The 110,407-nt window shown below is 43.3% G+C and overlaps 2 protein-coding genes and 1 pseudogene across 3 annotated transcripts; 2 read left to right on the top strand and 1 right to left on the bottom strand.

Annotated features, from left to right (window-relative positions):
* The first annotated feature begins 7,007 nt into the window (after window positions 1-7,007).
* Window positions 7,008-62,359, top strand: LOC148512614 (protein 4.2-like). Of its 2 annotated transcripts, XM_088481888.1 has the most exons (17): window positions 7,008-7,105; window positions 13,987-14,172; window positions 14,263-14,496; window positions 14,952-15,070; window positions 16,377-16,505; window positions 16,602-16,764; window positions 18,131-18,269; window positions 20,065-20,168; window positions 24,837-25,082; window positions 29,990-30,280; window positions 34,344-34,510; window positions 37,009-37,142; window positions 38,087-38,247; window positions 38,962-39,237; window positions 54,031-54,179; window positions 54,496-54,629; window positions 60,917-62,359. In XM_088481888.1, exons 1-17 carry the CDS (start codon window positions 7,096-7,098, stop codon window positions 61,167-61,169), a joined length of 2,895 nt encoding a protein of 964 aa, XP_088338014.1. In that variant the 5' UTR covers window positions 7,008-7,095; the 3' UTR covers window positions 61,170-62,359. The 2 variants fall into 2 exon arrangements, with proteins under 2 accessions (XP_088338014.1, XP_088338015.1); XM_088481889.1 differs by lacking the exons at window positions 54,031-54,179; window positions 54,496-54,629; window positions 60,917-62,359 and adding an exon at window positions 41,623-41,703.
* Window positions 62,360-63,166: 807 nt separating this feature from the next.
* CCNDBP1 (cyclin D1 binding protein 1) lies at window positions 63,167-83,587 on the bottom strand. Its single transcript, XM_088481890.1, has 11 exons — window positions 83,458-83,587; window positions 79,884-79,940; window positions 76,595-76,674; window positions 76,002-76,083; window positions 70,190-70,286; window positions 70,028-70,101; window positions 69,174-69,250; window positions 68,571-68,824; window positions 66,303-66,363; window positions 64,705-64,751; window positions 63,167-63,703 (listed from the first exon to the last, which is right to left on the bottom strand). The coding sequence occupies exons 1-11, from the start codon at window positions 83,513-83,515 to the stop codon at window positions 63,595-63,597; spliced, it is 996 nt and encodes a 331-aa protein (XP_088338016.1). The 5' UTR covers window positions 83,516-83,587; the 3' UTR covers window positions 63,167-63,594.
* An 8,161-nt stretch (window positions 83,588-91,748) lies between these two features.
* Window positions 91,749-91,867, top strand: LOC148512616 (5S ribosomal RNA; annotated as a pseudogene).
* The last annotated feature ends 18,540 nt before the right edge of the window (window positions 91,868-110,407 follow it).

A 110,407-nucleotide genomic window follows, 5' to 3' on the forward strand; every position in this document is an offset into this window, starting at 1 on the left:
CAATTCAAGAATGGGGGTTTGGCTACGCAGGGGGCCGAGAGGGGGGGCGGGTACTAATTATTACCTGAGTCCAGGCTTGATGGAGGGGCCCGGCGGAGGCCAGATCCACCATCCACTCCTCTCCTTACGAGCAGCCTGTGTCTCCCCAGCCCAGCACATGCTGCAGTGTGCTGGGCTGTAGTGGGGTCAGGTAGACCTCTGGCTGTGTGTGTGGCAAAACACAGAATTGCCCCAAATTGATTGCTGATGTATGGGCCCCATAAGTATCTGTTGCCCATCACCTGTTAGAAATGACCCATCACTTGGGCACAATCGTGGCACAGCCATTTTGTAAAATGAATATATAATTGATTAATACAGAGCACCATTGTGTCCACAATATCCAGACATAATGGGGTCTATTTACTAAGCAGTGTTAGGAGACAGAGTGAAAAGTGATAAGGTGCCAGCCAATCAGCTCCCAACTGCCATCTCACAGGCTGAGTTTGAAAAATGACAGTTGGGAGCTGATTGGCTGGTACCTTATCACTTTTCACTCTGTCTCCTAACACTGCTTAGTAAATAGACCCCACAGTTTCTCAGATAATTGTTGATGCCTGGCACAATGGAAGTAAACGGGCTTGTCCACAAAGAATTGATTGTGGTGTGTCACTGTTTTTTGTTTTGTTTTTTAATTACAGACTATATTAACCACTAAGCCAACTAATCATCAAGAAGAAATGCTGCTGTTAGAATGTACATAGACTATTTAGCTGTATATGTTTGAGGTCCATTATTATGCAATGTTTCAGGAGGAGGTGAACAAGATTTCCAGCATAGCATGGTGTGTGTGCTTGAGCTCTACAAACGTTACTGCATGTCCCTCCTCTGTCATTTGTATCTTATCTGTAGTGCTCACATTTCAAATCCATGAGTCAAAATGTTATCAACAGGGAGTTTATTATACTACTCATCTTCTCCGGTCAATGTTTTTTCTCATCTATTTTGTGCACCAAATTTTGTTGCACAATATTTTCACTTATAAGACTATTGTTTCCCTTTTCTACATTGTAAGCACATGGTATATAAACTGACAAAGTAGAATTATATGTATAGTTACTAAAATAACTTGAATTTGTACAATGTAGGTTTAGAAAAAAAAGTGCCTATTTCTTTTTAAATGAATTACCAATAACAGAGATGTAAACAAGTATAAATATAGTAATAAAATATAAAAAGTGTAATAATTAGTCTTAGACTTTGGTTCACAGGGCCGGATTAAGGGGGGGGGGATGACCATGCTGAGAACAGGTGTCCAGCAGCACCTGTTCCCGGATGGGAGCGCAGCTGCCGCGGCTCTGACTTCTTCTAATGTATGCAGCAGCACAGCCAGGGCTACTGCATACAGCCCAGAGCGGCTCCCGAGTCCCATCATCAGCGTCACTTGACACATCGCATCTGGACCGTGACACTGATGAGGGGACTAGGGAGCAGCTCTGCCAGCAGCCGGAATCATGAGGTAAGTAATCAGGGGCAGGTTGGAGTTAGTTGGGCTCTGTGTGGTTGGGGGAGAGGGCGGGGTTAGGCTCTGCATGGCTTGGGGAGGGGGGGTAGGCTCTGCATGCCTTGGGGGGAGGGGTTTTGATAGGCTCCATGAGACTGGATGGGGTAGTCTCAGTGTGGCTTGTAGGAGGCCCCCACAACCGTTGCTCCTGGGCCCTCACAAGCCTTAATCCGGCCCTGTTGGTTCAACTCCAGAAAACAAAACTATACTATTATATACTATAAAAATAGAGGAAATACAAAAAAGATTGCAAATGCAGACCACAAACAATAACTTTGCAGTCTGTAGATTAGTGTAAGACAGCTGATATACATGACCACAGAGATCTGGAGAGGACACATAAACGCAGAAATACAGTTTCTGGATAGACTGTCCCTTAAATTCCTAAACTCAATTTTTTATAATATATCCATCTATACAGAAAGTATACACACGGTACGATTAAACAGGATGATATGAACGATAACGATATTATTATCATTCATATCGTCCTGTTTCTGGCCCCCTCAAACGACCAAACGATGGTCGATGCGCGGGCACGAATGGTCGATATAGATATCGACCATCGCCCGTGCATGCAGGCCAACATGTCTGATCGATGTCTGATTGTTAAATCGCTCCCTATGTACGGAGCTGACTACACTGTCACTCCTGTAAAGTATAATATTTAGAGAGTAAGGATATCATTTGAGTAATAAGGCTCAAATTGAAAGTGCTCTGCCAGGTTCCATTGTGCAGTGTATAATTATTATATAATTCTCAACCGTCCTTATTTTGCCAGAACATTGCCGGTTTTTGGGCATTGTCCCACCATCCCAGCTGCAGGCCTCAGGGTCCTGCTGTGGGGGAAGGTTGGGAGGTCCCCTCTTACATGCAAATTTGCTTATATGGTGTCATTCATCCCCCGATTGTGGAAACATTTAAGAAAGTATGGAGCAATTTGTGCTCTACTCATTGAAACCGAAAAAGAACTTACTTATATGGGGTTACATTTGAGCAGCATGCCAAATTGGATGTGACAGGACATCGGTGGTTGGCTGCCTTTGCCATTTATGATTTTAGTTTAAAATACCAACCTGTAGTGAATAACTTTGATGTAGACAATCTCTAAAGAATCCCTAATAATTAGCCTGTATGAGTGGATGAGGAAGAATGAGTGAAAGTCCCAGCATCCTCAGTAAAAGGATTATGTTACTATATTCAGAGTAAAATCAGTCAACTACAGGAGGTTGTTAGTACTCTAGGTGCATCTGATAAAGTTTTGCCTCTAGCCTATTGTTGGGTCAGACTATTGGAACAAGGTGGCTTGCCTAAGATAACCCATGAGCACTTGAGATCGGAACAGAGATGGGATCCTAATATTGAACCCATTTTGGATATAATACAAGGATATCTTATTAATCCAGATCTAGCTGCCCTGTCAGAAGTATGTAGATCATCATTGTGGCAACATAAACATCTGATTATAAAGAAAGAATTGTTGTAGTAAATGAGGCTAAAGATCAATGGTAAGGGGTGGTTTCAGTTAATCCTACTACAGGTATTTAAATCACTTGTTCTGTCTGCCCTTGATGACAAGCACAGACATTTAACGTTGGACAAAATCCTAGGTTTGATATCTGATCGGTTCTTCTGGCCTTAAAAAGAGCAAGATGTGGACAGATATTTTAAGACTTGTGGCAACTGTCTTCTGAAAAAAACTCTAGTGCATCATTGGTAACATAATCAGCAATGGGACTATGCACTTAATATGTGTAGATTTCCTCTCCTTGGAAGGGCCTTTTGGGAATGATTGCAATTTAATGGGCATCACAGACCTTTTTACTAGATATGCTCAAGCATACAGTATCTAACCAAAGACCAAAAAGCTACTACTATGGCTAGAACCCTATGGGACAAATTATATGTCCATTATGGTTGCCTGCTCTATTGTATATGGACGAAGGAAGGGATTTTGTAAGTAGGCTGCTTTAGCAACTTTGTATCTGTTGTGGAATCACTAAGTCCCACACAGCACCGTATCATCTTCAAGGAGTACCGCATTCAGAGTGGTTTAATAGGACACTGATCAACATGTTAGACACTTTGGATCCCAAGTGGAATGGGTATTTAAGCCAATTGGTTAATCAACTGGGTACTCCCTACAGTATATTTATTTATTTATTACCAGCTATTTATATACATATAAACACATATTCCGCAGCGCTTTACAGAGAATATTTGGCCATTCACATGTCCCTGCCCCAGTGGAGCTTACAATGTATGGGCTCTATTCAGAGGCGGCCGCCTCGATGTTTTGCCAGAGCCGGCTCCCTCGTGCGCATGCGTGAGACCCGCTACGACCGACAGCGCTGGTCGTAGCGGGTCTCGATCCAAAGATTTTTTGGAATGTGGGAGGAAACCCACGCAAGCACAGGGAGAATATACAAACTCCACACAGGTAGGCCCGTAGTGGGTAGTGAACCCACGACCTCAGTGATGTGAGGCAGTAATGCTAACCATTACACCATCTGTGCTGCCCTAATATGTACTCATGTTCGGGGGAGAAGCCAGACTGCCTATTGACGTATGTATGGGGATTTCCATTCTCAACCTCTCTTTCAGACCACATACTAAGTGTGTAGATAAATTAAGAAGAGAGTTAAATGGGGTTTATAGGCTTAGCCAATACAACTTCTAAGAAGTTGTGGGAGAAGAATAAAGCCCGTTTTGACCACAAAGCTAGGAAGCATATTTTAAATCCTGGACACAGTGTGTTTTACAGCTTACCCAATAAAAATAAATTGGTCAGCAGACGGAGGGTAGATCCCTATTTGATCATAAAAAAGTTCCTGATCTTCCCGTGTATTTGCATAAATCCAAAAACATCTGAGGGCCATTATTGACCTAACATTATCAACATTTGTTACCTAATGGTCATGAGGTTTGATTCTCTGAATCAACTTAGTAAAATCCACCTCCTCTTGATGTGAGAGATGAGATGATTAGGAACACAAAAATAGATCAAGAGGTAAACTATTACAACTATCTGAACACCAAGAAAGTATCAATCTAAGTGAACATAGCGTTTATGAAGATACGAGTGGTTATTACTACAAAGAGATCTTGTCATCACCCCGAGTAGATGAAGTAAGGCTCGTGAAGAAGGTGTCACGTCCTGCTGGCCGGCAGGTATTACCTGTGAGGATGCTATGGCGAGGGGCGTCTGGTGGTGGCGCTGGTATCTGGCGGGGTGCATTGGCTGCACGTAGTCCTGTGCGGGCATACTGTCACTCTGGTCTGGTTAGGCCTGGTGGTGCTTCCGTTCCGCTCTGGCATGGGCGCCGCCATCTTGCCTCCGGTCATGTGACCTAATTGCCCTATCCTGGTGTGTCACATGCCCTCTCTGGCCAGTCACAGTCTGCCACTGGGGATTTAAGGGAGTGCAGAGCTTCTTTTCATTGCCAGTGCAACGTGTTTCTCAGCGAGAGCTGAGAGAGAAAGAGTTCCTGTGTTTTCACCTGTCTGTTGGGATCATTGCCTAGCCTGCTTCTCCCTGCCTGTTCCAGCCCCTGGATTCTCCTGCCTCCTCCATTGCCTCTCCCTTGCCTGAGTACCTGCGTCAGCTGTTACCCTGCACCCTGCCTCCACTTGCCTTCTCCCTGCAAATTCAATGCAGCTTGCAACTTCACTTCAGCCTGCAAATCATTTGTGCCTCACAAAACCTGGATTACTGGACTACTTTCTGTTATCACTACCTGGACTTTTTCCCATTGCTTCACTACAGTTCCCCAAGTGCACTTAGTGCTATACCCGGACTTTTTGTTTTGCCACTCATTAAAAACTCCACGTTTATTTTTAAATCAGCTTCAGTGTCTGCTCCTTTTACCACCCCGGGCCCACAACAAAACTAGAACCTCACAGAAGGATGATCAGATGGAGCAGGATACACCCAGTCCAGAATAGCTGGATAAAAATAAGGATGCAAAGGGTAATCTAAGCCCGGGGAGATTTTGGGGGAACCTCTATTGCATGCTTCACTTGAAGTAGCAGGAGTAGCTGATAGAAAAGAACCTATGACTCTTAAATGAACGCACTGTAGGGGAACATAAACCCCCATGATTCTTACATACGATAGGATAGGAGAGCCAAATAGACATATCATTTAGTCCATCGAAGTATTGTATTCTCATGACCCTATTTTGGGAGCTATTGCTAGATGAGGATTTATTACTAGTATTACATCAAACTGTATAATCACTTCATTACTTAACTTTATGGTTGTAAGCTTGACTCTCAGGTTCTAAATGAAGGGGTTACTTGATCTGCAAAAATGTTTAGGTAGGCGGTGCTTGTCAAAGTAACATCCACATGAATGCCAGAAGCCAAGGTTACCCAGCAGAACATAGCCCAGAGGATCACACCGTCTCCGCTGGCTTGTCTTCTTTCCATAGTGCATCCTGGTGCCATCTCTTCCCCAGGTAAATGACTCATGTGCACCCGTCCATCCAAATGCTGTAAAAGACAACATGATTATTCAGACCAGGCTGGTATCCAGATGACAGGTCAACAGTAAAAAGGTTGACAATAGGTCGACACCAAATAGTCGACATGCTATAGATTGACAAATGGTTTACAGGTTCAAATGGTTGACACACCGATGGCAACACAAAAATGGTCAACATGTTTTTTGGGGGTTTTTTTCAACATTTTTAAGATTAGGGGTTAGGCACTTAGCCGAGGGTTAGGATTAGGCTTAAAATGCAAGAAAAATGTGTTGACCATTTTTGTCTCAACCATATCTGTGTTGACCATTTGTCCCTGTTGACCTTTTGTACCTGTCGACCTTTTGTCTGTGGGATAGGACCAGACGAGCTAGTCATTGCTCCCACATGCATAAATGAGCCTTGGGCACCCATAACCCTGTGGCTGGTTCACCGGTTGTCCTTCATTGGACCACTTTGGTAGGTACTAACCACTGCATACCAGGAACACCCCCACAAGACCTGCCATTTTGGAGACACTATGAGTCATCCAGCCTTCACAATTTGGCTCTTGTCAAAGTTTTTTTTTTTTCTGCTTCCAACACATTAACTTCAAAACTGACCATTCACTTTGTATCACCCTTTGACAGGTGTCATTGTAATGGGAGGATCTATGTTATTCACTTCACCTGTCAGTGGGTTTAATTTCTATGTGTGTGTAGTTTGTTTTGTGTGTGTTTGTGTGTATTTCACTTCAAAGAGATGATTTTGTTGGCGCAGACTGCACATTGTCAAAAAGAATGGTGTCACATAAGTGACAAGAGGAAAAGGGCACCAAAAGACGTCAACTGTCGCTTAGAATTTTTATGAATTCTTCATTTGAAAAGAGGGAATTCCCAGTGTGCACAGTTCTAAACACACACTCCACCCATAGCTCCCTGCTACTGATGTCCTGTAGGAGGATGCTGCAGTGACAGATAACACAGTGTGGTGGACAGATAAGAACATTCAGAAACCTTCAGCAACTGTCAGAGCGCGGACAATCAGCTGCTGAATGACAGGTGGTGGTTCCTGACTTCCATAGGAAACATGAAGCAAGGTGAGGGTGCAGCTATGACTGAGATGGACACTGGTATGGTAATATAGTCTTGCTCACTGTGGACCTGATGCAGAGCTGAAGGTACATCGTTTTGCAGAGCATATACTGCGTGACTGCCCACTATGCATGCTCAGAAAATGGGCACACACACCATACGGGTGGTGCAGTGATGTAGCTGTTTTAATCTCATCTACAGTCATGACCTAAGAGACAGAACTTAGCTGTTGCGCGGCGCTCTCACATAGGCAAAGTTTATTGAGTACATATTCATGTAAATGTGGGCAAGACAGAACTGAACCTTTTTGAAGGTGTATCTTTTGCCTGCACCTAATATAGGGCAGGTGGAAGTATGCAGTGATGATGATGGCTATTAGCAAAGCAGGCGTATATTTTCCATACACAGTGGTGCGGTTGCATGTGGAGATGCTTACAACTACATATGTGCGAATATACGCATTATTTCTGCGCACGCTTCTTTCCAGCAATTTACCTCATTTACTTCCTTTGCACCAGGAACAATATATTCATGTGCTAGAGCTTTGGGCATAATACCATGATCTGTTTGTGGACCAATGAGCTGAGAAATAATGTAATGAGTTATTAATACTGCTAATGTATTTACTTCTGTCAATGTAGTTATTTGTACCTGAACTTTTTCATTCAGTTAAAATAAATGAAACTATTAAAATAAATATTTCTTTATCCCATGTGACCATTTTCCTACTTTAAAATGCATCAAATCCAGATTTATACTTTACTCGCTATTTGCTCCGGAATTGCTACTGTTTACTGTTGTCTCTGCTACATGAGGCAATGTATGCAAATGACAGGGAAGAGACTGTACTAACATGCAAGACAAGTATAGAGCAAATGAGCAGTAAAGTCCTGCCATAGATGGGGCTCCTCCTATTACTACTATGGTCAGGGCTGCCATTAGAAATTATGAGGCCTGGGACTGACAAAATAGACAGCCCCCCCCCCCATGTTTTTGCAACTCCAGCACTGCAGTGTATCTCTAGTTCCAGCCAGTCCCCTTCTGTCTCTCCCCTGTAAGCCCCCCTTCTGTGTCTCCCCTGCCAGCCCTTCTGTGTCTCCTGCCAAACCCCTTTCTGTGTCTCCCCTGCCAACCCCCTTTCTGTGTTTCCAGCCAGCTCCCCTTCTGTGTTTCCTGCCAGCTTCCCTTCTGTGTCTCCTGCCAACCCCCTTCTGTGTTTCCTGCCAGCTCCCCTTCTGTGTTTCCTGCCAGCTTCCCTTCTGTTTTTCCTGCCAGCTTCCCTTCTGTGTCTCCTGCCAACCCCCCTTCTGTTTCTCTTGCCAACCCCCTTCTGTGTTTCCTGCCAGCTCCCTTCTGTGTGATTTGTAAATTATTACAACTGTTCATGTAGTCATAAGCACGAACTGTATATTGCCCCCCTTCTGTGTCTCCTGCCCTGCATTGTCGGACCCTTGTCTCCAACCCCAGCCACAGCCAGCCCCCATGCTTGACTTACCTTCTTCTTGTTGCTCCTCAAGAGACAGCAACACGGCTCAATGTTAGTGACCTGTAGTACATACATTGTATCAATAATGTTAGAAACTCCCAGGGCATATATTTTTACAATAGTTGTAGTAAATCACACTATATATATTGTCTCAATCACAGAAGAGACCCTACCACATATTTTGTTACAAAGGTGGTAGTGATCTCCAGTACATACACTGTAAACAGGTTGGGTATGGGATGCCGGCAGTCGGGATCCTGGCTGTCAGAATCTCCACACCTGACATCCCGACAGGGCTAACTTGTTGGTCGGTTTGCTAATCCTGCCCCTCTCCCTACCCTAACCCTCTGTCTAACCCTAACCTCCCCTCCTAGTGTCTGAACCTAACATACCCCTCCCCACACCCTAAACGTAACCCTTTCCCCTTAGTGCCTAACCCTAACCCTCCAACCAACCACGCTACTTACTTTCGGTATCCCGGCAGTCGGGACGCTGGCGTCGGTATTGTGAGAGGGCCATCGGGATACTGGCCCCGGTAATATCAGCGCCGGCATCACGGCCACCGAGATATTGACTGTATCCCCTGTAAACATAATGGGATAAATCCCCAGCATATACAGTATACTGTTATAGTGTCCTTAGCTAACATATTGTCACCATAGTGGAAGAGACCCCAAGCCTATGCATAGTGACCCAGCATATAGATTTTCATTATATAATAGTAATCTCTATCACATATATTGTTACAATAGTGGTAGTGGTAGAGTTGTTATTAGCACAGGTGATGGCAATCATAAATTAAGTGGGAGGACTAGGAGCAGAGTATTTGTACCTGGTGGATGGGAACATGTTGGAGGTTGCAGCAAGGATTTGGATGTAGTGTGATTGACAATCAGGGAGCATTTGTGGGAGGTAACGGAGTTGCGGCTCAAACACGAGTAATGCAATAGTTTTGGGGGCGTGACGCAGATTCCTCCTTTCTTGATCCCTGGGACTTGATGTGTTAGGTGACAGGTGACACTGGACGAAGTTCATAATTATTTGGGTCCCAGAGAATCAGCATTTAAAAATGCAGTCAAACCTCTGAAAATGCAATTTTTGGAGCTGTCACTGCATTTCACATATGCACCAAGCACCGGACCTGATAGGCGGAATCGGTATGAAATACCGCCGGTTCAATTCCCGTCAGCATCAGCCCGACACTGGAACAGATCCTGGCAGCGGCAGCCCGACAGCACTGGAAATCCTGATCGTCGTAAGGTAAGTAATGACTAACCTAATCCTCCCTAACCCTAACCCTCCTTAGGGGTGCCTAACCCTAATCCCCCCTGGGGGGTGCCTAACCCTAACCCTCCCCCCCCCACAGCTGTCCACTCACGTCGCCTGGCATCCCTTCGATCGGGATGAAAATGAAATGAGCGACGTCTACATCTAGACGCCGGGCATTTCACCCTCGCCGGGATATGATAGTTGGGAAGCCGGCTGTCGGTATAATGTCAGCCGGTTTCCCGATTGCATCCCTGATAAGCAATGGCATATAAAGATGGTGTTACCTAATAGAAGCCTATGGGCTTTCTTTCTGAGTTTTCCCCGACAGGGATTCAATAGGATCCTTCCCAGGGTCCTCCGCAATTCACGCATGTACTGGCCGACGGTTGCACATGCGCAGAGAGACTCATAAAGCCGGAAGTCCCCACACCGTAAACTATGGCTCTTATCGGGAGACCTATCCAAAATCATCATGCATATGTCGTTACTTAACGCCGGAATGCATGCGATAGTTGATGGGTTACATCATATCCAATATGCGATGCTTGATGCATCCCGTTCTCTGGGTCCTACATTTTTCTGGGTCGCATTACAATTTACCTCTCCTCATGCCCTTTAAATGCCCCTCAGACCTACCCATGTGTCCCTTATGTGCCATTTAGACCCATCCACATACCCCTTATATGCAGACACCTACATGTGCCCCTTATGTTGAAACAGGAAAAAGGGGTACTGCACAGAACCATATTGTCTACTGAATTATTACATACCAACAATGTTACATCCTTTTAGTTATATTGCACCATAATTCATCGTTGGTGGTGCTCCCAAAGCCCAAAGAATAATGTATAACAAAGATAAAAGAAAAAGAAGGGCTTGTTGTTGGGGCACTCTTTAAATCAATATATACATAAAATATAACCTTTAATAATGACAATTAAAATGACACAGGCCCCCTTGCTACACAAGGTTATTTTTAAGAATAAAATAAAATTATAAAAATCTATATGAAATGTGGTGAAAATATTCAAATAAGGGTAATCAATCTCTTACAATAATGTAGTAGAAATGTGAATAACGTGTTAATAAGAAAATAATTATGTAGGAAGATGGTTACCCTAGTACCCTGATAGTGTAACAGAAACCAACATAATTGATTAACAAACCAATAGATGTGGAAACAATAACATACGAACACTTTGCTGTGTTACCCCTCTATCCAAATCCACTTCCTCTATATTCCAACCTACAGCACCTGATATACCCCTTATACGCAATCACACTCCTCCATGTGCCCCTTATGTGCCATCAAATCTCCCCACTTTCCACAAAAAATAGGAATATCTTTCACCAGATATGTGTAATCAAAATACAGCTTGAATTAAAAATATAGGGCCTGATTCAGAGCCGTTCGCTATTTGCGGTCGTTCGTTCAAAAACAAGGGGTGGCTATTCAAATGATCAGTTCGCAAATTGCAGTCTGTTCACACCTCTAAGTCTGAATGAGCGAGCAAAACATACGCTCGTTTATTTGTTAAAAACGCCCCCTGGCCGCACGCACCATACGTCATGTCCGCTATTTATTAGATTAATCGAGTACATCGACCAGCGTATGAACTGCTCGCTATTCTTGTGGTTGGTTTTTGCTACCACAATCTTGCGAACAGTTCTGGCTATAAAATAACCCAGTGACATGGTCAATGACGCTGCTGTATTAATTATGCACACCCATAAAACGCCCGTTTTGACCTTTAAGCACGCCTGCGTTCGGATCTCCACTCCCCATTTTCAAGCACCTTCCCCTGTTACCACCCACATACGCCTCATTCTGTCACTCAAAATAGCAGGCATTCGCTATATTGCGAGCACATGAATTTCGGCCGCACTGACTGGTTCGCGCATGCGTATAACGATCTGTACGCATGCGCAGATGTGCGAACATCGCTCGGAACGAGCGTACTGCCGCTAGCGAGTGGCTCTGAATGAGGGCCATAGTTCATCCAATATCAGGATGTACAACCCTTTAAAGGGCATTAATCCTAATATATGAGTCTTTAAATAAAGAACACCTAGTAAAATTCACAAAAACAACATGTTAGAAAGGAGAGCTAATTCAGTAATGGTAAGGGAAAAACCATTAGGTTTGACAAATAACTTTCTATACATGAGTCCTTGAAATTATTTACAAGGAGATTACTTATCTACATTTTGCTACATAAATGCTGTGTCGGCCATTGGTTTCCCCACTCATAGGCACCAGCACAACAGCGACATGACCGAGTAACTCAACTTCCTTTCTGCTGCTAGCCGGCATGTAGTACCAGGATGGAATCTACTACGTGCACACTGACAGCTCAGTATTTTTCATAATCGAGTCCCTCGTCTCCAATTCAGTGTAACAGATGGGCTACAGTCATAAGTATGAATGAGCTAGACAGTGTATTCATCCACCGGTATTAAGCTGTTAATGCACAGTTCAGTGCATTGATGTGAGTCCACCCAGGGAACTAGGAAGGGATGGTACTATCAGCAGCAGTGTTTGGATGGCCATTGGTATCCGAAGGTTTCCAACAATCACTGCTTTCAGCTCGATGGTGATGGTTTTCGCATTCACTTGCATGACGATGGTTGCCACCATTTTCCTTCTTCCAATGTGGATGAGGAGCAGATGAGAGCACTCCTCATCCAACATCACCTTCCCTCATGGCAGAAATGCCCCTATATCAGCCACAAGTTGACAGCTAAATGATTTTTGCTTTTATTTAGATGATCTATTACCGTTATATACTCCAAACATTTTAAATAATTTCCAGGGACACTTTGCGGCCAAACTGATGCATCTAAGAATATTAAGGACGATACTATCTAGAAGACATTCATGTACAATCTTCACCAAGATATTTTAGCGGTCATTGGTTAACATAGATTGTTTTGCCCTTTAGATATACTAACTTATAAAACCCCAAAAAGAATAACAAAAATACATCCAGTGTAAAGTAAAAAATGGAAGTATGTTGCTAACTTGGGACCAATTTAATGTTGAACACCCTAACTGCACCCACACTGTGAGCATGGAACTAGGCTTACTTTCATAGCCATCATCATTATCACCTATCCCTTGGTGCAAAAGATCTGTATGACAACAGGAGTAAATACTCTGCATACTCCCCCACAGGCCTTCAGTAAACTTTGCCTATGTGCGAATGGCCTCTTACTTCCTAGTTACACTTCAGCTGCAAGCAGAGATGTGACTTAGATGGGTATGACTTAGCATTGCCCACAGTTGTGTACACTCTTCTCCAGATGTGCAGTGAGAAAACAAGTACAATACCTCCAAAAATGGACCTGCGTTCAAATCAGCATCAGCCCCTTGGTCTCTTCTGAAACAGGGATATTTTCTGAATGATAAATACTGGTAATGTGGTTATAGATTTAATAAAATAAAATCACTGGCTGGTCATGTTCATGGTATGGAGGACTCCAATTTAAGCTTGCAGTTCAAAATTTGCATCTTATGGTTCACTATTTGGTGTACAGATTCACCATTCACATTTCAGTTTCACGTTGCGGTTCGAAATTTATATTTGTGTTTGCTTGTCACGTTTGTGTTTTTTAATAATTTGAAACACAATCAAAATAATAATTTTTATTAACATAAATAGACATTTATCGTCATTAACCACTTAACTGACGTGGTCACATCGGATGCGAAAGCAGCCAACTGTGTTTTTGATGAAGAAATCTCCTCTGACTTCCCGGACTCTTCTGCGGACCTGGCAATTTCTGACCGGTTTTGCTGGAAAAAAAACGACAGTTAAGTGGTTAAAGGTTCATGTTCACAAAGAAAAAAATATATATATATATTTTTAATTAGCTAGAATGTGTTTTTAGCTGGTTTGAATGTTACCTTTTTATCCATATAATCCTGATTTTAGGTCCATAGGAATCAATAAAAAAATATATATTCATTTTCTATTAGAGGCTTAACATTATAATTATTATTAGTATTATTATTATTTGAGGTTTAGAGTTTATTTGCCATGTGAGTATTTCTTTGTAATAAATACACCCTATCATTGCAGCTATAGTACACAGAATGATATTAATCGACATTGTTAATTTAATTATCAGGTCAGAATGTTGTAAAATATGATCTTCAAGTGTCAACAAACAACAAAGAACATCGGACCATTAACCTAAGTCGAGACGCTCGGCTCTTCCTGAGACGGGGACAGGAATTCACCATCACTCTGAAACTCCAGGACCAGACTCTAAGCCAAGAGGAGTTAAGCAAACTGACTCTTATTACTAGGACAGGTAAGGTAACAATATCACTTTGGTATTTGAAGGACTTTATTTGGAAATTGTATTTCTAAGTGAACTTACGTGCCTGGATTTTCTTATCAGGTCCCAATCCTTTAAAACAAAATGGAACAAAGAACAGTTTTCCAATATCCAGCCTTGGTGATAGGAAAACATGGAGTGCCAGGGTTGTTGACAACATCCAGGGCTTGTGGAAAGTATCAATCACTTCACCAGCCAATGCCATCATTGGATACTACTCACTATCAATCAAAATCCCCAATGCGATAGTAAAGGATTTGGGGGAATTCATGTTGCTTTTTAACCCTTGGTGTAAAGGTAGGTGCATTTTTTGTAACACAGAAACAAACCTGACACTACTACATGCTAAACAAAGGAGGAACTTGTATCTTTATGTGCTCAGTAGAGATTCCACATGCCCAGGATGCCAGGAATTTCAAATGTCAGGTTTCCAGTGGTAACTTGTGACGGTCCTATGAAATCGGGATACATGGAAACCCTAGTTGTGCCATTTCACCAAGTTTGGGTATAAATCAAGCTATCTGCCCGCATCCACACAAACTAGTCAGTTATTAGACAGTTATTTACTGTATGTTGGAATGTGAGAAGCTTAAAAAGTGGCATGATATGCTTATTACAGCAGTAGGAAAACCCTCAGCAGGGAAGGGGTAAATATCATAAACCCCATACTGTTAAACATATACAGTACTTTTATTATGCAAATATCTTATTAGCTATGGCTTTTTATAGTTTTTCATTTTCCTCTTTCTTAGATGATCCTGTATACATGTACAATGAGGCTCAAAGACATGAGTATGTTCTTAATGAGGAAGGTATCATCTACCTGGGCACTGAAAGCTGTGCTCAGCTCCAGCCCTGGCATTTTGGGCAAGTACGTTTTCACCTTCACCATGCAAGCTTTTCATATGTATTTCTTAGTTGTTATCAGTACTCGGCTACAGAGCCGTAACTAGACTTTTTGGTGCTCTGTGCCAGAAAGAGCATTGGCGCCACCCCTATTTTTCAAATGGGGACAAAACGCACCCAAAAAAGGGTCATGGCCTCATGGGAAAAGATGGGGAGGCCAGGAGATGTTGGGATAAAATAAGAAGAAGCTACAAGTGAGAATGGTTATATAATAAATCTTGGCATCAGGGTAATTGTATTAAAAGCCGCCAGGTAATCTTTAGGTCAGTAGAAACATAATGATCAATAAATCATACAATAACATAAATTAGTTGAATTTCTTACAATTAAAGCATAACTTAAAATCCAGTATTCCAAATAGACATCACATGTATTAACAAGTAACATATGTATAACAAAAAAAGATACAAAACGCAAACTAATTCAACAAACCCAGCCTTCAATACCTGTGTCAATTTGGAAACCTCTATAAAGCGGTATGTTATGCCAATTATTTGTCTAGTGTTCCACTGTACTTCATATTCTGCAGTTCCTCCCAGTAAACACTTTTAATGTACTCCTGAGGGGACACGTTCAATATCCCAGCGTAGGGGATGCCGGTGCTAAGAATACTGGCGCCAGAATCCCAACACCTGTCAGAATCCCGGCGCTGGCATCCCAACCCGCTGGCATCCCGAAAGTAAGTAGCGGAGTTGGTTGGGGGGAGGGTTAGGCACTAGGGGATTGGTTTAGGCACTAGGGGGGGTTGGTTAGGTTTAAGGTGTGGGGAGGGGGAGGTTAGGTTTAGGCACTAGGGGGGAGGTTAGGTTCAGGCACCGAGCAGGAAGTGAGGGTTAGGGTAGGGAGAGGGGAAGGGTTAGGATACCTATCGATATCCTAACCCTGTCGGGATGCTGCTGTCTGGATTTTGATCGCCGGGATTCTGAGCACCAGCATTCCGTACTCCTCCCCTCCTGAGCATGCTCTGTGGAGGTCTGCTGTACAGAAACAATGAGAAGCTTTATGTGTTTTGAGTTTTTGGGCTTTTATTCATGAAGCAGCAACTTTTGTAAGCCGCTGCTTCCCGTCGCATTGCAGGTCAAAATTTAAAGCTGCATTCTCAGTCAGTGTAAAGTACTCCAGGCCTTACACCGATGCAGGTGCCATTTTTAATTTTCACCTGCAACCCACCAGGAAGCAGCGGCTTACAACAGTTTTTGCTTCATAAATAAAGCTCTTTGCCTTTTGCTTGCCTTCAATGTTGAGATTAATTTGCCTGTTTCATTTCAAAGTTTGAACAGGAAATTCCTGATATATGTCTTAAGCTTCTGGATACGAATCCTCGTTATCAGGAGGAGCCAGAAAAGCATTATTTGAGGAGAAATGATCCTATCTACATCAGCCAGATGATCGGTGACATGGTAAGCAAGACTGATTCATGCAATCCTTTTACCTGTATAATCTATACATGTCTGATTATTATGTACAGATTTTACATGCCTGATTATTATGTACAGATTGGCAGAAGGGATGAGGAAGACAGAGTGGCTTTCATGTGTGAGAATGGAAGACTATCCTACACGTGGATAAGCAGTGTCCCTATACTGAACCTATGGTTCCAAGATAAAAATCAGCAGGTTTATGGACATCACTGGGTGTTTGCAGCCGTGCTGTGTACAGGTAGCGATCTCAGATAAGTTCCCATGTCAGTGTATCAGTAGAAATATCTATTTCATAACATGCATGTCAAGTCAGTTTAATAAAAGTGCCCAAAATATGTAAATTCATTAAACAGCCTCTTTGACAGTTGATCATTGCATGCTTCAAATGCCCATTCCACACTATTGCTGCCTAGAGTGCCAACAGCGCTGCCTAAAACATTAAATTGGTGTTTTTATTTTCCCTGCAGAGCAGAAAGAGGGTTTTGCTTAATTATTTAAATGTACTTTTTGAGCACCCACTGCCCTGTCCTCCCTTTCTTCTGCTGCTTCCTACTTTAAGAGGAGGGGGATATCAGTTGAGAGGCAGCTAGTAGCGTGTTGTGTGTGATCCCCACTGATGTCACCCTCATCTGCACGCTGCTCATGGTTAATTTAATTTTGTCCCAAGTGACAGCTCCTGCCTTGCTCTGATTGGCCCAGCAAATTGCCTCCTGATTGGTCCCTGTCATTATTAATGATTATTACAGCACAGATATATTACTCCCAGTGATGTGGGATCAGGTGAGGCAGAGCCTTTCTTGCCATACTTCAGTATACTCCAGAGTTTTGACTATAATAAGAAAAATTTTAAGAAAATGTATAAATATCTTCTTTGTATTACTCTAATCATTTTTATAGTCAAAACTCTGGAGTAAAAAGTGAGTGGCAGGTGAGGCTCTGCCTCCCCTGTCTACCTTTTACGCACATCCCTGATAAAAAAAAACACACCAAATTTTCAGCACTATATACTGCTGCACCTTTGTATAATGCCCACATTAACCCTCAGGATCATATTCATGTATGCATTTGTAAATCAGATGCTGTTACGAGCCAGTGCCTCCCCAGCCATTTACCTCATCGCATGTCACTGATTACTCTTACACAATTTACTTTTTTTTAGATTGGGGTGTTATGCAGGCTAGTGATGAGAAGGCTGGGGTAGTTTGGCCTAGAGTACCCACCCTAGCACTGGCTTTGCCATTCCCTAAAATAAAAGGGAAAAATTAGAATAAATAATTTAAAATATTTATGAAATATTTGCTATGTATCACAATAATGCAACCCCACCTGCTGGAACCTACTTCTTGCCTCATATCAACTAGCAACAGTGTCAGTAGAGGTGATAAGGAGTTGGAGGGGGGCGATACTTAGTATAAGTGGGAGCTTTAGTCCAAGATGAACAACCTCTAACTAAACTTTTCTTATTTGTTCTATATTAACTTGGATCTTAGAAGTGCTTCTATATGTGACAAATGTGGTTATGCATAGCTTGGATCTCTTTTATTACCTAGCCTGTTAGCGGTTATTGGTAACATTAGAGACTTTTTTCTTGAATTGTTTGACAGTGTTGCGCTGTCTGGGAATTCCCACCAGGATTGTCACCAATTACAACTCAGCCTATGACACGGACCAGACACTGCAGAAGGATATATATTACAATGAGAATGGGGCACGGATCCACAGATCAAGGAATGACAGCATCTGGTAATGACTGATAGAGCATGTTAGTCACAGTTACATACATACATCTCTACTTACTGTAACTGTTGCAAACCTTAAAAACAAATGGTTGGAAGGGACTGTTTACTGAGGACATACTGTATAGGTTTGACCATTATAGCAATTGCTGAAATGGCACTGTCCTAATAAATAAGTATAAATAGCAATAAAAATAGTTATCAAAAGTTAAAGACAAAGGCCCTCATCCAGAGCCGTACGCTCTGAGCAGAGCGCACGCTCTGAATGAGGGCCGGCCTCCATGAAAAAGGAGCGTCCTCCTGGACGCTCGTATAGCTGTGGGTGACCACCCACAGGCTATAGGAGCGTGCAGTTTGATGGCCGCGATGGTCTTGACCATCGCGACCATCGAAACTGCGAGCCGGAGCCTGCGGTTGAGGTTTTCAACCGCAAGCTCCGGAGTGATTTTGGCTCTATCAGAGCCAAAATCACTCCCACTGACATCACTAGTGATGTCAGTGGGCCGGCTTTTGATGGGAGGCGTTCCCGTGGGAACGCCCCCGTCAGGGAGGCACGCTCCTGGCACGCCTACCAAAGGGGGCGTGCTGTCAATCAACATTGACAGCACGCCCCCTTTGATCAGACACAACGAGCGAAGGACTTCGCTCGTCGCGTCTGGCGCATGCGCACGACGGAGCTCCCTCCGTCGTGCGCATGCTCAGTCCAGAACATCGACCCACTTGCGAGCGGACAGCCGCTCGCGAGTGGGTCTGAATCAGGCCCAATGTTTCCTATCCTAGAAGAATATTTGTTTTGAAATCGAAGCAGTTTATTCTCTGAGAATTGCTGCCAACTCTGCTAGACTCTCCTGACATCCCCCATCCGCCTTCACCCGGGCCATACAATTAGGAGAATATGTACTTTGATGAGAGGGAAACAATGTGTTTATGTGGTAGTTACTTTCCGGTTCCTGAGCTTCCTTCCCTGTTGGACAGCGTACTTTGGAATAAATTCCAGGTCATTTGCGAAGAACTGTTCCTGAAACAGCAGTTTATGATGTTCATCTGTTGCTTATTACCAAACAAATGAGCATCTGATGTCCCCTATGTTGGCACTACTTATGTAGAACCACAGTGATGTAGATTTCCCCTAATATGCTCAATTTCAATAGAAGTTGGGCTCCCCTGCGGTTTGGAGAAGTTAGTAATTGCCCAGGTTGCCCCAATTAAATCCTGGCCCAGCAGACTAGTGAGAGATTGGTTCAGCTGCCTTCAATACTGCATGGTGACTGTCTATAGAACCAAGTAGAAGTTTACTACTTGTTACTAAACAATATAAATTACTATAGATGTGCAGGCCCGCTTCGGTTCAGATTTTCCTGCAAGTTCGGATATATCCCGCCAAAAATAGGGTCTCAGAAAGATGCAAATGTCATATTTCATGGACAAACATCAACTTTCATGGACTTTTGTCCAAGAAGGATGATGTATGCCCATGAACAATGATGTTTTGCCTCTTTCTGAGACCAGATATTTGGCGGGAAAAATATAAACTTGGCGGGAAAATCAGAGCCTGCACATCTCTATAGACTACATATAATATATTTTTTGGGAGTCAATGGCCGTTATGGTTATACTGCTGGGAGGATACAAATTCCAGACCAACATGGCTACTTACCCTCGCATTTGTTCCCATACTGGCCAATACATTCTTTTTTACATGTCGGTGTATCATGGGGTTCTGACGTCTTGTCCAAAAGACCAACCTTTCCTACTTCAGTGGCCATCCTGCTTCTTGTGTATAATGCTATATCCTCCTACAGGCATTTTCATGTGTGGAATGAGTGCTGGATGGATAGAAAAGATCTCCATAAAGGATACAGTGGATGGCAGGTTCTTGATGCCACTGCACAACAGAAATATAATGGTAATAATATAAGTTATTCCAAAAACGAAATTATTAGAATTATTGCTAATACAGTATAATATCAATATATTGCACAAAGTTTCAAGAAAGGTGATTTACTATCTGCAAATATCAGTCACGTGGAACCGATAAATTAGCATATATGAGAATATTGCTGGGGCATTTTACTGAGTTTAACACTTTCTTATATTACATTTTAGTTGGTAGATTACACAATGTTATGCATAATGCTTGGGATATTGATGGCCATGTAGCTGCTTTTTACTTCCTTTTTTAACGGCAATGGGCTGTATATTATGTCAAAAGGCTCTTTTTTATTGGCATGGGGTTTTTCTGAAATAAAAGTGTAGATGTTCACTAAGTATATTGAATACATTTTGCTACATTGCTAATGCTGGACATACACTATACAATTAACTGTCAGATATCTGTCCAATCTGGCTGGTTGGAATGAAAACCTGGTAATGTATGGGAGCAAATAACAATAGAAATTTGCTCCCAAACACTAGAAAACGGACCAGATTTTCCTTCCCACCAGACAGATTTGACAGATATCTGACAGATAATTGTAGAGTATATGCCCAGCATAAGCAACAGAATATCTAGCATTAAAATAAGGTTCTTAGTGCACATGTGGAAAAGTGACCTGATCCAGGTGCGAACCTGCACTAACCAGGGCCGGATTTACCGCTATCCATTCTAGGCGGCCGCCTAGGGCCCGGCAGGACCCTTGGCTGGGCTCCCCTGAAATCCGGCCCTGGACAAGTACCTGCTGGCTGCGCTGTTTGTTTTGAGCGCACCATCTGGGGAGAGGAGGCACACACAGGCATTCTGTAAGCAGCAGCACTGGGGAGGAGGAGAGCAAAGGGCGGGGGAGGAGCAGGGTGGGCCGGCTCTATCATTAGGCAGGGTATAGATCGGCGGTGAGTCACGTGTTTCTACTGTCTGACCCCTCTCCCTGTGCCATCAGGAGGCACTGCTCCGTGATGCGATGTGATGTCATTACGTCACATCGCAATTTACACTGACTGGGAGGCAGAGGAAGAGCCATGGAGGTCAACGCCATTAATACAAATATCACCGACAGGTAAGTTTGGCAAGGGGGGGTGGGGGTAAGAGGTCTGAGCTGTGAGGGGAGGGGGATCAGTGCTGAGAAAGGAGGGGGGTCTCACCTCTCAGCACAGACCCCCCTACCCTCCCAGCACAGATCCCCCTCCCCTCTCAGCACAGACCCCCCTCCCCACAGAGCCCGCCTCCACTGACAACACAGACTCCTCTGCCCTCATAGCACAGACCCTTCTGCCCTCACAGCACAGACCCGTTAGCAGAGGGGTCTGTGCTGAGAGGTGAGGGGGGTCTGTGCTGAGAGGTGAGGGGGGTCTGTGCTGTGAAGGGAGAGGAGGTCTGTTCTGTGAGGAGAGCGGAGTTCTGTGCTGTGGGAGAAAAGGGTCGGTGCCGAGAGGGGAGGGGGTTTGTGCTGAGAGGGGAGGGGGTCTGTGCTGAGAGGAGAGGGGGTCTGTGCTGTGAGGGAAAAGGGTGTCTGCTGTGAGGGAAAAGGGTGTCTGCTGTGAGGAGAGAGGAGTACTGTGCAGAGAATGGGTCTGTGTTGTGAGGGGAGAAGGGTTCTGTGAGGGGAGGATGGTCTGTGTTGTGAGGGAAGAGTTGTCTGTGCTGTGAGGGGAGAGTGGTGCTGAGAGGGGTAAGGGGTTCTGTGATGTGAGACAGGCAGTGAAGGGGGCAGTAAGTGGTGCTGTGAGAGGGCAGTATATGGTGCTGTAGTAAGATGGGCAGTAACTGGGTCAGTGTGTGTGCTATGGGGGGCAATGAGTGAGCTGGGATGGATGTCAGTGTGCTGAGTGAGTGATTGCTGTGAGTGGGCAGTGGGTCACTGTGATCTGGAATGGACTGGCAGTGAGAGCTAATAAAGGGGGCAATCAACGGGGTCAAACTTGGAAAAGCTTAGCAATAGCTAGTGAAGATCAAGTGTATTGTAAATACATAGGGGTATATTTACTAATGTGAGAGTTTTTCAAAATGGAGATGTTGCCCATAGCAACCAATCAGATTCTAGCTATTATCTAATCTAGAAGGTGCTAGTTAAATGAAGTAGAATCTGATTGGTTGCTATATATAATATCTCCACTTCTAAAAACTCTACTTTAGTAAATATAACCCATAGCCGACATTTCAAGGCCGCGGTGGACCTATTCTTCAGGGTGCTGTACGGCGGCATGAATTAGGAATGAAAATATAGTACTATGGAAGGAGGGGGGCCCCAAAACCGGTATCTTGCCTAGGGCCCCATGAGGTCTAAATCCGGCTCTGGCGCTAACATTTAATTTCTGTATTAGGGAACTAAACTCTCTCATTTACCTGCATACTGAAATAGTATTGATAGGAACCTGGCAGTGTGCTGATCTAACTAACACACCTTTGTTACATGAGGGGGGTTCTGGGGAAAAATCCAGTCTCAGCCCTTAAAATCATATACAAAGGGCCTGATTCAGAGGTGGCTGCAGTGCCAATGTGGGCCGCAAGCGGCCAATGTTTTAAGTCTGCACATGCATCTAAATCACACTGTGCATGTGTTCCAATGGTTACCGCCAGGCAACGCAAAATAAATTTGGATGCAGAGAGAAGCAATTTCACTGGCCGTACCTGGGAGGCAATAGGGGGATGGCTAGAGGGTATGATGCGATCAGCGACTCAGTCTTTTTCCACAGTTGCACTGATTTCGGCGGCCATGTGTAGATTGATGTTCTGCACCTTCATAGGGCTGCTGCAATATCTGATGGTGCGGCTGATGGTGTATCTTTGTCCTCATAGCAGTGGATTAGCAAAGCAGCCACGTGGCGTCTCAGTAGGAAGCCAATCACATAATGTCAAAGCGGCATTGCTTAAAAAGACACAATCGTGGCTGCATTATTGTCCAAATCAGGCCCAGGACAATTTGATTTGCACACTCAAATTCTTCAAATGTATGTAAAGAGCATACGAGGAGAATAAAATATATATTTATTATAAACTCTGCCTAAACACACATAATGTAGTATAAGGTATAAAAAAATTAGGTTCATAAATTAAGTGCATATATTGATTAAATTGTCATTATAAACCCTGACAAAGTGATTACATTCAGATGAGTATCTATACTTATCTTTCCCTGCTGATGCCATCTTATGGCATTCTTCTTGAATTAAGGGCGTAAGCAGACCTTTGTGGGCCCCATAGCAACATTTTCAATGAGCCCCTACCAGGCATGGACTGGGGCTCCAGATCAGCCCTGGCAGTAATGTCTGTGCGTCTATGGCACGTGTTCTTGTGCAAAGGGGGCATGTCTCAACCCCACCATGGTCTCACCGCATGCCCCCCGACAGAGCTGCTTGTCCAGTTTTCAGTCTGGATCAGCCCTTCTGATATTTGCCAGTCTGACCCTGGCTCCCACCCTAATGCTTGTAGAGAGACACCTTTCTGCAGCAGTTGTTCATTTTATGCTTCATAGTAATGCCTTAGCTAATTTTTTGCCCCATAATATTATACTAGTTACTGTTATGCCCCTTAGTAATGACCTAGTTCATTTTATGTCCCTTAGTAGTGCCCTAGTTAATTGTATGCCCCATAGTAGTGCCCTAGTTCACAATTTGTCAGATTGTAATGCTGCCAGTACACATTATGCTCCCAATTCACATTAAGCCATACAGTGTCACCATTACATACTAAATTATGTCACATTGAAGTGTCCTCAGTTCATAATGGCACATTGTAGTGCCTCCAGTTCATATTATTCCATGTTGTAGTGGCCCCAGTTCATTTTATGCCACATTGTAGTGCCCCCATTTCATATTATGCCACGCTGTAGTGCCCACAGTTCATACAGTGCAACACTTCAGTGCCCCCAATTTATATTATGTCACCTCACAGAGCACCAGTTAATATTATGTCATGTTAGTGTCTCCTGTTCATGTCATACTACAGTGTATCCAGTTCATATTGTGCCACATTACAGTGCCCCTGTTTATATTACAGTATGTAACATTATAGTGCCATCCAGTTCATATTATATCACATTTCAGTGCCAAGGTAAGATTATGCTACTTTACAGAACCTCCTTATCATTATAACATAAACTACACACATTATTCACTGAAAATGGATTGTAACCATATTTTTGCTTGGCAACTGGTCAGACCCAATTGCATAATTGAAAATTTTGGGAACTTGATAGACAACTACATGACTTTTGTCCGGGCCTCCTAAGTCTTCGGGCCTCATAGCAATGGCACCACCTGCTCCCACTTTAGCTATGCCCATGGCTGTGCCCGTTAACTGGGGTACAGTTTCAGCCAGTGCTAGTTGCCTAGTTATAGTGACTTAATTTGAATTAAGGTGTAGTTTTCAACTGCCGCGTATATATTGCCTTGTACTATAATGTTTGCACAGTATTTTGTATGCATTCTGCATGGCACTGCAGACCTCTTGTGGTTCCCAATAAGTAAAGGATAATAATACTAATAATAATTTATTTCCATTTACTTGTGCAAGACAGCTTCAGTTAAACAATTAGGAGTTGATCTTCTGCAATGTTAATATTGTATACAGGAGTATTATCCAATTTCAATAGCTCCATTTAAAACATTGCCTGTATATCTGGTTGTCCTATAATTACAGGTGCTCTGTACTGTTGTGGTCCTGCCCCGGTAAGAGCTATCAAGGAAGGACGTGTGGACTTCAATTATGACACAAAGCTCATCTTCTCTAAGGTATTCACAGACCGTGTGATCTGGGTGCAGCACTCAAATGGATATTTTAGTAAGGCATTTAGCAATGTCAGACATGTTGGAGATGGAATCAGTACAAAGAGCATCGGAAGTGAAGTCCAAAATGATATTACCCATAACTACAAATACCCAAAAGGTGAGTATTATTTTTGTCAGACTACATTGTACAACACAGACTGTGATTGTTCTAAATCAAAGTAAATCTCTTATAGCAATCTTAAGTGTGTCACCAAGTACTTATTTGCATAGTTCCTACATGTCCCAAAGTTACAGGGCTAAGTTAGTATTAATTTAAGATAAGTATTTAAACACAGTGGGCATTAGTGGGCATTAGAGGGCATCGTTTCACTGGTGAAACTGGATGGTACAACCAGCGCACATTAAAGTAGTATGGGGAGAGCGATTCATAGAACAACTGGCTGCATCTGAGGATGGCGTAATCTGTACAGCAACATGAAAAGAGCAGGGACGTTCAATGCTTTCTTACTCTCTGCCCGGCAGCCGGCACTTGTTCCACCCTCTTTATACCAGCGTCTTTTGTAGCAGGTCTGAAGTGATCTGCTGGTCTCAGACACCGGCTAATGTAGAATGAGAAGATATATCGGACTCCCGATATGTCTGACTTCACACTACTTCCTCTGATCACAGAGGGGCCATTTACCAGATGATGTCGCTGGGCAGGTAAGTGTACATGAATGACTACAAAATGTTACTATTGATCACATCGATATGATGTGATATATAGTGATATTTTTCGGTAGTCAGTTCATGTTTTACTTGAATAAACCCCTTTATCACCTTTGTGAGAGCAGTCTCAGTGTAATTTTGGGGACGGTGCCTAATTGCGGAGAGGGGAGATATGAGAATAGAAAAAGTAGAGAGATCACATTTTGTACACAAGTCGCTGAAGTAGTTTTGTTCCCAAATAAGAAATAGGGCAGCCGCATTGGAAAGAGGCCTGGATGAAATACTTTTTTGGGTTGACAGTTTGTTTAAAAAACAATGGAAATGTACCAGTGGAGAGAGACAGGATGAAGATGAAGCTAGAGATGGGCATGCGGTGGGGGAGAGGGAGCAGTGAAATTGGACGAGAATAAAGGCCCCCATACATCAGCAATTGATTGCAGCAATCGTGCAATTTGCAATCAATTGTGTATAAAAAATCTTTCCCTTTTTCAATCGATTGCAGATTGCAAAATTGCCACAATCAATTGAAAAAGGGAAAGATTTTTATACACAATCGATTGCAAATTGCACGATTGCTGCAATCAATCTCTGATGTATGGGGGCCTGAAGGCAGGTTGTAAGATGGTCAGTGCATAGATTTCATCCTTGGTTACTGTGGAGAATGAAATGAGGATAGAGTGGGGAAAGTAGCAGAACGTTTGTGGGGTGTGCAGGATCTGTTATGAGGAAATGTTTTGCCAAATGGTAAATTTAGTTTTACTAGTAGGTGGTAAAATCATGGAAGTGAAATGAAGGTGACAAAGAGGCTGTCACGTCTGAGACTGGAGAAGAGGACGTGGTGGGTCTAAGTTGGGGAAAGAAGCGGAGACGAGGGGCCTGGATGTACGTTCTCCTCATCCACAGGTCTTGAGTGTTGGCGAGACCTGGGCAAAGGCGCGGAGTCTAACCCACAGGATGGTGTTCGCCAGTGACCCCCCCCAATTGGGATATGGGCTTAGCTGCACCCCGTGAGCAGGTCGCGGTCCTTTGACCAGGTACCCAAGCCCTGCAGGGATAGAGACACTACACCCGTGGCCCAGCGAGGATATGCCTGTTTAGGCACAAAACAGTCCCTTAAAATACTGTATAGAAAACACCTTGACACGAGGATCAAAACGTCAATAAGGATTTCAAGTGGGAAGCGACTCACGGTTACTTGAGACGTCACCAGAGATAGAAGGCACACGGGTAGAGGCGGTATACGTTGTAGCACGGATGTTCACTGGAGACGTAAGGCACACAGGTGGGGATGGTAACACTGCTGCACGGGTATTTCACCAGAGACGTATAGGCACACAGGTAAAGGTGGGTACACTGCTGCACGGGTATTCGCCAGAGACGTAAAGGCACACAGGTAAAGGTGGTAACACTGCTGCATGGGTATTCACCAGAGATGTTTAGGCACACAGGTAAAGGTGGTAACACTGCTGCACGGGTATTCACCAGAGATGTTTAGGCACACAGGTAAAGGTGGTAACACTGCTGCATGGGTATTCACCAGAGATGTTTAGGCACACAGGTAAAGGTGGTAACACTGCTGCTGTACGGATGAATAGGAACCTGGACCGGGAACTCACTAAAGCACGCTAGGAGACAACCGTTGTTCAGGCAAATTCCCATAACCTGTGGAACAGTTTTATACCCAGGGGAACCCTTAGACAGGTGCACAGCATCAGCTGAAAACGGGCGAAGGATCCAGGGGGAAGGATCCAGTCACATGGGCCGACTGTCATGGCGGCGCCCATGTCCGGATTTGCGATGCCGGACACCAGCCCTCCAGGAAGCCACAGCAAGCGGGGAGAATACTCAGCTTCTCCCCCGCCGTCACGCAGGCCAACCGACCACCCAGGATGAAAGGGGAAACCGGCGGTGCGGTAAGCGGGCGCCGATCCCCGGCTGAGCCCTGACAGAGGCATTGGGGGTTACAATACTGTCTGGTTATTAAAGAGGTGAATAAAGTTTTCTTGACAATGAAAGGACAGTGTCTTAAGATGAAAAAATGACTTTACAGTAGAGGATATGGGCTTTAGAGAAAGATTTTCTTCATTGGAGCTCAACAGTGCAGGACACTTTTGCAGGTGGTGGATCAGTTTCGTTTGCCATGGTTGTGATTGCAGCATGTGCTATTGTAGAAAAAGGTTACCAGATCAAGAAAGAGTAGTTGTATTAGTGAAGATGATAAGTAGATAGAGTCGAGAGTACTTAGGTATTGCTGTGGGAATGGAGGTGTTGGGCTCAGAAGGAGAAGCATGAGCTAAGGTAAAGCTGAAGGAATGGAGGTCTTGGTCAGAGAGTGGGAATACCAAGTTGGACTAGAGATGGGCAGAAGACAAGGTCAAAGAAAGAGTATATTACAGTGGGTAGGAGATCCACTAGGGTAGATTAGCTCTGGAAAGTGATAAATTAGAGCGTGATAAAGTACCAACCAATCAGCTGCTGACATTTTTTTATACACAGCCTGTATCATGACAGTTAGGAACTGAGTGGCTGGTAGTTTATTACTTTCTAGAGCTTGGCAAAAGGATGACGGAAGTGAAAAACTTTTCTGATTGCTGAGAGAGTCGGTTTGTGATGGGAATATTGAATCTCCCTACAATGAAAGTAGACAGGCCAAAGAAAAGGAATTAGCAATTAGGAAATACTACATGGTGGCAATAAATTACCACAACATAAACTAGGAGATAACAGATTGATAGCATGAATTTCAAAGGAATCAAGAAAAGGGAGGGTCCCAGGGGTATACCTCAAACCTTAGAGAGAGAGAAAGTGGAGAAGTTGCCCATACCAACCAATCATCTTCTGTCATTTATCTAGCACAGCATGTAAAATGATAGTTAGAAGTGTATTGGTTGGTATGGGCAAGTTCTCCACTTTATCTCTCTCAAAGTTTTGATACATCTCCCCCATAGGCTGCTGTGAGGTGGTTGCAGACTAGTGAGGAGGGAAGTAGCAAAGAGAAAATAATGATGAGAGAAGGAGGAATGGGATGTTAGAGAGGGGAGAGGAGCTTGGGGAAAAGTGTGTAGGAAAGAGGGAAGGTAACTTTAGTAGGCTCATGGTTGAGTCATATGAGGGAGGAGGATGAATGTAGATTAGGCAAGGTAGATATTATGAATTATGAAAGGGAGTTGAATTAGAGTTGAATTAGAGCCATCACTATTGCCCTCATTGGCCTTACCCTCATTTAAGGATTATCGTTTTACCCATGTAGGAATTGGATTTTAGCCTTATTGGAATTACATGCAAGGAACTATCTCAGCTGATTTAACTCGATTTAGGCTGGATTACACTGGTGGGTTCATGAACATTATTGTTTCATTGTAGTTTAATTGTTGCTTTTTTTACTCCCGGTAGTTATACATATTGCTTTTATTGTATCATTCATGTTTTTTATGCATTAAAGAGATTTTATCATCATCATCCCTTGCTGTGTGTTTCAGCGCCACCCACACTTTCCCTTTTATTACAACAGAAATGACTATTTGGCTCAGTGAGTACAGCAGCTTGAATAGAGATGGAAATCCGGCCTTGTTTTTGGTGTGATAACACTACTCAATGCTACTGTGTATTTTACCAACAGTGTCCAATATATACTTTATATTTGTGCGAATAGTATGATGTGGGTGGTAGGGCCTAGAGATGGTCTAATATACTTAACAGCTGTACACATGCCTCCAAAGACACTAGAAATTAGCTTAAAACATAACACGCAATTTGTTTACTGACAGAGAAGTATAATGGTTTGAAAAAGATTTGCAGCATAAAAAGGGCCCATACAACTGCGATGCATTGCCTCAATTCCCCTTTCTGCAGATAATGGGGTCAGGTAATCAGGGAAACTAATCATGTTGGACATTCTTGATTTACCAATTCTAACCCGAAAATGGTTGCAATTGGTGAGTCTGGAATTTGTAACATTTTAATTTCCTGATCGCCAATCATCAATATCCGCGGATCTGCAGATCAGCATCAGGGAATGTCCGCGGATCTGCAGATCAGCATCAGGGAATGTCCGCGGATCTGCAGATCAGCATCAGGGAATGTCCGCGGATCTGCAGATCAGCATCAGGGAATGTCTGCGGATCTGCAGATCAGCATCAGGGAATGTCCGCGGATCTGTCTCAGCATCAGGGAATTGAGGTGCTGATGTCTGGCCTGCATAAGATTAAAGCTATCATATATTTTCAGTCTCCCAGATTTATTTTCAACTCTGTAAAGCATTCTGATGTCTGAAGAATTTAGAGAATTAGAATTAACTGCAGCATATATGCATATGTATCATCCAGTTGTCTACCTTTATGCTGTGCCTCCCAATAGGTTCTACAGAAGAATATGAAGCTGTTCAAAAAGCCAAGCAACTTATATTGAATAATCAGCAGACGAGTGAGAACAACCCTATGTTCTTTAGCCCCATCTTTGTGTCCATCATATCCCAGAATGCTCAGCTGTTTGGAGCAGACATAAGTGTTACTGTGACAGTGAGCAATGTATGTGGAGAGGAGAAGGATCTGGAGCTTGTGCTCAGTGCTCAGACTGCACAAGATTACGGCATCACACGGGAACAGTTTTGGAGTGAGAAGTTTGACTTCCACCTTATGGCAGGAGAAGGTAAGTCAGACACACCTAAAATGTAACTGAACTTAAAAAGGATATTCCTGGCCATGTGTAACAGGATTCCTTACTTGCATTAAGTGGTTGCTATAGATCTAAAGGTATCTGGATGATCTTTGGATGTAGAAGAAAAGTGTGTGAAAATAAGAGTCACTTTGATGAAGATCATAATATTTGAATTGACTTTTAACATTGTAATCGGACTCAATGTTAGCTCAGGCATATAGGTCTCTCATAACTAGGAGATGGACAACAGATGAGCTTGTTATCAAGGGTGTAAAACTGTGCAAAACCTTAGACCAGTGGTTCTCAAACTCGGTCCTCAGGACCCCACACAGGTCACGTTTTCAAGGACACCCAGCAGGAGCACAGGTGTATTCATTACTCACTGACACATTTTAAAAGATCCACAGGTGCAGCTAATTATTTAATTTGTGATTCTGTGAGGAGACCTGCAAAACATGCACTGCTTGGGGTCCTGAGGACCAAGTTTGAGAACCTGTGCCTTAGACCAACAGAACTAGAGGAAGAGCACTACTGCAATCCTGAAATGGTGTGAATTCCCTCATAGCTCTCACTTTGAAGGTCCTGGACACACAAATCTCTATCTTACATTTGTGAACTGTACACCAACCACTGTCTCTTACCTACCCAGGATTTGCTGCAACAGATGTCACTCAAAACACAACCAGCCCTTGAAAGGCTTTGCATTTCCTCCCCTTTACAAGGTATAATATCTAGCCTTTATGGTATTTTGGGAGTGAGATCTTGGGCCACCCCCAGAGGAGGATTACTGGGGGAAAAAAATCATAGCTAAACTGCCTCTAGTTCTAATTCCACTGTGATCAAGGAAATTGCATATACATATACTTTAGGTGGTACTATACCCCTGCTAGGTTAGCAAAGATGTATGATTCTTCTTCTCCTACCTGCTGGAGGAACTGTGACCAGCTTGACACATTTTTCATATTTGGTCTTCCTGTCCAGTGATATCCACCTTTTAGGATGGGGTCCAGGATCTTTTATTCTCTCTGATTCCCTGTCCAGTAAGCAAAGACTATTGGAGCTTTCGACTATGCTACCCTATTGATGAATCCAATAAACACACAGCACAACTCTCACATCCTATCTGCAGCCAAATGTCTTGTTGCTAAATTCTGGAAACGTCCGGATCACCCCTGCATTTCTACTCTTATACCATCGAGTATGTCTGGTTCAATCAATCACATGGAGCAAATCACCTATCAACTTTATGATGACCATACCTCTTTTGATCGAGTCTGGTCCCCTTAGTTCCTCTCCCAGAGAAATCTCCTTCCCATGCTGATATCCTCTTTGGTCCCTTGCATAACCACCCTCCAATGGCCTCTGTTTCACTGGTTCGTCTTTCTATCCTGGACACACTATTTCAGGACTCTCTCAACCTAATCACTCCCCACTCCTTTAGTCTTTTTAGGTGACTTGTCCCTGTCCCTTTCACCCCTCTCCCCATTTTCCTTTCAACTCCCTGTTGTACATTTGGTGTTTGGGTTGGTTATGTAAAATAAAACATAAACATAACAAACTGCCACATGTGCATGGGCATAACTTCCATAGGTGCAAGGGGTGCAGCTGCTATGAGGCCCAGAGCTTAGGGGGGCCAACTTACTTGTCAAAGTTAAAATTTTCACCATTGGATGGTAGGGAATCAGTATGTTATACCGCCGAACTTCAGCCCGGCGGATGAAATACCAACGCCGGAAGGCCGGCAGATGGAGATCCCAACAGGGTAAGTATGAAGGCTATCCCTAACCCTCCCTTAGGGGTGCCTAACCCTAACTTCCCCCCTAGTGCCTAAACCTAACTCCCCCTCCCCGCACCCTAGACCTAATTCTTCCAGGGATGCCAAACCCTAACCCCCCCTTTTCCCTAGCCTATCCCTAACTCGCCCAGGGGGTGTCTAAGCCTAAGTCCCCCTGGGAAACCCTAAACCAAACCGCATCCCCCCAGGCTATTCGCTCCCGACTTACCTACGATCGGTATGCCGGGAGTCAGGATTTCGGCATGGGGCTAATGATAGGCGTCAATATTTAGACGCCTATCATTAGTCCCATGCCGAGATTTAACTGTTGGGAAGCCAGTGGTCGGCTTTTCGACCACCGGCTTCCTGATTACATATCGGATAGTAGATAGGGGCCCTTACAAACTTTTGCTATGGGGCCTTCAAATACCTAGTTATGCCCCTGCATACGTGGTCAAAATATTAACCCTTACGTACTATGGCAGGCTCAAATTCTCTAGAAAAAAAGGTCTGCAGACATAATATGAAACATATCCACCTAATACTGAGTTAATATTTATACTCTGTATCACAATTTACTAGTATAGCTCTTGACCAACTTACAACCAACCATCCAACTAGTTGATTGGTTGGAATGAAAACCTGGTAAGGGATGAAAGCAAATGACAATGAGCAATTTGCTCCCAAACGCCAGAAAAAAGACTTTAAAACTGTTGTTAGAACAAATTGTTTGACCAAACATTTAACAAACTTGTCTGATGACCATTTTCATCTGTTTTCTGGCTTTTAGGAGCAAATTGGTGATCATCAGTTACTCCCATACGCAGGGCCGTTTCTAGGGGGCAGGCAACCTGTGCAATTGCACGGGGCGCCCCGCCCTGACCAATGATCGCAAAATACGCGCTGTGCTACAGGCAGCGTGGGACTCAAACTTTAAAAATTACCGGGTCCTGCAACAGCGCTGTCAGCGTGTCCCTAACCAATCATCACGGCGGCAGTAACCTCGCATCCAATCGCCGCCTTCCCTAATCTCCTCCTGGGTGTCACATGACAGGAAGGGCCCTAGCTCTCCGCTCTATCCGCTTGGCACTCACATCCGGTGCACTGTCACTCCGGACACCGGCTGAGACCTCCGTCCTTCACTTTTGCCCTCTACACTTCACGGTTGCACTCCGGATGCCGCTCGAGATTAAGTTCTGTCCCCTCTGGTCTCACATAGTGGTAGGGGCCCCGGCTGTCCGCTCCCAACTGCTGCACTCCGGACTGGGCACTGGGCAAGGGACAAGCAGAGATGTGCTTCACCAGGTAACTGCAACTCTGCGGGGGGAAAGGGGTGGGGGGTGCAGCATGTGCTATGTCAGTTGGGGGGGTGAGGCATGTGCTATGTCAGTTGGGGGGTGCAGCATGTGCAATGTCAGTTGGGGGGTGCAGCATGTGCAATGTCAGTTGGGGGGTGCAGCATGTGCTGTCAGTTGGGGGGGTGAGGCATGTGCTATGTCTGTAGGGGAAGGTGAAGCATGTTATTACAGTTAGGGTGTGTGTATAGCATGCTGTATCAGGGGGGTATGGAGCATGCCATGCCAGGTGGGGGATGGAGCATGCTATGCAAGGGGGTGTGGAGTACACTATGACAGGTGGTGTGGAACATGTTATGCCAGGTGGGTATGGACAATGTTATGTCTGGGGAGTGTAAGGTTGTTTGTAGAGCATGTTATGACAGTAGGGGCAAAACAGAAATTTTTGTGAAAATATTATAACGGGGGGGGGCGCATTTTGAATGCTCGCACTGGGAGCCGGATTGGCTAGAAACTGCTATGCCCATACGTTACCAGATTTTCATTCCAACCAATCAACTAGTTGGCTGGTTGGATGAAAGTTGGTCTAGTGTGTGGCCAGCTTATGGAAACAAATTGTACATTGCAATAGACATCTCCACATGTTCAAACTGCCGATTTAGAGCAAATGTACTGTTTCAAGCACCAGGAGTTATTACAGAAAGTTGTGGTATCCAGCATAATGATTTTATTTAGACAAAATTATTTTATATTTCTCTGCAGTTAACTGTGATATAATTAATCATGGGTGAGAAGATTTCCGGTTCTTATATTGCTTGCATATAATGTTGTAACATAATGGCTCATTAGTACTTGATTTAAAATGCAATGAAAGAATAAAACATTTGGTTTTGAAATGTTTGCTATCAGTATGAACCATTCATGTTTAGGCTGTGAGGAAAGAAAAATGACGGAGAACACTTATAATCCTGGATTGATCTTGCAGAGAGAAGTGTATCTGGATGGATTAATCATTCACTGTACAAGATGAAGCTGTTGGACAATAACCTGTTGAGAGTCACAGCTCTGGTAAAAGAGCCCAAATGGCAAAATGGCAGCTTTGCCCTGGCTGAGCAGGATGTGACTGTCTGCAAACCAGTCCTGACGATTCAGGTAATACCAGAGTTTATAGCAGGTACAGTGCATATATAATAAATTGGAGTGAAAATTAGAATGTAATTGAAAACTAAGGCACATTAGACCACAGGTTCTGAAACTCGGTCCTCAGGACCCCAAACAGTGCATGTTTTTCAGGTCTCCTCACAGAATAATAAGTTAAAATTAGATCCACCTGTGGATCTTTTAAAATTTATCAGTGAGTAATGAATACACCTGTGCACCTGCTGGGTAACCTGGAAATCGTGAACTGTGTGGGGTCCTGAGGACAGAGTTTGAGAACCACTGCATTAGACGATGTGTACCCAACCCTGACCTCGGCAGCATCAGGACCCGGCGTCAGCAAAGTGCATACACACTTGCCAATACGGGCAGCGGTGGAGCAATGGTGGTGGACATGCTGCATTCGGCAGCATGGCCCTCGCTAATGACATCCTCCGTCGGTCCAGCATGTAGGAGTGACGGAGGATGTTGCCGACAAACCGCGGGAGTGCGGATAGTCAGCGACATAGCGGGTACACACTAGACGATGTGCCACAGATGTCGGTCCGATCCGGCGGATCGGACGACATATCGCCTAATGTGTACCGAGCATTACACTGCAAAGAAACTCCAGACACTACTAGAATTGATAGAAATAAAAATGTAGCTATCTTAGGGCCTGATTCACTACAGATCTCAAACTGCTAACTTCAACGCACGCTATGAGGCCTCAGGCTGCGTAGGGAATCGCAGTGGATAATTTATGCACGCCACTGCAACAGTGTTGAAACATACTGGCTCGCCTGCGTTTCGCCGACCACCCCCCATCACCACCCACAAACAGCACTTCCTGTCACTCTGCCATGGGTCTGCGTAGCCACTACAATCGCAGTGGCCGGTTTGCGCACATCGATGCATATGCGATCCTTGCTGACTCAGGTCCTTAGTGACAATGATTTACATTAATGTAACTCAAATATCATGTATTACTGTGATAAGCAATTTACCTGAAATATTAAAGAGTATGTACTTAAAGTAAACATTTTACAATACTAAAACGCTAATACATGTTAACCACTTAACATGCCTAACACTAATTCCCCCCGGGGGTGCCTAACCCTAACCTTGCTGGGGGGTGCCTAACCCTAAGTCCCCCCGGGAGCCCTAAACATAACCCTCCACCGGCGCGGCTGTCCGCAGCGGCGCCCGGCATCACTTCGATCGGGATGCCAGGTGCCGGTCTCCTGGCATCGATAAAATGACAGGCGTCTAAATTTAGATGCCTGTCATTTAACCCTCGCCAGGATAAAGCAGTCGGGAAGCCGGCTGTCGGCATTACGTCCGCCGGCTTCCCGACTGCATACCTTTAGAACATCCAGACCATCGATGTTTATTTCCCCAGAGGCTGCTCCACTGAGCAACTGCCAGGTACAAATTAGGGGGCTGAGGGGTGGTGAACTTACATTCTGTAGCCGCCAGGTGGGGGACCTGCCATGCTCAGTAATCAGCAGTTATCAGCAGCAAGGCAGATACTGGGGAAGGGTGCAGGGATGCAGGAGATCATGATCCAAAACATACCACCTCACCAATGGTTTACATCTTGTGGTGAACCCTCTATATTCACTCTTGTGAACTCTTCTCTTGATTGTTGACTTTGACATATATACACCTACCTCCTGGAGACTGTTCTTGATTTGGCCAACTGTTGTAAAGGGGTTTTTCTTCACCAGGGAAATAATTCTTCTGTCATCTACCACAGTTGTGTTCTGTGGTCTTCCGGGTCTTTTGGTGTTGCTGAGCTCTCCGGCGCGTTCTTTCTTCCAAACAGTTGATTTGGCCACACCTAATGTTTTTGCTATCTCTCTGATGGGTTTGTTTTGATTTTTCAGCCTAATGATGGCTTGCTTCACTGATAGTGACAGCTCTTTGGATCTCATATTGAGAGTCGACAGCACACTGATTCCAAATGCAAATGTCACACCTAGAATCAACTCCAGACCTTTTACCTGCTTAATTGATAGTGAAATAACGAGGGAATAGCCCACACCTGTCCATGAAATAGCTTTTGAGTTGATAGTCCCATTACTTCTGGCCCCTTAAAAAGTGGGAGGCACATATAGAAACCGTTGTAATTCCTACACTGTTCACCTGATTTGGATGTAATTACCCTCAAATTAAATGTGAAAGTCTGCAGTTAAATCACATCTTGTTTGTTTCATTTCAAAGCCATTGTGGTGGTGAATAGAGGCCAAAATATGAAAATTCTGTCAATGTCCCAATATTTATGCACCTGACTGTACATGAGTGAAGCCATTTTGTTAGATCAACAATTAACGTTGAAGACTTGCAAATTGCATTATCTTAGGTGATATGCTGTACGGACTGATAAAGAAACATCTCTAGAGCCCACTCATTTCTCTGTCCTATAAGCTACAAATGGGCCAGTCATGGAAGATCTACAGGACCTATATTACTTAAGTTCAGCTCAGGTTGCATTTATTTGCTTTTTTCAGATGCCAAAGGTCTCTGTGCAGTACCAGCCAATAACAGCAGTGGTGGCTTTACCGAACCCTCTGAAGGAGACTCTGAAGAAATGTGTAATAAGGGTAACAGGCAAAGGGCTGCTGCACAAAGAGAAGATCTACAGGTAAATATTTGGATAGGGGATTACAGAAAGACAGAGTGAAGGGGTGTGTGTGCAGCATGGAGTCTCCAGACTGGTATATACCTTATTTTTCTAACAGAGACTTTTCATGTAACCATCCCTCCCAACATTTAAAAGTGCAAAGTCAATACAGGTTGAGTCTCCCATATCCAAAATGCTTGGATATCAGAATAATCTGTATTTTGGAATGTTTTCAAACCATAATAAAATATCTTAGGAATGGGACCCACATCTAAACACAGAATGCATTATGTTTCATATACAACTCATACACACAGTCTACGGGTAATTTTATACAATATTTTCAATAATTTTGTGCCTTAAATAAAGTTTGTGTACTTTGAACTATCAAAAAGCAAAGGTTTCACTATCTCAGTCGTGGCAAAAAAAATCTGTATTTCTGAATATTTCGATGTGGGAGACTCAACCTGTACAAAATAAACTCTGCCTCTGATTAAAGAAAACCCCAAACCATACTTGCCGAAATTTCACTCCCTCCTTCTGGGAGGGAGCTGTCGGGCTTTCTCGGCAGGGGGGTGTCGCGATAAAAAAGGGGGCATGGCCCGGGATATGACATGTATTTTAGGGCGGAGCATGAGCGTGACAGCGCAATTGCGTCATCTTGGCTCCTCCCCCTCTTCACAATGCTGTTATTAATGGCATTGTGAAGCAGGGGGCGAATCGCGTCACCAGCCCCTCCGCAACCGGGAATTATACTGTAAGTGCGAGGGGACAGGATGGGTTGCCGGGGCCCGGGAGGCTTGCCTGCCTTTCTGGGAGGCTGGGAGCGGCACCCGAAATTCGTGAGGCTCCCGGTCGAATGGGGAGGGTAGGCAAGTATGCCCCATACCATCATTTGATCAGCATCTCCTGTACCAGGACTATTACAATGTATGGATATAATTTGCTGTGAATTTTATTTTCAGGTACAGAGATGTGCTGTCAGAAGGCAATTTACTCTACCAAGTTACCTTCACTCCAACACTAGTGGGTAACAGAAGGCTGTTTGTACAGCTGCAGAGTGACAAGCTTGGTATCATCACTGGTTTCCAGGCCATAGAAGTTTTACCCAGTGATGTTGACAAATGTAAGTAACTTAACACACATTACCTGTCAGAGCTGCGAGCAAAATTACGCATTTTAACGCCGTTGGAATGGCAACTCACACCCTTCGCGGCTAATTGGATCGACCCCAATGTTCCCTTAATTATAAACCTTTAGAGATTGGTTTAACAAACACAAAATAGTGTATTCCTTTATGTCAGGAACATGCAGTCAGGGTAGGTAGGGGAGGCAGAGCCTCCCCTGCCATATTCCGTCATGCTCCAGCGTTTTGATATAAAAACTGTGTTTTTATACATGTGCGCCTCCCCAGCCATTGACCTACACTTTACAAAAGGAGCAGTGCCACTAGGACAGGAACAATTATGTATGAAAAAGTATAAAACAAGAGTTTGTAAGTCTTGTAGAAATTCTGCTTCGCTTTTTTCCCTTCCATTCCTTTAGATAAATAATATTTAACATAATTTCCTTATAAAGTGGCAAGATCACAGCCTTTTGGGGAATTTCTCCTTTTAAATTCAACAGGTTCTTACCCTAATGATCTATAAAATCTGACTTCCAATGGTCTTTTAAGCATATCTTTAAACTGGACAATGAATGGCTAATGACTCCTAGCAGTCATGGTCTTTGAAGTGTTCTTTTGCTGTAAAGAATATCAGGCACCAATGTCTATTTTATAGAACATCTAAAACAAATATCTCTGTTAAGAATAAACCAAGCAAATTTTTGTTGTTGACAGGGAGCATTCACCATTGGGAGGAATTCCAGAAATCTGCAGCCAGCTGTAACTCCAGTGGTCAGTCAGAGCCAGATACCCCTGTGTCTCTCAGCATCCAGTCAGAAGATACAGTCTTTTATGGGCAAGACATCCCCATTGCAGTAAATGTCATCAACCGCAGCAAAACAGAGAAGAAAATGCATGGCTTTCTTTTTGCTCAGTACGTTGATGAAAATGGGAATGGTTGCCCACATTTCTGGAGAAAACAATTTGCTTTTACTCTACAGGCAAAAGAAGGTAATTAATTTAACGCCACTTGAGGTGATCCTCATATAACCCTGGGAGTGTTGAGACACTATACAAAAGATCCTTTACCGTTACAAAACCTTGACAATGGGAATGGTACAAACTGTCGCCATTCAGAATGTCAACATAAACCTTATGTCGACATTCAATTCATTCATTGTGAATGTCAACAGTCAGCTTGTCAACATAGCAGGATCAGTGGATTTGAACCTAACCCTATCATGGGCTGTCAAATTTATGGTGGTTGACCTTTACAATGTCGACATGTCCATGTTGACATTGTGAATGTCGACATTATGACTGAATACTCTTGATAACTGTGTTAATGTAGGCACATTTTCTATATAGCTAGAAGATATCGTAATTTATCTTAGTAAAGATAACCACACATTGGCATATATTTGGGCTGCGTGTTGGACAAAACAAATCTTAGATTATAGAAAAACAGAATTGATCAGTCAAGGAGGAAAACCTGGTCTGCAGATGATGGTGCGCAGTTACTGGCTGACAGTGAGCATTCCCCACCCACGATCTATTTTGCTAGTCAGTATATAAAAGCTGCGGCATATACTGGCACACTCTTTGCAGCGGCTATCGAAATCCAAAGCTGTTTTCCATGGCTTTCATTATGAATATGTATTACATTTTCAAGGCTATATATCAAAAATAAATAAATATTGGATGGGGAATACTGAAAAAAAAAAAAGGGAGGTGGGAAGAGGACTTCCATCTTCGAAGCAATAGCCACTATCGTGCCCACTGAAATGTGGCCCAGAATGTACCACCATGCTTTGGAACTGTAGGGAGAAAGAGGAGGACCAACCCTAGGTCAGTTTTCAGTCACACCGAGAACTGAAGAGGTATTTGAAAACAAAATGCCCAGACAATCCCCAGATATGTAGTATAATGTGCCAATGGCATCACAATCACGTCAACAAAATTTAAAGTATTGTGCTCAAATTTTATGCATTTGATCAAGAGTAAAATATAATTTCTGCAATAGTTTCACCTGCATTTCAGCTTGGTTCAGGCACTTTAACATAGTGTTGGCCGCCTGGTACATATTTTCCTATTGAGATATCAAAGGGGTCCTATCAACACCTGACTCCCATTGGAACTGGGACAAATACTTTATTTGGTCATATTGTAGGGTGATGGATAAGGGTACCAAAGAGATATGGGCATCCCTGAAATGCTCTTTATTTAATCTGGACCAAAGATGAGATGTAGGTGGCCAGAGAGTACAAAGTGTTTTAGTTACATGCATAAACACAGAGGACTAATGCACTGGATCATGGTAGTGAATTGATTTTATTGTATTTACCAACAATAATGTTATTCAATCAGGAGTTAATCCTGTTATCGTATTTTAGGGTTGGCGGTGCTCCCAGGAATAAAAATGAATTAGAAAAATGTGGATTCTGTAAAGGCAAAATAGAAAGTAATTCCTTTTTGGGGGACTCTTTTCAATAAAAAATTATGATTTTCAATTTTTAGTCTACATATTATAAAAAAAAGGTGAAAATATTGTCAGTGAGGAGAAATATATCATAAAAATAAATGTATTTGTATATCTCCTGTTAATGGTAATTACAACGCCGGTCAGATATGGTATTTACCAGTAGTTCTAGTCACCTCGATATAGCAAATGCCAAAGGATCAAATAGCAGAAACCAAACACTGGTATCTTACATGCATTGATATAGTTCATGCAAGTAACTCAGCACTGTAACATTAAGACAATGTGATCAATACAATTAGCCGCGAAGGGTGTGAGTTGCCATTGCAATGGCGTTAAAACGACGGCAGTGGACCAGCATCTCGCACCCTTTGCGGCCCGCTCTGAGCCCAAATTCGTGGAATTTTGCTCGCTGCCCTATGGTGCTGCAAACAAAATTCTGCGAATTTGGGCTGCCGCAAAGTGCACCCATTGCGAGATCATCGCAGCTAATTGGATCGACTCCAATGATTGAAAATCTGAAACAGTACCAATTTTGGTTCAGAGTATAACTTTAGTGACTATTTGTTTGTAAACACATTGGAATTCAAAGCGGATAAAAAATATTATGAATTCAATTCTATTATTTCGCTGTAGATATTCCAAAAATGTGTCTCTTGAGTTAAAGGATATTATTTCATATCAACATACAAACAAATAGACAAACTGTCTGTGTGTGTGAATATATATATTATACAGTTCTCCTGGTTCATAAAAGGAACATACCCCATTCAGTATGGATGTGCCCGTCTAATACCACATTTAAATCAGTAAATGTATATCACTGCAATGTATATTTATTGTTGTAGAAAACTCACCTGATGTATTTATAAGAATTATTAAATCCTTGTTACATTACATATATATGTCTCTTATAGGTATAGCTCAGAGTCTTGCATAGATCCAAGGGCAAACAGCATTTGAAAAAAATAAAAAACCACAAGGAGGTCCGGTGGGCGGGGCATCTGGAATGGCTGCCTTTTAGTTGTCTCCCAAGTAGTGGCGCATTAAATCCTATTTAATCCCTCATCATATGCCCTATTCTAGGGCTTTTGACTGCCCTATCGTATAGATTAAGAAGAGGGGATTATTTTGACATTCATATTGCCACTACTACATCAATTCCACCGGACTTTTGCTACGAATAGCACAGGCTCGCTAATAGACCGAGTGTTTGGCGCGAATCTCGGCATGGACGCAGTCATGGCTGCTTAAGCTGCCATTCCAATGACAGCCTGCTAACCGCACCACACTTAAAGAGACCTCTTCATCTGTGGCTATACCTCAGCCAAGTGTGTTGACTCCCTGCCCGTTCTATCTGCGGATAACCTACCTCGTGGCCATACCTGAACAGTCGGCTCCCTTGCCTGCCCGGATCCTGTTTCTGCGGGGGCCGCCGGTCTGACGGCGGGAGAGGACTCGTGTCTGCGCAGCCTGTATTGCTAACGGCCGGGAGATCCTGGGTGCCGCCGCACGTATCCACGATTGACACCGCTGCCGACGTCCTTGTCCTCTCCTCTGATCCTGCTGCAAGTGACTCTGCGCATATCCCTGGAGACCGGCTCCTTGTCTGCTGCTCTGAGGCGGGCACCATCAGTGTTGGCGCTGCATCACGCCAGGTGTCTCTCCTGGAGCTGTTCATTGTGCCAAGTCACCTAACTGGCTGCTGGTGGACCGGCTGCTCCCGCTTCATTGGTGGGTTCTAATGCAAATTCTTCACCATGTCACCTTACGCTGGATACCGCACTTACACTAGAGATCTGCTGCGGAACCGATGTGTTTTTGTGACAGTGCTATTCCTCCTGCCAATCTCTGTGATCCGTGGCTGCGACCTCTATCTAATCTTTGGGCACTTATCGCAGCGCGGGGTCCCCTCTCACGACAATGCGCCATTATCTGTGACTGACTGGACCACCCTGGAAGGTTGTTGCTTACCCACGGCCACACTCTAATACCTTCGTGGCGCTCTACAGGTAGCTGTAGTTAGCACATGGACCTCTGGCTCTGCAACTCTCCATACGCTACCCACCGACTAGGAGACTCCTATCCGCAGACCGGATCACATCAGTCTCCCTGCTGTGTCTTCTCAATTTCCTCGTGTTTGCACCGGGCCGTGCTGGCCACTGTTGGAAAGTATCATATACTTACCTAAACCTTTTCTGCCACCCTCAAACAGCTAGGCAGGGGGTTGAGACTGTACCTGGAACTGGCGCCTATTTTTCAGACACTGAATACCACTGGATACCAACACCCCTGCGTCTCTCCCTTGTGTCATTCCTATTTTTTCGGTACCCTACCTTTAGCTTTAACCCTTGTGTTTATCCTTTATCCCCCAGCCTTAGTCCTACTATTTCCTCAACAGTTATTCCCATATTTTTGTCTTTTTCTTTTTCAACAAGGTGCTCACTCTTTCACTTACAGACTGTGTACTTATAATAGTGGGTACGAATAAGAATGTCAGAAACAGAGACATTTTAGGATAAAGGAGATAATGCCAATATAGTCTGTATCTAGAGTCAGCAGAGTTGTGTTTTAGTCTTCCATTTAGTGTGATTCACTATTTAGATTGCATGCTGAGTTTGTATGCTTTACTAAGAGATTGCACTGTTAAAGTCTGCTGCAGCATAACATTGTCCTCCATTGGTGGTCCACCAATATTACTAAACAGTTTGGATTGAAGGTTTCTGGAACTGTGCACCATTTCCAGACATATTATTCAGAATTTCCTTATATGAAAATATCACCAAAGGTACTTTAACTAAACCATATGTAATAATGTATTCGGTTCACTCTTTGCCTGTTGTTGAGTTGGCAGAAGCCACTGCTCATATCCTTCTATCCCACATTGATAATTGTTTGGAGAAACTAGATTTTAAACTAAATGCCTCTCTCTCTAAAATGGAATCCTCAGCAAATTTTGTAACTATAATTGCTGATGGTTCGGGCAGTTTGGGAGTTCCGGCCACTCTCCCCCAGGAAGTTTGTGTTCAACTGGCTAAAATCCCTTCTTCCCTGATTAGCGAGGTTGATATTCCCCATTCTCAGCAAAATAAGACTACCTTTAACCTCATAGGGCCTATGGGATCTCCTGGTGTGAAGTTATCTTCTGCCCTAGATGTAGAGGCTGACAGTCAGTTTCCCCATTTTGATAATGGTTTTTGCCTGTGTCCTGATGGTCAGGGAGTTGCAGATAATCCCTTGCTTGTAACGGCACATTTCTTTGTTAATTGGGATAACACCAACTTTTCTATGATTCACTTTAAAACCAGCTCCTTCTCAGTGACCTCCCCTACTGGTCTTATCCCTGCATACCCTTTGATGCTTAGCCCTCCTGTTACCCCAAGCCTCCCATTGCATATTTCATCATTATTTCTGAGCACCATTGGCTTTGTGACATGAATACTGTGTAATTACTATATTCTATTGGCTTGCCTACTAGTAATCGATCTTAACACGGTTCCTCCAACGATCCTTTGATTTCAATGTATTGCTCTGTGCTCTACAAATTATCTCTATTGTACTTCATTTACATAAGTTGGTTTTGTCTGGCGCTTAAGTACCTACTGACTGCAGAGCATATATTCAATTATCCACTTTATTGTTTGTTTATATTATATTTGGCTCTCTCTGGTATCGTTTGGTTAGGAAAAGTAAGAAAACTGGTTGGAGCATAGACATGTTGACAGTGCAGTATTGACAATGTGACTTTGGTTATTACCTCGGTTATACTTATTTAAACTACTTTTTGTTTTCAGTGTTGTTTTTGTCTAGTATGGATACAACCCTATATATAATATATTATACTGTTGGTATTTTATATGCTTGCATTTTCAATTTTATATTCATGTCTGATATTTGATATGATTTGTCTATTATAACTGTGTCGATATGTTGTGCTTCAATAAAAAGATTATTTTAAAAAACAAAATTAAAAAACACAAATGTTAGTATACATATATTAGTCCAGAGGTGACTACTGCTAGTTATAAAAAATCTCAAAAGCAGGCAGGTCAGTTATGCAGCTGTAATAAGTTCAAGTGAGACACATAAGTATCCCCTACTTCTACTTTCATCTGTCTTGCAAACATTGGAGCATAGGACAGATTAAAGAGTAGAGTGACTAGTGTCAGGAGAAAATATAAAGCACAGTGGTGGAGTGTTAAGGATCCGTATTGGGTGTTAGATGGTTCCTGGTGTTTAAAACATTGCAGGGAACAAATACGCCCGGGGTGTTAGGTGGCCCATGGGGATGCAGTCAGGAAGCAGACGGTCGAAATGCCGACCGCAGGCTTCCCGACTGTCTAATCCCGGCAGGTGTCTAATGACCGGTGTCGAAATCCCGACGCCTGTCATTTAACCTACGCCGGGAGCCAGACATACCGATCGAAGGTAAGCCGGGCGTGGACAGCCGCGGTTGGGAGGGGGAGGGTTAGGCATCCCCCCAGAAGGGTTAGGTTTAGGCTGCAGGGAAGGGGGGGGTTAGGCACTTTGGGGGGCTGTTAGGGTTAGGCACTGTTACGGACCCCTGGTCGATCTCTCCAGATACGCCAATCTGAGAATCGGCACCCGTGACTTTTACAAGTTAACTCAACACGTGTGGTTAACTAAACCCGATAGCTGCCAGCAAAAGGAACTTCAATGCTTCAGCATAAGGTGAGCTATTGCTCTCACCTGCATATACACTTATCAACACTCAGAAAAATAGGTAACATGGGCCAAGTTAGGCCTTGGGTCATAAAAACACAGTTCCAGAACTAGAATTAATGTTTTAATTCAAGAATATCTTCAAAGTTTAGTTACAAAAAGTTACAAGATTATAATAATATTAAATGAAAGGTTGCACACAAATTACTCACAATTTCAGAAATAAAATAAAAGGGAAGAAACAAACCACACTGTTGTCTTAAGTGATTTGGGGGACGAGGCTGTCCCTAATGACGAACTCCGATTCAATCTGTACCTCACGATAGCCCCTCAGAAATAAACAAACACTGACCCAGAAGTCAGTTACAGTTTTCTGCCCGTTTCTCCAGGCACCCCCTCATCTCCCCCCATGGGCTGCTTTCAACCCTTGTCAACTCAGAGGGCATTGTCCCTCTAACTAGAGTTACAGATATTTGAGCAGGGGTTATTTCATTTAATCATTGCTTACTCCATCCTGTTTGGAGCTCAGAGATTAGGCCTGTGTCCACAGAACTGGACACTTCTTACAGCTGGCTAGGGGAAAGATTGGACACCTTGCTGGTTGGTCTGTCTCTCCTTGGCCCAGACCCCCTGTGGGGTTATAACCAGACTCCACTCTTTGATCCCTGCTTCAAGTGAGGAGACCACAGAAATTAACAACTTGTACCCTTAGCTAGGGCAAAAAGTAAAAACACTAGCCAGTCCATTACCTCTCAGCTATACAATTCGAAAAAAATTTCTCCTACAGAAACTAGATAGATTTCACATACATTGTAAACTGTACCATTGGACATTTATGGCTGGGCAGGAACACAGAACTTCCTTAACCTCTCTTTCAACCTATGTTCAAAGGGCTTGTCATTTTCTACACACAGATAACATTTCATACCAAGTTAAAGAGAAAAAAAAAAGGAACAACAAAAGTTACATGTTTATACCATGTGCATTCGGTGTAGTTATGCCCATGTGGATGCAAAATCAGTCTTTTCGCAACACCTCCCCTTTATTTCAGCACAGTGGCAGAGGCAACACATGTCTCAGTCACCCGTGCTGTGCCCTAACAGCTGTTAGCACCCTGCCTGGAATGGCTGAGCTAACAGTTCATCCATCCTGGGCAAGGGATAGGCATCAAACACTGTGGGCTTACTCAGACTCCTAAAGCCCACCCAGAACCTGGTGCCTTTGTCCCTCTGTCCTGTCTCCACAGAACTGGGGCTTACCATTTCCATATATAGCACCTGAGAACAAACATCGTCCAGGTCTTGTTCCCTGGGACCTATATCAGGATAGAGTGCACACCCAGACACCATATTTTTACAAATATGGTTATCATCCTCCTGGGTTGCTGGCTCAGGGGATGGGGTTTTCAGGAGTACAGGCTGAGACTCTGACAGACCCTTCTTAGCAATGTCAGCCAAGGCATTACCATCTATCATTACCTGCATGTCCTGATCTGGCAGCTCCAGGGGGCTGGACAAGTCTCCCCCCTCTGAAACCATCTTAGTACAAGGCAACAGACGGTGTAATGGTTAGCGTTACTGCCTCACAGCGCTGAGGTCATGGGTTCGATTCCCACCATGGCCCTAACTGTGTGGAGTTTGTATATTCTCCCTGTGCTTGCGTGGGTTTCCTCCGGGTGCTCCGGTTTCCTCCCACACTCCAAAAATATACTGATAGGTTAATTGGCTCCAAATATAAATTAACCCTAGTGTGTATGTGTGTATGCATGTGATAGGAACATAGATTGTAAGCTCCACTGGGGCAGGGACTGATGTGAATGGCCAAATATTCTCTGTAAAGTGCTGCGGAATATGTGTGCGCTATATAAATAACTGGTAATAAATAAATAAATAAATAATAATCTGCTGTTGCTGGTACTCCAGAAATCCTACATGTCCCAGCAGAAACATATGGGGAACATAACTTGTTCATTATAAATTTAGACATCATGTCTTGGGGACCAGACTCCTCTGTCCCTATTCTTAGACTAGCAATCTCTCTACCATCAAGAGTGGATTCTAGCACATGATTTGCCATATCAGGCCCCACGTTGCCTATGGTAACCTCCTGTTCACCCATAATCCTATCCTGTCCCTGGGCTGGGTTGGCACCAGCCCTTCTCTGGCACAAATAATCTTCCTCCCAGCACAGCTTGTCATAAACGACTGCACTGAGAGGCTAATCTGTTTGAATGCTTAGGAAGTGCAGGGGGGGTCAGCCTCCTGATCCATCTGAATAGCTAAGCTTGTCACAGAGGGCTCAAGGGGTGGGCGGAGATCTGCTTTTGTGTGAGTAGATGGCAAGAGGGGGGGTTAGGGGGGAGTCTGCAGAATCACGCAGGTCTCCCTCAGACTCGTGTAGGCTGTGTGACCTCAGTTGCCACACCCACCGCCCTCAGCATCACATCACCTGAGTCCTGGCTCACACTCTGCCTGTCTCTGACACACATTTCCCAGCAACAGTATTACCACAGATACCACAGATATTCAAAGTATTTGTTAGTTCAGAGTAAAGTTCAGTATGGCATAGGGGTTCCAACAGGCCATTTCTCAACAAAGACCCATTATCAGCCCCATTAGCATCTTTACCCATGCCCGGATGGTACCAAGGGTACCCTGAGGGGGAAGTGGCGTTAGCAGACTTCCTGACAACAGAACATTCCTCTGGGACCTTCAAATACCTTCCCAGATCTGTCCTCAGCAAACCAATAGTAGGCAAATGCCTCTATTCCCTAATGCCTTGCCCTGCTTCCCAATCCAGATATTCTTGAACCAGGGGAAAAACAGTTTTACCTTCCAACCCAGTAGCATGTGTGACAGTACTCTCCCTATACATATATCACTATTAGGGTTTCTTCATCATTCCACACTATGTCAGGTTCCTTGCCTAAGCCCACATAATTGTGGGAGTCCCCTCTGGCACCTATCCTTATTCCATTAAAAATATGCGCAATAGTCACGGGCATTTCAGGTGCTTTACACAGTCACATCCTGGCAAGATTTAAAACCATCACAACACCTGAGAAGAGTCACATGGTTCAATAGACTTAGAGATAGCAGGCACACAGTGTGACATCACTTGTCCAAAATCAGCCTTCTGCTCTGATTGAAAAGCTAAGTGTAATAATGTACTCATAGTGGGGGGGGGTGTTGTTCCTGTGTGTGAATGACTGTCACAGGGTCGATCAAGAGGGCGATATGCTGCAGCGTGTCTCTCCTCTCCCTCAGCCTGGGCTTTCTGCCAGTGTTTAGTGACCGCACACACGTATGGCATCATCCTCAGCAGACATATCATTAACCCATACAGCCTTCCCCTGGTCATTCCCACACATAGACACATCATCCCCAACAGTATCAGCATTAACCACATTAAACTGATCTAATGCATTTTCCTTGGGTACCTGTAAATTAACACAAGCATGTTCATCATTACATGGCATAATTGCCCCACTCTTACAAATAGACATTGGTGATTTATCGGGATCACTTGCCAACTAGGGGAGAAATTAGGTTAGTGGGAGAAACTGGCAACATTGCATTGGGTACATCACGTTCAGTCTTATAGATAGTTCTTAAACGATCTAGGTCAGTCCCAAATAACACATTTGTGGGAATCTTCTCCGACACTCCCACCTCTCTCACAGACAAAGTCTCCTTAGAATCGGCCTCCTTCAGTCGCCATTTCTGCGCAGTCTGCAGTGGTATGCTGCTCGCACCAACAGCCTGTCCCAGCAGGGCACATTGCACCTTGGGATGCGATATCTTGGTATCAAATTCCACAGTAGCTGGCGCTGGTGGGGGTCACCTTTTCCTCGTGGGGCACCCCGGTAGGCTGGGTTGTTGCTTCCTTAGCTGGTGAAAGAAGTTGTTGCAGGCAATACCTTTTAGCATCCACCCAGCGACATTGATCTTGCCAGAATGGGGTATCGAGATTTACCCAATCCTCTGCCTCTTCCAAAGTTGAAAACAACCCTCCAGGTGGTCCAGCAGTTCAGCAGATCTCATCTTACGAGCCAGATACAGAATCGCCCCGCGATACGGGCTGAAGGCATTGCATTCTTCATCTTGTGCCCACCTGAGCTGAGTGATCATCTCGCTGTGGGCATTGTTACTGCAGGAGAGACCTTGCAGCTGACATTCATCAGTTAGTTCCTCCGTACTCATCATGGTAAAATAGTCCTCAGTGTCTTGGAAAGAACACCCCAGCTGAACCCCTGGTGCTGCAATGGATTGGCTCTCTGCAGCCTCCCTAGCTGCCATACATCCTGCAGATTCCTGGAACTAACAGAGGGGTCAGATCTCTGTCTAGTGTCTGTTGTAATGTCCAGGGCCATCTGATTGCCCAAACCACAGTTAGCATTTGCTGGGCTTTCTCCATCAAATTCCCACAGGGGAAATGCTCTGGATGGAGCATGTTAGCATTCATGTCTCCGGTCATAGACTTGTGCTTGAGCTTGGCTAACTCCAACTGGAGCCTGCAATCAGCCTCCTCTTTACACTCTGCAGCCTCCCGGTCCATGGCTGCCTTACACTCTGCAGCCTCTGTAGTATGGAACTGGTGCACAAGCTGCAGTACCAAAGCCAGGTCGGGCTCTTTCACGTACTTAAGAGCAGAGTCTAGATATCGATCCAGCTTTGAGATTTATTCCATATCGCTCGCCCGTTCGCTAATAAGAGTCCACATCTGCGCCCGACGTTACTCTATTACTTTCCAGTAAGTAACAATCCAGTACAGGGTACATCCCAGACTACTGCAGTAGCCCCAGCCAATGCATCCTTTCCCTCAGCTTGGTGTTTTGCAGAGCTCCTCTCTGCCATGGAACTCTCTCTCTGCCAGGCACTCAGCTCTGGCCAGCTTCATGGTCGGATGGGTTAGATGTAAATTTGAGGCAGCTTCCATGGGCCTCACATTGATAACAGAGTTCACATCAGAGTCCAGATTTCTGCTATTACTTCCCGCAGTAAGTAAAACCCCAGTACAGGGTACATCCCAGCCTAATGTAGTAGCCCCCGCTGATGCACTCCTTTCCAGTATCAACTCGCTGACATCCAGGTATCCCCCTCATCTCCCCCATGGGCTGCTTTCAACCCTTGTCAACTCAGAGGGCATTGTCCCTCTAACTAGAGTTCCAGATATTTGAGCAGGGGTTATTTCATTTAATCATTGCACACTCCATCCTGTTTGGAGCTCAGAGATTAGGTCTGTGTCCACAGAACTGGACACTTCTTACAGCTGGCTAGGGGAAAGATTGGACACCTTGCTGGTCGGTCTGTCTCTCCTTGGCCTGTAAACCAGACCCCCTGTGGGGTTATAACCAGACTCCACTCTTTGATCCCTGCTTCAAGTGAGGAAACCACAGACATTAACAACTTGTACCCTGAGCCTTGGGCAATAGCCAGTACATTACCTCTCAGCTATACATTTCTCCTACAGAAACTAGATAGATTTCACATACATGTAAATAGTACCATTGGACATTTATGGCTGGGCAGGAACACAGAACTTCCTTAACCTCTCTTTCAACCTATGTTCAAAGGGCTTGTCATTTTCTACACACAACATTTCATACCAAGTTAGAGAGGAAAAAAAAAATAAAAAAAGGAAGAAGTTACATGTTTATACTATTTGCATTTGGCGCAGTTATGTCCACGCGGAAGCAAACTCCGTCTATTCGCGACACGCACCACTAAAGGAGGGTTTGGGGGGGCGGGTTAGGTTACTTAGTACTTACCAAAATTGCTGTCGGTATCTTCACTGGTGCCGGTCTTCCGGCGTCGGGATTAGAACATGCTTCCAGCGGTATCCCGATCCCAGCCCGTGATACCCTTCAGTATTGCAGGAGCCAGATGCGCCCGGATCAGTCAAACCACCAGAAGGAAGTGGTATTACCTTACAGGGAGACTTGCCTGTAGATACGTGATGTATCGGTGAGGTTGTTATTGTGCGGTCCTCAGTTCCCTGGTGAGTAACTCTTGTAGCGGAGTTCTGCGTGTGGCTTATGATAAGCCCACTGGGTTGCTTCAGCTAATGTGTAACTGGTATCAGAAATCACAATTCCACGTGGAGCCGGGAAAAAGTAGCAGTGATATACATTCACTGATTTAACTGTGGTATTAGACAGGCACATCCATACTGAATGGTATGTTCCTTTTATGAACCAAGAGAACTGTATTATATATTTGTCTATATGTTGATATGAAATAATATTGTTTAACACAAGATATATGTTTTTGGAATATCTACAGTCAAACAACAGAATTGAATTGATAATGTTTTTTATCCGCTTTGAATTCCAATGTGTTTACAAAACAAATACCGTATATACTCGAGTATAAGTCGACCCGAATATAAGCCGAGGTACCTACTTTTACCCCAAAAAACTGGGAAAACTTACTGACTCGAGTATAAGCCTAGTGTGGGAAATGGCAGCAGCTGGTAGTGCCCCCAGTAGTAATTCCCCCTGGTTGTGCCCCCAATAGTAATCCCTCCTGGTAGTGCCCCCAGTGGTAATCCCCCCTTTCAGTGCCTCCAGTAGTAATCCCTTTTAGTACCCCCTGTAGTAATCCCCCACTGGTAGTGCCCCCTGTAGTAATCCTCCCCTGGTAGTTCCCCCAGTGGTAATCCCCCCTTTTAGTGCCCCCTGTAGTAATCCCCCCCTGGTAGTGCCCCCTGTAGTAATCCCCCCCTTGTAGTTCCCCCAGTGGTAATCCCCCCTTTTAGTGCCCCCTGTAGTAATCGCCCCCTGGTAGTGCCCCCTGTAGTCATTGCCCCCTGTAGTCATCGCCCCCTGTAGTCCCCCCCCTAGTAGAGAGAGATGTGAAAAGAATAAAAAAAAATAAACACTTACCTTAAACTCCCGCTCCTGGTCCCTCCGCTGTCCGCTCCTCCGGCCGCTTTGCATGGGAGAGACGTCGTCTGACAGACTCTCAGCGGCTGCTGATTACACCAAACACACAGCTGCCGGCTCCGGCGGCTGTGTGTTTGGCAGTGTGTAGCGCTGACCGAACTCCGTCCGGTCAGCTCTACACTTGACTCGAGTATAAGCCGAGGGGGTACTTTTTCAGCACATTTTTTGTGCTGAAAAACTCGGCTTATACTCGAGTATATACGGTAGTCACTAAGCTTATACTCTGAACCAAAATTGATACGGTTTCAGATTTTCAATCATCGTCTTGAAACTAAATTTTGTTACAATACTGAGTTACTTGTATGAACTATATCAATGCATGCAAGATACCAGTGTTTGGTTTCTGCTAGTTGATCCTTTGGCATTTGCTATATCGAGGTGACTAGAACTACTAGTAAATGCCATATCGAACCGGAGTTATACATTAACAGGAGATATACAAATATATTTATTTCTATGGTATATTTCTCCACACTGACACTATTTTCACCTTTTTATTATAATATGTAGACTGGAATAATTGAAAATTATAATTTTACAAGGGCAATAAATAAAAGCTAAGTTTTAATACATTCATTACACAAAATATTTTTTTGTTGATGAGTCCCCCAAAAAGGAATTACTTTCTATTCTGCCTTTGCAGAATTCCCTTTTTTGTGTGTTTTAGTTACACTTAGTATCCATTACCCATAGCTTTAATTCATGTGCCACCTTCACCAGAGTCAACATTCAACTCTACCCTGAAATGATTCCTGCCACAATTAAGTGGAGAATCACTTTAAGTTTATTTCATTGGAATTCTTAGCAAGACTTACACACTATCCTGGACCCTCTCCCCACATTTTGGTGCTGTGCACTTTATTTTCTTTGTGCTTTGGTCTGTATGTACTAAAGCAACTGAACAACTCTGTATTAGCTTGTATAACAACCTCTACCTTTTAGCTGGTATGTGTGTTACAACAGTGATGTGAGGTGGGTAAGCATAATTCTTACCCAGATTCCCTTACACATTGCAATTGAATAGTCTTATTTAAGGGAAAACTCCCTCTAAGGAGGCAATTTAATTGTTTTTTATGTCGCTGTAATTAATGGGCGGCCAATGTTGCAATTCAATTGTTTAGTAAAGTCCAGGTTAGGGCACCCAAGACCAGGATTTATCGCACATTTCTGATCGCCTCCTTGGGAGGGGTGAGCAGAAGGCACCAGCGGCTATCCACACGCTAAAGAAGCAACAACTGAATTGCTCCTTTGGGTGCCCAGCAAAACCAGCCACCGACAAAAACATGTTAGCACTCATTGCAAGTTTCCTTCCCCAGAAGCAATCATTTACAAATGTGGAACTCCAATATCTACTGTTTGGAATAAGAAATGTAAATCTGGAAATACTAGCGCTTCTAGTTATAAAAAGATGATCATTCCATTACTTATATAATAATAATCACATATCATTGTGTTTCATTAGTTTTACTATTTAATTTGTATTAAAATAAGTAATTTTACCTTGCGCAAATGAAAAGCTTGATTGCTTATCTGAAGTAATGAGTAGGTGTTTACTTACAGTATGTATGTGAAAAAATGTTTTTTATACTAATACTTCCTTTTTTAGCTGTTACACTTTCACAAGTAGAACTATATTTATAAAACAAAGCTGAATTGCATTAGCTCCTAAGTTATAACTATATTTTCCCATTGACAGAAAAAAAAGCAGAGATTGTTCGCTTGCAATATGCAGCTTCCCCATGGGAGAGCAGTGTGGTTAGACTCACCGTTCTTGTGAAAGATGTCACCAGCACATACAGTACAAGTCTGAAGCTGGTTATACACAAACCTAAGATTCTGATCAAGGTAAGAGGAATAGGAAGTTAAAAATGCTGGACTGCGGAAAAATGCCAGTTTTCATGTACATCAAATGGATTGTAGTTATATTACCGCCTGTCGGAATGCCGACTTGGGACTAAAGGTCGAAATCTGACGCCTATCTTTAGCCTGACGACAAAATCCCAACGGCCGGCATAATGAGTGAAGGATAAACGGGGATTGTTAGCTCTTAGCCGCGGGGGAGGGTTAAGCACCACCGGGGGGGGAGATTAGGGTTAGGTGGCTATTCAGCAGTCGGTATGTCATACAGATTCCCAATAAATAAATTATCTATCATGTTTAGCTGCAAGAGGAGGCACTTCAATATCGACCCATTACAGCCATAATCAGGATCACAAACCCAATTGAAGAGGAACTAAACAGCTGCGTTTTGACAGTGTCAGGAGAAGGACTCATACACAAAGAGAGAGCATATGGGTAAGTTTAGCCTAACTTCTCTTGCATTTACTATAGTACACTGGATAAAGCGATGAAAGACATTTTAAGCAGCTTTTTGGAAGTAGAAAATAACAAAGGTATGTTATACCATAACTCTTAACTCTTTTTCTTCGAGGTCCATGGGGTCCACAGCCATTACATTGGGGTATGAATCCCGGTCACCAAACAGTTAATACAAACAAGCTCTCTGCTCCCAGGATACACCGGGTTTCCTCCTCAAATACCCCACCCCCTGCCTCAGGTAGCCAGTTCGTTACCAAGCTCAAGCAGGCAGAGACAAACAAAGGGTAAGAAAGAAAAGACCCATACTTAAGAGTCCAGACTCTCAAGAGAAGAAACTACGGAAAACCTCCCCCAGAACTACAGGTGCGTCTGGGTGGGTGTCCTGTGGACCCCATGGACCTCGAAGAAAAAGAGTTAACAAAGTTATGTTATACCAGAACTCTTTTCTTCTTCGGGGTCCATGGGGTCCACAGCCATTACGTTGGGGATATCCCAAAGCACTAACCCTATGGGCGGGGACGCTCCTGACTCTCGGAAGAGAGGAGAATCTTACGCCCGAAGGAGGCATCCTGAGAGGCATAAAATTTGACAAAGGTATGGATGGAAGACCATGTGGCTGCTTTACATAATTGCTCAGCAGAAGCACCCCAACGGGCCGCCCATGATGGACCTACTGACCTAGTAGAATGTGCAGTCACTGAATCCAGCACACGCATACCAGCCTGTGTATAAGCCAATGAAATTGCCATGCGAATCCACCTGGCCAATGTCTGTTTATTGGCTGGCCAGCCACGTTTATGACAACCATAAAGCACAAAAAGTGAATCGGACATCCTCCATTTGCTCGTGCGTTTAACAAATTCTCAACGTACGGACCACATCCAGGGAAGCCTCACCTTGCGAGAGACTTGTGCCCTGAAATGCTGGAACTACTATTTCTTCATTAATATGAAATTTAGACACCACTTTCGGAAGGTAACCCTCCCTAGTACGTAGTACTGCTCTACCTTGATGAAATATCAAGAACGGCTCCCGGAAGGAAAGCGCAGATAAATCAGACACTCTACGTGCAGATGCCATAGCAAGGAGGAATACAGTCTTTGCTGTTAGCCACTTGATGTCTATTGAATTTAAAGGCTGGAACGGAGGAGCCTGTAAAACCTTCAGAACTAAAGTCAGGTCCCACGGAACAACCGGGGAAACGAAGGGAGGTTGAATCCTCAACACCCCCTGAAAAAAGGTCTTTATATCCGGTCTCAGAACAATTTTATGTTGGAACCAGACTGGAAGAGCTGACACCTGTACCCTTAAAGAGGCCAGGCGTAGCCCTTTTTCCAGACCGCTTTGAAGAAAATCAAGCACTCTGGAAATCAGGAATTTATGAGGATCATACCCTTTCAGTTCACACCACTGAAAGAAAGTATGCCAAACCCTATAATATATACGGGCTGAGGATGGTTTCTGTGCCTTCAGCATCATCCGTATAACAGACTCGGAAAACCCCTTTTTTCTCAAGACGGAGGCCTCAAGAGCCATGCCGTCAAAGATAGCCGATGAAGATCCGGATACCAGCAGGGACCCTGTAGCAACAGATCCGTTCTCAATGAGAGAGGCCATGGAGTGTCTATGGAGAGAGACCGTAGATCTGTGAACCAGTGCCGTCTCTATTAATATGACGGTGCTGCCCTCTTGTTTGATCTTTCTGACAACTCTGGGCAAAAGAGCAAACGGGGGAAACAGATATACCAGCTTGTAACGCCACTTTACTGTCAGGCGTCTACAAACTCGGCTCTCGGATCTCTTGTCCAGGATCCGTACCTGGGAACCTTGTTGTTCCTTCTTGATGCTATCAGATCTATTTCTGGTAGACCCCACCTGTCCACAAGGTTCCGAAAAACCTGTGGATGTAGGGCCCATTCCCCTGCATTTATCTCTTGCCGACTGAGAAAATCGGCTTCCCAATTCAGAATTCCTGGAATGAACACGGCAGATATCGTGGGCAGATGAGTCTCTGTCCATACCAGGATTCTTGATAAATCTCCAAGGGGGCACGAGGAGTCGGGCCGCCTTGGCAGAGGTAAGTAGGCGACCGCGGTGCGATTGTCCGACTGTATCTGCACCGACCTGCCCTTTAAGAGTTCCTGAGCCTGCACTAAAGCTTTGAATATAGCTCTTAATTCCAGGATGTTTATCGGTAGCCGGCTTTCCGTCACTGACCACTTTCCTTGGAAAGTGTGTGACCCCGTCATCGCCCCACAACCTTGAAGACTGGCATCAGTTTTGACCAATGTCCAATCCAACACCCAAAAGGGGCGACCCTGCCTGAGATGCTTTGTCTGCAACCACCAGGTCAGGGACAACCGTACCTCTGGAGAGAGACGCAGCAGCTGAGACCTGATCGTGCGGTGATCCTTGTTCCAGTGAGACAGAACGAATTGCTACAGTGGTCTGGAGTGGAATTGAGCGTATTCCACCATCCTGAAGGTGGCCACCATCGACCCCATGTCCTGCATGGCTACTAGAACCTGCATATTCGTGATTGTAAGGCAGGGATCTTCTCCTCCGGTAGATATATTTTCTGCACCACGGAGTCCAATCTCGCTCCCAAATGGCACATTGTTGTACTAGACAGGGTGACGACTTTTGCCAGTTTATGATCCAGCCGTGACTATACAGGCATGATACTGTCAGCCTCAAATGATCCTGTAACTGCTGTGGGGACTGCCCCAGCAACAGGAGGTCGTCCAAGTAAGGCAAAATCCTGACGCCTTGGTGTCTGAGGCATGCCATCATCACTGCCATCACCTTGGTGAATACCCGAGGGGCTGTGGACAGGCCAAACGGCAGGGCTGGAACTGAAAATGTTCCTCCCCTACCGCAAAACGAAGAAATTTTTGATGAGCCTGTGTGATTGGGATATGAAGGTAGGCATCCTGTATATCTAAAGGACACCATCCATATAGTCCCCTTGCTCCATTGCCAACACAAATGACTGCAATGTTTCCATCCTGAACTCGGGGGCTCGAACGAATTTGTTGAGCTCTCTCAGATTCAGAATCGGCCGGTATGACCCATTCGGTTTCTGAACCAAGAACAGATTGGAGTAAAACCCCTCTCGGAACTGGTTCTCTGGCACCGGAATCACTACTTCTGATGCTAGTAAGGCAAGAATAGCCTTCTGAAGGGCCAAAGCTCTTTCTGAACCCACCCGCGGGTTTACACAAAAGAATCTTTGAGGAGGAGTCCTCCAAAACGTCAGGACGTACCCTCGGGAAACAACTCCCCGAACCCAGGCATCCTCAGTCATGAGGTGCCAGGGCTCTGAGAACCGAAGCAGTCGGCCCCCCACCCTGGGATCCCCCAGGGGGAGGCCCGTCCCATCAGGCCACTGATTTATCCTGGACCCTAGATCCTGGACATTTGTTCTGCCAGGGCTTCCTGGGTCCTGCCTTTCTTAGTGGAAATCTCGCTGAGGGCTGACCTTTGGCCTTGCCCTGCGGCCGAAACCCCTGAAAGGACGCCCTCCCCAATTTAGACGAAGTTGCTGATGGCAAACCTGCCGTCTTTGAGGCTGCCATGGAGGATACAATTTTGTCCAGTTCTGGACCAAAGAGAACACCTCCTGTGAATGGAAGGAATTCTAGGGCCTTTTTGGACCCGGCGTCTGCCCTCCAATCCTTCAACCAGAGGATCCTACGTGCCACCACGGACTCAGCTGAAACTTTAGAGGAAAGGATCCCTGCATCCAAGGCGGCATCACCCAAATAAGAGGCCCCTTCTCTAATAAAGGAGATCATATCCAGTTGCTCCTTAGAGGCATCTGGTAAAGACTCCGTTAGAGCAGTGGCCATAGCTGGGCGGGTGGCCGTTCCTGCCAGCGAAAAAATTGATTTGAGACAAGTCTCCAATCCGTGGTTTCCTTCAGCGAAACTGCTGGGATTAGCAAAGTGGTACGTTTAATCAGCTGTGCCACATGTGCATCAACTGATGGTGGATTCTCCCACTTGGCACAGTCCTCTGCTGGAAAAGGATATAGAAGCGCCATTCTTTTAGACGAATGGCTTATCTTATCCGGACGGACCCAGGCTTCCTCCTAAGTTCTGATAAATGTTCAGACTTTGGGAATTCTGCCTTAACCACTTTCTGGCGCTTGAACAGGGGAAGCGGAAGATCCCCTTCTTCGATATTTAACACCGATTTTACAGCCCTTATCAGAAAAGGGACATCGGCTACTGGGAAATGATCATCACCCCCCTCGGAGCTAGACTCCTGTGCTTGTTCCTCGGAGGAGGCACTAGAGTACTCACCCATGTAAGGCGGTACATGGCGCCTAGATTTAGGCTGCTTTGGCTTGACAGCCTGAGGCTGAAAAAACCCCGAGGATGAAGCCATAACCTTACCAGCACCAGGGTCCATCCAAGGCGGCCACATCATATACATAGGATGCATCTGCTGAGGCAAACCCCAAACCGGTGGTACCGGGGTAGCCAGCTGTTCCACCACCTGAGCCATAACCTGAGAAAATTATGCCCAAGGAGGCTCAGGGCCTGAAACAGGCAAATTTAATTGGTGTGGTGGCTGTCTGAAACAGTTCCCACAAAGCCCATTTTGTAGAAAGTCCTGTGGGGACAAACCTGCCTTGCAGGCTACACAGAATATCAGCAACGGGGCTCCCGCCACCTGACCCTCAAACTCCTTAGACATATAAATTATGCCACTGGTTCTGAGTGTATATGTGCTGCTTTCTACTCTCAACCCACACACCTGTAGCAAGGGAAGGGGAGTGACAGCATACAGGAATTACAGTTCTTTTACAGAAGAAACAGTATCCATAAACAACAATCACATGTCATGCATAAATACTCTGCGAGCCATATGCATATAAGCTCTCACTACCACAATCAGCCCAAGCTTAGGTAGGATAGAGCCCTGTAAAAACCTAGACCAGCAGTAGGCAAGGTATACAGGGAGACTGCCCAGTGTCCTCTTGTAGGAGCAGCGTTCAGAGAGCAACTGACATACACTCTGGCTGCCCTATATGGAGGCTGGGAGGAGCAATCCACAATCAACTGTGCCACTGAACTAGCGTGTGGATTGGGGGAGGGGCCGCCGGGGAAGCGTACCTCCCCTATTCTGCTTGGACCTGCCCGGTAAACTGACCTGGCCGCCGCCACAAGCCCCGGCTGGTCAGGAACATCAAATCCCGGCGGTCTAGGCTAGGAGAACGTATGCCTCCTGACTGCAGCGCACCTCCGGCCAGTCGCACCGCCGGAGGCCGGACTGCCACGTGGTCTCGGCATCAGCGGCCGCCGCAACCACCTGCTTACCTGCCATCCCCTTGATCCGGTTGCGGTCCAGGGCATGAGAGCCCCTGCCGAATCCAGAGCCATGGACCTGCCAAGGCTAGCAGTGCAGCGCCGGAGGAGGTAGTTGCAGCGCGTGGCCGGTGCGCCTCCAATCAGGCGCGAGGCTGCTTCCAGGACAGCTCAGACCACCTGCTGAGATAGAGAGTAAAACTCTCTCTTTTTTTTTTGTTACTCGTCTGCAGGACTGCTCCCGCAGTCCCACTGTCTATGTGGTGAACACACCAAACAGGAAGAACTGGCTACCTGAGGCAGGGGGTGGGGTATATGAGGAGGAAACCCGGTGCATCCTGGGAGCAGAGAGCTCGTTTGTGTTAACTGTTTGGTGACCGGGATTCATACCCCAACATAATGGCTGTGGACCCCATGGACCCCGAAGAAGAAAGTAATTTTCTGTTTAGCCTAGCTCTGACAATAAATGTTACGATCAATGAATAGGAGTTCTAGGTGATGAACTAAAAGCGGATTTTCATGCAAAATTTACAAATAATTTGTAACATTAATGTATTCCTCTCTATATGCCTTTTTGTATAAAACATTCCCCCCTCCCCTCATCCAGTTTTGTATGGTTCTGCAGTAAGATTTTATCAGGGTGGTATTATTTGTAATACAAGGCACATTTTTTAGTAATTATATATATATATATATATATATATATATATATATATATATAATCCTCCCAAGTACACCAGATCGGTAGAATTTAAAGGGGTTTGCTATTATATTTAAAGCTACTTTGTATTAACTATGGGGGACTAGTTCCTCCCATAAAGGAGATTAGATTGACTGATCTATAAATATCAGGAGGCATCAACATGAATCAATGATCATTGTCTGAGAATGCTGACCAGATGTTTAACAACCTAATTGCCTTTTTTCCTTTCTCTCTATTAATTACAGATGTGATAATATTGACCCAGGGAGTGTAGGTGAATACGGAATCACTTTTTCTCCAAGTCAAATCGGTGTGCTAAAATTGTATGTGCGATTTAACTGTAGACAGTTTTGCGATGTGATATGCAGCCATAGTGTGGAGGTTCTGCCATTGGAAATGACTGAACATGTGAAAGCGGGAAGCCATGTGCTCAGAAAACTACCAATTCTTGCCTATTCTTCAACCAATACAGAAGACATTTCGCAACAGCTTCGATAACCCTAGACCCAGCAGCTCTCATTGCATATGATTTATTAAAACATGATAAACAGAGAATGGATAGTTTGAACATGCTTAGAAACATAATCAAAGTACTTAGAACAAATGTATTAATGTGTCTGAAAATATAAAAATTACACATTGCGATATATAAAAACCTTTTCAACTGAAACACTGTCCCTGCCACTGTCTCCACAGTTTATACTTACACACAAAGAGCTATACAAGATAGGCAGATAATCTTAGAGATTAATTGATAGTCAGCTATGCTGGGTACACAATACTCAATATGTTGTTCAATTAGCCAATGAACAACATATCGCATAATGCATCTGTGTACATAAGAGGTTTGTGAATGAGGTCCTTCACAAACCTACTGCATGGGCCCTGCAGCACAGCCGATGCAGATATATATCTTGCAGGTATTTCGGCACATTTGGCTCTATGTACGTGCAACCCACCGACTGCCCGTACACTTGCTGCAGGGACCAGTCGACAGACATCTCAATTTAAATATTCACCCAGTTGTGATGTCAACTCAGAAATGCAGAGTGGCAGATCGGTAAGCCAATACACACTTATCAATCGGTCACTCCGTCTGCAGGTCCCTGGGTTAGGGGACAAGGCTCCCAGGTGAGTTCCCAGCCTTAGAAAGATGTACAATCAAAAATAACATTAACATTACAAACAGACTAAGGAATATATCAAATAAAGAGCATTCACTTAAAGCAAGTATTCTATCTTGCAGCAAAGTGGTCCCTAGATTTTAAACACAATTTCTGTTTCACACACTCAGAATTCATTACAGTACTATTTACAGATTAATGTAATAAAAGTAAAATTTTAATTTAATAAATTTACAGAAATATAGCACAGCATTCAAGGAAAGTTGCAGGTTTGTTTTCTTTTGTATTGCTTGAACTATAGAGAGCATATGCGGTTTCATCCCCTGAAAATGTATTACAGCTCCACTTATAAAGTCTGATGATAGATGATAATTAGGGATCAATACAAAATATAAAACTGACAATTTGCAAAGTAGTGATCTGTGTGAATGGACACCCCTCTTTAGTTCAAAAGACAACTATACAATAAGTAAGCACAAATTGTATTCTCATTTAAGGTCAGTATATGTTAGTGATGATGGATTCAGTAGGAAGAGACAAAGGCGATAGTGTCTACATTATGAAAACTCACATAATAAAGCTCTGTTTTATTATTTGCAATGTGTGTCTCTTACTGGGAGGATGGAGAATAAATCAAGCTGCAGGTAATAGTAGAGAGCAGGTAATAGTAGAGAGACAATCAAAGCTCTGCCTTAGTCTTCCCCTTAATAGCAGTGTTACAGAAGTCTCAGCACAGGTTCATCCTTTCATTTTGGAGAATATGAATAGCACCAATAGGTTATCACAAGGATTAAAGTAGCTCTAGGTATTAGGTCCTCTGTGATAACTGCCATCCCTGTGCACAGCTGGGCTTACAAAAAAAAATGCCCGACTCAACAATTAAAAGTTGTGGCCCAGGCCTCGTTAAGAAAGGTCGCCCCGTAGTCCCCACACAGGGTTGGGTGTGACCCAGGATGGAGGATGCCACAGCTGTTACACATGCACAGTAAATGCATACAGCACAGAGCAGCTCCAGAGTCCTCTCACGTCACGTGACACTGATGAGGGGACTTGGGAGCTGCTCTGCACTGTATGCACTCACTGTGCAGCAGAAGTTGAACACAGATGGATGGCGAGTACTCAGGGCAGGGTACTAGGGGGGTCACTATACTATATACTGTGGGGCATATTGGGGGGGGGACACTGTGTGGTGTAAGATGTACTTTTTATTGTAAGGGGCCCCCACAGCCTTAATCCAGCCCAGGTTGTGGCAGTGGTGGAAGGTGGGTGTAATAATTTTTTTTTTAATAAGTAGATAGTTCCTTACAAGATAAGTAACCAATTTATGGAAGTCCCAATGTACTGCAAAACAAAATGCAATATACACAAAACCATAATGTAAATAATTTAATTTTTACATAATGTGGAGGCGTAACTACTATCTGCATCACTGCATTCCAAGCACATTTATCATATGTGCCCAAGCAGCCTGCTGTATCCCATCTCCAGCAGCTGCGGCCAGAGCAGTCTGTTCAGCAGGAGATAAATGAGGCACCAATGAGAAGAGAAAACTAATCCTCTGAACTGGTGGAAAACATTTTTGATCAGCTGTCACATTTCTTCATGAGATAAGTCAGACTCAGTAAGCACAGACCCGTTTACCATCATATACCTGTCATATGTTCCATCCTGCAGCCACAAAGTGCTTGCAGACTTGACATGTCCTTATATATGAAGCTGGCCTTAAATAGAGGGCACACTGAAATGTGCTGCATTTGCCAGGACTAGCGGACAACGAAGATAAGCCTTGTGTTAAAGGATCAAAGCACATCCTGGGTCAAGTTTTTTACTTTGTCCATATTATGGTTAATGGCAGTATGAAGGAACTGGACCCAACTGGACTCGGCAACAGGGCATACATGGCTGGCACTGGAAGAAAAAGAGAAGTATTGCACACTCAAAAGAAATTATTAAATGCTGGGTGCACAGACATAAAAAGTTGCATAATGATAACCACAAGTGGGAGGACCAGCACACCAGATGAGATATCAAAAAGTCAATTTATATAGGGTGCATGTAAGAAATAAACATTGGTATCCAGGGATTGATTTTCAGTCACACATAATCGTGCATAACAGTATACTTATCCGGATCTGTATGAACAATACACTGGCACCAAGTGTAATGCAAGCTGTCTTAGTTAATGGACAGTCCAACGGCCGTTTCGGTGCTCAGAAGCACCTTCATCATGGGGCACCTCATCAACTGAGGAATATAGCCCACAAACAAACATTTATAAACCAGTCAGGCACACCCCCCATCAGATCTAAGGCAATGCCACCGCATTCACCTGTGACAAATAAAATAAATGCCGAACGGTGCCTGTACACACTGCTGGTTGCCGGGGAACTCACCCCCAAACCACCACGTGTGCGAAGGGGAGTGCACCGCTATCCAGTGGTTATCTATCTATAATTATATATATATTTATTTATTTTTATATTACACACACAGACATTACATACCCACTCCCTGCCTCCCTCTGTATTGCTTTGCCTCTTTAGCATTGTGTTTACCTCACTTCGAGTGACCATTGCTCCCTATGGTCTTCTTCCATCCTTTCTTCATCATCTATTACCTTATCTTACAGAACCACTTATTTATATAGTGGTTAAATTATTCACAATAAATATGAAATGGTTTGTAACAGGGGAATCTTATTAATATCTTATTTAAGATTGCTTGGTTTAGGCACAATTAAAAGGTAAACACTTGCTTACTTTTTGCTATTTCAGATCATTGTTGTAACAGTAACAGCCCCAAATTGTGTTAGCACAACAGTCAGGCATACTGAACAACTGATCCCTGGCTTGCACCTGAAGGGTGACCTATCTAATAAGGATGCTATATACTAGCAAGAAGCCACAAACCTTGTAATCTCAAGCACTTTTTTCAGTACAGAGGATAACTTTGCAGTCTGAAAAAAATATAAGAAGAATATATTCAAGTAATCAGATATATGAGATGTAAAGAAAAGAAAATGAATGGATGTTATCAGATATTTTTTTTACAGTGCATCTGTAAAGTATTCACAGCGCTTCACTTTTTGCACATTTTGTTATGTTACAGCCTTATTCCAAAATGGAATACATTCATTTTTGTCCTTAAAATTCTACACACAATACCCCATAATGACAATGTGTAAAACGTTTTTGGGAGATTTTTGCAAATTTAATAATAAAAAAAAACCCCTAAGAAATCACACGTACATAAGTATTCAGAGCCCTTGCTCAATACTTTGTTGCTGCACCTTTGGCAGCAAAGCCTCAAGTATTTTTGAATATTATGCCACAAGCTTGGCACACCTATCTTTGGGCAGTTTCACCCATTCCTCTTTGCAGCACCTCTCAAGCTCCATCAGGTTGGATGGGAAGAGTCGGTGCACAGCCATTTTCATCTCTCCAGAGATGTTCAATCGGATTCAAGTCTGGGCTTTAGCTGGGCCACTCAAGAACATTCACAAAGTTGTCCTGAAGCCACTCTTTGATATCTTGGCTGTGTGCTTAGGGTCGTTGTCCTGCTGAAAGATGAACAGTCGCCCCAGTCTGAGGTCAAGAGCGCTCTGTAGCAGGTTTTCATCCAGGATGTCTCTGTACATTGCTACATTCATCTTTCCCTACATCCCGACTAGTCTCCCAGTTCCTGCCGCTGAAAAACATCCCCACAGCATGATGCTGCCACCACCATGCTTCACTGTAGGGATGGTATTGGCCTGCTGATGAGCCTGGTGCCTGGTTTCCTCCAAACAGAAAGCCTGGCATTCACGCTAAAGAGTTCAATCTTTGTCTCGTCAGACTAGAGAATTATGTTTCTCATGATCTGAGAGTCCTTCAGGTGCATTTTGGCAAACTCCAGGCAGGATGCCATGTGCTTTTTACTAAGGAGTGGCTTCCGTCTGGCCACTCTACCATACAGGCCTGATTGGAGGATTGATGCAGAGATGGTTGTCCTTCTGGAAGGTTCTCTTCTCTCCACAGAGGAATGCTGTAGCTCTGACAGAGTGACCATCGCGTTCTTGGTCAGCTCCCTGACTAGGGCCCTTCTCCCCCGATCGCTTAGTTTAGACGGCCAGCCAATTCTAGGAAGAGTCCTGGAGGTTCCGAACTTCTTGTAGAATTTTGAGGACAAAAATGAATTTATTCCATTTTGGAATAAGGCTGTAACATAACAAAATGTGGAAAACGGGAAGCGCTGTGAATACTTTCCGGATGCACTGTATAGTAGTATAGTAAGGAAAAAAACATGAAGGGAACGAGGTACACAAAGTAGCAAAGGCAAAAAAAACTAAATAAAAGAAAAGAACCAGAGGCACAAGCGTGGGAGTGCAGGAATCAGAGGCGAAAGTGGGGGAAGGGAGTGCAGGAATCATAGGCGAGAGTGTTGGAGTCGAGTGCAGGAATTAGAAGCGAGAGTGGGAGGGAATAAAAAAAAAAAAAAAAAAAAGAAACTACAAAAAGAAGATACATACATTGAGGCGTACAGCTACATGATTCATCGGAGGATACATGCTCAGGGCCAGTTCATCCACACTAACAATAAAAAATACAAAGAATAACCTCTTTATAATGGGCAAAGGGAACAGCTGATTGGAATGCACTGGATTTATTACTACAGGTTGAGTATCCCATATCCAAAATGCTTGGGACCAGGGGTATTTTGGATAATACAATATTCTGTATTTTGGAATAATTGCATATCATAATGAAATATATTGGGAATGGGACCCCAGTATACACACAGAATACGTTTATGCGTTATATACACATTTTATACAATATTTTTAATAATTTGTGCCTTAGGCAAAGTTTGTGTACATTGAACCATAAAAAAAAAAAAAGTTTCATTATTTCAGTCATGCCAAAATTATTCCGTATTTCGGAATATTTGGATATGGGAGACTCAACCTGTACTGTATTATCAACTAAAGTGCATGATGCAGCACTGTATTTTGTATCCCTTTATAATGTACATCTAACATGATACAGTTTAGTAGACTAAGGGGTTATTTACATGTCCAACTGTCCTAAATGCCATAAAACTAAATTATTGTTCAGGGAGTTAGGCTGTAAATGTAAAGTGCTCTAGCATTATTGCGGTTTTCTGAAATACTACCAAGCACAACATCTTAAAGTGAGCAGTGATTAGGGAGGGTAATAAGTGGCAGAGAAGTTGGGCTGGGAATTAAAGTACCGTATTAGGAAAACTGGGCTGATTTAGCTCTAAACTACAGACTATAGTATGAGGGCTGCATTTCAATAGGGAAGGACCAGCTGTATTGGGGAGGAGATGGTTAGACCTGGGTGTAGATAGAAGAAATGTATGAAAAAAAATAAAAATACCGTCACAAAATTGAGTCTGCCAAACAAGTGGAAGCAAATTATTACATAAGAGTATAATGGGACTTGACTGACTCAGATATGACTGGGCAGTGTAGAAGGATACAAAATGTGTAGAAAAAATAGATTGGGAGCGGTTTGTGTACATGTAACAACTTCATTAAGTTGTGTCTAAGCAGATCTGAGAAAACTATGACAATGTACAGTCCTTAAGGATAGATATACATAGAGAAACAACAAACACCAGTAAAGTAATAGCCGTTTGGTATAAGCCATAGCATAAATTATTAGAACACCAATTTCAAACTGAACGTGCACCAAAGAAGTAGGGCTGAATGTAATAGTCCTTGATTTTTGGGAGCCAGCGTGATTCCGGCAATATAGTAACTAGATTTAAGGCGGTAATTAATTTAAAGGCAAAACCAGGTTGTTATTACCTTTAAACTAATTGTGGCTTTAAATCTAGTGACTACAGTATCTTGCTGGAATCACACTGGCTCCCACAAATCAAGGATTATTACAGCCTATGCTCCCTATGGGGGAAGAGGAGAAATGGGATTAATGCACATAATACAAACACAGCATTATCACTGTATAAGTAGCTAGTCAGAAAACATTTAATACAATGTACAATTCGGAGTAAGTCACTAAAAAAACAAAACAAAAAACAGTTTGGGTGGAGAGGGTGGTTTGAAGGGCATGTAACCCCACATACTAAAGGGAATGGAAGGGTTTAAGGTTTAAAAATAAAGTCTCACTGTTGGCATAGATGAGGATTTTGCTGTAATATTGGGTGATTTATTTGCCTTCTCAGGTCACAAAGAATTTTTGTTGTTCCGCAATGAGGGTAAATTGGAAACTGGTGATGAACACAATTAGAATGTAGATAAAGCTGAACGGATGTCTTTATTTTTCAACCTTCCTATCAACATGTTTTATTTTACAGGCGTCATATGTGCTTACACAGGGATATATCACAACACAAATGAAATTGAAGGCAACATTATTGTAGCCATATTTAATTTAAAGTATGAATAGGTGAAGGTGGACGGGATAAGATTGTGTTACTGATAGGAGGGACAAGTATTGCAAGTAAGACATCAATAGCTTAAATTAGTTTTGTCCTGTTTATACGAGTGCTGTAAGCTTTCCAAATAAATACATATATACCTACATACAGGAATACTATCAATAGATCAGATAAGTCACACCTCAACATACAATGTACATTTAGAATGAATTCAACATTTTGGCTGGGTATTATAATATAATGTAAAAACTTTAAATGATAAGCCCATAACAGACTGAAAGGATGTTTCACAAAATTCTGCTGTGAAATATACCTTGATAGCATGGCTTGTGACATTATAATATAGATCATAAAATCACACTTATTATACCTGGGGCTGACTTCCTGTGTAATATCGGCCAGGTCATCTAGCTGAGCCACCTGCTCTGCTGTCTCCACCTTCCCATGAGCCTTCAGGGTGCTAAGAACCTTCTTCAGACAGGCTTTAGAGGCCTTCATGAGGCCTAAGCAAGGGGCTATAAGCCTGTGATCTGCCTCTGACCAGTATGTATCCTGGTTCCCACGAGCACCAATTTCATCATCTTCTAGAATGTCACTGAAAGGATCTTCTCCCCCAGACACAGCCTGCCAAGTTATAGGGAAACATAATATTGTAGTCAAGCAATAAGTAAAGAAAAAAAACAATGTTTTAAAAAAATAATTCTATGCCAACTGTACAAATTCTATGACCTTGATTTTATTTTCAGCCAAATGAGGACTTTCATGGACTGTGAAGACTTTCAGATTGTTGATTGGATCAGCAAGACTAAACGAATGCCAAAATAACACCTAAAAACTGTAAGGCTTTGATAGCTATTTTTTTATGTAACATTTACTCATCATTACATTTAAGAAAAAATATATACAGTAACACTTATTAACACTAAAATTGTGAATAAAGGTATTTTTTTGTGACCTGCATATGGAAAGATACCTGTTCCATTTCTTCTAAGGCATCCTTGACAACACCCAGATATCCCGATATGATCAACATTACTGCTGCATGGTTATCTGTGAAGGTAGGACACACCGGATTTCATAGTGTAAACTTTATGTAAACATGACTTTACAGAAGTCACTGCTGACCTGTATTCCCAAATGTTACATTGTATGAGAAATATGGGAACACCTCACTGGGTGGGGTGAGTAAGGATGTATAATGGGAAGCAGATATTAACATGGGATAATGTAATAAATTAGGACATGGGTCATATTTGGGCAGCACATTAAGGGGTCTATTTAACAAATGTGGTGGTGATAAAAAGTTTCCAAATCTCCGACCACTGAAATTTACCATTAAAACTTTGCTGTAGCAGCTTAGCAATGCTCATCTCCCCGGCCATGCTGGCCTGGCAGCGGTAAGACTGAATTTACTGCTTTGCCAGGTCAGTGTGGAGGCACATGCACATGTGTGACCTGGCTTGCCAGCTTATGCATGTGCAGTGGATCAGAATGATGCAAACTTGGGCATCTAGTGCCACTTTAACAAAAAAAAAAAAAAAAATTGTTTTTAAAAAAAAAAAAAAAAACAGAGTCCAAAACTAAAAATAGATTGATTAGTAATAGCTTTAAGGTAAAAATGCTTTCTTTCATTATTAAATTAAAGATTGTTTTGATTGCTGCCCTTTCGGGCTGGGCCTTCTCAAATAGGGAAAGGACCTATCTAGGATTTTTATCCCTATAATAAATATACCCAAATACATGTTTGTGCGAATTTTATTAGGATTCAAATAATAGCGCTGTCAGAAACATTTTTACCAATTAAGTTGGAAACTGGCAAAGATTTACCTTTAGGAATATGTGCAAACTGGTCACAAGCCTCCCACACACTGCCCGTGGATACCAGCTGTGCCTGTGACAAACTACAATGACATAATGCATTAGAACCAATCAATCACTAATATACCCATGGACTTTCTCTATACTAATTAGCAGTAAACATGTTAATACCTCTGGATACGTGAGCTCAGTATGACTTCTAGCAGCTGCATGGAGCCCTCTATAACGTCTGCTACCGCCTCTCGCACTGTCTTACGCAGAGTGGTACCTGGATACAGAGAAAGGTATACAGTATGGTATTTGATGCCTGCGTATATTTGCTGTGCACACCAATATGAGGACTACTATTAGAACCCAAACTCTGCATTTATGAGAGAGAGAGAGAGAGAGAGAGAGAGAGAGAGAGAGAGAGAGAGAGAGAGAGAGAGAGAGAGAGAGAGAGAGAGAGAGAGAGAGAGAGAGAGAGAGAGAGAGAGAGAGAGAGAGAGAGAGAGAGAGAGAGAAGACACAGACTAAGCTATAGACCATGTAATCGCAATCAAAGCTAGTGGTTCAAATGAAGGTTCCTGGAGGGCATGAAGAACCACTAACATATCCCAAGGAGCCCCTAGGGGAGCCAAAGGGAGGCATACTCCAGAAAATACCCTGAAAGATGGATCGGATACCAGAGAGTGAAGCAATTCCACAGCCGAACACCACTGATAGTGCAGAGATCCGCACTCTCAGAAAGGCCAGGCAGAAGGCGAGACCCAAGTCAGCTGGAAGGAATGCCAGAACTTCTGGAAATCCTAAACACCGGAGGATCGTAGCGACAGGTACGATACCATAAGAATTATGTATGCCACAGTCTGTGGTAGATCCCAGCAAAAATTGGCCTATGCGCTCTAAACATTTCAATGATGACAGAGCCAGGGAAGCCTTAGGACCACAGTAGGGACACAGTCAAAGACAAACTATCCCGGTCCAGGGAAAAACAAGGACCCTGAGACAACAGGTCTGGATAGTGAAGCAGCAGGAATGGAGCATCGATGGGTAGACTCCGAAAATCTAAGTACCAGTGACCCAGTGACGTCCGGGACGATCTGTAGCCACCAGAAGGAAAGCCCCTCCATCTCGAATAAAAACTTCTAAAGACCCCGAGGAATAAGGGAGACCGGAGGACACAGGTACACAAAGTGGAAGGACCACTACACTGACAGAGTCACTGAAGGTTGCTTCAGTACCCCTAGCGCTGGACTGTAACACCGCTAGTGTGTGACAGAGTCAGAAGATCATGAGGATCACCTCAGGGAGGCCCCCTCTGCTCACCAGGAGTTGAAACCTCTCTTGGAGAAGAGACTGGTCCCCGGGATGCACGTCGTGACGGCTGAGGAAGCCCGCTTCCCAATGGAGAGCTCCTGGAATGAACACTGCCGAGATGGCCAGGAGGAGACCCTTGGACTATGTCAGAATGTGTGACATTCCTGTCATTGCCACCCAACGACCAGTGTTGCCTAGATGGAAGCCACTGTTGTGACACTGTCGGGCTGAACCTTTTCAGGTTTACCGTGAAATATGTGTTAGGCCAGAATGAAGGCCCAAGACAGCCTAAAGTGCTAACAGGTTAATTGGCAGGGTGGAATCGACAGACTTCCAACTGCCCCAAAACTAATGCGGACCAGACACTGTCCACAGCAAAGAATACCCTGGACGAGGTGGCCATAGCCACTCGGACAGAGACCGACTCGCCTCTGAAGAGAGCATCATCGATTGAACATTGCCCCGATGGAAAAGACTCGTTCAATCTGGAGAGGAGCCAATTATGGAAAGGCCTGAAATGGAACTGAGCATATTCCACCTTTCCCAAGGTAGACACACTGGATTTTTGACCGCGCATCACAGAGTGTAATGACATATGTCGACTGCGTAGACATTCGCGCACTCCTAGTTGAAGAGTGGAGATCTCGTCTTACGCCAAAAGAATTCTCAGATTCTAAGAATCCAGCAGGGCTCCCAGATGAAGAATACCCTGTGAGGGATGCAGGGAGGACTTTTTCCCCGTTGAATAAACATCTGTGCCGAGAAGAAGCCACGGTTATCCTGACCTGGCTGTAAAGTACCTTGGTGATCCTGCTAAGAGCAGGAGGCCATCCCGATACTGGAGCAGTCGGATACACTGTACAGGTCAACTGTCAGAAAATCCATAAAGCTGGTAAACCCCGGTGGGGCTGAGGACAGTCCCAAAAGGCAGAGCCTGGAAATTTAAAGTGTTGCTGTGGCACAGCATGCCTGAGCCCATGCTGATGAGAGGGCTCTATATGTACCTGTTGGCAAGTGTCCTGAATATTCCGAGATACCATAAAGTCCCCAAGTTGCAAATATCGGATGATGGAGCATGGTGGATTCCTCCTGAGTCCAGGTACCCTTAGAATCTGATTCAGGGACTTGAGACAGAGGATAGGCAAATGAGGACCAGTCGGCCACTGCCCCAGAAAGAAAGTAGAACAACCAGTCCCTCGCTGAGATAGTGAGGCTGGCCTAAATAGCCCTGCTTACCGCAAAGACTGTATAGCTTTCTGGATTTGTAAGGCCCTGATCGGGTCTGAAGAAGGGCCCGTGTAACAACACCTGTGAGGAGGTCACCTGAGCAATGAGAGGCCGTACCAGTGAGAGATTACAACTCCTACCCAAAGGATCCGTGGTGACTTGACACCAGCACTGGGTGAACTGAGAGAGTCGGTATCTCACTCTGGAATCCCCCAGATGTAGACCTGTCCAGTCAGGCTGAAGGTCTATCCTTAGGCTTAGAAGCAGAGTCGTCTGGAAGTCCAGGTCTGCTCATACTGGATATGGTGGCCCTCGTGTAGGCAGATAGCCTAGGAAAAAACAGGCCTTAAGGCTGACCCTGAGGACCAAAAGACTTAATAGATTTAATCCGATTGTGGGAGTAGCTAAAGACGGTATCTTCCCATTAGTGATACTGCCAATGATGCAACAATTTTGTCAAGGTCAGGACCAAACAAGATCCCCATAGATGGTGTCTGCACCTCTGCTTTCCCAGAGCGCAGCCATAGTGTATCACAGCAGATACAATCGCAGCCGAAACCCAGAAGGTTAGGAAACTGGCATCCAATGTAGGGATTCCCACATATGACAACTGCATATTTTATGTGAGCGGCAAAACACATTAGAACCCCAGACGTGGTGGAGGGGAAAAACGTTACAAATGCATCAGCCCAGTATGCAATAGTATTAACCAACCATGTGATGGCCATGGTAGGACAGGCAACAGCCCCTGAAAGCTAGTATATTGATTTCAGGCAAAATTACCACCTACGGATCCGTAAAATTGGTCCAGGCCGGAATGGGAGGCGTATTAAAGCCTGTAATCAGACGATTAACATACAAATCCACCCCAGGAAGTGATTTCTATTACTTGTGATGCTCCTCAGAGAATGGGAAACAGGAGGCCTTTGTGACTCCTCGTAACTGGTGACAGCCAGACTCCCGTCATGAGATCCACCCGCTGGACATAAATGGGGAATGTATGATACAGGTGCAGGATAGACAGTCTCTATAACCAGAATGGACCTGGCTACCATCCCCAAAGCAGAGATACTAATAATACTTGAAATCGGCTCCCCCCATGTGAGAGGGAAAGAGCCCAATATGCTGTGTACACTGACCTAATAGTGAGGTACGCAGGGGGACTGGACCAACTGCCATCTCCGGAGATCTCTGTAGCTGCACAACAGAGAAAATGGCCGCCTGGAGACCTCAGAAGCAGCGTGGCCAGCGGAGGAATGCAGCTCAGCGACGCCAGATTTTAGACACCGAAAGGCGTGCGCTGAGCTGAGGGGAGGAGCCTCTACAATAGGGAAGGCTCCCTCCCCTTGCCGGCTATTAACCCCCGGGACGCCGGCTCCCAGCGCCGATCGTTAAGTCCCTGGTGGTCTAGTGGACACGCGGGGTATGGGGGGCCCGCCGCCACCTCCGGTCTGTCCCCGGAGGCATCGGACTGCATTTGGAAATGCGCGGATCACCGCAAGCGGTTTCCCGCGACCTTACCTGCTCCCCGACGATCCGGCAGCAGTCCTGGGCACCCACAGAGTCCGGCTAGTACAGACTGTGGGGTCCCGCTGAGATCCCCAGATCTGTACTGGCGTCTCAGCGCCGGCGGGGTGACGGAGCGGCAGCTTGGACGTCCTATGGGCAGTCCGACGCTGCCGCTCAGAAAAGGCCAAAAGTAAAATAAAAACCTAAGAACTCATAAAATAAAAGAAGCTTAGGGGCTGCTAATCAGCCCCCCCTGCGCTAACGGTGACCCGACTCCGGCCGGGCACCAACTTAAACTGAGGTGCCTCTGGCTAGGGGGCTAAAAGCTTTAACAGCGTGGTGCCCGGATTTGGTTCCCAACCTATACCCCAAGGTCAACCCTGGGGACCCCCTATGGACCCTGAAGTAGAAATGAAGACTAGGGTATCGCAAATACGTTTTATGGACGCAGGAAATAAGAATAAGGGTACAAATAAAAGCCAAGTCCTGTTATAATGAAATGAAAGCTACAAGAAACCACCCACAAGCTACATTAGAAAGGTTATTCCTCAGAGTTCAGAACAAATAACAGGGACATTTGCGAGAGAAGCCACAAAGAGACCAGCAACCACTTTGAATATCAATAGAGCCAAGTAGCTGAGACTGAAGTAGGATTTGAGAAAACAATGGCCTAAATGGGAAAAATTGTACAATAGAAGCCATTACTTAAAATAAACTATGTAAAAGTCCATCTGGAGAATACAAAAAGCATGTGTATGACCAGATGTGAAATGGGAACATTTTTTTTTTTTTTTTTTTAAGTCAAATAAGACCAAGATAGAGTTTTTTCACCACAATTCAAAGCTTTATAGCTGCCACAAATCTCACCCTGGATACATCTAAAAAAAATACCTTACTAACAGTGAAGCATGGTGGTGGTACCATTATGCTGGGTGGCTGATCATCAGCAGGGACTGGGCATCTTTTAAAATAAAATGTAGAATGGACAGTGCAAAACAATTGGCAGTACTACAAGAGAAACCATTTCTGCTAAATAAAAACTAAGCTAGTGCAAAGGCTCATCTCACATTGGAGATTTAAAAACAAAAAGGCTGATGTCCTACAATGGCCCAAAGCCCTGATTTCAACCCACCTGAGAATCTGGCTCTATTTGAAAGTAAGGGTGCACAAGCCTCATCTGACTAACCTTAACACCCAGGAGTAAATCTGTCTGGAACAATGGGCCAAAATCAGTCCCCAACTGTGTATGGTACATACTTGACATAAAAGCCTTGCAGCAAAACGTGGTTCCGCAAAATAATAATTATTTGTAACATACAAGGTCACAATAAAAAATAAATACTAGCTTTGAGTTTCAAAGATTTCACATGAAACTATTGGAGAACAAAATGTTCAATATAGGATTCGTTAGTCAGTAAATTCGCAGACGGGCAACCACCATAACACACTCCTGCATTCACTATTATGTGCGACTAAGTGTCATATTTTGGGAGTTCATGTTTCATTTGCTCGAAAAATATGTTGTTGTGGTTTCAAAGTACCATGCACAAACACCAGCCATTAGTCTAAAGGTGCCCATCCACTAGCCGATTACACTGTACGATTGCACGAATACCACATCGTAATCGTGCAATCGCTCAGTAATCGGCCGCAAATCGTGCACAAATAGTGCATCAACTATCAGAAACGACCAGCGATGCGCGCTCCCGCTGGTCGTTTCCGACATCAATCATCGGCAGAACATGCAGGCCAATCTGCTGATAATGACAGATTGGCCAGGTTCGAGGATGATTGATGTGCCTACACTGCAGGTGCAGTGCAGGCACTGCACCTCCTAGGGGGAACGACTATACAATTACAATGTCGTAATCGTACAGTCTTTCCCTGATCTGCTAGTGGATGGGCACCTTTGGGGTCACCAATCACGTAATCATGCTGTGCTGCTCACCTTGTTCCTTACGGAGGGAGTAATACAAAGTAGAAGCTGCCAATACAGCATTGAGAAGTCCATCACTTAATTTCTGGGAATCCTATACCACAGAGACAAGAAACCTACAAATTATAATTACATGGCATATATGTTCAACACCTATAATAGATATTCCGCAGTAGCTAAGGAGAACAAATAGGTAAATAATAAACGTACTTAAGCTGGGTGGGTACGATTGGTAAGTGCATATACACTTACCAATAGTTCAGGCGATATATCTGCCAGCAGAGCTATTTGAATATGACTGCCCACTGGTGACATCATATGCAATTACTTCTGCTGCAGACATATCTGGCTGTCGGCGGGTCGACCATACAGTTAGCCAAATTAATATATATATCTGCTAGATATAGTAATCTGCTGTGCTGCAGAGCTGATCAGATATGTCTGTGAATGACGTAGTTCACAGACATATTGGGTGTACACACCAGCCAATGCACTACAGTTATATCCCCTGTTCAATGGAACAGACAATATATGACAATATAGTTGATGAGGTTACAACAGTTGCCAAGATTTCATTCCCATTATCTCCCTGGGATATTACCCACCTCTCCTGATGGCAGTGGAGGCTTAGAGTAAGCCAGGCTTATTTTGGTGGCTTCCTGAGAAGTGGCTTTAAAAGCTTGTTCTAAGAAAAAAAAAAAAAAAAAAAAAAATAATCAGAAAGCAATGCAATAGATCATTTAAAAGCAAACATGTACCATGTTAAATTAAACACCAAACCATTTACTAGCTCTGCAAACTAATATCCTTGGAATAGTGCCACAATTAACCTTGATAACATGTATATCCATGGAGCAAGTTTTACATAGCACTGCTTACAGAATTTCTCAAGTCAATGCAACGGAGTATCCAAGGTCACAAGAGCCATCAAAGGGAACACAACTTGGCTGAGCATTGCTTAGCTCTCATGAAAGTCTTAAGCCCCTGTGCCTAATCTGCCCTGCTAAGAAGAGGGACGAGTGGTGCCAAAGGTGATTGCAGTTATATGAAAGAAATAGTGGGCGCTAATCAAGGTAAAATTAAAAAGACATTTAATAAAGGGCAATAGGAGTAAACTCCAAGACGTAAAAACACATATGAAAATACATCAATAATATTATTATGGTAAGAAGCGTACAAAGTGAATAGAGATCCAATAATAAAAATAAATAAATAAAAAAAATAAATTAAAAAGTGTCAATAAAAAATAAATGAAATGTACAATAAATGATGAAAATAAAAAATAGATATAAAATATACAGTGATACAATAAATACACAATGTATGCATACACAATAGTGATGAATCAGCATACACCACCGCTCGTATGGTGCTGCACATAAAACCACATAAATGTATTAAACCATAGAGCAATTGCCGTTTGATAAACACAAGTGTAGCAAAATATTAGATAGATAAGGATACTAAGACCACTTGGCAAAAAAGATACATGTCCTTCAAAAAAAATTTATATATTTGTATACGGAAATGTTCCTGCTAAAAAAAATGTTCCCAAACCAGAAGATTCCCTGGAACAAGGTATGAATAAATCGTAGCTCGTTGGTATGTAACAATCCCAAATAGAGCTAGAAATTAATCCAAAGGGAATATTGGTAGTTGGAGGCTGTGGAGTTGCAGCGTGGGTTGTCAGACGGGAAGTTAATCAAATGCATGTGTATTTAGAAAATGTCCCGCTCAGTTATCCTGCCCTGAAGGTGTCTCTTCTATTTAGACCGAATGCTGCATGGCCAGCGAGCCGGCAGTGGTAATTACCAGTAACCAGTATGATGGTCAGATGAACAGGGACCCACGATCAGGGGAAGTGATTGGCAGTTGTCTGCACTATATGCAAGCACCAGGAACCTGCTAAATACAGTGAATGGTAATGATCATGTTAATGTATACTCAGGTGTCAGTGGAGCCTTGCAATACCTTTGTACTCCTGAAATTCATTCTCATGCATTTCTGCACACAAAAGACTGATCACCAAGCACAGAAAACGAGGCATAAGCAGCTCAATCTGGAGCGCATTGCTATGCCAGCTGCACGTCTGTTGCTAGGAGCTGATGCACTTCCAAGGACACTGGTGTAGGCCCTGCCTATTAAAAGGAGTGAAGTGGTCAGGAGGTGGCCGGGCAGGCTGGGAAGTACCATGAGAGCGGGAATACTACTGAGCTGGTGAAATAACCCAGGATACATGCTGCTCAGTCAATGCATGTGTTTTATTGCTGTAGTCCCTGTCAATGGCCCTTATGTCAAGTTTGTGTCTATTGCTTCCATCTATCCCAGGACTACATGTCTGACATCCTCTGGCAGGGCATGCTGCAATTTGTAGCTTTACAGTTGATAGAGAGCTACATGCTGCCAACTTCTGATCTATCACCTTACCAGCAATAATACAGATCTGGCATGGCCTTGTTATGGAATACATCTCTTAGGATGCATTTTTTGTTTGCAATCATTGGATTAATTCTGTGTCTATCTGAAATTATCAATTTTATTTTTGTTCCTTTTTATTTTGTTCCTTTTTGTGCTTGTCCCTAGTTACAAGCACAATGTGGTAAGTTTGTGCCTATAACGCTGTGATCATTTTATTGTGTCACACAATTGTTACCAATTACTATTTACAAGTATTAAATTCAATGCAAATTTACTTTAATTTCAGCAAACAATACTTTTCCAAGAATTATATTACTTTTAAAGTCATACTGCGTGGTATTTTATTCTATTAAATATTTTAAATCTCACAAACTTTTGCAATATGTTTTTAGTATTGTAAAAAGGCTTTGATGGTTTATCTGTTATTTACATCTTTAGAACTGAAGAGGGGATGTCTTGGAACAAAAAAAAAAAAAAAAGTGATATCTACTAAACAGAAAAAAAACCACAGCATGACCACAGAGTCTCACCAAGATACTACTATTGCAAAGGAGAACATTTATTAAGCTTCCTATATAAGGTGAAAACCTCCTTCATATATATCTATTGGGTTGGGTACGGGATGTCAGGGCAAAATCCAAACGCTGGCATCCCATCAAGGTTAGGATACCAACACCTGTTGGTAGATATTCTAACCCTCCCTCCTCCGTGCCTAAACCTAACCTCCCCCCCAGTGCCTAAACCTAACCTCCCCATATCCTAAACCTAACTCTCCCCCCTTAGTGCATAACCCTAACCATTCCCCTAGTGCCAAACTCTAACCCTCGCCCTAAACCCGCTACTTACCTTTGGGATGCCGGTGCCGGTATTCTTAGCACCGGCATCTTGAACGGATCCCTGTCTATCAGCTATGTGCACTGGAGGCTCCAACTGGAATAAAAACTTATGTCCTAGTGCATTGAATGTAGCCTTGTGTCTCAGGGATGTCTCTAATTCCTAGTTAGTTGATAAGATGCATTATAATTAAAATTACTTTTACTAACAAAACTGCTGATACAATTGCGACTTGGTGACAGAAGCACTTTAACTACTAACCTACTTCCTTTAACTAGTGTTCACAGCATATCCAACTTAATTGTACTTGAGATCACTACTCATATATACTCAAACAGTAAATATGATTGTAGAACAAACTGACATTGTAGCCGTTCATCAGTTGCTGAAGCAGGGGCCATATTTCTTTTTAAACTATATATGCTATTCAAATGTCAGAGGTTGCCATAAATGGATAAATGTACAGAAGTAAAATGAGGAACAGGTGATACAAAAGTATACATATTTTTGATATAGCAGTGGAACAGAAAGTGCTATTTATTGGTAACAAATCAACTTTACAGAATATTGTTAAACAAAAAATAAACTATATAATTTCTTTTATATGATAAATCACTCATGTGACCAGATGTAGTGTCTTACCAAGTGTTTCCCAGAAGGATTGTGGATTAAAGTTGTTGTTTTCACTGGATTCTCCATCTGAGCAAACAAAATTACCAGAATGAATCACGATCTTTTAATGCTGGTGAAATAACTGATCGGTGAGATTGTCTACAGACTTAATGCTTTGTTAAATGTTGAGATTTGTAAAAAGAGGTAAGTAGCCGAATAACCCAAACCATAAGAGAACATATTTAAAACATCAAAGTAATCTTTGTCTGCAATTATTAAACAAAAGAAGTTTACTAATTAAGTTTTGCTCTTCTGAAAGCTCTAGTAAAAATGGTCACCTCTCACTAAATAAATTAATAATTTTTTACTGTCATGTTCTAGTATATGATGAATCTATAGCAGACTACTCATAGCATTGGGGTTCAATGTAATTTCAGAATTTAGTAGAAATATACGTACTTCTACTAGTATTTTGGACTAGTCAAACGCCAGGTCGCTAGCTATTGTTCCTGGCATTTCGTTTTTTTCCCCTCTCTCTTCCCTGTCTTTTTCCTATTCCCCCCCACCCTCCGTACAATTCTCTCTCCCCCTTCTTGTTTACAGATATGCACCCAAGCCTGCTGTGACTTTGACTTGTAGCCCTACAACAGTGCAGCCACCTATACCAAGTAAATACACAGTTATGCTTCCTTCTAAGCTAAAAGCACACTGATTACGAGAATAGCAGTTTCAAAACAGAAGGGTAGGAGACTGTGGAACTGCACCCCATAGATTGCTGCATCCTAAAAGGGTGTGGTATTGCTGTAAAACTGTGCTATGCTAATTTTATTGGATTCTATTAAATTCTGCCTGGCAGCTCCTGCATAGTGAGCACTGGCTGCTTTCCTCCCTGCCACAGTCTGCCACTACAGAATCTGTTACCATAACAATGACGTTGAGTGTGGGCCAAAACTGCGCGAATACTGGGGGAGTGTTGAAAAGATGGCCTGTGAAGCAGATCTTAGAGATGAAACAGCCACAGTGGTGTAACAGGCAGCAGAACAGTCTCTCACAGCTGATAGGGATACAACAACCCTGGAATGGTCAGGGAACATGCAGGAAGATCCTTCACCACACCGCACAACCAAGAAGGCAACTTGACAGTGTGATAGCTTCTCCTTCCACAGAAGGGCTGTATCTGGGAGTCAGGCAGCCAGTGAGAGCTGAAGAGGAGTGGGGCTTCCCTCCAGCTCTCACTGCGTTGTGCTACATACATTTAAGCCAAATATATAATAGATATTGACATCTATGTATTTTGGATATTTCCCATTTATTGGTTTAAAATAGAGGTGGACAAATAGTGTCTAGCTGATTGGTTGATTATGGAGACTTTAATAAGGTAGCAATGCACAGGAAGTGTGATCTTGCTTTGGATTAAGATGAACACTTTCTCCAAGAGCTTAGATTCTCCCGAGCTGTAATCAGCTCACATTTCTAGTTATTTAAACTAAGACAACATAAGGGGGACGTTACACATACAGTAGGGCCCAATAGACTGTCATGGCTAACTGGTTACATGATCACTAACAACTGCAGCCTACCTCTCGGCTTGAGCTGTGGTTTTCAGTGATAGTAGTGTAGATCAGCAACCCCATACTAGCAGGCATTCCCACCTGTGCATATTGGAACCTATTGCTGTCTGTAGCCTCCTCTCCACTACTGGTCCTGCCGCCTTCGGCAAGATCCTCCAAATTAATTAATTATAACAACTGGAATGGCGGTCTTCTGCCCTGAAACCTCCTACCATATGAGGCCTATCCCACCTGCAAAAAGACTTTCTGCATTTCTTTGTCTAGCTGACATAATACATATTACTTTATGTATTATGGTAGAAAAGCAAAAGATTAATTATTTTCAGAGTAGGTCACAGAGTTCAAAATGGTGGCCACCCATGGTTTAAGCCAACTAATTCCATTGTCTTCTCGCTCCACTATTTTTAACATGTCCTTACGCTTTGTTTGCTGATGCTCGAATATATATTTTCAAAGATGGGACATGGCTAACACAAATTGAAAGAGAACAGATACTGAGAATTATAGTGATTTTTAATGTTCCATGCCATATCTAAAAACCAAGGCTAGTCCCTGAAGCAGCCATAGAACATATGCATATTAATTGAACAGATAATTAAATTAAATGGTTGTGGATAGATCCCCTTCCGTATATGCACGCTGACGTCATCAGTTAAGCTGGCCACACACTAGACCAACTTACATCCAACTAGTTGATTGGCTGGAATGAAAATCTGGTAAGGTATGAAAGCAAATGACAATCAGCAATTTGCTCCCAAACGCCGGAAAATAAACAAAAACTGCTGTTTGAACAAATTGTTTAGATCAAACATTTAACAAACTTGTCTCAACGACCATTTTCATCTGTTTACTGGCATTTAGGAGCAAATTGCTAATCGTCAGTTACTTCCATACGTTACCAGATTTTCATTCCAACCAGTTGGATGAAAGTTGGTCTAGTGTGTGGCCAGCTTTACTGTCCAACGGCATTCCTTACTATTTTCTTGGACAGAGCGGGAATATAAACCTGTTGCGAGCATAGTGAGCCACTGTGCCCGAAGCGTGGCGAGCCCGTAAGGAGACAAGTTTCTTCTTTTAGTGGACTTTACGGGCATGGAACCACACTTCCACCCTCACTCAGGTCGCTTCAAAGTACATCTAGTGAAGGGGATACACTACCATAATGAAATGGGGACGGACTGCAAGTGACACAGTAAGGCAATTTCACATTTGCCGGTTTTGGCCGGCCCGGGAAAAACCTGGTTGTAGCTGGCCGCCTCTTTTCAGGCAAAGTGTGCCTTTCACAAGCAAGGACTTTGAGTTGCTTTTTATGTTTTTTTTTTTAAATTTAAAACAATTGGGCAAGCACCAGCCCGGCCGGCAGAAGCCAGTGTGTGTGAAAGGAAACATTGTTTCCTTTTACACCACTGGCGTGCAGGGATGGCACGGCAGCCGTCCTGCACAGTAGTTTTTTCTGGCTGTAACACGACGACCGTGCCGTGTGAAAGGACCTAGCTGATTCCCTGCATGACTAGATTTCACAGCCGGCTAAATACCGGGCAGAAAACCGGCAAATGTGAAGTAGCCCTAATGGAGACCGATGGCTGATGACAGTGTACACAACAGATAGTGGAGGAGCCAAGGGAGACATAGAGTGCACCCCCTGCTGACAGGTATAGTAGCTACAGGTAACAATTCCATGAAGTCATTAATACGTGTAATACGATAACGCTAAATACAGATGAAATACATTGACTTCTTCAAGTCAGACGAAATCTCCCTCTCCCCCGCATAGAGCCCCCCATACCCACAGGTGAGTCTCCACACCCCCGGCCTAGGCACAGACTTGCGCCCTGACAAGGTTCCGTCCGCTGTTGGATGTGTTTATTTCATGTCATTGCTGACAGTGGGACCGGACTGTAGCAGACTAAGAACTAGCATGTGGCCGCCGAACAGCCTCTTCCCCTATTCTCTCACGATGTAAGCATCCCGGGCCGCCACATAAGCCAGATCCTGACTACACCGGCGGGGAAAGAATATAAGCCCGGACTCGCCTCGCAGTTTCCCCAGGACAGCACGCAAATTATCCAGCAGCTTCTGCAGCGGCTCCATATTTCGCCGGAACAACAACAGACTGGCCGCGGAAGCCCAGCGGAGTCGGATCACTTAAGACGGAACACGCAGGCAGACGTCACTTCCTATGTGATAGAGTCAGTTTCTTAGGGGCTAAACGGCTGCTAATCATGTGACTACCATGTCGCGTCGAGTACGCACTACGCATTTACGCAATTTGAACTTATTTTGTAGTTTGTAGCACTTAAGTGCAGGCATCACTGCTTAGCAACCTGTTGCTTATGCTGCTTAGAGGAGCTGCTGCAGTCTGCTCTGCAGACCAGAAGCTGGAGACTGCAGCTTGTGCTACTATTCAGGGACTGTACTAAGTTTTAATACGCCTTTCAGGTTTTATGTTTCAGGGACCGGCACTTTGACAGACTTGTATATCTGTATTTTACACTAGCTTGGATACTCGGCGTTGCCCGGGTTTTAGACTGAACCCTGAAATACACCTGCAGCCTTCATTTTTTTACATTGTCCTCGCCTATAACCTGGATTACTATACAAAGCAGATGCATACTTACCTACTTTTTTTGTTATCCTTTCTGGGAGCAGCCGGAGAGGACCTGCTGCTCCCAGCTTCAGGGGGCGGGGCCAGACTATAGTCGTCATTAGCCACCGCCCCTTTTACAGGAAAAATTTGCGGGTCTGTGCGGAGGTGGCGTGGCTAAATGATTAAAATTTGCATCATTTAGCCCCACCCTCTCCCTACGGACCCGCAGATTTCTCAGAGAATCTCCACATCCTGCCCACTTCACTAGGAAGTGGGCGGGATGCGGGAGATCTGCCTACTATTCCGGGGGTGCGGGGGGGTTACCTGAAAAATGATGAGCCTCCCGGGAGAGTAGGTAAGTATAAGTAAATGACAGTGCAGGCAGGCATATTCTCATACCACTTGGAATGGGTTGTTGCTAGATCCAAATTGTAGAAAGGACCTCTGACGTCACAACCACGTGACCGCTACAGCAGAGCTGGTCAGCTATCAGTGTTACTATCCACGTGGGTATAGAGGGGGAATTTAAACCTGCCTGAATCGTGGCGAGCAAACACTTTTGGCCTCCTGTTGTCACAAGTCACATGGGTGTGATGTCATAGGTGCTGTAAACCACTTTAGACCTAACCGTTTGGAATGGGGTATATCAGGAACAGACTGACAGAACAGAAATAAGTATAGCTTCCAAAATCACTTAAATTTCAGGAATCATTGCAGAACACAGGGTGATTCAGCTGCGGACAGATATGCTATCGCAGCTGCTAACATAAAGGACATCAAACTCACTTTCTCGCTTATAATAGAGATGTAATAACTCTTATTCTCTATGCTGTATAAGGCGGGCGTCCAAACGTTTTTCTTGGGAGTGCAATATTTAGAAAATTACTTTGAACGGACGGACACCAGTTTTTTTTCTCATAGTTTGCCTCCCATCAATTAAGGGTACCATCCCAGAATCCTCTCTTTATGTGCCAACCCAGAGTCCTACGCCCCTTATGTGCCAGCCCAGAGATCGTTAGGCTATATTTCAAAAATATAAAAACTGGGACACATTCTTGGGCATTCCGCTGGTCCAGTAAATCTATACCGCACCCTATTACATAAACCCCGTAATATGGGAATTACAATGCCGTGAAGGCGAGATACTTGATGTACATAAATTCTGGTCATGTTTGGAGATTTAAAGTTCACAATGTATCCTGACTGCGTCTGCAAGTTCATTATAAAAAGTGTTCACTGAAAAATTAAAAAAATATTTTGAATCGCTTACACTGTGATGTAGATGATGATGTTCCTGAACCCTCGCTTTGTTTTTGGGAGTAGGGGGAATATTTACTAAAGTGCAGGTTTTTAGAAGTGGAGATATTGCCCATAGCAGCCAATCATACTCTACTTAATATTTTTCTAGCACCTAGAAGATAATAGCTAGAAACTGATTGGTTGCAATGGGCAACATCTCCACATTTAAAAACTCTCACTTTATTAAATATACCCCCCAAGAGTATTTGTATGAACTATGTAATTTTTTTTTTCCTTAAGAATCTTTTGTACTGGGCAAATTAGTCGTGTTAATGACTACGTTTATGTATATCTCTATTCATGACTATGAACTTGGAAGTATTTTTTCTTGTTTTTATCATGTAAACTCTGACACATTGTGTTTGATTTTTGTGATTTGATGTGATGCTTTAATAAAAAGTAAAAAAAAAAAAAGAATCTTGTGGTAAGTCTCTACTATGAGACTGGCTCCTATTGTATCAATGTCTAATCCTCTCATCTGTCCATAGTGTTCATAAGTGAGAATATGAGAATACAGGTTCTACTTAAGAGTTAGGTACTGGAAGTAGGAATAGAAATTCCACCACAGTTGAAAACTCTGAAACATCTATTCCTTTCTCAATGAATGCTTTGAAAATATGAACCCATTTATCCTCTAAGGGTAGACTGACTTCTGAATTAGAAGTCCATGTCTCCCAATGTCATTCAAGACATCTTTCATCTATTTTATGTTTGTCAAAATATTGTTATTCATCAATAGAAATCTAAGAAATTTGATGAACAACTGCTAAAGATGATCTAGCACCAGATCAATTTATATTTTCTTTAGAGGTTAGCCCATGCCATGAAAATGACCTAATTCCTTTGTAGGATTTAGAGCTACCCACTTTTCATTATAGTTCATGCAGGCATCTTAAAATACTGGCTATAAAAACATTCTTCAACGTCCTCATCATGCCATTGTTGTAGCAGTGAGTGGATTTCTGTGGGCAGAAAATGCTCTTCTTTTCTATCACAAATTTTCTCAACAAGGTTGTTGAAAATGGTTAAAAGTTCTATAGCCAGGGCCAGATTATAGGAGGGGCGGTCATCCAGGGGCCCCCACACCTTGGGGGCCCCCACACTGCCGCCGATATTGACCGGAAGCTGGCCACCCACCCTGGCCGGCTCCCGGCAGAATCATACAGACAAACAGCACACTGACAGTCAGCGTCAGGACACTGCTTGATGGACCTCTAGTGGCTGCCTCTAGAAGCCCCGCCCCCTTGTTGACATCCCCGCTATTCGCTGGTGCATGTGTATGGGGCGGGGCCTAATGTAGTGAAGTGCCCGCCCCCATAAGAAAGCTGCAGCTGCAACAGGTATGTGGTGCCTCTCTCCTGCTTCCTTCTCGCTCTCCCCCTCTGTCCATTCCTTCCTCTCCCTCCAGTTCCTCTCTGACTTTCTCCTCCATCCCTCTTTTTAAGGGGCCAAAAGGAATGGAACTATCAACTCAAAAGCTATTTCATGGACAGGTGTGGGCTCTCTCCCTTTTCCCTCTCTCTGTCTCTCTTCCCCCCTCTATCCTCCCTCTCTTCCACCCCTATCTCTGTCTATACTATGTGTATACAGTCAGGTGCATAAGTATTGGGACATTGACAGAATTTTCATATTTTGGCCTCTATTCACCACCACAATGGCTTTGAAATGAAACAAACAAGATGTGCTTTAACTGCAGACTTTCAGATTTAATTTGAGGGTAATTACATCCAAATCAGGTGAACGGTGTAGGAATTACAACAGTTTCTATATGTGCCGCCCACTTTTTAAGGGGCCAAAAGTAATGGGACAAACTAAACAATCCTAAATCTAACTTTCACTTTTTAATACTTTGTTGCAAATCCTTTGCATGCAATTATAGCCTGAAGTCTGAAACGCATAGACATCACTAGACACTGGGTTTCATCCCTGGTGATGCTCTGCCAGGCCTATACTGCAAATGTCTTCAGTTCCTGCTTGTTCTTAGTGCATTTTCCCTTCAGTTTTGTCTTCATCAAGTGAAATGCATGCTCAATCGGATTCAGGTCAAGGGATTGAGTTGGCCATTGCATAACATTCCACTTTTTAGCCTTAAAAAACTATTTGGTTGCTTTTGCAGTATGCTTCGGGTCATTGTCCATCTGCACTGTGAAGCGCCGTCCAATCAGTTCTGAAGCATTTGACTGAATAGGAGCATATAATATTCCCCGAAACACTTAAGAATTAATTCTGCTGTTTTTGTCAGCATTCACATCATCAATAAATACAAGGGAACCAGTTCCATTGGCAGCCATACATGCCCACACCATGACACTACCACCACCATGCTTCACTGATGAGGTGGTATGTTTTGGATCATGAGCAGTTCCTTTCCTTCTCCATACTCTTCTCTTCACATCACTCTGGTACAAGTTGATCTTTGTCTCATCTATCCATAGGATGTTGCTCCAAAACTGTAATGGCTTTTTTAGATGTTGTTTGGCAAACTCTAATCTGGTCTTCCTGTTTTTGTGGCTCACCAATGGTTTACATCTTGTGGTCAACCCTCTATATTCACTCTTGTGAAGTCTTCTCTTGATTGTTGACTTTCACAAATATACACCTACCTCCTGGAGAGTGTTCTTGATTTGGCCAACTGTTGTGAAGGGGTTTTTCTTCACCAGGGAAATAATTCTTCTGTCATCTACCACAGTTGTTTTCCGTGGTCTTCCGGGTCTTTTGGTGTTGCTGAGCTCTCCGGTGCGTTCTTTCTTTTTAAGAATGTTCCAAACAGTTGATTTGGCCACACCTAATGTTTTTGTTATCTCTCTGATGGGTTTGTTTTGATTTTTCAGCCTAATGATGGCTTGCTTCACTGATAGTAACAGCTCTTTGGATCTCATATTGAGAGTCGACAGCAACTGATTCCAAATGCAAATGTCACACCTAGAATCAACTCCAGACCTTTTACCTGCTTAATTGATAATGAAATAACGAGGGAATAGCCCACACCTGTCCATGAAATAGCTTTTGAGTTGATAGTCCCATTACTTTTGGCCCCTTAAAAAGTGGGAGGCACATATAGAAACCATTGCACTTCCTACACCATTCACCTGATTTGGATGTAATCACCCTCAAATTAAATCTGAAAGTCTGCAGTTAAAGCACATCTTGTTTGTTTCATTTCAAAGCCATTGTGGTGGTGAATAGAGGCCAAAATATGAAAATTCTGTCAATGTCCCAATATTTATGCACCTGACTGTGTGTGTGTGTATATATATATATATATATATATATATATATATAGTATATATGAGACACTACAAGCGAAAGATAAAAAATACACCTTACTTTATATATGTGTATGTACGTATATACAATCTGAAATTAGAATCAAAAGAAAAATAAAATACCAAATGCTACAGATATGAGCACTCCCTAATAATATAAGTGTCAGCTTTACAGCAATGTGATAACAATGGTGATTTGTTACATTTTAATGTAAGAGCAATGAAGCTGATAAAAAGCGACCAATGTGCTAATAAATACTGTAGTAAAGTGCTAAAGTTCAACCATATCAACAAGACATAGGCTAGTGAGATGTGCAAATATGCAAAATTGTGCAAGATACACAATAAATTAAATTAAAGTGCAATCATCATAAAGTGCATATACTCATGTAATAATAACAAATGGTAATGTAACTTTAAAATGTAAAAAAGTGTTTTATTATAAACAACCACTAACCCCAAAATCTGGGGTAGTGCAAATAAAAAATAAAAAGTACAAAAAATACATGGAGGCGATAATTTAAAAATGTGAGGATAATAAATAAGGGGCTTATCTGAATAGAGGATAGGTAAGTTCATATGAGGGTGGAACCAGGAGTCTCAAACGCGTTTCGTCCATGTGGTGGACTTCTTCAAGGGATATGGTACTCCTGCAAGGGACCTGAGCTATATACCCCCCTCAGTGAGTATGCTGGGAGGTGTTTGGAATAAATTATGACCACTTCCGGTTTCCGCTGATTACATCGTCTTTATTAGTTTATATTCTATCTGTATCAAATATAACCATCCTTAAAGGCTGATATCTTATTTCTGTAGTGTAATATCTAAATAGGGCAATAGTTAATTTTAAATGTATACGGTGTTTACATGATATCCCTTACATAATTTCCGCCCTATTTGGTGTAGCCCGATCGTTACTTCCGCCTGCACATACATGTAGATTCATTCCTATGAGCAGTGTCATCGTCTGATGTCCGCTGACGTCACTTCCACCCGGCTCTTGTGCTTTAGAGCTGGATCATCATCTGATGTCCGACATCGGCACCTCCGTCCGGCTCTCGCGTCATTTCTTGCCCATGTATCCGGGGTGATAGCCTATTCAGCGTCACCTCCATCCATTGCCGGCAGCCATATTGCTACACCTTTCATTCAATTCAAATGGGGGCCATCTTTACACTCTGATTTACAAGTGCAGTTGCGGCCATTTTGGTGCTCTCAAATATAATTCTCCATCACAAGTTATTTCACTTTCTTGCGCATTAAACGTAGTAATAAATGGAATAATAGTTGTTTTCTCTTTTTCATTTTTTTCTTTGTATATTAATAAATCATGCCTCTCTAAGGATTGAGCTTTGGCAGCAGCTTCAGTTAGAACCCTATCTGGGTATTCTTTTTCAATTAATCTAGTACTGTATAGTTATATTTGTTCCTCGCATGTGACCTGTTTACTACAATTCCTCTTAATTCTGTGAAATGTGGAATATGGAATATTCTCTTTCCACTTTTTTAGGTGACCACTCTTATAGTGAAGGTAACTATTTGTGTCTACCTTTTTCACAAATTTTTTTCTATGGATTTCATTTCCTTCTCCAATTAAAATCAGGTCTAAAAATTCAACGGAGACTTCATCTATGCAGGACGTAAATTTCAGGTTCATATTATTGTTAGAGATATGATTTAAAAACAAATTAAAACTCTCTTTGGATCCTTCCCATATTATTAAAATGTCATCAATGTATTGTTTATACAATATGATATTTCTCTCAAATGGGTTATTCTTATAAATATACTCCTTTTCCCAACACCCCATAAATAGATTTGCAAAGCTAAGCGCAAAAATAGTCCCCATAGCTGTACCACAGATTTGTTGATAAAATTTGTCTAAAAACTTAAAATAATTATGAGTTAGAATAAAAGCCATAAGATCACATAAAAATTCTCTATGTATGTTGCTGATCAATAAGTCCATCTTAAGAAATTCTCTACATGTGTTGATCCCTTTTTGATGCTCAATGCACTCCAATGTTTCTAATATCTGCAGTACATTTGTAGTATCCTTAAGATAGGATGGTAAATCCTTTACATATTTACTCAGGAAAATGTCTACATATTCGGATAAGTGTGATGTTAGTGAGTCTATGCCAGCAATAATTGGTCTCCCCGGTGGATTCGTCATGGATTTATATATTTTCAGGAGAAAATAAAATATGGGGGTAATGGGATTGGTGACTAAAAGATATTGAAATTTGTCCTTCGTAATGATATCATTACGTAAACCATATAACAAGAGTGTTCGTAATTCATCTAAATAATTCTCCATAGGGTCACCTTCTATTGAACTATATGAGTTTGTGTCTACCAGGAGTCTAAGAGACTCTTGGATATAGTAGGACGATCCATAATGACCAATCCCCACCCTTTATCAGCTTGTTTTATGACTATGTCATGATTCTCCTGTAGGTTCTTTAGTGCTTCTTTCTCTCTATTCTTGAGGTTACACTTAATCATTGGCTGTGGGTCCTCCTCACATAAATGCTTTTTAACCAATTCATAGAATACATTCAAATGACTCCCTTTAGATTCCAATGGATAATATTTAGATTTTCCTTTAAGTCCTGATTTAGATGTACTTTCATTATAATTCTTAATTGTCTCATCATCTTTTCTTAAAAATGTCTTTTGAGGGTTAAATTCCTCACATTTATTCAAATCGATGAATGTCTGGAATTTATTCATATTACTGGAAGGTGCAAATGTCAGTCCCTTGTTTAGTAAATCAGTTTCAGACTTTGTTAATGGATGTTGAGATAAATTAAATATCCCTTTTTTTCTTTTTCCGAAGCAACTACATATTTCTCCTTTTGTGTACTCTTTCTCCTTCCTCCTCTTGTTCATCTTCTTCTCTTATTCTTCTTTTCATAGGACACAATTTCACAGTTTCAAGGCACTTCCATCAACACCACAACTCTAACCCAGAGGATTTAACTTTTAAAGCCATTGAATACGTACAAACCGGAGAAAGAGGAGGAGACCTGGTGAATAAACTTTCCAAACGAGAAATGTACTGGATCTTCGAATTGGATACCATGACCCCGCAAGGCTTCAATGACAGCTATGAAATAGCCCCTTTTTTGTAAATGGATGTAGACGGTAATGGTGAAGTCTCATAGTTATCTACAGTCATACCTCGTTTTAAGTGCCCGATCTCATCTGATCTTGGAAGATAAGCAACATTGGGCCTGGTCAGTACCTAGATGGGGGACCTCTGGGGAATACCAGGTACTGTAGTCCCAGGTTGAGACTCAATTACATTCCGTCAGAATTAATAGCAAAATTCATCGAATACATTTGACAATCCAGTACCCATCTGATGATCTCTAAGAGGATCCTGGTTATAAAAGACTGGAACATACTACCTTGAAGAATACAACACAAGATTGAAATTTAATGATAGTTCCCGAGACAACCAATTCAAATCTTTTTAATTTTTAAGAAAACCCTTTTTTATATATATATATATATATATATATATATATATATATATATATATATTTATAAGTCTCATCATTTTTTTCAACCATCATTTTTGAAGTATTCTTAGTTATTTAATGTATCTCTTGTTTCTCCTTCCATTTTTTGCGAAAATTAAAAAAAAATGGTAATATAGAGATTTATTGTTTCTATTCAATAATCCTTCCCTGTGACCTTTTTTTGTGTTTATTATGTCCCCCTTTTTTAATATCTATAGTGTTAAAAATAATCAAAGTGAAATGCAACAAGCAATATGAATTATCTATAATATTTAATTCATAGGCTTAATTTCAACATTTTTCCCTATGTATTATTTAAGCACTAACAAAATGTCCTTGCACATCGATAAAGTGAAATAACTTGTGATGGAGAATTAAATTTGAGAGCTTAAAATGGCCACAACTGCAGTTGTAAATCAGAGTGATGATGATCCGGCTCCAAAGCACGAGAGCTGGGCGGAAGTGACGTCAGCGGACATCAGACGATGACACTGCTCATAGGAATGAATCTGCATGTATGTGCGGGCGGAAGTAACGATCGGGCTACACCAAATAGGGCGGAAATGATGTAACGGATATCATGTAAATTCGTATACATTTAAAATTAACTATTGCCCTATTTAGATATTACACTTCAGAAATAAGATATCAGCATTTAAGGATGGTTATATTTGATACAGATAGAATATAACCTAATAAAGACATTGTAATCAGCGGAAACCGGAAGTGGTCATAATTTATTCCAAACACCTCCCAGCATCCTCATTGAGGGGGGTTTATAGATCAGGTCCCTTGCAGGAGTACCATATCCCTTGAAGAAGTCCACCAAACGGACAAAACGCGTTGGACACTCCTGGTTCCAGCCTCATATGAACTTACCTATCCTCTATTCAGATAAGCCCCTTTTTTATTATCCTCACATTTTTTAAATCATCGCCTCCATGTATTTTTTGTACTTTTAATTTTTTATTTGCACTACCCCAGATTTTGGGGTTAGTGGTTGTTTATAATAAAACACTTTTTTACATTTTAAAGTGACATTACCATTTGTTATCATTACACGAGTATATGCACTTTATGATGAGTGCACTTCAATTTAATTTATTGCGTATCTTGCACAATTTTGCATATTTGCACATCTCACTAGCCTATGTCTTGTTGATATGGTTGAACTTTAGCACTTTACTACAGTATTTATTAGCACATTGGTCGCTTTTTATCAGCTTCATTGCTCATATATATATATATATATATATATAATTATGTATATATTATAATATAACTATAATTTCTCTTATCTAAATAGTAGGCTTGTCCTTGCCACACTTCAGTAGGGATGGCTGACAGGTTTTCACATGTGGAAGGCAGAATCCATTTCCTCACAATGAAGTCTGTACCACTAATTTAATTTATATATATATATATCTGTCTATATCTTTCTCTAGCTATAAATATATCTCCTATCTATCTATCATCTATCTATCTATCTCATATCTATCTATCTCATATCTATATTTAGCCTATCTATATATTTATATTCCCCACTCAAAATCCTGCATTTTTCCCTTTCAGTATATTAGATCATGGCCGCTATGCTGCCGGGAGGCGGTTCCCAGCAGTGTCACGGACATGATGTAGTATGCTGCAACTTTGCCAGTCAGTGGAGAGTCCAGAGAAGGTAAGGCTGGGTACACATTAAATGATGTGTACCCAGCGCAATGTCTCATGCGGCGGGTCCTGGCATTGGCAAGTACATACACATTTGCCCATGTCGGGAGCGACGGTGTAACAGCAGGGGCATGCTGCATTCAGCAGCATGGCCCCGCTGATGATATTGGTCTTTGGACCTGTTTGCAGGTCCAACGGGCGACGTCAGCGACATAGTGGGTACACACTTGCCGATGTGGATGATATGTTGTCCAATCCGCCGGATCAGACATCATATCGTCTTGCGTGTACTCAGCTTAAGGGGAATAGTAGTCGCAGCGTGTTATTGGTGGGGCCCCACAACTCAGTTGCCCCGGGGCCCCCACAAGCCTTGATCCGGCCCTGTCTATAGCTGTAATTTTCTTGTTCTTGTTTCTAATTTGCTTAATGTACTGGTACTTTGAGCTGGCACTGTAGGCATGTAAGCCACAACATGGAAGTGCTGGATGAAAGATTTTTTTCAGGATTTTTGGACATGTTGTTTGGGAAAGGAAGTAAGATTTCAGAGCATTAACCATAGATACTATTCTGTCAATTACTGGAGACAACCACATCCACCTTGTTTTTGAATGTTGCAAAATGTCTTTGCACTGTACATCAGCAAACTCACAAAACTCTTGTAGACTTGCCATACGGACAGTATATATTGTATATTAAAATATTACCTCTTTTCCACCAAAAACCAGGGTCCGACCTGGGTTTTCAGACATGGTTCCAACCAGGGTCAGATAACGTTTACATAGTACCATCGATCTGGGTTATTCTCAGGTCAGCCCCGTTCACACTGAACCTGGATCTGCCCTGCTAAACTTGTGAGGGCATAAAAAGTAGAAGGTGACTGCTCCATAAACACCAATCTGCTCATTTTAGGCATGACCCAGGTTGGATAACCCGGGTTGCTCCGTTTACACTGCACCATTACCCAGGTCTTTCCTACCCTGGTAGCTACCTCGATTGGATTGCCGGGTCACTTGATCTGAGTTATTTTTCAGGAAACCTTTTACACTGAGCTGCGACCTGGGTAGACCCAGCAATAACCCAGGTTGTTGCTCTGGGTATATCTTGCATGCATCAATTAGTAAGACTTTACTGACACTTTGAATACTGTCGTGTAAAGTGTGAGCAACACACCCCATTCCGAAAATGTTCCTTTTTAAATGTGATTTTAGTTTCACAAAAACATTGCCTTTTCCCCCGGTGTTTACTCCTCCAAAGTTGGTGTTTGTATTATCTGCAGATAATGCTGTTATTTTGTCTTTTAGCTTGTATTTGTTCAGTACTTCAATAATCAAACCCAAAATCAGGTCAGAAGTTTCTCCCTGAAGATGAGCAAAGTGAATAATATTCACCATGATACCCATACCTGGCACTAAGTAGTGAACAAGGTCGGGAGCTAACTAATGGCCTTATGATTGGAACTGTTAATCATAACGGATACAAACCGTGCATCTTCCAGTTCATGAACAACTTCTTAATTCGCAAACGGTGCCAATAGATTAACAACAAGATCTCTTGATTCTTGCCGTGCTCATGTAATTTAATTTTTTCTAAAAGAGTTCCCTTAAAATTTCTGAGGTGCAGTTCATTTATTGAAACTATCATTATGCTTTACTAGATGGAAAGCCTTAAGTTCCCTCACATTCTACCAATTTGTAGGACTCATTATCTGCTTTGGCAGATATAAAAAAAACTGGTCACCTTCCCAGAAGATGAAGAAGCCTGAAAAGCAAGTCTGTGTTTCTTTGTTTTAATATGATCCTTAATGAATGACCTCCCAACATGGCTAATTGAAAACACAACACTGCACATTGAGCATAACAGTTTTATTTTCGTTCTCTTTACATTTCTTAATTTAAGGAAAGACCTATGCAATTTATCAGTTAACTCACATTTTCTTTTTTTTTTTGGTGGCATTTTTAATAATTACATATTAGAACGTTTAGCTTAATCACAAAATAGGATTTAAAATAAATGACCCAGGGCACTGAATTACTATTTTTATCAGCACACAGGGCACTGAATTACTATTTTTATCAGCACACAGGGCACTGAATTACTATTTTTACCAGCACACAGGGCACTGAATTACTATTTTTTTTCAGCACACAGGGCACTGAATTACTATTTTTTATCAGCACACAGGGCACTGAATTGTTATTTTTATCAGCACACAGGGCACTGAATTACTATTTTTATCAGCACACAGGGCACTGAATTACTATTTTTTTTCAGCACACAGGGCACTGAATTACTATTTTTATCAGCACACAGGGCACTGAATTACTATTTTTATCAGCACACAGGGCACTGAATTACTATTTTTATCAGCACACAGGGCACTGAATTACTATTTTTATCAGCACACAGGGCACTGAATTGTTATTTTTATCAGCACACAGGGCACTGAATTACTATTTTTTTCAGCACACAGGGCACTGAATTACTATTTTTATCAGCACACAGGGCACTGAATTACTATTTTTTTCAGCACACAGGGCACTGAATTACTATTTTTATCAGCACACGGAACACTGAATTACTATTTTTATCAGCACACGGGGCACTGAATTACTATTCTTTAATAGCACACAGGGCACTGAATTACTATTCTTTAACAGTACACGGAACACTGAATTACTATTTCTATCAGCACACGGGGCACTGAATTACTATTCTTTAACAGCACACGGAACACTGAATTACTATTTCTATCAGCACACGGGGCACTGAATTACTATTCTTTAACAGCACACGGGGCACTGGATTAATATAACATAACAGCAGCCTATATAAAAACACAGTGCACTGATTCAATTAACAGCAAGGCACTGTAAGTGACTGTATTAAAATTATTATAACACTACTACAAAGAGGCTTGTACAGACATCATAGATCATGTAACTGACCGTTTAATATAGTAACAATTCAAGTGCACAGTCTGAAACCTGACATCTGAGCAAGTGTTGGGGCCCTCAGGCAATGGGGCCCACCGGGATTTCCCCTGTACCCCTGTGGGCCAGTCCAACCCTGAGTGTAGTAGCTATAATATAGTAGTGTTTGTAGACTGGCATAGCCACATGCGCTGCCTGTTTCACTGACTAGTAGTATGTGTAATTAACAATAATGTGTGTATCAGTAGCCACTGCTGACTGCAGGAATTAGGCTGGGTCTGTGTACCGTTTCTCCCCGATGTATGATTGGGGGTCTGGGCGGTAAATGACAGAGGTGCTATGCGCCCCTGTCATTATCGGTGCTGCTATCTACAAGATAGCAGCGCCAATGGCCTGGGTCATGTATGAACAGTTAGATCGCCTGACCGTTTGGCTCGCTGTAGCTGTTGCTATCAACTGCTACAGCCTGGCGCTGCCCTATCCCCACAGCAAGGACAACGATGTCCCTGCTGCGGTGGCTGCCGGCTCCAGGCTGCACACGGGGATCTTGCAATACTTGCGAGATCCCGCTCATGCTCAGTGGAGCCGGCTGGGACTGAGACAGAGGGCATCAGCACTAGGCTGATGTGCTGCGGTCTCTAGCAGGTAGCGCCGGAGGGGGGAGTAATCACCCCCCACTGCGGCCGATGAGATGTTTACTGAGGCAAAGCAGGAAGCGATAAGTTAAGTGCCGCTATAATACATCTACCCCCGGGACTGGGTCTCTGGTAGAATGTCACTGAGAGAGAAAAGGAGTGTGATCCCCTTCACTGGTGCTGTTAAACTAAGCACAGAATGGCGGCACTGCTGTGAAACTGAGAAGGAGTGATCCATCTAGCTCTGTTGCTTGACACAGAATGGCCGTGTTGCTGATGGGAGGACTATACAGGAGCACAAACCACAGTTGACATCATGATTGCCAAGGACCATGGGTATGCCGCCATGTGATATTAATACGTCACCTGACCTGGCATCCCAGCCATCTTCCACCCTCGGTACCTTCTCTGCCTCCCATTGAAGCCGGGACACTTGGGCGTCCCAAATGGGATGATGCCGACAATGAGGATGCCGATGGTCACAACAACATCATTCTGACTGTTAGAATACTGACTGTTTGAATACTGACAGATTGCGGAGGTAAGTATTAGAGTTAGGGGGAGGGTTAGGCTGCGAGATGGAAGGGTTAGGCTGCGAAAGTGGTGGGTTAGGGGGTCTGTAAGGGTTATAATACTTACTGAAATATGTCAGGACTGGCTCTGTCAGTATTCTGACTGTCAGGATCCCATACCCAACCTGTCCTGTACACTATTTTTGGGATGCCGGGATGCACACCATGATTGTGGTACATACCCAGTAAATATGGGCCATATAGCATCCCTACCCCTAATGTGTTAGCCCAGAGTCCTCCCCTTATGTGCTAGAAAATCCAGTGTGTGGGCTGCTCCTGTGTGTCACCCACCAAGGGGTGACACCAAGGTGCAGACTCCCCCTCAGTGACAGAAGCCTGGTGCTGCACTGCAGCATTAAGTGCAGCACCCGGCTCCTGACACTGTGAGTGAGCCAGCACTGCACACAGGGCAGTCCGCACCTCCTGCACCCCCCGGGCTCCCCAGTAAAAAGCATGGGAGTCGGTACCAGCTTACCATACTATCCCTTTAAACCAGGACACTCATGAATTAACACAGGTTCTGAGGCTGGCTGACTTCAAACATAGATTTCATCTGTTTTTAATGAGCCACAGAACTTGTGTAATCCATGAGTGTCCCAACCAGTTAACCAAGGTTTCATACCAACAGCAGCCTAATTCATTTCCCTGGGCTATTGACCCCCAGCTTTATCAGAGGCAAGTTTGTAGGTATTTGGGAAACAAATGTCCATATATATTTTTTTTATAAACTGTTTATTGAACAGCAAAGTGAAAAATTTACAAAATACATATCAAGAATAAACAAATTACAAAATTTGGTTGCTAGTCCGAGTCATTTCTTGACAAAGTTAAAGAATAGATTGTTGTCGGTTTTTTCATTAAACAAACATAACCTTATGAACAACATAATTGTAGAAATTTTGAGAGATAAAACAGTAGTAAACCACAAAATGGAAGTCAGAATTATTATATCCATCAAAAACTCAAAGAAACAAATGTTGAAAAAGAAAACATACATATGTTCAGATCTATTTATGTCTGATACACATGTTGCAACAAGGTCTGAATATCATAGTTATAAGGAAAGAACAAGACTAGAATAGAATAGGCAGGGGTTTATATTCCAGTAATCCGAAGATTCTTTACATTTGGAACAGTAGGGGAAAATATTTAAATGTTTTTTTTAAAAGGGAAATATACTAGGTGACCTGGCATAACAGGAACCACTCTGTATGTTCAAAAACTTTCCATATCTTAGCCCTCATATGAGAAGGTAAACACTCTTGTCAGGACTATGACTATTTCAGTACATAAAGATAGATTACTTTTTCCAAAGTTCCTTTGTGGTCGTTGGAGGAGTTATCCTGCTTGCTGGCGTTCTTCACATACAGGGGATAGAGAGTTAAGGTGCCCACACACATAACGATGTCCTCACGATACGATTTTATGGCCAATTTCCTCATGAACTTTCACGGGAGCTCCCTTGCCGTCGTGATCACGATTTGGAGTTAAAAATGTCCAATCTGACTAAAGATCTATCTTGCAGCCATTGCATTGTATCCCAGATTGGCTAATCTGCCCTACAGCACGGCAGATCAGAAGATGCGATGTATGACGAGCGGGGACGCGCATCGGCATCGTGCTCGTGAGTATAAACTCACGATTTTTACTCTTTTTACCCAATTCGTCGTCACGATTCGTCGAAATCGGCCAAATCGTGTAAAATGTCGCTATGTGTGTGGGTACCTATAAAGTGATCATCTGTTTCCAAGGTGTTGTCAGGTTCTGGGATTCCTAGAACGCTCATTATTTCAAACCTGATTCCATTTGGGTCATATGTTCTGAACTTCCTATGGATCACAGACCTCTAGTATAAAGCCTGTTACTAACTTTGTCTCAGGGCTCTATTTACTACAATCCGCATATTGAATGCAGATTGTAGTGTGATATTAACGACTGAATTCGCATTGCGAATTCAGGCAATATCACATGGATCTACTACAATTCCCTTGCAGGGACAGAGCTTGCGATAAAGCTCTGTCCCTGCGAATCCCCTTCGGAGCCTTATCATGGTATTTTCGCAAAAAATACCATGACTAAGTGCCCGCGCATGCGCCGACCGGTCGCTGCTGCAACCCACCCCGGCGCTAAGCCCCGCCCCCAGCACTAAGCCCCGCCCCCCACGATCGCGGACCCCGGTGATCAGGCCTCCGGTGATGACTCCCCTCCGGTCAGGTGATCTCCCATACTGCACTGGGACCCGATCACCTGATGACCGGGCAGCAGTGCACTATGGGAGACCAGCTGACCGAAGGGGAGTCATCACCGGAGGCCTGATCACCGGTCCCAGTCAGGTAAGTAAATATTTTTTTTTTTTTTACAGTAATCAGCTTGCGGTCTGTTTAGACCACACAGCTGATCACTGGGACAGACTCCAGGCTCTGCTCTCCCCGTTAGAGCAGGGCAGGAGTCCGGTAACCAGGGGGAGACCCTGGATAACGCCACCTCCAGGTGGCATTATTATCACAGGGCTTTCCCCGATATTTTTTTATAATTTATTTTTAGTAACTTTGGCCATTATCACATTTCCCATTACAATTATGGGAAATGCGATCTGATTACTAAAAATAAGTGATACTTAGGGGTTGGAGTAGAATTTTACGAATTCTACTCCAATTGCCCTGTAATAACTATAGGTGATACTAAAATAATGTGAAAAGGGTGTGAAAACACCCTTTTTCACTTTATTTTAGTCAAAATAATGTTAATAAATAGAGCCCTCAGTGTCTGTGCAACGTTACTTTCAGGTCTTTCTTGGACTCTTGCCAGATCCCTGCTGTGTCTGTGGGTTGTTGTGGACTTTGCTATATCTCCGCTCATGTTCCAGCTAAACTTCTGATGCCAGTTACCAGCCGCACTACAGAGTTCAGCATAGCCATTGCCTAAGTATTGCTTTCTGCTCCACTGCTGTGGTTTCACCTTTTGCTGCACTATTTACTTTGCCTGTTGTCTTTTACTCCTGTGGACATCGAACTCATCTTTGTTACAGTTGTCAACTGCACCATTACAGCCATCATCACCGCATTGCGGGGCTCAATCCCATTCCAGACCCTGGATAACGCCACCTCCAGGTGGCATTATTATCACAGGGCTTTCCCCGATATTTTTTTATAATTTATTTTTAGTAACTTTGGCCATAATCACATTTCCCATTACAATTATGGGAAATGCGATCTGATTACTAAAAATAAGTGATACTTAGGGGTTGGAGTAGAATTTTACGAATTCTACTCCAATTGCCCTGTAATAACTATAGGTGATACTAAAATAATGTGAAAAGGGTGTGAAAACACCCCTTTTCACTTTATTTTAGTCAAAATAATGTTAATAAATAGAGCCCTCAGTGTCTGTGCAACGTTACTTTCAGGTCTTTCTTGGACTCTTGCCAGATCCCTGCTGTGTCTGTGGGTTGCTGTGGACTTTGCTATATCTCCGCTCATGTTCCAGCTAAACTTCTGATGCCAGTTACCAGCCGCACTACAGAGTTCAGCATAGCCATTGCCTAAGTATTGCTTTCTGCTCCACTGCTGTGGTTTCACCTTTTGCTGCACTATTTACTTTGCCTGTTGTCTTTTACTCCTGTGGACATCGAACTCATCTTTGTTACAGTTGTCAACTGCACCATTACAGCCATCATCACCGCATTGCAGGGCTCAATCCCATTCCAGATTCTAGTCACACCGCAGGGCTCAACCCTGTTCCAGAACCACAGCGCTTCACAGGGCTCAACCCTGCTTCAACCTTCATTGCATCGCGTGGGCTCAACCCCGCTCCAGAGTTTAGTTACACCGCAGGGCTCAACCCTGTTCCGGAACCTCACCGGATCACATGGCTCAACCCTGCTTCGACCTCATCGCATCACAGGGCTCAACCCTGCTCCAATCTTACCCCATCACAGGGCTCAACCCTGCTCCGATCTCACAGCATCACAGGGCTCAACCCTGCTCCATCTTTCACCGCATCACAGGGCTCACTCTGCTCCGGATCTCCATCACTACAGGGTTCCACCCTGGTAAAGCTCCTCTATACCATCCTGAGGTGCTAGCCTCATACTGGACTCGGGGTTCCCTACTATATTAGCTCCTTGGTGTTAAAGACTGTATATATATATATGGGGTTTTTTTGCCTATAATCATTATTGCTTATGAGAACCTCTGTGTTGTTGAGGCTTTATGTGAGACGTTGCTATTATATTTCTCCTGTGAATAAATTCTATTTACTTTTATTCCTTGCTACTGAGATTTCATGAAAAGGTCATTCCTAAAGCCACCCCAGTTTATTGTGCCTAGTAGGCCTGCCTCCTCCCAGGAGTCTCAAGTGTCGGCAGCCGTGACAACTCTACATATGCTCCCCATTTTTTGGAGAAATCTAGAACCCCCTTTTCAATATTATAAGTAGCAATACGTCTTTCATGGCAGAGTATATCTAGAACAACTAACTGCCATTCAGTGAGAGTATGAGAAGAACGTGAGATCCAGTGTTTAAGAATTAGGTGTTTAGCTACCGTAACCATTACTGTTAGTAGGGGCTTCCAAGAGGCCAGAGATAGATCAGTTTCCCACATTGAAAAATCAGCAAAAAGGAAGCCTGAGGCACTTTTAGTTAGTTGAAGGTGCAATGTAGAGTTTAAATAGTTTAGAAGCTTGTTATAAAACCTATTAATTTTCCCACAATACCATAAATTATGTGAGAGAGAGGCATTGGAATGGCCACAATTTATACAATTCCCTGAGTCAGAGGATGCGAAATGCTGTCTATGTGCGGAAGATATATTAGTGCGATTTAATATCCGGAGATGGACCTCTTGTAAACGGGCTGACTTAAGATGAGGACATATCCTTTCTGAACACTTTATAATGGAGTCAAAATCAGGCAGGTCAGGAATTTCTGAACGCCATGCCTGAGAGGTGTTAGACCAAATTTGTGGAGTTGATTTAAGGAGGTGAGGGTACAGATGGCATATTCTAAATATATATGATCGGCAAGAATTAAGTATCCTGGAAAGGGTCCCTGGAAGCTTCGAATGTGATAATGTGATTATAGTGACAAGTTTATAAAAACATAAAGAAATGGGAGCGGGGAAGGCCATATTTCTCTAGTAACTCCATGAATGAGAGGAGGTCGCCTGGGTCAAATACATCCTTAATAGACATGATACCCTTCTGACTCCACAATTTGTAGGCTGAATTACTGGGAGAGGTGACAAAGCCTGATTACCCCAGAGAGGTATGTAGGGCTAGGAATTTAGGTTACTCTGTAGGTGTTTATGAATGTTTAGCCATGCCCTATAGGTGTCCCCAAAAAGTATGTTAGAGCGAAATATTGTTGGGATCTGTGACCTTGGTGTATGCAGCAAAGGTGCTGGGGCATATTGGTGGAACCATGCATCTTCTAATGCAGTATTAGTGTAGTGATCAGTGTGCAATAGCCAGTCGGCTACATAGCGAAACAGAGCCGAATTCATAAATGCAGCAATCTGAGGATCACTAAGTCCTCCTTTTGTTTTTGGTAAATAAGTGCACGCACGGGTCATCCTACGTTTTTGATGATTCCAAATAAATTTAAAAAAGATTTGTGTGCATAGCAAAATATCATCTTTTGTAAGTGTGATGGGCAATGTCTGTAGCAGATACACTAATTTAGGAAATACTATGCTTTTGACTACAACTACGCACTCTAACAATGAAAGCTTGAGGTCTTTCCAGCACAATAGCTGGGATCTTATTTTGACTATAACTGGCAGGAAGTTGTAGTTTTATAATGATGAGAGATCCGATGGGATAAGAATAAGTAAAAATATATAAGCTTTTGTGATGTAACAGTAAATAAAAAAGATGGGAGAGAGGATAAAGGAGATGAAGTAGTTATAGGGAGTATCTCCAATTTATCCATGTTAATTCGATATCCCTCAAAAGAACTAAACTGGGTTATGATTTTCAGGATCGCTGGTATAGATTTCATTGGGTCTAAAATAAAGAGCAGCATATCATCTGCAAATAATAATAACTTGCATTCATGGTCTCTAATTTTAATCCCTCGGAAAGTGGGACAATTCCGCAAAGCTTTTGCTAATGGTTCAATGGCAGCTGCAAACAAAAGTGGGGATATGGGGCATCCCTGTCTTATACCCCTCTGGATATAGAAAGGTGGTGAAAAATATCTATAAGTAAGAGAGAAATAAAGAGAATTCAACAAATTGATCAAAAGAGTGGGGAAACCAAAGTGCTGAAGTGTCTCGAACAGATGATCTCATGTCACCAAGTCAAAAACTTTTCCAGCATCTAAAGACAAAAGGAACCTGGGATCACCTGCTGGAGAGTCACGTAAGGACTGTAGAATAGTAAGAACCTTTCTAATGTTGGAGACCGAGCTTCGGCCTAATATGAAGCCAGTTTGGTCGGGGTGGACAATGGATGGGAGAATCATTATGAGTCTTTCTGTTAATAATTTTGTGAATATTTTATAATCTACATTGAGTACAGAGATGGGTCTATATAATGAAGGTACAATGGGGTCCCTGCCTGGTTTCGGCAAAACTTTCACGGTAGCTGAATTAAAGTGGATAGGAAGTCGTGTACAATTTAATATCGAATTAAAGACAACAGTATGAGTTTCAATTATATGGGGGCGCAGAAGTTTGTAGAACTCACCACTGAGGCCATCAGGGCCTGGTGCCTCTAAAGGTTTAAGCATCTTGATAGTTTGGTCAACTTTTATTATGGGGACTTTACTTACTAGGCTATATGCCTGTGTGGTGGAAATCTGTGGCAGAGAGAGAAGGTCTGTTTTTGATAGTCCCCTATAGGTTCCTGCGAGTAGAGACTCTGATAATACTTATAAAATAGATCTGCTACTTTGTCTCCTTTAAAATGTATGGTAGAATGTTCATCCTTAAGTGCTGCTATATTAGTATGGCTTCTATCCCCTTTTAGCAGATTAGAGAGAAGTCTGCTTGGTTTGTTGCCGTATCAAAAAAAAAAAAATCTGCCTGATTGAAGATAATGACTATCTATTTGTGTGAGGATTTGGTCAAAGCGGAACTTACACTCATACTATGTAGCTTTAATAGTTGGTGAAGGGGATGCCTTTAAGGCTTGAAAAGCGGCTGTTAGAGAAGATTGTGCAGATCTATAAATGGAATCTTGCTCTGATCTACATTTTTTCAATGTACTTCTACGTAACACTGCCTTAGCGATTTGCCAGAAAAGGCAAGGGCAATTTTTATGATTTTGGTTATTAAACTCATAATCAACCCAAGCTGCTTCCAACATGGACATAAATTGCAGGGAGGAGACAAGTTTTGCTGGAAAGCGCCATTGAGAGCAAGGCCCCAGGAGATATTTGCCCTGAATGTGTACCCATACCGGAGCATGGTCCAAAATAGAGATAGGTTCACTATTGGTATCCAGAACCATTGGAGACAATGAGTTAGAGAGATAAAAATAATCAAGTCTAGAAAACGTGCCATGTGTTGCCGATTAATATGTATAATCTAATTCTGCCTCACCCTCCATATATCTATGAGACCCAACTGAGAGGCTACATAGTTTCATCCAACTTTGGGCTGTTTGCGAGTTGTGCGCAAGGTAGTTTTCCTATCTAAGATTGCGGATGTCACTGAATTAAAATCTCTGCCTAGCACAATTTGGATATCTGCCAAAGGGAGCAATTTGTTAATCAGACCTAAAAGAAAAGACTTGTCACAGTTATTAGGACCATAGAGATTGCATAGAATATATCTAGTGCTATCCAATGTGATATCTGCAATTATATAGCACTCTTGCAAGTCAACATCTGTTGAATGTACAGTTTATGAGATACCTCTGCGGATCAATATTGCTAGTCCCCGAGCTTTAGAGGTATAGGAAGAGGATGCCAACACTTTGGTGTAACATATTTAATTTATCATGTTCGGTGGGGGATAAATGAGTTTCTTGAAGTTAGGTCACATCTGCCTTCTTCTAAAAGAATGTCTCCTTTTTATAGTAGAGTGGATCCCCCTTACATTCCATGTACAGAATCTAAGTTGAGATGTCATAATGTGGGATCAGAAAGGCAGTATCCAGGCAATAACATACAATTTAACTTCAAAGTCTTCTATCTTCATGTAAGGTCAGAAAGGAAAATACCGATTGGTAATGGAAACCATTGTAACATGGGGTTCTAATACAATCAGAATACCTGATGAACAATATGCTTGTTGGTTATGCAAACCAGGATATTATTATAAATAATGATGGATATAAATAAAATTACAGTGGGATATGAAAAGTAAAATATTGTAAATTGTGAGCAAAACATATCACAAGTTGGCAGTCACAGCCAAACACGAAATGACATAACAAATTATAGAAGACTAGACCATAGTTATTAAACAGGCATATAAATAACTTTCGACAGAGGTGGCAACAAAGTATGTCTAGCAAATATTAAAGGATACACAGTATATAGAATAGAGAATCCTGGCATGTATAGATCCATGTGAAGTGAGCATCAACATTCATCAAAACAAAAACCTGCAAAAGTGTACTGTGTGTGATGCACCTGAAAAGTTAACTGAAGGAGAACAAAGTGAAAACCACTGGGTCAAACGTTATGATCCATTGCAGAGGGTCCAGGTGGGCCAGATGCCTGATCCATTTCTTGTAAGTAAGCTTGAGCATCTGCTGCTTCTATGAAATCCTTGCTGCCTTGAGAGCTGTAATTGCGGAGCCTGGCAGGATACAGGAGGGTGAATCTAATGCCAGCTTTGACCAATTGTGAGCATAAGGGGGACATATTTCTGCGGGCCCTGGACACTTCCGCCGAATAATCTTGAAAGATGAAAAGGCGTTGCCCATCCCATTGAATAGAGCCTTTCCGTTTGGCACCTGACCAGATAAGTTCTTTGTTGCTGTAATTCAAGCATTTAAATATAACTGCTCTGGGTTTGGTAGTATTAGAGTCTCGGGAAGGACCCAAACAGTGGGCCCGTTCAATTTCCAGTGTAGATAGTTCTGAAGATACGCCAAGTATTTCCGGGAGATCTGACAATAGAAATTTAAAGAGATCAGGGCCTTTGATAGATTCCTTGAGACCTGAGTCATAGATTGTTTCGTCTGGATCTGTTTTCTAGATCATCTACTTTAGCTAATAACTGTAGTTGGGTGGACGATGTTGACGTGACTTGTTGCTTTAATTCAGAAAGCTCATGAAAATTACCCCCAATTCTATTTTCTCTTTCTGAAACTTGGCGAGAAATTGAGGCCATTTGTGTCATCAGATCAGCCACTGCACTCATCCGCTTGCTTTTGTAATAAGGGCTCTACGGTTTCTCTAATAGCCCTAACTACTTCTGCATAAGACGATGGAGATGGTGTCGAACCTGAGGCAATGGTGGGGTCCGAAGTGAGTGTAGGTAAAGGAGGCTGGTCCTCCGAGATATCCGTAGCCATGTCTCCCTTCTTGATGCCTCCCCTTGTACATTGGGGGTGATGTAAGAAGCACAGAAGCGGTATCAGTGCATGTTATGTGCGCTGCTACCCCTTCTCCCGATTTATGATAGGGTGGCCGCACCTGTCATTATCGGCGCTGCTATCTACAAGATAGCAGCGCCGATCGGCAGGTCATGTATGAATGGTCTCCCGGCGATACTTGCGAGATCCTGCGCATGCTCAGTGGAGCCGGCCGGGACTGACAGCCTAGTGCTGATGCGCTACATACATCTCATAGTTAGTGCCAGGGCCGGTGCTACCATTAGGCAACCTTAGGCAGCCGCCTAAGGGCGCCGGCTACTGGAGGGCGCCGCTGAGTCCACAAAGAAAAAAATTAATGGCATAATTCATGTCTGAGTGACATATAATTAATTTGTGGCACAGCTGTGTGGCATATTATGAATTGGTGGCAGTTATGAGGTACAATATGATTTTGATGCTCTGCTGTGTAATATTCTATATGGCATATTATGAATTGGAGGGAGCAGGGGCGGTTGGAGAAATGTTGCCTAGGGCGCCCAGAAACCTTGCACCGGCCCTGGTTAGTGCTTCATGCTTCGCCTCAGTAAAGAGGTGAAGCAGGAAGCGTTATAGCGGCACGTTAAGGTGCAATGAATTTATCCATTTTCAAGCTAGCAATAAAGTCCTCTTTAGAAGACATAGAAAGTCTAGTCAATGTTAAGTTAGAATGGCTGTGACTACGCTTATGCGCAAGTCTTACATCTCAATAGCGCTCTGACCAGAGCGCTCGCTCTGAATCAGGGCCCACCTCCATAATTATGGAGCGTCCTCCAGGACGCTCATATAGCTGTGGGTCACTACCCACAGCCTATACGAGCGTGCAGGTTGATGGTCGTGATGGTCTTGACCATCGCGACCATTGCCACTGCGAGCCGGAGACTGCGGGTGAGTTTCTCAACCGCAAGGCCCGGAATGATTTTGGCTCTATCAGAGCCAAAATCACTCCCACTGACATCACTAGTGATGTCAGTGGGACCGGCTTCTGACGGTAGGCGTTCCCTTGGGAACGCCCCCGTCTGGGAGGCACGCCCCCGGCACGCCCACCAAAGGGGGCGTGCTGTCAATCAACATCGACAGCACGCCCCCTTTGATCAGTCCTTCGCTCGTCGCGTCTCGCGCATGTGCACGACGGAGCTCCCTCCGTCGTGCGCATGCGCAGTGCACACCATCGACCCACTTGCGAGCGGACAGCCGCTCGCGAGTGGGTCTGAATCAGGCCCATAGCACCATTTAGTGGTAATATACAATATAGCAAAATTTATCAGGAGAATATATAAATGAAATGCCACGTGAAAATGAAGTCAGCAAAGTCAATAAGCCATTCCCAGGCTATTGTGTTAGCACCATGGATGTTATTTTAAAGAATAAAGGAGGGTGACCTGACCAGCAGTCTTCTCAAAGGGAGGTATTTGTGATAATGCTGACTTCTACTAAAATAGGGCAATACTGTGGATATATTGTACACTGCCAAGTATTAGGGTCCCAGTCACGGGCAGGGGGATTACGTAGTGTTGGTACCTGTGTAGTTGAGCACGGCAATGAGCAGTCTCAGAGAAGCTTAGTGAGGGTAGCCTTTATCCACCTATTCAAGATAGCGAGTCTATGACACAGGAAAGCTGGGGTCTGCAACTGTTGTCTCCCAGGAACTGTTTATAATAGCCAGGAGCTCTGCTTAAAATGGCTGCTGGGCCGCGTCTCTCATGCTGCTGTACTCAGCAGGCACTCCTAGATGTTGCAGCAGGCACTCTAATTGCTGGGAGAGGAGGGCCAGAAGAGGTACGTCTCCCGACCAGGCTGAGTGTCAGCAAACCGCGGACATGCCGCTCGTCCTCGATCGCAGTAGTGTCAGCGGCGGGTCCTAACTTCTAATTGAGGCCGCAGCTCCAGAGGTGTAAGTAGCCCCCGTGGGGAATCAGACCACCGGTGACTCTGTAAGAGTGCCGGGAGCTCGCCACAGCCCTGGACGGCTATAAGATGCCTCTCAATGCCCAAAACCAGTCCTGGGTGTGGGGAAAAGCCCCTCAGCTCCCCAATTGGCAGGAGCTCTCCAGGCACACGTCTGCTCCCTTGGTCATCCAAGCCACGCCCCCAACAAATGTCCATTTAAATACCCAAGGTTTAATAATAAAAATTGAAACTGGTGTGTGTTACTATCAAGCCGCATAATAAAATAAACTTATACAGAGTTCTAAAGGAGGCTATTTTAAAAATAAATCTGGTCATTTACAGGGGATGCAGTCAGGAAGCCAACGGTCAAAATGCCGACCGCCGGTGTCCCGACTGTCTAATCCCGGCAGGGGTCTAATGACAGGCGTCGAAATCCCGTCGCCTGTCATTTTACCTACGCCGGGAGCAAACCGAACGAAGGTAACCCGGGCGGGGGGCGCGGACAACCATGGGGGGGGAGGGTTAGGTTATAGGCTCCCACGGGGGGGACTTAGGGTTAGGCACCCCCCCCCGGGAGGGTTAGGCTAGGGTAAGGGGGTTAGGGTTAGGCACCCCCAGGGGGAGGTTAGGGTTAGGCACCCCCCGGGAGACTTAGGTTTAGGCTGCGGGGAAGGAGAGTTAGGTTTAGGCACTTACAAGGGGGGAAGGGTTAATGAATGGCTAAAATACTTACCTGTCGGGATCTTCACTGCCAGTCTTCTGCCGTTGGGATTTGATCATACCGATCCCATTTACATATAGCATCAATTATGCAATAATATTGAGATATATTCTCTCCAGTTACTAGTTCAAGGCACAGGGATATCTATCATGTGATGTAAGGAGTGGTGATGTGCATCAGGGGGGGATGTATCAAAGTTTGGAGAGAGATAAAGTACCAACCAATCAGCTCCTGTCATTTTCAGGCTGCGTTTGAAAAATGACAGGAGATGATTGGTTGGTAGTTTATCTCTTTCCACGGCTTGATACATCTCCCCCTCAGTCTCTTAAGCAGGGTACACACTAGACAATATATT

The sequence above is a fragment of the Taudactylus pleione genome, unplaced genomic scaffold (genome assembly GCF_031769625.1).
Source record: "Taudactylus pleione unplaced genomic scaffold, aTauple2 ptg000279l, whole genome shotgun sequence".
Classification (NCBI taxonomy): domain Eukaryota; kingdom Metazoa; phylum Chordata; class Amphibia; order Anura; family Myobatrachidae; genus Taudactylus; species Taudactylus pleione.

Bases quoted from the DNA above. Each gene is read 5' to 3' on its own strand.
- LOC148512614 (XM_088481888.1), top strand. The intron at 14,497-14,951 runs GTAGGTGCATTT...CCTCTTTCTTAG, and splicing joins TTTTAACCCTTGGTGTAAAG to ATGATCCTGTATACATGTAC. The intron at 38,248-38,961 runs GTAAGTAACTTA...TGTTGTTGACAG, and splicing joins ACCCAGTGATGTTGACAAAT to GGAGCATTCACCATTGGGAG.
- CCNDBP1 (XM_088481890.1), bottom strand. From the start codon at position 83,515: ATGGAGCCGCTGCAGAAGCTGCTGGATAATTTGCGTGCTGTCCTGGGG. The intron at 76,084-76,594 runs GTGGGTAATATC...TCTGTGGTATAG, and splicing joins CTCCACTGCCATCAGGAGAG to GATTCCCAGAAATTAAGTGA. The intron at 68,825-69,173 runs GTATCTTTCCAT...ATAACTTGGCAG, and splicing joins CCTTAGAAGAAATGGAACAG to GCTGTGTCTGGGGGAGAAGA.